Source organism: Salvelinus fontinalis, chromosome 12 (genome assembly GCF_029448725.1).
Source record: "Salvelinus fontinalis isolate EN_2023a chromosome 12, ASM2944872v1, whole genome shotgun sequence".
NCBI lineage: Eukaryota > Metazoa > Chordata > Actinopteri > Salmoniformes > Salmonidae > Salvelinus > Salvelinus fontinalis.
Genome location: NC_074676.1, coordinates 41626401 through 41750460, shown reverse-complemented (window position 1 = coordinate 41750460; position 124060 = coordinate 41626401). Strand labels below are relative to the sequence as shown.

At 45.6% G+C, this 124060-nt stretch overlaps 2 protein-coding genes and 1 non-coding gene across 8 annotated transcripts; 1 reads left to right on the top strand and 2 right to left on the bottom strand.

Moving 5' to 3' along the window:
- Positions 1–1057: 1057 nt before the first annotated feature.
- On the bottom strand, positions 1058–15748 carry LOC129867430 (E3 ubiquitin-protein ligase UHRF1). 2 transcript variants are annotated; one of them, XM_055940822.1, is made up of 17 exons: positions 15597–15748; positions 14206–14368; positions 13838–14104; positions 13468–13616; positions 11495–11710; positions 11155–11270; positions 5959–6145; positions 5386–5509; positions 5107–5214; positions 4791–4895; positions 4523–4629; positions 3918–4080; positions 3622–3759; positions 3402–3525; positions 3042–3193; positions 2589–2687; positions 1058–2486 (listed from the first exon to the last, which is right to left on the bottom strand). In XM_055940822.1, the coding sequence occupies exons 2-17, from the start codon at positions 14356–14358 to the stop codon at positions 2340–2342; spliced, it is 2355 nt and encodes a 784-aa protein (XP_055796797.1). In that variant the 5' UTR covers positions 14359–14368; positions 15597–15748; the 3' UTR covers positions 1058–2339. The 2 variants fall into 2 exon arrangements, with proteins under 2 accessions (XP_055796797.1, XP_055796798.1); XM_055940823.1 differs by having other exon boundaries at positions 14206–14363.
- LOC129867728 (small nucleolar RNA SNORA22) lies at positions 5615–5751 on the bottom strand. The gene has a single exon (XR_008761672.1). It is a non-coding gene; the product is annotated as a small nucleolar RNA SNORA22 (small nucleolar RNA).
- A 5649-nt stretch (positions 15749–21397) lies between the features above and the next one.
- Positions 21398–110308, top strand: LOC129867429 (dynamin-like 120 kDa protein, mitochondrial). 5 transcript variants are annotated; one of them, XR_008761608.1, is made up of 30 exons: positions 21398–21608; positions 22336–22654; positions 24627–24723; positions 25405–25521; positions 26083–26124; positions 27736–27824; positions 33202–33432; positions 37187–37240; positions 37487–37591; positions 37788–37874; positions 38264–38377; positions 39155–39235; positions 39376–39450; positions 39965–40036; positions 40148–40247; positions 40788–40918; positions 41379–41451; positions 51748–51820; positions 52707–52822; positions 62619–62683; positions 62809–62885; positions 64013–64178; positions 64429–64581; positions 67497–67605; positions 67881–68101; positions 71402–71518; positions 72075–72168; positions 73099–73209; positions 86198–86504; positions 108000–108072. XR_008761608.1 is itself a non-coding variant. In XM_055940820.1 (30 exons), exons 1-29 carry the CDS (start codon positions 21580–21582, stop codon positions 108062–108064), a joined length of 3183 nt encoding a protein of 1060 aa, XP_055796795.1. In that variant the 5' UTR covers positions 21398–21579; the 3' UTR covers positions 108065–108072; positions 108458–110308. The 5 variants fall into 5 exon arrangements, 2 of the variants coding, with proteins under 2 accessions (XP_055796795.1, XP_055796796.1); XM_055940820.1 differs by lacking the exon at positions 86198–86504 and adding an exon at positions 108458–110308; XR_008761609.1 differs by lacking the exon at positions 26083–26124.
- Positions 110309–124060: the final 13752 nt, after the last annotated feature.

The following is a 124060-nucleotide window of genomic DNA, read 5'->3' as shown; positions in this document are numbered from 1 at the left end:
CACCAAAATGGTAACAAAATGGGAACTTGTACTACAGAATTCCTCGGAACTGTTTTTTTATTTTAAGGAATGTTCTGTTGATCCAAATGTAGCCATGTTCTTAGAAACAGTGCAGTATCCTTTGCAACAAAGAAATACGTGTAAATGTTCTTACAACCAAAACCAATAACATGGATATCAGGCAATGCTTGCCCAGAAAAATGTAACATGGGGCGGCAGTATATTAGCTATGATTTCAAATTGTATTAGTTACATGCGCCGAATCTAGGTGTAGACCGTACAGTTTAATGCTTACTTACGAGCCCCTGACCAACAATGTAGTTTAATAAAATTGTTGGGAAAAAAATACGAATAAGCAAAAGTAACAAACCCTCATTATTTGACCATGCTGGTCATTTATGAACATTTGAACATCTTGGCCATATTCTGTTATAATCTCCACCAGGCACAGCTAGAAGAGGACTGGCCACCCCTCATAGCCTGGTTCCTCTCTAGGTTTCTTCCTAGGTTCTAGCGTTTTTAGGGAATTTTTCCTAGCCACCGTGCTTCTACACCTGCATTGCTTGCTGTTTGGGGTTTCAGGCTGGGTTTCTGTACAGCACTTTGAGATATCAGCTGATGTAAGGGCTTTATAAATACATTTGATTTGATTAACGAGCAGCAGTAAAATAACAATTATATATAGATATTTCGGTAGTGTCAATGTGCGGTGGCACCGGTTAGTTGAGGCAATATGTACATGTAGATAAGAGTAGCAGCGGGAGGTGGCAGTGCAAATAGTCTGAGTAGCCGTTTGATTAGACGGTCATGAGTTTTATGGCTTGGGGCTACAAGCAGTTTAGAAGCCTCAGACCTAGACTTGGCACTCCGGTACCGCTTGCCGTGCAGTAGCAGAGGAAAGTCTATGACTAGGGTGGCTGGAGTCAATTTAGTAGTGTTTCAAATGCAGTTTAAAATGTAGACAGAATTATCTACACATTTATTTTTTTTACAATACTGTGGTCATTAAACTGACACCTAGGACAAAAAGGTATCTTTTGTTAGCGAGAAAGTAACATTTCATATAATTTTATAAAAAGGTTTATTGGAAAATTCTGCACTTTGTAAAAACATGTGCAAGCAACTTCTAATACTACATATCAAAAAACAATTCTAAAAATATACAATTTTAGAAAATATACATTTCCAGTTTATGCAAATTGTAAATTTGAGGTATTACTAACATCTGCAGCCACTGGCATTCATTTTGCAATATTGGAGAACAAGCAAAAATATAAAACTGAGCAAAATTTCAATTCTGGGTCTGTTTCTCCAGTTGAACCACCAGAGAAAAAAGTTTAACAGAGCTAGGTGTTTAAGTGTTCTATAGCCCTGCTTTGAATCAAAAGCATTTTGTGGGACACCTAAACAGGAATTGTGCACAACAGTACAAAGGTTACGCATGACATCTTTGGGCTTGTTAAGAAACAGTGTGCTTTGACAGCAGTTAAAGGATTAAGGTGACATACATTTTACAATTAAAAGGGATAATTATGACAAATTGGAACAAAAGTCAATAATTTTATAGATTAATGAAAGGTATAGATTTCTGGTGAGTAAATCTGCTCCCCTCAAATTGAAATCAAATGTTCACTAACTCCATCAGATTACACATGGGAAAAGAAATGTAAAAACTTTTGTAAAGAGTAAACACACAAAACAACGAGTACGTTTGTTACTGAAATGACCCTCACATCCACCATGAAGTAATTTCTATAAACGTTTTTTTTTTTTTTAATTACTTGGGGGCGAGGGGGGTTCCAATATCAAATCCATACCGACACTTAAAATAAATTGTTTAAATGGGGTCGCTAACAGATTTATCAGTTGTGCTTCGCTTAAGAAATACATGAGTTAAGGACAGTTCTATTGGACATCAAACTTAGAATATAAAATACATTCAATAAGGGAGTGTTGCCTAAATATAAGTGTATGCAATTGATTAACATGTCCATCTGCTCTAACAAAAGATTCCGCAAAGTATACACATCATAGTCATCTTAAAACCACATGTGCTTGAAGGAATTAGACTTGTGTATTAATTTTGGCAGTTCAAGTTAAAATGCATTGTTAACAGAATAACATTAAGGTTACAGATACATTTGATCAAGGCAGCTTAATTACATCAACTACAGTTAATGACAAATAGGACCAGAGAAGAGGGGGTGGCATTTCGCCAAACAGACAGTGTTACATTTGTAAAATATATTAGGAAAAGTTATTTTTGTCTTTACTGAAATGCTTAACTTCCCTCATAGTTCATGTTGTCTCCATGCTGGTCAAGCATGTGGAGCAAGTTATCACCGTCCACTGCTGTATCCTGGGAAGAACTGGTTGAGAATGGCTTGGAGGGGATTGTTGACAGTCATTGGGTTGTTTTTCCCCAGATCGTGCCTACATGCCGGGCATGAGTACACCTCTGCCTTGAAAGACCGCTGAAGGCATTCCTAGAAAAAGGAAAAGTGCAACTTTCAATCTCTTGTCTATTTTTCTTCCTCAAAATGGACAGAAAGGCAAAATGTCAAGGCTAGCAAAGAAGAGCAACTTACCCTGCAGACATTGTGTTGGCACTCGGTGGTGATAGGTTGAAAGACCACTTCCTGGCAGCATATACATGAGAAGACTTCCTCAACTTTGTTCAGGAATTTCTGGAAAAGCAAAAGTAAACTGTTAAGTACCTAGTATCCAAACCCATGGTGAGGAGAATGACATGGAAAAGCAGACGCTGCATAACCAAGTCATTTTACACATCCTAATGCTTTCTATCAGCCCTTCAATGGATATTACGTAAAGACAATGCTCAGTACACCACCAGTGATGATGACAATCAAAAGATCCAGCATTAACATCAATGCTTGCCTGGTTATAAAGCTTCACATGGTCATATCAAAAGTGATTGGCTTTGCATTAGTCTCACTGAGAAAAAATAACATCCTATCTGGATAAGTAAAGGGTAAATAAATTAATTCCAATGGTGTGAAATCTGACGAGAACTTTCTTACCGGGCCAAGAGCCAGAGACTCCATGGCTTCACCCCACAGCTTCCTGTTGGACTCGTCACCCTTGATCCAAGCCTTCTGTTCTTTGGTCAGTTTATAAGCCTCAACTTTCATCTTCTTGGGAGTTCCCTTGGCTGGTGACAACTTCTCTTCAGCTACAAAAGAGGTTAGGAGAGGTAGCACATGGACACAGAAGGTTGGGAGAAAAGAGATGGACACCCATTTAGAACTGACTCTACAGTCAATACCACTCATGATTGTAAAAGTGAGAATAGTGTTCATTAACCATTTGCACCTGTATTCTGTTGGAAATCTTTTGTGTGGCTAAAGCTAATTCTGCAGCTACTTTGAAGAACTACCCACCATTACACTGAGACTTTCTCTTCCGCTTCCCTTTGGTGGGTGTTTCAGTCACCTCATTTTCCTTCTCCTTGTTCTCCTTTTCCTTCTCCTTGGCAGCCTGGGCCTCCAGATAGCCCTCAGGATACTACAAAATATTAAAAGGATGTAGACTCATCAAAACAAGTTATAGAAAGGCATAGAGTGCCTGAGCTGCAGTTAACAGGATAATCCGTGCCTCTACCTGCATTGTGAGTCCCAGTTTCTTGATGCGTTCCTTGCCATCCCGGGTCCATGGCGCTGGCTCGTAGTCGTTTCGTTTGAGCAGGTACCTCCAGACCAGGAAGCCGGACTTGCCCTTCTCTGGCCAGTATTTCACCACCTGGAAGAGATGAGGGAATTGTTGAGTCAACATGGAACCACAGGACAAGACGAAGGAAGCAGGCTTGTGAATTGCTAAGGGTGTAACAATACACAGTATTTTCATATTGAAATTCATTTCAGAATCAACATCCCCATTTCACGCCTGGGCATTCCAACCTTGTAGATGCCGTCGTATCTGTTGCCGTCTTCGGGGCTGAACTTGCTATGCTTGCGGCCCTTGGAGCTGCGCACCACCCTGACCGGCTTGCCTGCCTTCCAGTCTTTGGCCTCAGCCCCGTCCTTCTCGTTCACCGACGCATTGCAGTTCAGAGCCAGAGCTCTGGGTCACACAGGCAAATGAGGATTGAGTCATTCAAATGATAATCAAATTATGGATGGCAGTGAATAATCCATGCCAAAACTCACTCAAAATACTTTACAGTTTAAACAGCAAATAAGATGTCCTACTTGAATAATTTTCAATTATACTGAATACACTAAAAGGTGAATTGTTAGAACAGGTCATGATTGTTAAAAACAGTCAACCTAAAGCTCAAGAGGCATAGACATGCAAAGCAAATAAGCCCAAGCGTCCACCCATTTCAACCTCATTCAAGCCACTATCACACACGTAGCGTTAATAGTGGCATGGGGAAAGTTGTGCTGGTCTGATGAATACATGTAGGAGAAGAGGTAACAAGACCACACTTCACTGTAGCACAGATATGGAGACCAGGGGAGGTATACCAGCACCAGTGAGTGTTCTCTGTGCAGAGACTTACCTGTTCATATTGGTGAGCTTCTGATCACACGACTGTTCAGCTGTCCTCTTGTTGCCAGACAGGTCTCGTCCTCCTGAGCCGGTGTAGGTGAACTCGTTGCCATTATCCTGGGAACCAATTGAAAACCAGAATTTGCACAGTGACTTCTCATGCTTAAGGTGTTCACAACATTCCGTTACATCTAGTTAGACTTAATCTTCCATTTACTTTTTAACTATGTACATTATGGGCACATGTAAAGGAAAAATATGGAAGAGAGCTTATGTACCTGGTCATCTTCATAACCCCCTGCCAGCACAAGGGAGTAAGATCCATCGTTGCTCCTCCCATGGATCCCAGCTACATGTGGCCTGTGACAACCAGACTCACTCACCTGTACACAGTGTTTAATGTCAGAGAACAACCTACCAGGACCGACAGCCATTACAACAAACACTAAGGGGTTCATTCAATCAAATCCACCCACAAGACTCCTTTTGACATTGTCAAATTAAAATTACAACGTTTTTGGGTATATTATACAAAAAAATAATACTGCAGTTATGACTTTCCTCTTCAGCCTGTTGCAAACAGAAGTGACTCACCTGGACCCTGAACTTCCAAATACTTCCAACGGGGACGCCAGGGACTGGGCCGTAGTGGTTTGAGGGCACGATAGTGCACTGCTTGCTGCGGCCGACACAAGCCATGCCCTGATAGGAGAAGAGGTTGTGTAAAAACACTTGGGTATACACAGTTTACTAAACTAACAACAAAAAGTTCAGAAGGGTAACTGGGTGTATGATGTCTCAGGACCCATCATTATACCTCTGCTATTTTACTAAGAGGTAGATCCACCCATCAACATTCCTCAATGCGCTTACCTTTCCCCAGTCTCTCTGGCTGGTTGAGCTAGCGGACGCCATCTTGGATTTCTTCTTGCTGTCCTTGAGTTTCTCTCCTGCTAAGACCACTTCACTGGCATCGTTGCGGCACTCGGGACAATACCTAGATAAATACAGAGGTTAAAGCAAGCAGGGAACAGGACATCCAAAATAAATGCAGTATAAAGCCACTACATGGCTCCTGTAGTGTTAATATGGGCATGTGGAAAGTTGTGCTAGTCCGCTGAATACATGTAGGAGAGAAGACAACTCCCCCAATGCAGAGGTAACAGACCACACTTCACTGTAGCACAAATATGAGACCAGGGGGAGCAACACTAGCACCCGTGGGTGTTCTCTGTGCAGAGACTTTTTTCTTCAAGTAATTTGGACAGTACAGCTCACGGTAGAAAGAAACTAATGAATAATACTCAATTCAAATTGGCCAAATAAACAGCTTGAAATCACATTAAACTCCATTTAGAAACATGCTTCAAGTGCATGACTAAGACAGTCACATAAGCAGCTCTAGAAGGGGGTACTGGCCAAACATCAGTACTGTAGCATACTTACCAGTCGTCATCGTCGGGGAGGCTGGTCAGTGGGGGGTTAAGGCAGTAGATGTGGAAGGCCATGTCACACTCGTCACACAGCAGCTGCTTGTCAGGGTCCTGCTTCACACCGCACACGTGGCAGTTGCACCAGCGGCAGTTCTTTTTGAGGTCATCTTTGCAGTGTTTGCACTCAGGTCCGTTTGACCCTGGAGTAAAAACAGGAGCGAAGACTATGTCAGCCCTTTGACTTGTAAACGTTTAGATGAGTACTGTAAACCCTTCAGTAGGAAATGCATGTGTGTACTGGGAATATTTAAGATGAATAAAGTTCATTTTTAGTTAAGAGTAATTCACACAATGCTTAGCATATCCACACGTTTTCCCTTTCTGCAACACACATGATTTCCAGTGTTCTGTTTGTGACACTGATGTGTGTTGGTTGATGGTCACGACACTTGATACTGAATGTTATGGGTTGTTCTCATATCATTTGATAGTGATTGACGTCAGTTACTGAAGGCACAAGGACACACTGAATATTATAGTATTGATGACATTATGAACAATGTGATTCTGTAGCAGCTGGCAAAGTCAGTCTAATGTTTGTACTTCGTACAAGCCTCTCAGGCTGATGTTTAGAGAACATTTGATACCGTCTGATTAGACCAGGGCTCTCCAACCCTGCCCTGTTCCTGGAGTTACCCTCCTGTAGGTTTTTGCTCCAACCCCAGTTGTAACTAACATGATTCAGCTTATAAACAAGGTAATTATTAGAAATCAGGTGGGCTTGATAATGGTTGGAGTGAAAACCTACAGGACTGTAGCTCTCCAGTAACAGGGTTAGAGAGCCTGGTATTAGACTATAAAAGGCCTTCACCAAGAGGCCAGTGAGATATTTTCTATGCTTCTGAAGGTATTTCCCTAAATTCTATTATTAAACTGGGTTCTTCTTTGATATTATCAACGACTGCTCTCCTTTTTTAGTTTGCCTGAAAATTCCAGTTACAACCAGTGTTTTGGATGAATCCACACAAGCAAACTAAATATGCGCAGGCAGCACTTTGTAAAAAACTATAAGAACATATTGATTTGTGTAGCCATCATAACTAAAAATGAATCTTGTGCTGGATCGCGAAATATGTCAAGATTAATCCCAATCTCTATGGTAACAATAGTATGTCGTTCTCTAACATCTGCCTCCAACGTTGAACTAAAACCTGATTTCAGCCTGCAGAACGTTTGCAACTCTGCATGTGCTTTACATGCATCCTCATCCTTCATGAAAACCGGGCTGAGAAATGCACGGACCCTACACAAGAACAGACTAAACACGTAGGCCGTTTGTGACAAAATAGAAACTACTGCGCTGTCTGCATCTGTGTATTGAGTGCAAGTCAATTATTTACATCAGTGTATAAAATGTGTTGATACTTCAATTTGCATTGATATTAGTGAGAGTATGAGTACTGGAGGGGATAGCTGCTGTTTTACGGGCTCCTAACCAACTGCTGTATTGTTTCCCCCCCCCCGCATTGTTCATAACTTATTTTGTACCTAATGTTGCTGCTACCGTGTGCGACTCAAAGGCTGTACTGCTTTCGTGACCAGGCCCAAATCCACGTCATTCGCGTGAAGATGGAGAAAAAGGGGGCCGTGGTGCCTTGTGATAATTCAGAGACGAATGGGTAAACCTCGACTACCGTCCGTACTTTTGGCCAACTTGCAATCATTGGGGGAAAAAACTGGACAATCTACGATTAAGACTATGCTACCAACGAGACAAACTAATATCTTATCTTTCACTGAGTCGTGGCTGAACGACGACACGAATAATACAGTTGGCTAATAATATACAGTTTTCCATGCATCAGCAGGACTGACCAGCTATGTCTGGTAAGACGAGGGGCGGGGGTGTGTGTCTATTTGTCAATAACAGCTGGTGTGCCATGTCTAATATTAAAGAAGCCTCAAGGCATTGCTCGCCAAAGGTCGAGTACCTCATGATAAGTTGCAGACAACACTATCGACCAAGAGAGTTCTCCTATTATTCGTAGCCGTCTATTTACCACCACAAATCGATGCCGGCACTAAGACTTCACTCAACAAGCTGTATAAAGCCATAAAAAAACAAAAATAAATTATCCAGAAGCAGCGCTCCTAGTGGCTGGGGACTTTAATGCAGGCAAACTTAAATCAATTTTACCTCATTGCTACCTGCATGTCACATGTGCAACCAGGGAAAAGAAAATCCTAGACCACCTTTACTCTAAACACAGAGACGCATACAAAGCTCTCCATCACACTCCATTCGGCAAATCGGAGCATAATTCTATCCGCCCGATTCCTGCTTACAAGCAAAGACTAAAGCAGGAAGTACCAGTGACTCGCTCAATACGGAAGTGGTCAGATGATGCGGATGCTACACTACAGGACCGTTTTGCTAGCACATACTGGAATATGTTACGGGATTCATCCAATGGCTTTGAAGAGTATACCACCTCACTCACCGGCTTCATCAATGAATACGGCGACGACGTCGTCCCAACAGTGACCGTACGTACATATTCCAACCAGAAGCCATGGATTACAGGGAACATCCGCACTGAGCTAAAGGCTAGAGCTGCCGCTTTCAAGGAGCATGACACTAATCCAGAACTAGATGAACCATCAAACAGGCAAAGTGTCAATACAGGACTAAGATTGAATCCTTCAACACCGGCTCTGACACTTGTTGGATGTGGCAAGGCTTGCAAACTATTACAGATTACAAAGGGAAATCCAGCCACGAGCTGCCCATTGACGCGAGCCTACCAGACGAGCTAAATGCCTTTTATGCTTGTTTGAGGCAAGCAACACTGAAGCATACATGAGCACCAGCTGTTCTGGATGACTGTAACGCTCTCGGTAGCCGATGTGAGCAAGACCTTTAAAACAGGTCAACATTCAAAGCCGCGGGGCCAGATGGATTACCAGGACGTGTACTCAAAGCATGCGCAAACCAACTGGCAAGTGTCTTCACTGACATTTTCCACCTCTCCCTGCCCAAGTCTAATACCAACATGTTTCAAGCAGACCACAATAGTCCCTGTGCCCAAGAAGGAGAAGTTAACCTGCCTAATTGACTAGCGCCCCGTAGCACTCACATCAGTAGCCATGAAGTGCTTTGAAAGGCTGGTCATGGCTCACAACACCATCATTACAGAAACCCGAGATCCACATACCACCCCAACAGAAAACACAATCTCCCATTCCCACCTGGACAAAAGGAATAACTATGTGAGAATGCCGTTCATTGACTACAGCTCAGCATTCAACACCACAGTGCACACAAAGCTCATGACTAAGCTAAGGACCCTGGGACTAAACACCTCCCTCTGCAACTGGATCCTGGACTTCCTGACAGGCCTCCCCCAGGTGGTAAGGATAGGCAGCAACACATCCGCCACGTTGATCCTCAACACAGGGGCCCCCCAGGGGTGTGTACTTAATCCCCTCCTGTACTCCCTGTTCACCCACGACTGCGTTGCCAAACAACTCCAACATCACCATTAAGTTTGCTGACGACAACAGCGGTAAGCCTGATCACCGACAACGACGAGTCAGCCTACAGGGAGGAGGTCAGAGACCTGGTCGTGTGGTGCCAGGACAACAACCTCTCCCTCATTGTGAGCAAGAAAAAGTAGATGATCGTGGGTAACAGGAAAAGGAGAGCCGACATCACCTTTTCCCCCGCAGGAGAGTGAAAAGATCTGGCATGGGTCACCAGATTCGCAAAAAGATCTACACCTGCACCATTGAGAGCATCCTGACCAGTTGCATCACCGCCTGGTATGACAACTGCTCAGCATCCAACCGTAACACCAGGTCCTCTACTCCGACAATTAATCCATACATAAAAGTCAGCCAAATTGTTTCTAGTCATCTCTCCTCCTTCCAGGCTTCTTTTTCTTGGACTTTATATGGCAACTAACTTTCATAATAAGGTGCATTACCACAACCAACCTCAGTTAATCTTCAATCACCCACGTGGGTATATGTTCCTAAAAACCAATGAGAAGATGGGAGAGGCAGGACTTGCAGCTCGTTCTATGTCACAAATAGAATCAACTCCTATTTTAGCGCCTGGCAGCGCAGACGCTCGTTGGCGCGCGCGAGCAGTGTGGGCGCAATGACTGAAAACATGTGTACATTTATTTCTCGCAGCGCGTCTGGTTTGTGCATGGTGTAAGGCGCTACAGAGGGCAGTGCGTACGGCTCAGTACATCACTGGTCCAATCTTCCTGCCATTCAGGACCTATATACTAGGGGGTGTCAGAAAAAGGCCCAAGAAATTGTCAAAGACTCCAGTCACCCAAGTCAGAATGTTCTCTCTGCTACCACACAGCAAGCGGAACCGGAGAGCCAAGGCTAGGACCAAAAGGCTCCTTAACAGCTTCTACCCCCAAGCCACAAGACTGCTGAACAATTAATAAAATGGCCACCTGGACAATTTACATTGACACTCCCCCTTTGATTTTGTACACTGCTACTACTCTGGTTATTATCCATGCATTGTCACTTTACCCTTACCTACATGTACAAATTACCTCAACTAACCTATACAACCACACATTGATTCGGTACCCCCTGTATATAGCCTCGTTATTGTGTTACTTTATAAATATAACTCTTGAACTGGATTCTTTTATTTAACTAGGCAAGTCAGTTACCAACAAATTCTTATTGACAAAGACAACGCTGGGCCAATTGTGCACCGCCCTATGGGACTCCCAATCACGGCCAGTTGTGATTCAGCCTGGAATCGAACTACGGTCTGTAGTGATGCAGTGCCTTAGACCACTGCATAATAACCATCCTACTGTGTACGTGGATTCAGTCAGATTCTGGTGCAAAACATTTGGCACAGTAGCAAAACAGAAACAAGCTATTGGACAAATCCAGGTTGGTCCATTAAAGGGGCGGCAGGTAGCCTAGTGGGTTACTGGCCCAACATGCTAACCGAAAGGTTGCTAGATCGAATCCCTGAGCTGACAAGGTAAAAATCTGTCCTTCTGCCCCTGAACAAGGTAGTTAATCCACTGTTCTTAGGCCGTCACTGTAAATAATTATTTGCTCTTAACTGACTTGCCTAGTTAAATAAAAAATATATAGTTTTGTCGCGTTTGCTTTCTAGTGAATACACCCGATGAAATCCAGCTAAACAGCTCCAACTTACTTTTCAATGGACTGTCAGATCCCACTCCAGATCCATCCAATGCTCCAGGCTCCTCGATTTTGTAAATTTCAGTCAAGAACATGATCCTACAGTCGTTCAGGGAGTCACCGGCATCCCTGAAATAAAACACAAGCTCTTAGGATACCTGTCATGGTACAACTGTGCAAACAAAATGCCAATGGAAAACTATGACATCAACATAATAAAAAAGTGCAATCTATACTGTGTAGCTAATATATAACAAGTAATCAATAGAAACACACTATTGAATTATTCTATGAGAGACAATGTACTCTCTTTTTGCTTATTAAAAGTAGAGATGAACAGGACCAATTATTACCCGAGCAGTATTTTGGTGTAGATCTCGTGCAGGGTGCGTGTCTCCCTCTTCCTCTGGATCTGGGCATCGTACCAGTAGCCGCGCTCCTTGGGTTCGTCGGGGTTGAAGTTGACCATGACCACCATGCCCACCTCTAGCTGGTGCCACTGGTAGACGGTGCGGGCACGCGGGCGCACATCCTTGGAATGCAACGGCACCACACCATTCTCTGGGTAGCTATAGAGACCACACAGAGGCAGTGTCAGTATTCAGCTCAGATGCACACGGCAGGTGCTTCCTACATAAATGGGGCTTTTGTAAGCTGATTGACATAACTGAAAGAACAGAAGCAGCTCAAAGTAGTGTTTGAATTCTGAGGAACTTGACTGCCGGGGGCACATTGGAGTAATACAAATCGTTAATTTCAAATGTTCCTCTGGTTTTTACACACTGGCAGGCAAAACAATGTGGTATGGTAATGTACAATTTATCAAGCACAAATATTTGTAATTCGTTTGCCAATTGTCGTGTTATGGAATTATATATATTTTTTTGCATAGACTTATCAGGAAAGAAATGAATGTTGAAGCCCCACTAGGAATAAGGTGTTCTGCAACAGATACAGAAACTGAGTAGTACACTGTGGTATTGGCAGCATGTGGTCAAAAAGAAATGGGTGCATCCCAATTTCTTGTCCCCTGAAGCAGGGCTTGACAAACTTTTTTAACCACTAGTCCTTTAAACGTGTCCAATTTTTTTATACAGCAAAGTCTGTAACACCTTTTTTACATCGTTGTATGACGCAAAATACTTTACAAAATAAAATGCATTACTATATTTTTTGAGAATCAGACAAATGTAGGCTATACCCTTCCTATTGGCTTCTTTACATATTCAAGCATGTTTCAAAATACAGCAGTTTCACGTGAGATGGAAATATTTATTAGAAATTAAGAGATTTAAAGATGCATCAACTAGCATGGGTTACTGATAACTAGGATTATGGCTTGCCTGCTGGACAACACAATAAAGTTGATTTGAAAACCACTAGAACATGTGGAAAATGCTGGTTTCAATGGCATATTAAAGTGTTTATAAAATAATTCCCTCAACACTTTTATAGTCGTATTTTGACTAGGCTACTTTGAAACAAGGTAAGACATGCTTTATAAAATTACAAAATTAAGTTGAAACAATTAAATCATTTCAAAATGCTGATCGCCTCCACTCAGGGTGATGTGCAACAGGCACTGTCCATATAATCTGAACGAACCGTATGTCGACGGAATCAAGCCTTCAGACATTAATGTAAATTACCCTGCATTAGATTTGTGAAACATGACATATGTGTAATTTAAAGTCTCATTAAAGTTAGACTCCATTTCCCAGCGCCTCCCTCACGTCGGCATTGGTTTTGACAATTTGCATATCACCTACAATTTGCCCCGTGGGCTTCATTTTTTATACATGTAGGCCTACATGAAAAACAGATTTGAATATTATTTCAATGTTGGCTCTCTGATCCAATTCTGATATAATTGTTTGATATTGTGCAATGATTAACTTGTTTTTTTATTTAAAAAATGTACTTGTCCATTTGTACTACTTAAATCTATCATGTCATCCAACAAATATATATTTTTTAATGTCCCAGAAAAGAGTTAATGTCGAGGCCTGTGAAGTGTGCACTCGTTCACTACTTCACAGAAAATCTAAAAGCATTAGATGGGTGAAGACCTGGGCTAGTGAGTATCACAATATTTCTTATACCAGTCATTTCCTTTAAAAATCAGTAAAGGGAAGTGAACACCTTTTGGGAGGAAGGAGAGATAATTGGGACATGGCCAATCTTTTTCCCCATTGGTCCACCTCTTTACTAAACGGCAATAAGTTCCACATGTTTTCTATACATGTTTGCGGAGGGTAACAGTCACCAGTGAGGCATGACATATCCATCCGATCTTTAAATATAAAATACTTGATAAAATGCTCACTCTTCATATTTGACATGGTAGTGAATAACTTCCTCTTCGCTGGGTTTAGTGTCTGAGCCCTCCTCTCCAGATGTCTTTGTAACGTTCACAATTTGGGCCTCAAACCAGGCACCCATGTTCAAGTCTCTGGCATCAACAAACTCGTTAATCTGGGGGGGAAATTACACAAAGTCAATATTAACAATTTTTCAAACTTGTGTTTTGCAAAATTCAAATTAAGACTAGCTATTATATTCAACCCCAATTAAAGAACTCCAAAATATTAACGCAAATAACATTTTTGATTTTAAGTTAAAAGCATAATTTTACCCCATCAAATGATACCAGTACAGCAAATACTAGGGCTTTTAGAGATCCGCCCTGTGTTTACCTTGTAACAGCCAAAGCCGGGGTCGACCAGGTCTGGAAAGTCGGTTTGGGTGGAGGTGCCAGCTGCCTGCACCTCGGCCTCCCCGTGGGTGGAGCTCTTGTCCGACTCACTCTGCGCCGAGCTACAGCCAGAGTCAGAGTCAGACAGCTCGGCCTCTTTGTCCTTGCTTTTGAGGACAGCAGCAGGGGGCGCGGCCTGTCTAACAAGCAGCTGCACTATGTCGTTCAAACCCACGTTGTAATCAAAGATTGTGTGGCCGTCCTCCATCTGGGACCAGAAACAGAACATATTAATTCAGACATGATTACTAAGGACCCCAGCAACACGGTTGTAACTGAATTAAACAGAAAAGTATCCATCTTCCCCACCTGCTTTCCCCGGTAAAAAAGCCTCTGCTTCTCTGGGTCAACCTTAAAAAGTTCCAAGATCTTGAGGCGCAGCTCGTCCACCTTGGTAAGTTTGGACAGGGAGTCAATCCGATGGGTCTCCTTGCCATCCATGGTGCGCACTTGAATCCACATTGCAGCTGCCCTATGCAAAGGGGAGCCAAACTGTGGGTTAATGGCAGCATTGCACCATCTGAGCTTCAAAAGCAGCACCATTCAATGTTTCTCCCACTTTCCTTTGAGTATTACTGTGCCAACTATTGATCAAGTGGATCAAACATTCATTATTTAATTCTAGAATACTTCCCCAAATCCCATTCAATGACTGGGGGAACATTCAACAAACATGCCATGCTGATTTTAACAGTGCGGGAAACTGGGTGAGTAAGCCACTCCTACCCTTTTAAATGCAGCTATTGCGACCCCATCCTGGCGCGAAGGCAGCGCTCATATCAAACAACGTGGCTTCGCTTCCTGACAATGTTCCAAGCGCACATACTCTCGAAACTTGAATAGAATTGCTATGGTAGACAGTATGAAATATATATTTCAAAAATATAATTCGTTTTATTTTACATTAGCTAGCGAAGCTTTGTGTTCAGCTGGGAGGAGGCTGGTTCTCTCGGGTCAGCTGGGATAAGCTACACAATGTTGTGGCAGTAACTACTACTGTTATTATACTTGACCAGTTACTTAGACTTACAATTGTTGGCTGGTTAGCTTGCTACACAAACGAACCATTAAACAATATTGGGAAACAATTGACAAGCAGCTCGCTATTTCAATTGACTAACTAAATCAGGTAATTTAATGTAATAATTAGCTAGCTATGATTCAAGTAACACTAACTAACATTAAATAAACAAGATCAGTAATATTCAGCCGTCGTAAACAAACATTTTTGCAATAGTTAACGTTAAGTAAGCATCTTAGTAAGTTAGAACTAACTAGCTAAGAAGTCATACTAACGTTGGTTAACAGGTAATGTAATGGGGGTAGCCATTGAAATGTTGAAACTAACTAGAGAGAACGTCATCATCCACGATAGTAACAAATAGTACACTGATAGTAACGTTAATCGACATTGACAGCACAGCACACCACGTTACATTAGCATAGCTAGCTAGTTAACGTTAGCTACAACATCAACTAATAGGTTGGAGTTCCTACAACTAGCTAACCAAAGGAAACATTATCGTTACATTGATGGCACTTACACATAGCTTGTGAGTTACCATGCAAACTGTCGAGTGAAATTATAATATTAATAATTCACTAGCAAAAGTTAGCTGGTTGGAATGAGGCATTCACTGTACCAAGTTAGCTAGCAACTTTCAAAAATCAAACTTGCCAAAGAAGAAACATTACGTTACCTGTTCTTTTCTTACAAATGCAAATAATTATATGACGTTTATTAAACCGTCAAACGTAATCCTATACTACTTCTTGATCAAATTCACAACTCTTCTGTAGACTGCTTTTAGAGGACTCAATCAATAAGACTCTTCAACAGTGAATGTCGCCGCCTTCTTTCCACTATTGGCTATTACCATTCTGAATTTGTCTCTGATGGGCTAAAATTCCTGTCAATCAAAACTGTGACCGGAGCTTAGCCTCAGCCCGCGAAACTAGGTTCTCGCTGGCCTTCCCTCTTCCGAGAATTTGGCGCCAGATTGATTGTACCGTCAATTTACACAAACACAGAAACAGAACTGTGTTCTACAAACTTTTAGCACAACTTTATGCCTGCGAGATGACAGATCGACACCAAACGTTAGATACATTTGACAAAAAATGCACAATGTGATTTCTTCAAACTGAAAAACGACTTTCTCATGGCCACAGCCATGTCCTGCCAGAGCGTGATGTTGTGCATCCAGTGTTCCTGTCTTGTTGTTCAGTTTGGCGGGAGAATATCATGCCAAGTGTGAACAAAGTAACATCAAACTCCGTTTTTGTTCACAGTTAACGGAAAACCTCCTGATGCCCTAAATAATGTTTTATATTCATGCCTCTCATCCAACCCAGCACTAAAACGATGCATTCCTTGTTTTAAAGGACAGCACCCTGCTTCAAACGCCATTGTTCATCTTACCACAACAGCGTGATAGCGTTGGTTCTTCTATGGATTTTATATGGCAGTTGGTAACTAATTTTAAGGTGCATTACCATCAACAACTGGAGTTTGGACCAAAGAGAGAAAAATCCTACCCATTCTCATCTCCCTAAGGAAACAAAATACATAATTAAATACTACATCCCCGGAAGATTTTCTCAGCAGTTCACTTAAGCTTGGCTCTTCAACACCATTACTTAATTCTAATAACAGACTCTCCCTTTCCCTCCAATATTGCTGCCACTGAAATATGTTCCACTGTCTCCACATTGATCACACCTCCCAGTTGGATGTTTTCCTTCCAATTTCAATTTGCTGTTGAGCTTTGTGTGTCCCAGTCTCAGCCTAATGACACTTTCCTACCTGAGAACCTCCTTGCCTCCACCTTTTCCTGAATCGTATACAGGTGTCTTCCCTTTCCCACAAGACTTGCCATTTGTTTTTTAACACTGTTCTTATATATCTAAAGTTCATCAGTGCTGCACAGAAGTCAGACTACCCTGTGAGGCCTCACCTCCAACCACTCTGCAGCCAAGAGTATGGCCAGCAACTCCAATGTGTAAACAGAAATTATCCTTTGCTCCTTTTGTCGCTGGATGTCAGGATGACATCATTGGTTCAGTCTAACCATGCACTTATATCCTGTCCAAGTATTAAAGTTTCTTATTTCTTTGTCTTATGGTGAGTTTACTTGAACTTCAACCCCTCTTGTCCAATTATTTTGCAATGTAAAAGTGTTTCACAAGTGATTGGTGTTAATAATTTAATCAGCAGCAGCATAGAAACCCATCAAAAAAAATAAGTAGAGATGAATATACAAAATCTTTGTGAGGGGAATCCGTATTACTGTGCTTGCTACTCTATCTAGAGGCCACGAGCGAGAAAGCATCAAAATGCATTTGGCTTCATAATATTCTTTAATAAAACTCAATTATTTTGATTCCTATTACCATTACTTCAGAATAATAAAAGGATATAAAATAAACGAATACTGCTTTTATTGACAAATAATAAAAACTTAAGCTTTCCTTTACAGCAACAAATAATCTTCAAAGTATGTGACAGAACATGAATGATGCTCTACATCTAACAGAAAATAGACGTACTTATGAGAAGTGCTATAACGTAACACCCATAATGATCCTTATCAGCACAATAATCAGAAGAAACCCCATGTGAAATGCAAATCAGCAGCATTGTTTGCCTCAGTATTTTTGAAAAAGAGATGTGGATCAAACCACAATTTAGGAGTGTAAACCTAAGCATTTTGAGCGGTTCTGGGTCTATAAACCGTCTGGCACCTTGTCCGGCAGACCCTACAGTAGCATCCTCTGCTACAGACTCCACGACAGACCCTCCGAGGAGCATGTCCCTCGAGGTTGGATTCGGACTCACTCTATACAAGTAGAAACAAGGAATGTTTAAATTCATAGTGTTCAATACACATAGTAGATTGACAATAAATGTGGCTCAATTCACAGTTGTTTCAGAGTCCCGCAATAAGAGCTACAATGTTAATGTTCTCTGGGTGTCACTGAGTAGACTGATACCCCATGTCATTAATCCACAATCCAGAGGTAATTGCCACCAGTGCAATTCTAGTCTAATACATCCAGTGTGATTTCAACAGATTGCCCATACCAGTTTGGCTCAGGTCCAATGACTATGCACTTAAGAGGGAAAGAAGTTGGACCTTCCTAGAAATGTTTTAGAGTAATATATTATATACAATTTAGCAAACGATTTTTTAGCGACTTACAGTCATGCGTGAATACATTTTTATGTATGGCTGGTCCCGGGAATCGAACCCATTATCCTGGCGTTGCAATGCTCTACCAAGATATATGGCAGGGTTATGAATGCTTTGTGAAGCCTCAATTTAATATGATTTATAAGGCCTTTATTTAGTGGCGCTTATGCCATCACTTATAAAGTGCAGGTTTATGTAATATTTGACATAGTGGGTTATGTCAAATTTGACATGGGTAGTTATGTCACACAGTTATGTCACATTATTGAACCCTATATAAAGCATGATATATGGTTATAGATGATTTGTGACATATTTGTGTAGTGTTTATGAAGGCTTTATGAAGCCTTTATAAGCTGCATGTCATTTAAAGCGGGACCATTTTTTGTTATGTGTCGAAAATCCTAATTATTCACTTTCTTTCACATACTTTGAAGATTGTTGCTGTAAAACAAAAGCTTGACCCTGTCAGATGAAAACATTTTATTATCCTTCAGAAATATGTGCAATAGGCCTCTGATTATCATTTGTAGAACAATATTCTGGAAACGTTGCAAAATCCAACATTGAGCTTCAATAGTAGAAAAAAAATGTGTGTTAAGAAAACTGAGAAATTATATTAAAATCACATCAAAATGGATCAAAAACATTTGACCACTGCAAATGTTAGAATTTTCCTATCAAAAACATATATATTTTTAATAGATAAACTATTTTGTGGGTTTTCTATGTATGGAGAAGATACACTAAGTTTGTGTTGGCAACCAGTGTGGTGTCAGACAAGTGTGTCACGCCCTGATCTGTTTCACCTTTGTAATTGTCTACACCTCCCTCCAGGTGTCGCCCATCTTCCCCATTATCCTCAGTGTATTTAAACCCGTGTTCTCTGTTTGTCTGTTGTCAGTTTTTGTCTCATCAAGCCTACCAGTGGTTTTCCTGTCGTTCTCTAGTTCCTGGTTTCGACCATTCTGCCTGCCCTGAGCCTGACTGCTGTTCTGTACCTTGTCACACCACCCTGGATTACTGACCTCGGCCTGCCCTGAGCCTGTCTGCTGTTCTGTACCTTTCGCACTCTGCTCTGGATTACTGACCTCGGCCTGCCCTGAGCCTGTCTGCTGTTCTGTACCTTTCGCACTCTGCTCTGGATTACTGACCTCTGCCTGCCCTTGACCTGTCGTTTGACTGCCCCCCTGTTTTTGTAAATAACTTTGGTTACGTCGAAACTGTCTGATTCTATGTCTTCTCCTGAGCCTTGAGAGAGTGGACAGTTTTCCAATGTTTGAGGCTACTGAAGCCACAATAATCATACTGACACACAACAAATACTACTAAGAGATGCATGTGGGTCTAAGGAGATGCATTATATAGTGTTTATTTTTAATTTTTTAGGACCTGTACGGGGTAGAATTTAGGAAATTTATTTTTGCAATTTTGGGTCTGTGTTAAGTCACTTGCTCTTGTTCATAAATGTTGAGAAATGATTTTGCAAATAAAAGGAGTGTATACATTAATTTTATTTCCTTTCATGAGTCATTAAACATGCATCATTCCGCAGTAATGGTAATGGGCATCACAAAATAATTGAGAGATTTAGTAATATTATGAAGTGTCACAGGTTCTGTTTTATTTGAGTGTTGTTTCCTTAGGTTACCCCTGGAGGGCGCCCTTACCTTGTTTTCCAGGTTACCCTGATTATTTCTTATTGGTTTCACCTTCTCTGTTCACATGGTTGCCTGGTTATTTATGTTCCTCAGTTGGCCTGTATTGTTGCTATGGTTTCATGATTTGTTAGTGTGCTCTTGTGCTGTTGCCTTGTTTCATTTTAGACTCTAAGTAAAAGTTATGGTTTTACCCCTACCTCTGCGCATGGGTTTGAGTTCGTACAAGCATTATTGTCACAATGAAGCAGAATGCATTTTGATTAAGTGTTTACACTTTGAAACAGCTCTCCTGTATTTTACGGTTTGTCTACTTGCTCTCACATTCATACATTGAGTCACTAATAAAATTATGTTGGTGCGACTTCTGTGGGCTCTGTGTCAGTGATGTCATAGAAAGTATTAGTCGATAATGTTATAGATACTTCTGGTTGGGTATATCCATATTTTTATTTAATCAAAAATGACCAATGGGTTAAATGTCAATGTGATGTTTCTAATGAGGTGTTACCCAGTCTGACACAGTAACACAGGCTCATGGTAGTTCCATCACTTTATTCATGAAACATTAAACTGAAGTACTGTTGAATTTCATTTATTCTGATGCAGGATGCTCCTTCTGAGCAGTACCAATATGGTAGATGGTGGCATCAGAGCCTCTCATTGGCCAACACATAACATTAGCAATTAGCATAACATTAGCAAATCGTGTTTGTATACTGTACATCATTGCTCCCCCTCTGCCTCAGCCTGATGGTGAGACTATGGGTGCATCTCAATTGGGCCTCCTCGTGTCCTCTCTCCTCCCCCTCAAGACACATTGGAGGAAAAAGCCAGAGGTCCCGCCCCTCTGACCTTCTCCTCCAATGGGTTTTGATAAGGAGGTGAGGAGAGCGGATGCGAGGAGAGGGCAATTGAGATTCTCCCATGTTTTCCACATGTTGGGGGCATTATTTAATGTTAAAAGCACATTTTTTTTCATATTTAGCCTATTTAGTGTTCAATAGATCATTGTAAAAATCAGACGAATCAAATCAAATTCTATTTGTCACATGCGCCCAATACAACAGGTGAAATGCTTACTTACAAGCCCTTAACCAACAATGCAGATTAAGAAAATATAGTTAAGAAAATATTTCCCAAAAAATTAAATAATAATAATGAGGCTATATACAGGGTGTACCGGTACCGAGTCAAAGTGCGGCGGTATAGGTTATTCGAGGAAATTTGTACATGTAGGTAGGGGTAAGTATCTACTATACATAATTACTAAATAGCGAGTAGCAGGAGTGTAGAGAGCAAAAAGCAATGACCCATCATAATTGTACAACGTTGAATAGTTCATTTTGATATTGTGCATTATCGGACCATCCACACCACAGATAATGAGTAGTAGTAGATGTGTGCAGTTTGTTATGCCCTCAAGCATTTGTGGGTTAATTATTCAGTTTTGTGAGGTCTACAGCGTTCATGGTAGAACATTTAAGACAACATTGTATTTTTAGTCTGATTAGGTGTGGAAATTCTTACTATTTAAAAAAAAAATCATAATTTATCCAATTGATTTAGCTATATGTTGACAAATTAGAGAACACAACTATTGACGTGACTGAGTTTGTGTGTAGGAACTTGAAGCACCATAGACAGTTTTGTCAGTGCTGATTTGGAGGTTGGACTCGTTTCCAGCAAGCAGAAATGTCATTCTGATTTCATGCTGTGTCCTTTTTAGTTAGCAAGTTAACCAATGTGTTCCCTCTGTAAAAATGATTTGAATTGTGCGTGAGCGCGAATTTATAACACATTTTCATTTACCCGTTGTTGGTAATAGCATTATGTTACGAGTTGGAAGCGCAGTGGCCTGGTAAGTAGGGTAACAATATTTTCGAAAGCTCCACCTTTAGCGTTAGCCGGCTAGCTAGATAAATAGATAGTCAGCTCGCTATCTAACAGTAGCTATCTGGGCATGAGGACAGTGTTGCTCGCTGTGCTATATTGAGATAACTACCTAGCAATGTTGACCACAATGTTAGCTAGATAGTTTATGCATCATTCATTGATTGACTTAACAGCAATAGCTAGTTGATGACAATGCTGTACTTCTCCTAATTACATGACTGTCTTGCTAACGTTAGCTTAGTTAAGTTGCTTGTTGCCAAGAGGCTGGCTACGAAAAGCTTGTTATTACGCTTGATGATGTTCAAGAAGGTAACGCTAACAGTTAGCTAGACATTAGCTTGGTGTTAAACAAATTGGAATCACTGACATCAAGTGGCCAGCTAGATTGGGTGTGGGTTAGGTAATTATCTGCGTAACAAAAGGTTGACATTGTAAGTTAACGATGCATTGTAGCTAAAAACACGTTACTGTATTTAGCCAGGCAGATGTGCAGCTACTGTAGCTAACTAACGTTTTGTTCCCCATTCAATCAACACTATCATGCCGTTGTTGTTCATCATGTTGTACTGTACATTATACGATCAATCGTTCTACTCATCACACCTAACCGATGTCTGCAGAATGGTACAGTGTTAATGTTGCTTGTGGGTCTAAATCCCTGACACATTTTCTCCATGTCTCTGTCCTGTCAGCATGGCCTGCAGAAACCTGGTCTCCCCTAACATGGGGGTGAGGTTCAGGATGCCCTTACAGAAGCTGCACCCTCTGTCTCGTGCCATCCAGCACCGGTACAATGCCAGTGTCACCCCCCCGCACCGCTCGGCAGCCCGCCACTTCACCTCCATGTCCCGGCTGCCCATGCAGCCCCCCAAGCCTCCCCCGGGTGGTCACGGCGGCTGGCGCTACCAGCAGCACCGCAACTTCTGGATGCTCCGCCTGGCCTCCAGGCTACTCAAGCTCCGGTACATTGTGCTGGGCTCAGCAGTGGGAGGCGGGTACACCGCCAAGAAGGTACAGTACATGTGAGGTAGAGGAGAGAGAGTTGTATGGTAACGGCCAGTTTCCCAGACACGTATAACAGGTTACTGCCCCATAATGTTGTTCGAAAGAAGCTGTTGTACTTGTCTGTTAGACTTAAGACACATGATACAAGTGCATCTCTCATCTAAATACCATTTGGCACTCTGATCTCTAATTGGCTGGACCTGCTTGGTAAGCGCAGTGAGAGTAACAAACACATAGAAAGTGGTTTATTACCGTTCACACTGTGCTTAAGCAATATTGTCTTTGAGTGCTGCTTTTCTAATCCTAATGTACGAGTCGCTCTACTTACCTCCACTCCCAGTGGAACAGAGGTGACTTGCTCTACATTTGATTGGCACTCTGCTAGGGTATGTGTTTATGCCAGACTGCCAGCACAGATGAGATAACCTGATGAGCTGGTTATTTCAAAACCCTTTCACTATATGGACTAGGTTTACATATGATTCTGTTGAAGTTGATCTTGTATGGCTAGATGTGTCTAGACTTCCCACACCTGTTTTTTTTAGCCCAGACTCATACAACCTAGGTAAAACGACCCTTGTGTTTTCCTCTGAGTTAACCCTCTCATGACACTTAGAATGGGAAATACAGTGCATTCAAAAAGTATTCAGACTCCTTAAACCTTTTCCACATTTTGTTACAGCTTTATTCTAAAATGGATTTTAAAAATGTCTTCCCTCAATCTACACACTATACCCCTTAGTGACAAAGCTAAAACAGGTTTTTATACACATTTATAAAATGAAACAGAAATACCTTATTTACTGACCCTTTTCTATTAGACTCGAAATTGAGCTCAGGTGCGTCCTGTTTCCATTGATAATCCCTGATGTTTCTACAACTTGATTGTATTCAGTATTCAAACCCTTTACTCAGTACTTTGTTGAAGCACCTTTGGCAGCGATTACAGCATCGAGTCTTCTTGGGTATGACGCTACAAGTTTGGCACACCTGTATTTGGGGAGTTTCTCCCGTTCTTCTCTGTAGAGCCTTTCAATCTGTCAGGTTGGATGGGGAGCATCGCTGCACAGCTATTGTCAGGTCTCTAGAGATGTTCGATCAGGTTCAAGACCGGGCTCTGGCTGGGCCTCTCAAGGACATTCAGAGACTTGTCCTGAAGCCACTCCTGCGTTGCCCTGGCTGTGTGCTTCGAGTTGTTCTGTTGGAAGTCACCATTGGGTTCTTGGTCACCTCCCTGACCAAGGTCCTTCTCCCCCGATTGCTCAGTTTGGTCGGGCGGCCAGCTCTAGGAAGAGTCTTGATGGTTCTAAACTTCTTCCATTTAAGAATGATGGAGGCCACTGTTGTTTGGAACCTTCAATGCTGCAGAAATGTTTTGGTACCCTTCCCCAGATCTGTGCCTCGACACAATCCTGTCTCTGAGCTCTATGGACAATTCCTTCGACCTCATGGCTTGGTTTTTGCACAGAAATGCACTGTCAACTGTGGGACCTTATATAGACAGGTGTGTGCCTTTCCAAATCATGTCCAATCAATTGAATTTAGCACAGGTGGACTCCAATCAAGTTGTAGAAACAGCTCAAGGATGGTCAATGGAAACAGAATGCACCTGAGCTCAATTTCAAGTCTCATAGAAAAGGGTCTGAATAATTATGTAAATAAGTTATTTCTGTTTTATTTTATAAAAATGTGTAAAAACATGTTTTTACTTTGTCATGATGTGGTATTGTGTGTAAATTGATTGTGGAAAACATGTATTTAATCCATTTTAGAATAAGGCTGTAATGTAACCAAATGTGGAAAAAAGGAAGGGGTCTGAATACTTAACAAATGTATGTCCAATTATTGTACCCTAACCCATCCCTTGAAATATTGTTGTTGTTAATCTTTAACTGAGGTAATTTGTTTTCCCATGATCACAACAAAAATTGTAAGTTGACCATGTGATTGAAATGCCACGTCTGTTCTGTTCTTCCAGACTTATGAGGAATGGAAGGATATGCTGCCTGATATGGGTGAATACATTTGGGCAATACCTGATTTCTTCTGGGAGCTGAGTAAACAAATTGACCTCGGTAAGATTTTTTTCTGGTTCAAAATGGGGTTTAGGTGGTAGACTTGGCAGTAGGTGTGTTGGTCGACTGGAAGATTTAGTGGCCCTCCTTTCTACTCGTTTTCCCATGGCTTATGCCATGTTCTTATGCTGAGTGACTCAAACATAACAAAATCAGTGGGGGCCCCATGCTATCACAAAATAACTCCTGAATGCATCGTTTCTGTAGTTTTAGATGCTCCTGGACTGTCTAGCTTTATTTTGGTGATTGTTAGCTCTCAAAGATGTTATAAAAAAATATATAGATCCAATGTCTTTTTTTGGGTACCTTCTGTCTGTTTCACTTTACACTTAAAATGTTTTTCAATGCCCCCAAAATATTCTGATTTGTTTCCCTGTTTGGATCGAGGAGGGTCGAAGAAACACATATGCAGAAATCCCCTACGTGAAATGACTCATTAGAAGCCTGTGAACCAAAAATTCTTATATAGATTTACCACTGTTAAATAACTTGTCATGTTGGTTTAATTCCTGTTAATCAGTAAAGTGTGTGTGTGGTTAATCTGACGTGAATTGTATGTAGTATTTGGGCTGAGCCAGTGCTGTCTTTCTGTTAAGGCTGCTCAGTTAGTTTGGTTAATTTGATTTCCATGTTCAAAGGATAAACTCCACCTACCCAATCGCAATTCTCTTCTGCACACAGATAAACTAACCAAAATGCTGCCTGAGTTAGTGGAGATTGCCAAGTTTCTACCAGAGTTACCCGATTTAGATAAGATAGGAGAGAACTTCACCTTCCTCAAGAGCATCCTCTTCACCGGTGAGTACAGTCTTGTCAGATTAAAAAATAGATCGCCTTTTTGGAGGCTATGTCAGACAAAGCGGTTACTAAACTCTTTTTGGCCAGGATTGTATATATTTTTTGGAACAAGTGGCAAAAGTGATAAATTAACATCTTGAGCTTTGTGAACCTAGAATAGCAATAGCAGCTGCTTCAAGTGGTAGAAAAATGTACGTCATTGGTATTCTGAACTTGAAGTGGGCTTCTTTTGTTGATTCATACCTGCATACCTAGCAATCTACCTTCATACTTTCCAGCAAAAAAAGCATTTCGATTTTTGCTAATGTACTGTCAGTTACATTCACTTTTAACTTGCCCGATTTAGCTATTCTGCATTATTAGTAGTATCACAATGACGTGCACAGATTGCACACGTAGCCAATGGTATCTGACTCTGGACTTAAAGGATGCAGCCATGATATCAAGCTCAGAGCAGGGCCTTAAAACATGTACCCTGCAGTGACCCTGCTCCGACTCCTTTGCTACAGTCTTTTGATTTGTTTTGTGTTCTTCCCTTCTTCCCCTCTGCGTTCTTCACAGGTGTTGGTAGTAAAGGAGCTTCTGGTCAGCGTTTGTTGTTAGGTGTGTATCCCCTACAGTCAGTCCCCCCTCTCCGCCATGGTGCTGTTTGAATACCCACCCCTCGGCGTGTGTGCGGCAGCCCCTCGGCGTGTGTGCGGCAGCCCCTCGGCGTGTGTGAGGCAGCCCCTCGGCGTGTGTGCGGCAGCCCCTCGGCGTGTGTGCGGCAGCCCCTCGGCGTGTGTGCGGCAGCCCCTCGGCGTGTGTGAGGCAGCCCCTCGGCGTGTGTGAGGCAGCCCCTCGGCGTGTGTGCGGCAGCACCCTGTTTAGTAGTGCTTTGGAGCCAGAGACAGTGTGCAGTGCTCTTAGATATTGACCTCCAAACCAACACGATTGGCTTCCAGACTACCAACTTGTTGTCTTTATCTGACGATGCTGCTGTTTCAGACACCAGTGACAAATTATTGATGGAAGGATTTGTTTTTTTGGGTGGAGAAAATGCTTAGATTGACACAGTCTTTAATTGATGTACAGGATATATTCTTATATCATATATATATCATATAGTTGATATCAGATAAGTGAAAGGATTGATATTTTGTTCACCGTCTTATTATGTAATCGAATTCCTCTAAAAACACTTCCTCTGAAAACCAAAGTTGACTGAATAGAATGTATTTGGATTGAATTGGATGTGATGCTGCCGATCTTGTGGTCCACAGTGGTTTCAACAACAGATCCACTGCATCCTCTCCTTCTGCCTTGGGTTTGGTTTCATCTGACTGTGGCTTTTGTCTGTCCTACTTGTGTTTTTTCCTCCTTTTGATTTCCAAGTTCCTCCTCCTTTCTCCCTGGCTTCCCTGGCCTCTTTGGTCCCCCCCCTCTACTTACATGATGGAAGGATAGTCCTCTTCTTGGAGGGCTCTCCTTGTCTGCTGGTAGCTGATGCCTCTCAAATGTTTGGAAAATACATCTGTCTATGATAGATGGAAACATCTTGAACTCCATCCATACCTCTTCTTTGACTTGCTAAAACAATAGGTGTATTCCTGGGTTGTGTCGCAAGTGGCACCCTATTCCCTATGTAGTGCACTACTTTTGTCCAAGGCCCCATATGGATCTGGTCAAAAGTAGGGCACTATATAGGAAATGTAGGGTGCCATTTGGGACACAGTACTGTAGTTGTGAGGCTTGTTATTGACAGGTCTTTCATTGGCTGGATGAAGGATTGTTGTTCCATGATGTTCTGAAGGGAAATATATAAATATGTTTTGCTGCTGGTTCAGCTGGCTCTGTAGCACCTCCCAACTCCAAGCTGAGTTGTACAGGAGAGAAACGTCTTTCATAACAGCACTGTGTAAGGGTTTGCCAATTTGATGGCAATTAATGAATGATTTCATTGTCATTATTTTATAGTACCATATCAGACATAACTTGTCAGAGAGCCAATGAAAAGCACAAGCTCCCGAATGTTATTGTGAGCAATATTTTCCAAACCTTTGAGATTCCATCATGCAGGTTCTGTCCTGGGGCATAGATGGTAGATAGTCCTCTCTAATGTTGTGCATGCCAATACTTTTCACTCATTACTGCTATTTGCTAATAAACTATAATCGATGATGTGTGGTGCAACCTGGTGATTTTCTCATGCGCTGTGCTGTTTTTGTCTCCTAGCCGAAGCCCCTGGGGACTCTCCAGTAAAAGCTGCCACAGATGCCCCGGTCACGGCCACACCAGAGGCCAGCGGCAAGCAGTTTAGGAAGGCAAGTCTGCTCTGCACTGCCTGACTAGCTCACCCTCACTCCCTGTGGCATATAGCTCACCCTCACTCCCTGTGGCATATAGCCCACCCTCACTCCCTGTGGCATATAGCCCACCCTCACTCCCTGTGGCATATAGCTCACCCTCACTCCCTGTGGCATATAGCCCACCCTCACTCCCTGTGGCATATAGCCCACCCTCACTCCCTGTGGCATATAGCCCACCCTCACTCCCTGTGGCATATAGCCCACCCTCACTCCCTGTGGCATATAGCCCACCCTCACTCCCTGTGGCATATAGCCCACCCTCACTCCCTGTGGCATATAGCCCACCCTCACTCCCTGTGGCATATAGCTCACCCTCACTCCCTGTGGCATATAGCCCACCCTCACTCCCTGTGGGATATAGCTCACCCTCACTCCCTGTGGCATATAGCCCACCCTCACTCCCTGTGGCATATAGCCCACCCTCACTCCCTGTGGCATATAGCCCACCCTCACTCCCTGTGGCATATAGCCCACCCTCACTCCCTGTGGCACATAGCTCACCCTCACTCCCTGTGGCACATAGCTCACCCTCACTCCCTGTGGCACATAGCTCACCCTCACTCCCTGTGGCACATAGCTCACCCTCACTCCCTGTGGCACATAGCTCACTCTCACTCCCTGTGGCACATAGCTCACACTCACTCCCTGTGGCACATAGCTCACTCTCACTCCCTGTGGCACATAGCTCACTCTCACTCCCTGTGGCACATAGCTCACTCTCACTCCCTGTGGCACATAGCTCACTCTCACTCCCTGTGGCACATTGCTCACCCTCACTCCCTGTGGCACATTGCTCACCCTCACTCCCTGTGGCACATCGCTCACCCTCACTCCCTGTGGCACATCGCTCACCCTCACTCCCTGTGGCACATAGCTCACCCTCACTCCCTGTGGCACATAGCTCACCCTCACTCCCTGTGGCACATAGCTCACCCTCATCAGCAGACTACTGCTTTTTGGAGTTGGCAGTTTGGCTCAATGGAAATTCCATTTCAGTTCGTCAATTTGGGAAATTAAGTGAAAATCAGGCCTTGGATTCAAACTCCTTGAGGTAAATTGTTTTTTTTAGGTCATTAACTGAATTTCACATAATTTTGGGATTGACCACAGTCCTGGCTGACTGCCTATACAGTGCATTTGGAAACTTTTCAGACCCCTTGACTTTTTGTTATGTTACAGCCTTATTCTAAAATGGATAAAAAAGTGTTTCCCTACACACAATACCCCATAATGACAAAGCAAAAACTGCTTTTTAGACATTTTTGCAAATGTATAAAAATAAAAAAACACTCCTTATTTACTTAAGTATTCCAACCCTTTGCTATGAGACTTGAAATTGAATTTAGGTGAATCCTGTTTTCATTGAGCAATCTTGATGTTTCTACAACTTGATTGGAGTCCACCTGTGGTAAATTCAATTGGTTGGACATGATTTGGCACACTTGTCTATATAAGGTCTCACAGTTGACAATGCATGTCAGAGCAAAAACCAAGCCATTAGGTCAAAGGAATTGTCCGCAGAGCTCCGAGACAGGATTGTGTCGAGGCACAGATCTGGGGAAAGGTACCAAAACATTTCTGCAGCATTGAAGGTTCCAAAGAACACAGTGGCCTCCATCATTCTTAAATGGAAGAACTTCGGAACCACCAAGACACTTCCTAGAGCTGGCCGTCCAGCCAAACTGAGCAATCGGGGGAGAAGAGCATTGGTCAGGCAGGTGACCAAGAACCCGATGGTCACTGTGACAAAGCTCCAGAGTTCCTCTGTGGAGATGGGAGAACCTTCCAGAAGGACAGCCATCTCTGCAGCATTCCACCAATCAGGCCTTTATGGTAGAGTGGCCAGACGGAAGCCACTCCTCAGTAAAGGGCACATGATAGCCCACTTAGAGTTTGCCAAAAGGAACCTAAAGGACTCTCAGACCATGAGAAACAAGATTCTCTGGTCTGATGAAACCAAGATTGAACTCTTTGTCCTCAATGCCAAGTGTCACATCTGGAGGAAATCTGGCACCATTCTTACGGTGAAGCATGGTGGTGGCAGCATCATGTTGTGGGGATGTTTTTTATCTGCAGGGACTGGGAGACTTGTCACGATCTAGGGAGAGATGAACAGAGAGATCCTTGATGAAACCTGCTCCAGAGCGCTCAGGACATCAGTCTGGGGCGAAGGTTCACCTTCCAACAGGACAACGACCCGAAGCACACAGCCAAGACAACGCAGGAGTTGCTTCGGGACAAGTCTCTGAATGTCCTTGAGTGGCCCAGCCAGAGCCCTGACTTGAACCCGGTCGAACATCTCTGGAGAGACCTGAACAAAGCTGTGCAGCAACGCTCCCCATCCAACCTGACAGAGCTTGAGAGAGTCTGCAGAGAAGAATAGGAGAAACTCCCCAAATACAGGGTTTCCAAGCTTGTAGCGTCATACCCAAGAAGACTTGATTCTGTAATCGCTGCCAAAGGTGCTTCAACAAAGTACTGAGTAAAGGATCATTATGGGGTATTGTGTGTAGATTGATGAGGAGGAAAAAACAATGTAATCCATTTTAGAATAAAGCTGTAGCGTAATAATATAGCAAAAGTTAAGGGGTCTGAATACTTTCTGAATGCACTGTACATAATGTTTTTTCATACATGCTATAGGGTGTCTACCCACTCTGACAGTGGGTGAAAACGTGCTTTGGTGATATTTTACTTCCTTGTGTTATAAAATACATTTTACAAAGACATATAATTATTCGTGTTCTGAATCATTCAGTTGTATCTTTCTCTAACATTTAATTAACAGTATATCCAAAAAGTCGGATTTCGTAACTTAATACATCCGATAATAAGCACCGAGCTCGGTTGAGTGGTTCAGCTTTCTTGCAGCTACTTTTGAGGATTTTACATGTAGTGGTGGTCGTCTTCAAAGCTGTTTCTGTGGTTATTCAAAAAGCTCATTTTGCGTTAAAAAAAACAACCTTTTTTTAACTAGGCAAGTCTGTTAAGAACAAGTTCTTATTTACAATGATGGCCTACAACGGCCAAACCCGGACGACACTGGGCCAATTGTGCGCCGCCCTATGGGACTCCCAATCACGGCCAGTTGTGCTACAGCGTGGATTCGAACCAGGGTGTCTGTAGTGACGCCTCCTACACTGAGATGTCGTGCCTTAGACTGCTGTGCCACTCGGGTTCGTGCAACACGAGCTGAATTAAATGTAAAAGGAAAATAAAAAAACTTGTACATTCGATGCTCTGTTGACATTTCAGAGATACGCATGTTTTTGTGAGAAATCTTTGAAAATAACAGGAATTTTGCATTTAATATGAAAAGCGTGTAGTGAAATATGAAAATACTACATGTCATGTCTCAAAATCGATATCTATATTGTTTTATGACCTACGGATTCGAGAATAAAGATGACGGGTTCAACGGGAAAGTGAGCCTGTCAGGTAGCCTTTATTCTTGATCAGAATCCAGTTTAGCTGACACAACACACTGCAATTGTCCTTATTTTGACCACTTTTTCTCTCTGGCCTCCATTGATTTAGTCACCCTAATTTTGGCCATCCTACAGGGGTGAAAACTCCAATAACTTAACAGATTATAATAGAGACATGAGGTTTGGACCATTGGTTTTCTTAGACATTTGTACTCTGTAGGACTGAGTTTCATTATACTGTGCCAGTGTTTCTGTTGCCCATTTGTATGCTGTCGGTAATATTCTTCTTTCTTGTGTTAGAAAGATACATGTTCAGTGCTTGACCTTACAGAATTTAACTTCACCGGTAGAATATGAATATAGGCTACTGCTATACGTACATATGAGGATATTTGCCGTTGCTTTTTCATCTCATGCTTCTCCATGTGTTTGTTTTTTCCAGAAGCCTTGAGCTGCATTCATAACTAAATGCTCTTTAGCTTCTGAACCATGACACCGTTTTGCATCCAGCTCTGTTCTGTTCTCTCCTCAGTTCATCCATGTTGTATTGTTGCTCTCCTCTCAAGGGCTCTTACACTGTTGTCCCCATGTTCAGTAGAGTAGTCCTGCTTTTAATGTTGTTTTACACTTTTCAACCTTTCACACTGTTGCACCCCGGTGACTTTAAGAGGAACATGTTTCAGTCTTAAGCAGTGGTGCCTAACATGGAAAAACATTATCATAGATCAACTTGATTCCTGAGTTGCGGTCAATTTTGTCTCAACTCAGCCAATGTTTATATGTATTTTAAATGAATGAGTTTGAAATAGAATTTCTATTAATTACCTGAATGGACTGAGGTAAAACAGACGGACCCCAACCCTGCTTCACAGACATTTTTGGAAAGTCTCTCAATATAAGCAGTTGCCTCAGTTTTTGGATGTACTGTTCATTGGGCAGCTGAAACCAAGGGAGAGGGATGAGTTGAGGATCATTGGACTGTGGCTCTGCTCATCTTCCCCTGGGCTGTAGCACACTTCCTGCTCCATCCCTGACAGATCACTCATTCCCTGCTAGGGGTTGCAACATTCTGCTACTGTAACTTTTCCAAATTTCCCAGGTTTTCCCAGAAATCGTGGTTGGAAGATTCACAGATTTCCTGCTTATTCCCTTCTGGTTCCATCAAATCTTCCAACTGGGATTTCTGACAAACCTAGGGATGTTAGTAATGTTACTGGCATTTTAAAACCCTCTTCCCTGCGTAGCTAGCTTTGTTTATCATCAGGCTGATTTTAGCAGATAATATAATTGTATGATATTGACCAACATCCCACATTTTTACGGTGATTATATTACATTTTTTTAATATCAGCAATTATTTTAGTAGTTTATCCACATTCAATAATGTATCCACATCTACATTATCCTAAAACCTGTTGAATATTAAGACAGTTTTCCAGAGTGTTCATGTGTCATATTTTCATTGCGTCGAATAGCATGATCATTGTGTAAGTTGGTAGGCATCAGTTGTTTTAGTATTACTATAAAAGCCATAGCAGTGAACACTATGGAATACTGCTTAGAAACTGTACAGAATCTTACCCACTTGTGCCACTGGCTGCGAGACACTGGTTGTGGTATCTGTTGCCTCTTCCGCTTTCAGTCTCCGGACTGTTCTGGAGTCTGTGACAGAGAACTTGACTGTTGGGTACCGCTGATGGTGGCAAGATATAGTCCTAGACATGGATTCAGTGACAGAATTTTGACCATAGAGGTCCTATGATGATGAGTCTGTGGGCATAGATTGGACATAGACAACCCGAAGCCTGGTTGGTTGGGTTAGTGTGTTGCTTGAATGACGGGTACAGTACGTTGTGTTGACGGCTGTGTTGCTCCTGCCTCTCTCTCACTGTGACGTCCCTCAGGGTCTGCTCGTCGAGCTCATTCTCATACAGCAGCAGATCCAGCAGGCTGAGGAGGAGGTCAGGCGAGCCTCCGCAGCCAATAACGCACAGCCAAGCCCAGAGCCCGCTCCCAGCCCACCCCTGCGCCTGTCTCCACCGCCGCCTCCACTTCTGAGCCCGCCTCCGCGCCAGATACCCGAGCCAATCCCAGCCAGCTCCCCGAGTCTCAGCCCCCCTCGGCAGAAAGGCAAGGTGAAGGTCCTACCCCCCCCCGCCCCACACCAACACCCAGCATTCGCCTGTAGAAGCCCCCGTCTGAGCGTAAACGGTAGAACCGCACCCAAAGCCACCCACCCTCCTCAAGAAGGACAAACCCCCTGCCGTTCAAATTCAGACTAATGGAAATTTGCCCGGGTAATCCCATAAGAGTACTGTTTATGAAATTGGTGGATGGAATTGCTATGGTCATATGTCGTTTGGATTAGTAGCATTGAGCAAGCCTAGAGCTCTTTTCTAGCTCACATATGAAAGTGGACAAGAAGGCACTGTAGTGTACTGTATTGAACCTCAGGTCATTGTTGATTTCTACCAGTCTTTTTATAGCCAAGGCTATATCCTACTAACAACAGATCCTATTGTGTAGTGCTAGTTTCCAGTCGCTGAATACAATGCAATGATAAGTAGCAAATATTTAATTAACCACATCTTTTGTGTCACTTTGCCCAAAATGTTCTTGTCAGTTTATTTGATTCTGGGCTAGCTGTTTTTGTATTAAGGTAGTCTACATATACTAGGTAGCCTACATATGCTAGTTAGCCTACATTGTGTTAGTTAGCCTACATTGCAAAGTGTGCTATCTCGCTTCATTCAGCCTGCCCAAACATAGTACCTTGTCATCTCCCTCAAACTTCCTCTTAGTTTGAACGAGGCATTGAAGGAAAACTCATCCGTCCTTATGGTATCCGTCAGGGCAGTGTGCCGGGACACACTATTTTGTTCCACTGGTGGAATGGCATGTCTGATGCCTGGCAATCTCAGAATCCCTCATGCCAGTTCAGTACCACAGTTACATAGCCCTGGCTCCCTTTCTCATGTAAACCGCTGGACTGCGACCAAACGCTCCTCCCGTAACACTCCACTAACCTACACTGCATTGTGTGCTGTGAACTTATGGAATAACTCTAGATATCAGCTATACAGTGAAATCTAATTGAATTATAGTCCTAGATCAGGATCAGGACTAGATCACGACTAGATCAGAATCAGGACTAGATCAGGATCAGGACTAGATCACGACTAGATCAGAATCAGGACTAGATCAGGATCAGGACTAGATCAGGATCAGGATAGGACTAGATCAGGACTAGATCAGGACTAGATCAGGATCAGGACTAGATCAGGATCAGGACTAGATCAGGATCAGGATAGGACTAGATCAGGACTAGATCAGGACTAGATCAGGATCAGGACTAGATCAGGATCAGGATAGGACTAGATCAGGACTAGATCACGACTAGATCAGGATCAGGACTAGATCAGGATCAGGACTAGATCAGGATCAGGATAGGACTAGATCAGGACTAGATCAGGACTAGATCAGGACTAGATCAGGATCAGGACTAGATCAGGATCAGGATAGGACTAGATCAGGACTAGATCAGGACTAGATCAGGATCAGGACTAGATCAGGATCAGGATAGGACTAGATCAGGACTAGATCAGGACTAGATCAGGATCAGGACTAGATCAGGATCAGGATAGGACTAGATCAGGACTAGATCACGACTAGATCAGAATCAGGACTAGATCAGGATCAGGATAGGACTAGATCAGGACTAGATCACGACTAGATCAGAATCAGGACTAGATCAGGATCAGGATAGGACTAGATCAGGACTAGATCATGATATAAGAATCAATACTAGATCTTTCTTAGTTCCGTAATCAGAATGCTGTAGGCTGTTATCACGGCATTGCAATTTGCAAGTAGTTAGCACAATCACCTTAGCTGCAGTCCCTGTCTTTCGTCTGTGTGTACCGTATGTACAGTACCAGTCAAAAGTTTGGGGACACCTACTCATTCCAGGGTTTTTCTTTATTTGTACTATTTTCTACATTGTAGAATAATAGTGAAGACATCAAAACTATGAAATAACACATGGAATTATGTAGTAACCAAAAAAGTGTTAAACAAAATATACTTCATTTGAGATTCTTCAAATAGCCACCCTTTGCCTTGATGACAGATTTGTAGACTCTTGGCATTCTCTCAACCAGCTTCATGAGGTAGTCACCTGGAATGCATTTCCATTAACAGGTGTGCCTTGTGAAAAGTTCATTTGTGGTATTTCTTTCCTTCTTAATGTGTTTGAGCCAATCAGTTGTGTTGTGACAAGGTAGGGGGTATATAGAAGATAGCCCTATTTGGTAAAAAAACAAGTCCATATTATGGCAAGAACAGCTCAAATAAGCTTAGAGAAACGACGATCATTACTTTAAGACATTGTCAGTCAATCCTGAAAATGTCAAGAACTTTGAGTTTCTTCAAGTGCAGTCGCAAAAACCATCAAGCGCTATGATGAAACTGGCTCTCATGAGGACTGCCACAGGAAAGGAAGACCCAGAGTTACCTCTGTTGCAGAGGATAAGTGCAATAACTGCACCTCAGATTGCAGCCCAAATCAATGCTTCACAGAGTTCAAGTAACACACCTCAACATCAACTGTTCAGAGGAGACTGTGTGAATCAGGCCTTCATGGTCGAATTGCTGTAAAGAATCCACCACTAAAGGACACCAATAATAAGAAGAGACTTGCTTGTGCCAAGAAACACGAGCAATGGACATTAGACCTGTGGGAATCTGTACTTTGGTCTGATGAGTCTATATTTGAGGTTTTTGGTTCAAACCGATGTCTTTGTGAGACGCAGAATAGGTGATCGGATGATCTCCGCATGTGTGGTTCCCACCGTGAAGCATGGAGGAGGAGGTGTGGGGGTGCATTGCTGGTGACACTGTCAGTGATTTAATTAGAATACAAGGCACACTTAACCAGCATGGCTGGACTATCAATGGTTTTTCAACAGGACAATGCCCCAACACACCTCCAGGCTGTGTAAGGGCTATTTGACCAAGAAGGAGAGTGATGGAGTGCTGCATCAGATGACCTGGCCTCCACAATCACCTGATATCAACCCAATTGAGATGTTTGGGATGAGTTGGACCGCAAAGTGAAGGAAAAGCAGCCAAAAAGTACTCAGCGTAGTGGGAACTCCTTAAAAAAAACAAAAAAAAAACATTCCAGGTGAAGCTGGTTGAGAGAATTTCAAGAGTGTGCAAAGCTGTCATCAAGGCAAAGGGTTGCTACTTTGAAGAATACAGAATATTAAATATATATTTTGGTTTAACACTTTTTTTGGTTACTACATGATGTGTTATTTCATAGTTTTGATGTCTTCACTATTATTCTACAATGTGGAACCCTTGAGTAGGTGTTCTAAAACTGTTGACTGGTACTGTATGTGTGGTTTTAATCTCCTGTCCCTCCTTGCCGTCCCTATCCATCCAGTCATTTGAGCTCGGTCTCCATCTGTCTGGTTTGTGATCTCTTTCTCTCAATAATGCAGTGCAGGTGTGGAACTGTTAATGTGAATCATCATGGAGTAATAATCTTTATAATGATCTCTTTGATTGATGATTGCGATAATTCAGCTGTCTTTTCCAGGGTTGGATTTGACTTGTGCCTGTGTGATTTTTACACTGTGATTCACTGTAATACAGATTAACACCAAACAAATGACTACAACCTGGAATGGAATCAGTTTTTCCCCTTTTGTTGACTTGTCTTTCCTCCACTGTGGTGCCCGCTGATCTCTGTAATGTGCACGTTGGCTGTCTGTCATGATGCTAGTTCTCTCAGCGGGTTTGGACTGGATCACAATGTCCCAGACTTGTGAGAGCGAGGTTTAATAAACCTGCTCGCTCTGTGACTGATCTGTGTGTCTCTAGTCTTCAGACAAGGAGAAGGTGGACCAGCTTCAAGAGGAACTGCTCCGAACTCAGGTACAGCACAATCCTTCCATATCCTTCCATGTCCAAGTATCTTACAACATTTACACAGTAAAGATCCAGTTTAATTTGGTGAAGGGACCGACTGGTCCATCTCTTTCCTCCAGTAGATTCCTCATATTATACCACATTGACATTGTAAAGTCAGGTTAAAAAACATCCGTTTTACTTTGATAAATGGACTGAATTAAAGAGATATTTTGTTGTTAAAGATGAAGTCTTCTTTCTCTCTGTCCTCAGATGAAGTACCAGCGCATGCTGGAGAGACTGGAGAAGGAGAACAAGGAGCTGAGGAAAGTGGTGCTGCAGAAAGATGAGAAGGGCATCCACCAGAGGAAAGTCAAGGTGAGTGTGAGTCACGCACACACGCGTACACACGCGTACGCGTACACACACACGTACACACACAGACCCACATACACACCAGGGTTGTGCATGTGAGTAAAAGTGAATCATTATTTTATAGTCTCTGCAGTAAATATACTAATTCTCCCATCAGGCATTGCTCTTAAGTGTTCTTCCATCTGTATTCCTTCTACAGAAGTCTCTAATTGACATGTACTCTGAGGTCCTGGACATCCTCTCAGACTTCGACTCTAACTACAACACCCAGGACCATCTACCCAGGGTAAGGAACAACAAGTGCCTCATGGCTTTCTGGAAATGCAATCAAATTACGGAGACGTTATTGTGAACCCTTTCTTGAGTGTACTATATACTGTACTGACAGAAATACATTGTTTCCTGTTGGAAAGGCATTGTTGTAAAATGGTAGGTCTCTGCTCTCTATCACACCTATGTCATCTAATCTCTCCCCTCTACCACCCCATCCATCTGTCCTCTCTCTCTCTCCCTCTTCTCTCTCTCTCCCTCTTCTCTCTCTCTCTCCCTCTTCCCTCTCTCTCTCCCTCTTCTCTCTCTCTCTCTCCCTCTTCTCTCTCTCTCTCTCTCTTCTCTCTCTCTCTCCCTCTTCTCTCTCTCTCTCCCTCCTCTCTCTCTCTCCCTCCTCTACTATAGGTGGTGGTGGTGGGAGACCAGAGTGCAGGGAAGACCAGTGTGTTGGAGATGATCGCCCAGGCTAGGATCTTCCCCCGGGGCTCTGGAGAAATGATGACTCGCTCTCCTGTCAAGGTATAGGAACTCATTTACTAGACTACCTCAGCCCCTCAAGACACCTACCTTCCCCCACTGTAGCTGTAAAGATATCAAAGATGTATAGAAGCCAGCATTTTAACTTTGGTATTTGGTATTTTATTAGGATCCCCATTAGCTGTTGCAAAAGCAGCAGCTACTCTTCCTGTGTTCCACACAAAACATGAAACATGACAATACAGAACATTAATAGACAATAACAGCTCAAGGACAGAACTACATACTTTTGCCGCAGAAGTGTTGATTTATATATATATTTTTTTTTACAATTTAGTAATTTAGCAGACGCTCTTATCCAGAGCGATTTACATGAGCAATTAGGGTGAAGTGCCTTGCTCAAGAGCATAGACAGATATTTCCCCTAGTCTGCTCGAGGATTTGAACCAGTTACATTTCGGGTTACTGACCCAATTTATGTTCTTATTTTAAAGGGGCAATCTGGGATTTGGTACATCCATTTTTGGATTTGATATATAGGTATTATTCTTGAAGAATATAACTTATTAAGTGGTGGGATGACTGCTTTGTTGTTTGTCCAGACTTGTCTTACTACTGTGGCTCTGCCTTGGTGGATTTCTTCTGTTGGTCTGCACTGTTTCATATGGGACGTTGTAGTCCACATTTTGAGTGGTGGAATGAGGCCTGTGTGGTCTGGCTGGATGGGCAGCATTACTAGCATTGTGCTTTTGGGCTGGGGACTTTGAATGTTTTTTTTAATTGCATTTTGCCACCTGCTTCTGTCTCCTCCTCTACTAGGTGACGCTGAGCGAGGGACCTCACCACGTGGCCATGTTCAAGGACAGCAGTCGAGAGTTTGACCTGGGAAAAGAGGAGGACGTAAGTTTAACCCAGCATAGAAGAGTGAGGCGTTCTCTCTCCCACCATGGAATCATCCTTTCATTGGGGTTCATTCACACCGCTTCACTTGTTGATTGGTTCATTCATATGGTGAACCACTGATTCTCTCCTCCCTGCAGCTGGCTGCCCTGAGACATGAGATCGAGCTGAGGATGAGGAAGAGTGTGAAGGAGGGACAGACAGTCAGCCCTGAGGTGAGGACAGAACTCCCTATTGCTCCACATCTTCTGCCTTCTGCCTGCATCCCTAATGGCACCCTGTAGCCTATTTGATTTCTTTCACCTTTATTTAACTAGTCAAGTCAGCTTAGAACAAGTTATTATTTACAATGACGGCCTACACCGGCCAAACCCGGACGACGCTGGGCCAATTGTGCACCGCCCTATGGGACTCCCAATCACGTCCGGTTGTGATACAGCCTGGATTCAAACCAGGGTCTGTAGTGACGCCTCTAGCACTGAGATGCCATGCCTTAGACCTCTGCACCACTCAGGAGCCCCCTATATAGTGTACTACTTTTGACATAATAGTAGGTCTCTGTTCAAAAGGAGTGGTCAAAAGGAATGCACTAGACTATGGAATAGGGCTCTATTTGGGTCTCTGCCAGCTATATAATGAAAACTCACTAGTACTCAGCGTTGTACCAGCTCTGTGTCGATCCCTGACTGTTTTTAGTGCTAAATGTTTTTCCTTTTTCCTGTGTGACAGACAATCTCTCTGAGTGTCAAAGGACCAGGCATCCAGAGGATGGTGCTAGTAGACCTACCAGGAGTTATCAGTGTGAGTACTTCACTCACGCGCATGCAGAAACACACACACGCATGTATGAAAACAGTGACCGTACAGTGGTAGGAGCAGTGATGGTGATGCGATGGTGTGTGTTCCTCTCAGACTGTGACTGCAGGCATGGCAACAGACACCAAGGAGACCATCTTCGGCATCAGTAAGAACTACATGCAGAACCCCAACGCCATCATCCTCTGTATCCAGGGTGAGTCAAAACTGGAGTCACCTTCCTCTGACCAAACAGAACATCCTGGAGCTCCTCTCCCTCTTTACTTCCTCGCCTCCACTTTGATCAAATCAAATCAAATGTATTTATATAGCCCTTCTTAGATCAGCTGATATCTCAAAGTGCTGTACAGAAACCCAGCCTAAAACCCCAAACAGCAAGCAATGCAGGTGTAGAAGCACGGTGGCTAGGAAAAACTCCCTAGAAAGGCCAAAACCTAGGAAGAAACCTAGAGAGGAACCAGGCTATGAGGGGTGGCCAGTCCTCTTCTGGCTGTGCCGGGTGGAGATTATAACAGAACATGGCCAAGATGTTCAAATGTTCATAGATGACCAGCATGGTTAAATAATAATGATCACAGTAGTTGTCGAGTTGTTTGATCCTCTCTTCTCTTCTGTCTGCTTCGGTCTCAACTCTGCCGCTTCGGTCTCCTCTCCTCCGCTTCTGTGTCCTCTTGTCTCTTCTTCTCTCCTCTACCTGACCTGCTGTTTTCTCACTCTTCATCTCTCTGGTCCTCAGATGGGTCAGTGGATGCGGAGCGCAGCATCGTCACAGACCTGGTCAGTCAGATGGACCCGCATGGGAAGAGGACCATCTTTGTCCTGACCAAAGTAGACCTAGCAGAGAAGAACCTGGCCAGCCCTAACCGGGTGAGATATTTATTTATTTATTTTTATTTTTATTTTACCGTTATTTTACCAGGTAAGTTGACTGAGAACACGTTCTCATTTGCAGCAACGACCTGGGGAATAGTTACAGGGGAGAGGAGGGGGATGAATGAGCCAATTGTAAACTGGGGATTATTAGGTGACCATGATGGTATAAACTCACACACCCGAACGACACATGCATCACACATGTTCAAGACGTTTTGCAACGGGAAGCGCAAATGACAACAGTGGTCAAGGTAATCCCAATGAGCATGGACGATATACATTTGACAAGTTAAAATGGTCTGAGAACTATTATATGCCTCCTTAGCCACAAAGGGGTAGCCTTTCATTAGTTGTAAAAGCTGAATGGTACACTCAAACAGTCACGAGGTACAGACTGAATGAAATCTAAAGCCTTCTCATCTGGGATTGTATTCATGTGTTTTTCTCCCTACAGATTCAACAGATTGTTGAAGGAAAGTTGTTCCCTATGAAAGCCTTGGGTTACTTTGCTGTGGTGACCGGGAAAGGTAAGATGCATTCCCCTTTCGAGTCTTACCCATCAGATCTTATTTCCAATTAGGCTACACATGTAACTCAAATCTATACTTTTCTAAGAAAGCATACAAACAACAGAACTATCTTAAACACATCTAAAAAGACAGGACTGTTCACTTCAACATGTTCTGTTGTTTTTATGCTTCCTTAGAAAAGTAAAGATTTGAGTTACGTGTGTAGCCTACGAGAGAACGCATGGCTGGCGTTGAAAATGAGTGTGTTGTGTATCGATGTCAAACATTTTTGACAGGTTTGTAATTTGAGTATATATCGCTTCAAATACTCTACAACCAAAGCAACTGTTGAAGGTCAACATCGGTAACAACATGATTTAGAAATACGCAAGGAGTACCGGGGGGAAGACAAGAAAGAATCGGATTCTGGCTTATAGCATCAGCCGACGCTGATTTAACAACAAAATAGACCCTATATTGTTTAAGCTTCACGAAACAGCTGAACAGTGAAGTTGACAGTCTGCATTTGACCCTAAACAAATATCTATGTAAACAGAGACGAACTTAAGAGAGAGATTGAAAGAAAAGCCAAAGAATTCCAGGAGAACTTAGAATTGGATATAAGGCACCTAGCGAGAAGAGGCAATGTGGAAGCCAAAATGCCCAGCGCAAACCACCCACTAAATTCAACCCTGAGGCGTCCATCATTCTAGCAGGCCGACCGTTTGAAGAGGGAGAGGATGTGATGGAGAGAGCGAGGGTACTTCTGATCCAGTGTGACCCCGGAGCTAGTAGTTGCGGAGCGAATGCGGGCAAGGGGCCGAGGCCGGGCGTGATCAAGCTGGAACTACGCTCTGTCCAGGAGAAAGTTGCTGTCCTTTGGCAGAAACAAAAACTGAAGAGTTACTTAAGGTTCAAGGATCACCAAAGTCTCACACGGAACGACTCATTGATCTGAGATCCAACCAGGAAGAACCTCTACATCACTGGGAGTTGTCGAGTGATGCAACAGATTTTATCTGGACCTGATGCTGGTAGTAGGGTCCTGCCCAGCCATTAAGTGCAGACCAGTTTATTTTGGTTCAATGGAACGTTAATGGTTACCAGTTTACTCTGGTTCACTGGAACCTTAATGGTTACCAGTTTACTCTGGTTCACTGGAACCTTAATGGTTACCAGTTTACTCTGGTTCACTGGAACCTTAATGGTTACCAGTTTACTCTGGTTCACTGGAACCTTAATGGTTACCAGTTTACTCTGGTTCACTGGAACCTTAATGGTTACCAGGTTATTCTGGTTCACTGGAACCTTAATGGTTACCAGTTTACTCTGGTTCACTGGAACCTTAATGGTTACCAGTTTACTCTGGTTCACTGGAACCTTAATGGTTACCAGTTTACTCTGGTTCACTGGAACCTTAATGGTTACCAGGTTATTCTGGTTCACTGGAACCTTAATGGTTACCAGTTTACTCTGGTTCACTGGAACCATTATTAATGGTTACTAGTTTATTCTGGTTCACTGGAACCATTATTAATGGTTACCAGTTTATTCTGGTTCACTGGAACCATTATTAATGGTTACCAGTTTATTCTGGTTCACTGGAACCATCATTAATGGTTACCAGTTTATTCTGGTTCACTGGAACCATCATTAATGGTTACCAGTTTATTCTGGTTCACTGGAACCATCATTAATGGTTACCAGTTTATTCTGGTTCACTGGAACCATCATTAATGGTTTCCAGTTTATTCTGCTTCACTGGAACCATCATTAATGGTTTCCAGTTTATTCTGCTTCACTGGAACCATCATTAATGGTTTCCAGTTTATTCTGCTTCACTGGAACCATCATTAATGGTTTCCAGTTTATTCTGCTTCACTGGAACCATTATTAATGGTTTCCAGTTTATTCTGCTTCACTGGAACCATTATTAATGGTTTCCAGTTTATTCTGCTTCACTGGAACCATTATTAATGGTTTCCAGTTTATTCTGCTTCACTGGAACCATTATTAATGGTTTCCAGTTTATTCTGCTTCACTGGAACCATTATTAATGGTTTCCAGTTTATTCTGCTTCACTGGAACCATTATTAATGGTTTCCAGTTTATTCTGCTTCACTGGAACCATTATTAATGGTTTCCAGTTTATTCTGCTTCACTGGAACCATTATTAATGGTTTCCAGTTTATTCTGCTTCACTGGAACCATTATTAATGGTTTCCAGTTTATTCTGCTTCACTGGAACCATTATTAATGGTTTCCAGTTTATTCTGCTTCACTGGAACCATTATTAATGGTTTCCAGTTTATTCTGCTTCACTGGAACCATTATTAATGGTTTCCAGTTTATTCTGCTTCACTGGAACCATTATTAATGGTTTCCAGTTTATTCTGCTTCACTGGAACCATTATTAATGGTTTCCAGTTTATTCTGCTTCACTGGAACGTTAATGGTGGGACAGCTTTGAACTGTGAGCTAAGACAATTGATTTGACTTTCACTGAATCCTGACATTATATCCCTGAATGAGACGCATTTAACGGGTTACCATTCAATTGAAAGGGAGGGGTTTTCTTGGTTTGGACATAAGAGGAAAACCCATGTAAGAGGGAGCCTAACGTGTCTGGTCCAGGTTAGAAACAAGATGCTTGAATCTTATAAAGTAAATGTGAATGACAAATGAGCAGGTGGCATAATGGGACAGATTTGAGCTTCAAGTATCTGAATATTGTTTTAATATTTTCTCCTGTTATTTGCCTTCTGAGGGCTCCCCTACATGGGGACTTGATTCTCATTCATTCTTTAGCCACCTGCTGGCTCAAATGTGTCTTTTTTTCTGAGGTTGATGCTATTTATCTCCTTTTAAAGATTGAAATAGTCCTATTTGCTGGTTTGGAAGAGAGTCTTAATGATGTTGATAATGCTACACCCAGGGCCAACTTAAACACTGTGTTAAATAAGCATGGTAAAACTACTGGAGTTCTTAAAGGATTCTAAATGCTGTATTCTAAATGGAACAATATCCCCTGAGATTGATGTGAAATTATCAATCTCATCAAAAGGGAAAGCAGTTTATTACATAATTCCCCCCATGACTGTTTAAATACACATTTGGAGTTGAATGTCTTTACTCCTAATGAGTTGGCAGAAAGTATGGGAGTTGACTGCGTCTCTTTAATTGTGGATCGATGTAGAATACCAGAGCACTCTGGGGTTCCATCTTGTCAGAATGTTTGATGGTATATCTGAAGGCCAGACTAGGGTATGCATCAAGCGAAGACCCAGAAACCTACCCGATCATTTCCTTTTATCCAAGATGGGTTGTAAAATGCTCTGCTGCAGCTTATTGAAGTACACCAGAAAACTCAAGATGGCATTGGCTCCTGGTATGACAGATTCTGGGATGTACTATATAGTGAGTTGGATGACTGTGTGTAGGGGAAATCTGTAAACGATTCCAGAAAAAATAAAGGCCCAAAAGTGGGTGAACCCGTCTGGAATAAGGAACTAGATGCATTATGGTTACAGATGAAGTTATGTGGGGGGGAAACGGGTTCTAAAGTGTATAGGAAATTAAAAGCTGAAGGAAGAGCTAAGAAATGAAGCATGGCAACATACATTTGATAAAAGGTTACGGTCTATAAAGCATAGATTTAGTTGTGGAAAGGCATTACAACTGGAGCAGCTACAGACCAACAACACACGACAGTTTTGGAGTGAGAAACAAGTTGGGCCCCAAAAAGGTTAAGCAAATTCCCATGTAAATTGCATTGGAAAATGGAGAACTTCACTATCAAACTGATTATTGTTTTATGGAAATGGACAAGAGGTTTTGCACTTTTATTTTCTATGTTTGATGATGATTTTTTTAAAGAAACATGTTCTTGTCAAGATGAGTTGGAAGAGGACATGCAGAGGCAGTCGTACTCCCCCAACCAGTGTCTGAATGCAGAGGCAGTCGTACTCCCCTAACCAGTGTCTGAATGCAGAGGGAGTCGTACTCCCCTAACCAGTGTCTGAATGCAGAGGGAGTCGTACTCCCCTAACCAGTATCTGAATGCAGAGGGAGTCGTACTCCCCTAACCAGTGTCTGAATGCAGAGGGAGTCGTACTCCCCTAACCAGTATCTGAATGCAGAGGGAGTCGTACTCCCCTAACCAGTGTCTGAATGCAGAGGCAGTCGTACTCCCCTAACCAGTATCTGAATGCAGAGGGAGTCGTACTCCCCTAACCAGTATCTGAATGCAGAGGGAGTCGTACTCCCCTAACCAGTATCTGAATGCAGAGGGAGTCGTACTCCCCTAACCAGTGTCTGAATGCAGAGGCAGTCGTACTCCCCTAACCAGTATCTGAATGCAGAGGCAGTCGTACTCCCCTAACCAGTATCTGAATGCAGAGGCAGTCGTACTCCCCTAACCAGTATCTGAATGCAGAGGGAGTCGTACTCCCCTAACCAGTGTCTGAATGCAGAGGCAGTCGTACTCCCCTAACCAGTATCTGAATGCAGAGGCAGTCGTACTCCCCTAACCAGTATCTGAATGCAGAGGCAGTCGTACTCCCCTAACCAGTATCTGAATGCAGAGGCAGTCGTACTCCCCTAACCAGTATCTGAATGCAGAGGCAGTCGTACTCCCCTAACCAGTATCTGAATGCAGAGGGAGTCGTACTCCCCTAACCAGTATCTGAATGCAGAGGGAGTCGTACTCCCCTAACCAGTATCTGAATGCAGAGGCAGTCGTACTCCCCTAACCAGTGTCTGAATGCAGAGGGAGTCGTACTCCCCTAACCAGTATCTGAATGCAGAGGGAGTCGTACTCCCCTAACCAGTATCTGAATGCAGAGGCAGTCGTACTCCCCTAACCAGTATCTGAATGCAGAGGCAGTCGTACTCCCCTAACCAGTATCTGAATGCAGAGGCAGTCGTACTCCCCTAACCAGTATCTGAATGCAGAGGCAGTCGTACTCCCCTAACCAGTATCTGAATGCAGAGGCAGTCGTACTCCCCTAACCAGTATCTGAATGCAGAGGCAGTCGTACTCCCCTAACCAGTATCTGAATGCAGAGGCAGTCGTACTCCCCTAACCAGTATCTGAATGCAGAGGCAGTCGTACTCCCCTAACCAGTATCTGAATGCAGAGGCAGTCGTACTCCCCTAACCAGTATCTGAATGCAGAGGCAGTCGTACTCCCCTAACCAGTATCTGAATGCAGAGGGAGTCGTACTCCCCTAACCAGTATCTGAATGCAGAGGCAGTCGTACTCCCCTAACCAGTATCTGAATGCAGAGGCAGTCGTACTCCCCTAACCAGTATCTGAATGCAGAGGCAGTCGTACTCCCCTAACCAGTATCTGAATGCAGAGGCAGTCGTACTCCCCTAACCAGTATCTGAATGCAGAGGGAGTCGTACTCCCCTAACCAGTATCTGAATGCAGAGGCAGTCGTACTCCCCTAACCAGTGTCTGAATGCAGAGGCAGTCGTACTCCCCTAACCAGTATCTGAATGCAGAGGCAGTCGTACTCCCCTAACCAGTATCTGAATGCAGAGGGAGTCGTACTCCCCTAACCAGTATCTGAATGCAGAGGCAGTCGTACTCCCCTAACCAGTATCTGAATGCAGAGGCAGTCGTACTCCCCTAACCAGTATCTGAATGCAGAGGCAGTCGTACTCCCCTAACCAGTATCTGAATGCAGAGGCAGTCGTACTCCCCTAACCAGTATCTGAATGCAGAGGCAGTCGTACTCCCCTAACCAGTATCTGAATGCAGAGGCAGTCGTACTCCCCTAACCAGTATCTGAATGCAGAGGGAGTCGTACTCCCCTAACCAGTATCTGAATGCAGAGGCAGTCGTACTCCCCTAACCAGTATCTGAATGCAGAGGCAGTCGTACTCCCCTAACCAGTATCTGAATGCAGAGGCAGTCGTACTCCCCTAACCAGTATCTGAATGCAGAGGCAGTCGTACTCCCCTAACCAGTATCTGAATGCAGAGGCAGTCGTACTCCCCTAACCAGTATCTGAATGCAGAGGCAGTCGTACTCCCCTAACCAGTATCTGAATGCAGAGGCAGTCGTACTCCCCTAACCAGTATCTGAATGCAGAGGCAGTCGTACTCCCCTAACCAGTATCTGAATGCAGAGGGAGTCGTACTCCCCTAACCAGTATCTGAATGCAGAGGCAGTCGTACTCCCCTAACCAGTGTCTGAATGCAGAGGCAGTCGTACTCCCCTAACCAGTGTCTGAATGCAGAGGCAGTCGTACTCCCCTAACCAGTATCTGAATGCAGAGGGAGTCGTACTCCCCTAACCAGTATCTGAATGCAGAGGCAGTCGTACTCCCCTAACCAGTATCTGAATGCAGAGGCAGTCGTACTCCCCTAACCAGTATCTGAATGCAGAGGGAGTCGTACTCCCCTAACCAGTGTCTGAATGCAGAGGGAGTCGTACTCCCCTAACCAGTGTCTGAATGCAGAGGCAGTCGTACTCCCCTAACCAGTATCTGAATGCAGAGGCAGTCGTACTCCCCTAACCAGTATCTGAATGCAGAGGCAGTCGTACTCCCCTAACCAGTATCTGAATGCAGAGGCAGTCGTACTCCCCTAACCAGTGTCTGAATGCAGAGGCAGTCGTACTCCCCTAACCAGTGTCTGAATGCAGAGGCAGTCGTACTCCCCTAACCAGTATCTGAATGCAGAGGCAGTCGTACTCCCCTAACCAGTGTCTGAATGCAGAGGGAGTCGTACTCCCCTAACCAGTATCTGAATGCAGAGGGAGTCGTACTCCCCTAACCAGTATCTGAATGCAGAGGCAGTCGTACTCCCCTAACCAGTATCTGAATGCAGAGGGAGTCGTACTCCCCTAACCAGTATCTGAATGCAGAGGCAGTCGTACTCCCCTAACCAGTATCTGAATGCAGAGGGAGTCGTACTCCCCTAACCAGTATCTGAATGCAGAGGGAGTCGTACTCCCCTAACCAGTATCTGAATGCAGAGGGAGTCGTACTCCCCTAACCAGTATCTGAATGCAGAGGCAGTCGTACTCCCCTAACCAGTATCTGAATGCAGAGGCAGTCGTACTCCCCTAACCAGTATCTGAATGCAGAGGGAGTCGTACTCCCCTAACCAGTATCTGAATGCAGAGGGAGTCGTACTCCCCTAACCAGTATCTGAATGCAGAGGCAGTCGTACTCCCCTAACCAGTATCTGAATGCAGAGGCAGTCGTACTCCCCTAACCAGTATCTGAATGCAGAGGCAGTCGTACTCCCCTAACCAGTATCTGAATGCAGAGGCAGTCGTACTCCCCTAACCAGTATCTGAATGCAGAGGCAGTCGTACTCCCCTAACCAGTATCTGAATGCAGAGGCAGTCGTACTCCCCTAACCAGTATCTGAATGCAGAGGCAGTCGTACTCCCCTAACCAGTATCTGAATGCAGAGGCAGTCGTACTCCCCTAACCAGTATCTGAATGCAGAGGGAGTCGTACTCCCCTAACCAGTATCTGAATGCAGAGGCAGTCGTACTCCCCTAACCAGTATCTGAATGCAGAGGGAGTCGTACTCCCCTAACCAGTATCTGAATGCAGAGGGAGTCGTACTCTTCTAACCAGTATCTGAATGCAGAGGGAGTCGTACTCCCCTAACCAGTGTCTGAATGCAGAGGGAGTCGTACTCCCCTAACCAGTATCTGAATGCAGAGGGAGTCGTACTCCCCTAACCAGTATCTGAATGCAGAGGGAGCCGTACTCCCCTAACCAGTATCTGAATGCAGAGGGAGCCGTACTCCCCTAACCAGTATCTGAATGCAGAGGGAGCCGTACTCCCCTAACCAGTATCTGAATGCAGAGGGAGCCGTACTCCCCTAACCAGTGTCTGAATGCAGAGGGAGCCGTACTCCCCTAACCAGTGTCTGAATGCAGAGGGAGCCGTACTCCCCTAACCAGTGTCTGAATGCAGAGGGAGTCGTACTCCCCTAACCAGTGTCTGAATGCAGAGGGAGCCGTACTCCCCTAACCAGTGTCTGAATGCAGAGGGAGCCGTACTCCCCTAACCAGTGTCTGAATGCAGAGGGAGCCGTACTCCCCTAACCAGTGTCTGAATGCAGAGGGAGCCGTACTCCCCTAACCAGTGTCTGAATGCAGAGGGAGTCGTACTCCCCTAACCAGTGTCTGAATGCAGAGGGAGTCGTACTCCCCTAACCAGTGTCTGAATGCAGAGGGAGTCGTACTCCCCTAACCAGTGTCTGAATGCAGAGGGAGTCGTACTCCCCTAACCAGTGTCTGAATGCAGAGGGAGTCGTACTCCCCTAACCAGTGTCTGAATGCAGAGGGAGTCGTACTCCCCTAACCAGTGTCTGAATGCAGAGGGAGTCGTACTCCCCTAACCAGTGTCTGAATGCAGAGGGAGTCGTACTCCCCTAACCAGTGTCTGAATGCAGAGGGAGTCGTACTCCCCTAACCAGTGTCTGAATGCAGAGGGAGTCGTACTCCCCTAACCAGTATCTGAATGCAGAGGGAGTCGTACTCCCCTAACCAGTATCTGAATGCCAGCGTTACCCTAGAGGTCAGGAAGGTGGTTGAGTGTGCTAAACCAAAGAAACCTATCTAAACCTATTAATGATTTTTCTACGGAAGTTTTGAAGTCATCTAAATTGTTCCAAATACTATTTGAACTCTTGCAGGCTTTTACATTTTTATTTATTTAATGGCATTAATACATCTGTATGGTACAAATCAATAATCAAGCCTATCCCCAAATCCTCCAAATAGGACCCTGAAATCCCATTGAACTATAGCTGGATAAGTCTCATTACCACTGTATTCTTGCTTTCTAAATAACAGGCTCTCCCACTATCTAGAACAGTCTGGTCAGCTTGCTGATGAACAGTGGATTTTCAAAAGGCTTTTGATTGGGTGAATAGAAAACATCTTGCTTTTTAGACCAATTAAAATGTAAGATTCTATGATGTCATCAGAACTCTTTATCCGGCTCCAGTTGCTTGTGTTTTGGTCAATGACCTCAAGACTGGCTGTTACGGCAGGGTTCCCCAACTGGCGGCCCGGGGGCAGAATTTTGCCTGCGAGTGGTTTTTTTTGCCCCCCCCCCCCCCCCCCCATTTTTTTTTTTTAATTTTCATTGTTGGGCATAAAATGTAATAACACGATGAAATCGGCTCCAAGTGGTTTTTGTTTGGGAAATTTCTTCACAAGTATTTCCACGAGTAGTAGAAGACACGTGATCATATACAAATGCAAGCAAGACAGCAAGGATGGAAATGATTATGCTTTAGTCAGATATTATATATGTTAGGCTTCTTACGGTCTACAAATGATTTGTTATTATGTTCCGCCCCAGAAAACATTGGCCCACGGCTGAATCTAGTTGATGATTCCCTGCCTTCCTGTATAAAGCAAGGAGATGTGCTCTGGCCCACTTTATCTGCACTATATCCTGGTGGAGGTCTGGTGATGTAATTATGTGCACGAGCACAAAACACCACATCTGTCTTTTTTGTCATGTCCATATCTGCCGTGTCAATAATTTTTTACATGGCAGGAGAGTAACAATTCCAGCCAGAATAACCTACAGTTTTTTGGCAAACTCCAAAGTCCTCTGACAATACGAGTCACGTGCGTAACAGGTGCTGCACTGTTTGAGCAAGAAGTGCTGTGCATATATACTATTTCATATGAATAACCTAAATTTATCACCTTTCACAGTGAATACTTTTGTTTAGAGGCTTTTTTTTGTGCCAATGAATGGAAGTTGAACATGGCCAAATTAGTCAGTTTAATTCAATGTGCAATCGTCCCTAGGCCTATTTGAATGAAACTCTGGCTGTAAATATAGGCAGTAGATCGCAGAGCATCCCCGGTTTTTCCCTCTAAGCTAAACTTTTTGGAAATTGAAAAAGTTCACTTTCTCATCTATAAACACATCTCAAGTGCAGATGCTCTGTCCAGTAGCTAAAAATAGCAGGACAGTGGGCATTTTCATTAGGACAGACAGTTTAAATATTATTGGGACACCTACACATTTGGCAGCCAAGCACGAGTTATCAGTGTTGCTTATTATTGTCTAGACTTGTTGAGATATCTTCACGCCTAGAATAAAATCCTCCGGCTTCCATTATAAGAAATAATATATAAATTAAAAAAGGAATTACAGGGGGCAGTTTGGAAAGCCTTTTCCTGTGTGAATGGTTCTCTGGAATAACGGACATGCTGGGGTAATAATTACATAACCAAGTTCTATAGTAATACTAGTCCCGTGGTCAGGCCTTAGATTCACATCAGTGATTCATTGTCCCCTCTTCTTTAGGCAGTGCCGGGGAAAGCATTGACTCCATCAAAGACTACGAAGAGGACTTCTTCCAGAACTCTAGACTACTCAGGTGGGTGTCCTCACTCCCTACCATCTAGACTACTCAGGTGGGTGTCCTCACTCCCTACCAACTAGACTACTCAGGTGGGTGTCCTGACTCCCTACCATCTAGACTACTCAGGTGGGTGTCCTGACTCCCTACCAACTAGACTACTCAGGTGGGTGTCCTGCCTCCCTACCAACTAGACTACTCAGGTGGGTGTCCTGACTCCCTACCAACTAGACTACTCAGGTGGGTGTCCTGCCTCCCTACCATCTAGACTACTCAGGTGGGTGTCCTCACTCCCTACCAACTAGACTACTCAGGTGGGTGTCCTCACTCCCTACCAACTAGACTACTCAGGTGGGTGTCCTACCTCCCTACCATCTAGACTACTCAGGTGGGTGTCCTACCTCCCTACCAACTAGACTACTCAGGTGGGTGTCCTACCTCCCTACCATCTAGACTACTCAGGTGGGTGTCCTCACTCCCTACCATCTAGACTACTCAGGTGGGTGTCCTACCTCCCTACCAACTAGACTACTCAGGTGGGTGTCCTCACTCCCTACCAACTAGACTACTCAGGTGGGTGTCCTCACTCCCTACCATCTAGACTACTCAGGTGGGTGTCCTACCTCCCTACCAACTAGACTACTCAGGTGGGTGTCCTCACTCCCTACCATCTAGACTACTCAGGTGGGTGTCCTACCTCCCTACCAACTAGACTACTCAGGTGGGTGTTCTCACTCCCTACCAACCACATTTCCATCTGATTTGCTTTAGAAAATGAATTGCCAGTCAATTCATTCATTTGGTGATAGGCCATGGTTTTCAATGATATCATTTTTCTAATTGAATAGAAATGGAACTGCGCTGAAACACGTTAACCTGACCGGTGTCCTTCTGTCCACCCCAGAGACGGCATGCTGAAGGCCCACCAGGTGACTACTAAGAACCTGAGCCTGGCCGTTTCCGACTGCTTCTGGAAGATGGTCCGGGAGTCAGTGGAGCAGCAGGCCGACGCCTTCAAAGGTAACCAGGCGGCTTAGGGCCCCAAAATAGTCCTCTGATGCGTGATCCCCAAAGGCTTATCGATTTAACCTACGTAGAGACACAAGGGACATCAAGAGTTAACCAACCCTGTGAACCCGTTGGTGCATCATATTTCTCTACTTTAACAGGGAAGTGTGATATGTTGGAAGCTTGTGCAGCAAAGCGTTGTAAACAAAAAGGGAGAAATGAAGTGATCTACAGGAATTTCGAGGTCCAGTCGACCTTTTGACAAAGGATGCAGTGATCAATATTAAACCTGCCACTTCTCATAAAGCGAGGCCTGCTATGATACACTGCATCCAAGGGTTTTAGAGAAGTGGCTGCTGCATTCTGATAAATGTTGTCACCATAATGAAAAGCTGGCAGGAAGGTTGCCTGTACATCCTGTTTCCTGCTGTTTATGGAGAGGCAGGAACTACTTTAAATCTTAACAAGTTCATCCGTATGTTTTTTTACAACTTTTGTCAATCCATCCACATTTTTGTCAATCCATCCACATTTTTGTCAATCCAAAATCCCAGATATTTATAGGCGGGAACCTGCTCAATGAGAGAACCATCCAATGCATAAATATGTAAACCATCTGAAATATTTCTAAGAGAATTAGAAAACATACATTTCATTTTTCCCGCATTAAGTACCCATTTTAAATCAACGGCTATCCTACACAGCAACAAAATCAGGTTGGGGCTCTAACATGGCCTCGTCAGCAGTAGGGGCTCTAACATGGCCTCGTCAGCAGTAGGGGATCTAACATGGCCTCGTCAGCAGTAGGGGCTCTAACATGGCCTCGTCAGCAGTAGGGGGCTCTAACATGGCCTCGTCAGCAGTAGGGGCTCTAACATGGCCTCGTCAGCAGTAGGGGCTCTAACATGGCCCGGTCAGCGGCAGTAAGGGGCTCTAACATGGCCCGGTCAGCGGCAGTAGGGGCTCTAACATGGCCTCGTCAGCAGTAGGGGGCTCTAACATGGCCTCGTCAGCAGTAGGGGGCTCTAACATGGCCTCGTCAGCAGTAGGGGCTCTAACATGGCCTCGTCAGCAGTAGGGGCTCTAACATGGCCTCGTCAGCAGTAGGGGCTCTAACATGGCCTCGTCAGCAGTAGGGGCTCTAACATGGCCTCGTCAGCAGTAAGGGCTCTAACATGGCCTCGTCAGCAGTAAGGGGCTCTAACATGGCCTCGTCAGCAGTAGGGGCTCTAACATGGCCTCGTCAGCAGTAAGGGGCTCTAACATGGCCTCGTCAGCAGTAAGGGGCTCTAACATGGCCTCGTCAGCAGTAAGGGGCTCTAACATGGCCTCGTCAGCAGTAGAGGCTCTAACATGGCCTCGTCAGCAGTAGGGGCTCTAACATGGCCTCGTCAGCAGTAGGGGCTCTAACATGGCCTCGTCAGCAGTAGGGGCTCTAACATGGCCTCGTCAGCAGTAGGGGCTCTAACATGGCGTCGTCAGCAGTAGGGGCTCTAACATGGCGTCGTCAGCAGTAGGGGCTCTAACATGGCCTCGTCAGCAGTAGGGGCTCTAACATGGCCTCGTCAGCAGTAGGGGCTCTAACATGGCCTCGTCAGCAGTAGGGGCTCTAACATGACCTCGTCAGCAGTAGGGGCTCTAACATGGCCTCGTCAGCAGTAGGAGCTCTAACATGGCCTCGTCAGCAGTAGGAGCTCTAACATGGCCTCGTCAGCAGTAGGAGCTCTAACATGGCCTCGTCAGCAGTAGGGGCTCTAACATGGCCTCGTCAGCAGTAGGGGCTCTAACATGGCCCGGTCAGCGGCAGTAAGGGGCTCTAACATGGCCCGGTCAGCGGCAGTAAGGGGCTCTAACATGGCCTCGTCAGCAGTAGGGGCTCTAACATGGCCTCGTCAGCAGTAGGGGCTCTAACATGGCCTCGTCAGCAGTAGGGGCTCTAACATGGCCTCGTCAGCAGTAGGGGGCTCTAACATGGCCTCGTCAGCAGTAGGGGGCTCTAACATGGCCTCGTCAGCAGTAGGGGCTCTAACATGGCCTCGTCAGCAGTAGGGGCTCTAACATGGCCTCGTCAGCAGTAGGGGCTCTAACATGGCCTCGTCAGCAGTAGGGGCTCTAACATGGCCTCGTCAGCAGTAGGGGCTCTAACATGGCCTCGTCAGCAGTAAGGGCTCTAACATGGCCTCGTCAGCAGTAAGGGGCTCTAACATGGCCTCGTCAGCAGTAGGGGCTCTAACATGGCCTCGTCAGCAGTAGGGGCTCTAACATGGCCTCGTCAGCAGTAGGGGCTCTAACATGGCCTCGTCAGCAGTAGGGGCTCTAACATGGCCTCGTCAGCAGTAGGGGCTCTAACATGGCCTCGTCAGCAGTAGGGGCTCTAACATGGCCTCGTCAGCAGTAGGGGCTCTAACATGGCCTCGTCAGCAGTAAGGGCTCTAACATGGCCTCGTCAGCAGTAAGGGGCTCTAACATGGCCTCGTCAGCAGTAGGGGCTCTAACATGGCCTCGTCAGCAGTAAGGGGCTCTAACATGGCCTCGTCAGCAGTAAGGGGCTCTAACATGGCCCGGTCAGCGGCAGTAGGGGCTCTAACATGGCCCGGTCAGCAGTAGGGGGCTCTAACATGGCCTCGTCAGCAGTAGGGGGCTCTAACATGGCCTCGTCAGCAGTAGGGACTCTAACATGGCCTCGTCAGCAGTAGGGGCTCTAACATGGCCTCGTCAGCAGTAGGGGCTCTAACATGGCCTCGTCAGCAGTAAGGGCTCTAACATGGCCTCGTCAGCAGTAAGGGCTCTAACATGGCCTCGTCAGCAGTAAGGGGCTCTAACATGGCCTCGTCAGCAGTAAGGGGCTCTAACATGGCCTCGTCAGCAGTAAGGGGCTCTAACATGGCCTCGTCAGCAGTAGGGGCTCTAACATGGCCTCGTCAGCAGTAGGGGCTCTAACATGGCCTCGTCAGCAGTAGGGGCTCTAACATGGCCTCGTCAGCAGTAGGGGCTCTAACATGGCCTCGTCAGCAGTAGGGGCTCTAACATGGCCTCGTCAGCAGTAGGGGCTCTAACATGGCCTCGTCAGCAGTAGGGGCTCTAACATGGCCTCGTCAGCAGTAGGGGCTCTAACATGGCCTCGTCAGCAGTAGGGGCTCTAACATGGCCTCGTCAGCAGTAGGGGCTCTAACATGGCCTCGTCAGCAGTAGGGGCTCTAACATGGCCTCGTCAGCAGTAGGGGCTCTAACATGGCCTCGTCAGCAGTAGGGGCTCTAACATGGCCTCGTCAGCAGTAGGAGCTCTAACATGGCCTCGTCAGCAGTAGGAGCTCTAACATGGCCTCGTCAGCAGTAGGGGCTCTAACATGGCCTCGTCAGCAGTAGGGGCTCTAACATGGCCTCGTCAGCAGTAGGGGCTCTAACATGGCCCGGTCAGCGGCAGTAAGGGGCTCTAACATGGCCCGGTCAGCGGCAGTAAGGGGCTCTAACATGGCCCGGTGAGCGGCAGTAAGGGGCTCTAACATGGCCCGGTCAGCGGCAGTAAGGGGCTCTAACATGGCCTCGTCAGCAGTAGGGGCTCTAACATGGCCTCGTCAGCAGTAGGGGCTCTAACATGGCCTCGTCAGCAGTAGGGGCTCTAACATGGCCTCGTCAGCAGTAGGGGCTCTAACATGGCCTCGTCAGCAGTAGGGGCTCTAACATGGCCTCGTCAGCAGTAGGGGCTCTAACATGGCCTCGTCAGCAGTAGGGGCTCTAACATGGCCTCGTCAGCAGTAGGGGCTCTAACATGGCCTCGTCAGCAGTAGGGGCTCTACCATGGCCTCGTCAGCAGTAGGGGCTCTACCATGGCCTCGTCAGCAGTAGGGGCTCTACCATGGCCTCGTCAGCAGTAGGGGGCTCTAACATGGCCTCGTCAGCAGTAGGGGCTCTAACATGGCCTCGTCAGCAGTAGGGGCTCTAACATGGCCTCGTCAGCAGTAGGGGCTCTAACATGGCCTCGTCAGCAGTAGGGGCTCTAACATGGCCTCGTCAGCAGTAGGGGCTCTAACATGGCCTCGTCAGCAGTAGGGGCTCTAACATGGCCTCGTCAGCAGTAGGGGCTCTAACATGGCCTCGTCAGCAGTAGGGGCTCTAACATGGCCTCGTCAGCAGTAGGGGCTCTAACATGGCCTCGTCAGCAGTAGGGGCTCTAACATGGCCTCGTCAGCAGTAGGGGCTCTAACATGGCCTCGTCAGCAGTAGGGGCTCTAACATGGCCTCGTCAGCAGTAGGGGCTCTAACATGGCCTCGTCAGCAGTAGGGGCTCTAACATGGCCTCGTCAGCAGTAGGGGCTCTAACATGGCCTCGTCAGCAGTAGGGGCTCTAACATGGCCTCATCAGCAGTAGGGGCTCTAACATGGCCTCGTCAGCAGTAGGGGGCTCTAACATGGCCTCGTCAGCAGTAGGGGGCTCTAACATGGCCTCGTCAGCAGTAGGGGCTCTAACATGGCCTCGTCAGCAGTAGGGGCTCTAACATGGCCTCGTCAGCAGTAGGGGCTCTAACATGGCCTCGTCAGCAGTAGGGGCTCTAACATGGCCTCGTCAGCAGTAGGGGCTCTAACATGGCCTCGTCAGCAGTAGGGGCTCTAACATGGCCTCGTCAGCAGTAGGGGCTCTAACATGGCGTCGTCAGCAGTAGGGGCTCTAACATGGCCTCGTCAGCAGTAGGGGCTCTAACATGGCCTCGTCAGCAGTAGGGGCTCTAACATGGCCTCGTCAGCAGTAGGGGCTCTAACATGGCCTCGTCAGCAGTAGGGGCTCTAACATGGCCTCGTCAGCAGTAGGGGGCTCTAACATGGCCTCGTCAGCAGTAGGGGCTCTAACATGGCCCCGTCAGCGGCAGTAAGGGGCTCTAACATGGCCCCGTCAGCGGCAGTAAGGGGCTCTAACATGGCCCCGTCAGCGGCAGTAAGGGGCTCTAACATGGCCCCGTCAGCGGCAGTAAGGGGCTCTAACATGGCCCCGTCAGCGGCAGTAAGGGGCTCTAACATGGCCCCGTCAGCGGCAGTAAGGGGCTCTAACATGGCCCGGTCAGCGGCAGTAAGGGGCTCTAACATGGCCCCGTCAGCGGTAGTAAGGGGCTCTAACATGGCCCCGTCAGCGGCAGTAAGGGGCTCTAATATATATTCTGCTGTACATATCATTCTTAGTATATTGAGTGGAAATTCACCCAGTGTATATATGTGTTGATAGCGTTTTGATTGCTGTTAGTGCTATTTAGGTTAATTGGATTTGTTCAACATTTCTTGTTATAAAAATAAAAAAAATGTGTACTTGTTTGACATTTTACTACATTTTTAGGAGCTAGTAACATAAGCATTTCACTGCACCCGTTATAATATCTCCTAAACGGTGTACGCGATCAATAAACTTTGGTTTGATGACCTAGCATGAATGAAAGGCTATCAACCTCCTCTCCTTTCCTTCATGCTAGGTCATCAACCTCCTCTCCTTTCCTTCATGCTAGGTCATCAACCTCCTCTCCTTTCCTTCACGCTAGGTCATCAACCTCCTCTCCTTTCCTTCACGCTAGGTCATCAACCTCCTCTCCTTTCCTTCACGCTAGGTCATCAACCTCCTCTCCTTTCCTTCACGCTAGGTCATCAACCTCCTCTCCTTTCCTTCACGCTAGGTCATCAACCTCCTCTCCTTTCCTTCACGCTAGGTCATCAACCTCCTCTCCTTTCCTTCACGCTAGGTCATCAACCTCCTCTCCTTTCCTTCACGCTAGGTCATCAACCTCCTCTCCTTTCCTTCACGCTAGGTCATCAACCTCTTCTCTTTTCCTTCACGCTAGGTCATCAACCTCCTCTCCTTTCCTTCACGCTAGGTCATCAACCTCCTCTCCTTTCCTTCATGCTAGGTCATCAAAACTCCTCTACTTTCCTTCATGCTAGGTCATCAAAACTCCTCTCCTTTCATTCATGCTAGGTCATCAAAACTCCTCTCCTTTCATTCATGCTAGGTCATCAAAACTCCTCTCCTTTCCTTCATGCTAGGTCATCAAAACTCCTCTACTTTCCTTCATGCTAGGTCATCAAAACTCCTCTCCTTTCATTCATGCTAGGTCATCAAAACTCCTCTCCTTTCATTCATGCTAGGTCATCAAAACTCCTCTCCTTTTCTTCATGCTAGGTCATCAAAACTCCTCTCCTTTCATTCATGCTAGGTCATCAAAACTCCTCTCCTTTCATTCATGCTAGGTCATCAAAACTCCTCTCCTTTTCTTCATGCTAGGTCATCAAAACTCCTCTCCTTTTCTTCATGCTAGGTCATCAAACCTCCTCTCCTTTTCTTCATGCTAGGTCATCAAAACTCCTCTCCTTTCATTCATGCTAGGTCATCAACCTCCTCTCCTTTCCTTCACGCTAGGTCATCAACCTCCTCTCCTTTCCTTCACGCTAGGTCATCAACCTCCTCTCCTTTCCTTCACGCTAGGTCATCAACCTCCTCTCCTTTCCTTCACGCTAGGTCATCAACCTCCTCTCCTTTCCTTCACGCTAGGTCATCAACCTCCTCTCCTTTCCTTCACGCTAGGTCATCAACCTCCTCTCCTTTCCTTCACGCTAGGTCATCAACCTCCTCTCCTTTCCTTCACGCTAGGTCATCAACCTCCTCTCCTTTCCTTCACGCTAGGTCATCAACCTCCTCTCCTTTCCTTCACGCTAGGTCATCAACCTCTTCTCTTTTCCTTCACGCTAGGTCGTCAACCTCCTCTCCTTTCCTTCACGCTAGGTCATCAACCTCCTCTCCTTTCCTTCATGCTAGGTCATCAAAACTCCTCTACTTTCCTTCATGCTAGGTCATCAAAACTCCTCTACTTTCCTTCATGCTAGGTCATCAAACCTCCTCTCCTTTCCTTCACGCTAGGTCATCAACCTCCTCTCCTTTCCTTCACGCTAGGTCATCAACCTCCTCTCCTTTCCTTCACGCTAGGTCATCAACCTCTTCTCTTTTCCTTCACGCTAGGTCATCAACCTCCTCTCCTTTCCTTCACGCTAGGTCATCAACCTCCTCTCCTTTCCTTCATGCTAGGTCATCAAAACTCCTCTCCTTTCCTTCATGCTAGGTCATCAAAACTCCTCTACTTTCCTTCATGCTAGGTCATCAAAACTCCTCTCCTTTCCTTCATGCTAGGTCATCAAAACTCCTCTACTTTCCTTCATGCTAGGTCATCAAAACTCCTCTCCTTTCATTCATGCTAGGTCATCAAAACTCCTCTCCTTTCATTCATGCTAGGTCATCAAAACTCCTCTCCTTTCATTCATGCTAGGTCATCAAAACTCCTCTCCTTTCCTTCATGCTAGGTCATCAAACCTCCTCTCCTTTCCTTCACGCTAGGTCATCAACCTCCTCTCCTTTCCTTCACGCTAGGTCATCAACCTCCTCTCCTTTCCTTCACGCTAGGTCATCAACCTCCTCTCCTTTCCTTCACGCTAGGTCATCAACCTCCTCTCCTTTCCTTCACGCTAGGTCATCAACCTCCTCTCCTTTCCTTCACGCTAGGTCATCAACCTCCTCTCCTTTCCTTCACGCTAGGTCATCAACCTCTTCTCTTTTCCTTCACGCTAGGTCATCAACCTCCTCTCCTTTCCTTCACGCTAGGTCATCAACCTCCTCTCCTTTCCTTCATGCTAGGTCATCAAACCTCCTCTACTTTCCTTCACGCTAGGTCATCAAACTCCTCTCCTTTCATTCACGCTAGGTCATCAACCTCCTCTCCTTTCATTCATGCTAGGTCATCAAACCTCCTCTACTTTCCTTCATGCTAGGTCATCAAACCTCCTCTCCTTTCATTCATGCTAGGTCATCAAACCTCCTCTACTTTCCTTCATGCTAGGTCATCAAACCTCCTCTCCTTTCATTCATGCTAGGTCATCAAACCTCCTCTCCTTTCATTCATGCTAGGTCATCAAAACTCCTCTCCTTTCCTTCATGCTAGGTCATCAAACCTCCTCTCCTTTCATTCATGCTAGGTCATCAACCTCCTCTCCTTTCCTTCATGCTAGGTCATCAACCTCCTCTCCTTTTCTTCATGCTAGGTCATCAACCTCCTCTCCTTTCCTTCATGCTAGGTCATCTAGTCATCTACGTCCTCTTATAGCCATGGTTGACCACCACCACCCACTACTTGCTCCCCTCTTCCCCTTCCTGTTCTTGCCCACCCTGCCACACTTCTCCCTGCGCTACTTCCTAGTGGCCATTATCCACGGCAGCCGGTGGTCCTCTCTAACAGTAACATCAGGGACTAGATTTATGGCCCTGTGGCTGTGGTGTGTCCCCATGGATCTCCTTCCCATTGTGCAGATCAATACACCACACGTCAAAGCCCCTCACAGGCATCAAGCCTGGTGCCGGACATCCTGGCCCAATAACCCACCCACCCCGACAATTACCATCATCGCCTTTTTGTAGGGAGAGTTGGGGGATGTTGGGAATTCTGGTGGGGGGGGGGGGGGGGGTGTAGGGAGAGGTGAAGGATGATGGGAAATGTGTGGGAGAGGTGTGTAGGGAGAGGTGAGGGATGATGGGAAATGTGTTGGAGAGGGGGGGTGAGGGATGATGGGAAATGTGGGGGAGAGGGGGGTGTGTAGGGTGAGGGATGATGGGAAATGTGGGGTAAAGGGGAGGTTTGTAGGGGGAGGAGAGGGATGATGGGAAATGTGGGGGAGAGGGGGGGGGTGTAGAGAGGTGAGGGATGATGGGAAATGTGTGGGAGAGGGGAGGTGTGTAGGGAGAGGTGAGGGATGATGGGAAATGTGTTGGAGAGGGGGGTGTGTGTAGGGAGAGTTGAGGGATGATGGGAAATGTGGGGGAGAGGGGGGTGTGTAGGGTGAGGGATGATGGGAGAGGGGGGTGTGTAGGGTGAGGGATGATGGGAAATGTGGGGTAGAGGGGAGGTTTGTAGGGGGAGGTGAGGGATGATGGGAGATGTGGGGGAGAAGGGGGATGTGTGTAGGGAGAGGTGAGGGGTGATGGGAAATGTGGGGGAGAGGGGGGGTGTAGGGAGAGGTGAGGGATGATGGGAAATGTGGGGGAGAGGGGGGTGTGTAGGGTGAGGAATGATGGGAAATGTGGGGGGTGTGTAGGGAGAGGTGAGGGGGAGGGTGTAGGCTTGGATTGAGTTTTTGATTAGGAGTGTGTTCTCTAGCGTGTGATCTCAGCCACGGCGCCGTCCCTACTGCCCTGGCGTGCGTGCCAAAATAGGTTTTCTTTTTACTTTTGAACTCTCATCAGCATAGCAGGTAGTAGTGAAGCTGTCCCTATACAAACTGCATGTTATCTACTGGTTAATTCATAACACCAAACCGATGAGACATTCGGACAATGAGACCGTCTAACCAGCTAGCTCACCCATGCTACTATTTACATTTACATTTAAGTCATTTAGCAGACGCTCTTATCCAGAGCGACTTACAAATTGGAAAGTTCATACATATTCATCCTGGTCCCCCCGTGGGAATTGAACCCTGGTCCCCCCATGGGAATTGAACCCACAACCCTGGCGTTGCAAGCGCCATGCTCTACCAACTGAGCCACACGGGACCGCTGCTTGACTCTCAATCCTGGCTTGGATCTTTAGCAATGGAGACAGAAGACATGGTATTGATCCTCACTCACTTTTTATATACCGTATATCCGTTATAATGTCTCTAATTTATACCTCTGTAATTTCATCTGTGGTTTGTTTGTTAAATACAGTACAGAGGAAGTTACAGACTCACTATGAGAGAACCTCCCCCCCAAAGGTCTGGTCCACTGACTATCTGTCCTCTCCTTTCTCAGCGTCCCGCTTCAACCTGGAGACAGAGTGGAAGAACAACTACCCCCGTCTGAGAGAGCTGGACAGGGTATGTCAAGTCAACAATATTTTCCTTCACTCGTCTACTGATTCTGAGATTTTTGGAGCGGCCAGGTTGGAGAGGCCAGATTCCGCCCAATAATCACGCGTCTTCTGTTTGTCTTTTCCTCCCAGAATGAACTCTTCGAAAAAGCCAAGAACGAAATCTTGGACGAAGTCATTAGCTTGAGTCAAGTGACACCGAAACACTGGTTAGTGTTTGACCTGATGTTTCCCCTTTAAAGGATGTTTGGTCACCTGCAGCTTATGTACATCATTATTATTGATTATTATGTATCGATAAAAATAAAAAACATGTTATAATTTTTACATGGCCAACATCAACTGAGTGTTGAATGCTTCATATTCAAAGGCCGTTAAACTAATTCTGAAATGCCGGTCTGCCAGCTATGTTGTAGAAGCTATGTATGGTGGTGGGTGTGGGTGTGTTTTATGATAAATGAGTCTTTACAGAAGCCCATGGGGATTGAGCTGGGGTTTGTCCCATTGTCACAGAGCCCTGTTCAGATAAAGAGCCTTGCTTTAGTTAACAAGCTGCTGGGCTTTCATGGCTATGCGTCCTAAATGGCCCCCTATACATGGAGTAGGTCACCATTTGGGATGCAGCCATTGGGACTCCACAGTAAAGTGCAGTCTGAATAGTGAGTTTTTTTTTTATTTACCAAAAGGGTCATTTTCATTCCCGTCATAAAACCTGATATGACAGATCTGGCAAAGTCAAAGGACACATCACTACCGCTTTCTGCCCTATTGATTTCAGCAATTATGCCTGTTCAGATCAGCTGCAAATGTGGAGAGGACATAACCAAAAGAAGACAATTTAGACTTTTTACAAATATTTTTTTTGTCTTTGTGAGTTTATATTTATTTATTGAGATGGAACCGTGAAGACTGGTGAGGTTCTAGATTGCTAGTCAGAAGTGCACTGGGTTGGATTCAAGCCCATGCTGACTCTGGTGTAGGCTGTGTGCATGACTCTGGTGTAGGCTGTGTGCATGACTCTGGTGTAGGCTGTGTGCATGACTCTGGTGTAGGCTGTGTGCATGACTCTGGTGTAGGCTGTGTGCATGACTCTGGTGTAGGCTGTGTGCATGACTCTGGTGTAGGCTGTGTGCATGACTCTGGTGTAGGCTGTGTGCATGACTCTGGTGTAGGCTGTGTGCATGACTCTGGTGTAGGCTGTGTGCATGACTCTGGTGTAGGCTGTGTGGTAGTAAGAGAGGGTCACTACTTTAGACTTAACTTACACTCACACAGCGTCGTCTTCCAAACTGCTGTCCAACCAAGAAGGTCTTGTTTTCCTATCTTAACCCTGTAGGGAGGCCATCCTACAGAAGAAGCTGTGGGAGCGGTTGTCCACCCACGTCATCGAGAACATCTACCTGCCTGCAGCCCAGACCATGAACTCCGGTACCTTCAACACCACCGTGGACATCAAGCTCAAACAGTGGACGGACAAGCAGCTGCCTCACAAAGCATTAGAGGTAGATTTCTGCTGCTGCTGCCTCAATAGCTCTTTAAACCTCTTCTTGCTAACGGTGGAGATGCATGTCATAAGGAGATGTTGGTGTCAGGTCTAAGTCAAGAGATAATTTAGATAATTGAAGATTGGATTTACTGTGCCAGTCAAATGTACATGTTCTGGTTGGTCTGACAGGAGTGGTGTATGGGTGTTGTAGTGTTGTCTGTAGCAGGCCATGGTGTCGTGTTGATACCTGGCTCTCTGTCCTCCAGGTTGCCTGGGAGACGCTGCAGGAGGAGTTTGCCCGCTTCATGGCGGAGTACAAAGGGAAGGACCAGGACGACATCTTTGACAAGCTGAAGGAGGCGGTGAAGGACGAGAGTATCAAGAGACACAAGTGGAACGAGACAGCCATGGACAGCCTGGTACACTTACACACACACACACACACACACACACACACACACACACACACACACACACACACACACACACACACACACACACACACCAGGGTTTCTTCTGGATCAAAAAGTAGCTTAGTTGGATGGCGTGGCAATGGGTGGAGTGAATTTTAGAGAACATTTTAGAGGCTCCCATCTGTGTAGAGAAATGGTACCATTTTTAAGACCATTTCCTGCAATTCTACACGTTTCTCCATGGAGCTGACATGCATTTTGCTAATGCGGTGTTCTAAATTCATTGTTTTTCACATTTTTGATTCTCCCTGAATGTCTAGCTTGTTAGTTCTCAAAGATTATATTATAACAAAAATATATGCCAGATTTTCAGTAGTTTAAGTTCACACTGAAAGCGTTTTTCCATCCCAAAAGTGTATAAATATAAAAATGATGGATGAATGGATGGATGTACACTACATGACCTAAAGTATGTGGACACCTACTCGTCAAACATCTCATTCCAAAATGATGGGCATTACTATGGAGTTGGTCCCCCCTTTGCTGCTATAACAGCCTCCACTCTTCTGGGAAGGTTTCCACTAGATGTGGTAACATTACTGCGGGGACCTGCTTCCATTCAGCCACGAGCATTAGTGAGGTCGGGCACTGATGTTGGGCGATTAGGCCTGGCTTGCAGTCGGCATTCCACTTCATCCCAAAGGCGTTCATTGCGGTTGAGGTCAGGGCTCTGTGCAGGTCAGTCAAGTTCTTCAACACCGATCTCGACAACCCATTTCTGTATGGACTTCACTTTGTGCACAGGGGCATTGTCATGCTGAAACAGGAAAGGACCTTCCTCAAACTGTTGCCACAAAGTTGGAAGCACAAAATCGTCTAGAAGTTAATTGTATTCTGTAAAATGTAAGATTTCCCTTCACTGGAACTAAAGGGCCGAGCCAGAATCATAGAAAACAGGCACAGACCATTATTAATCCTCCACCAAACTTTACATTTGGCACTATGCATTGGGGCAAGAAGCATTCTCTTGGCATCCGCCAAAACCAGATTCGTCCGTCGAACTGCCAGATGGTGAAGCGTGATTCATCACTCCAGAGAACATCTTTCCATTGCTGCAGAGTTCAAATGGGCGAGCTTAACACCACTCCAGCCGACGCTTGGCATTGCACATGGTGTTCTTAGGCTTGTGTGTGGCTGCTCGGTCATAGAAACCCATTTCATGAAGCTCCCGACTAACAGTTATTGTGCTGATTTTGCTACCAGAGGCAGTTTGGAACTCGGTTGTGAGTGTTGTTACCAAGGACAGAACATTTTTACGCACTTCAGCACGTTGAGATCCCGTTCTGTTAGCTTACGGCTGAGCCGTTGTTTCTCCTCAACGTTTCCACTTCCCAATAACAGCACTTACAGTTGACTGGGGAAGATCGAGCAGGGCAGAACGTTGACCAACTGACTAGTTGGAAAGGTGGCATTCTATGACATTGTCACATTGGAAGTCACTGAGCACTTCAGTAAGGCCATTCTACTGCCAATGTTTGTTCATGGAGAATGCATGGCTGTGTGCTTGGTTCTATATGCCTGTCAGAAATGGGTGTGGCTGAAATAGCCAAATCAACTCATTTGACGTATGTGTATACAGTGCATTCGGGAAGTATTGGTTTTTGTTCTGACATGCACTGTCAACTGTGGGACCTTGTGGGACAGGTGTGTGCCTTTCCAAATCATGTTCAATCAATTGAATTTACCACAGGTAGACTGCAATCAAGTTGTAGAAACATCTCAAGAATGATCCATTTAAACAGGTTTCATCAGACCAGAGGACAGATTTACACCGGTCTAATGTACATTGTTTGTGTTTTTTGGCCCAAGCAAGTCTCTTCTTCTTATTGGTGTCCTTTAGTAGTGGTTTCTTTGCAGCAATTCGACCATGAAGGCCTGATTCACGCAGTCTCCTCTGAACAGTTGAGATGTGTCTGTTACTTGAACAATGTGAAGCATTTATTTGGGCTGCAGGTAACTCTAATGAACTTATCCTCTGCAGCAGAGGTAACTCTGGCTTTTCCTTTCCTGTGGCGGTCCTCATGAGAGCCAGTTTCATCATAGAGCTTGATGGTTTTTGAGACTGCACTTGAAGATACTTTCAAAGTTCTTGAAATGTTTTTTATTGACTGACCTTCATGTCTTAAAGTAATGATGGACTGTCATTTCTCTTTGATTATTTGAGCTGTTCTTGTCATAATATGGACTTGGTCTTTTACCAAATAGATCTATCTTCTGTATACCACATCTACCTTGTCACAACACAACTGATTGATTGGCTCAAATGCACTAAGAAGGAAAGAAATTCCACTAATTAACTTTTAACAAGGTACACCTGTTAATTGAAATGCATTCCAGGTGACTACCTCATGAAGCTGGTTGAGAGAATGCCAAGAGTGTGCAAAGCTGTCATCAAGGCAAAGGGTGGCTACTTTGAAGAATCTCAAATATAAAATATATTTGGATTTGTTTAACACTTTTTTGGTAACTACATGATTCCATATGTGTTATTTCATAGTTTTGATGTCGTCACTATTATTCTACAATAGTAAAAATAGTAAAATAGTAAAAATAAAGACCCTTGAATGAGTAGGTGTGTCCGAACTTTTGACTGGTACCTTATATATTTTTTTTACTCTGTTGGGCGACCGGAAAATATGCCAAAGATTAAAAAAAATCCCTGCACACACACGTGCCCGTGTATACACATTCATGTGCATGTACAGACATGCGTACGTTTACAAACACACGCACGCACACACACACACACACACACTGTCATATTCAACCACATATACAGCAGGCAAACATTGGTATGCATTGATTTCCTGTCTTGCCATGCCTTGTGGGTAATGTAGTTCCCCCTCTCTGTGTGGTGTCAGAGGGTGATCCAGCACAATACTCTGGAGGACCGCTCCATCACAGACAAGCCCCAGTGGGACGCAGCCATCCAGTTCATGGAGGAGACCCTGCAGGCACGCCTCAAAGACAGTGGGTTATACACCCCCACCTTTACCATGACTTCTCCTCTCTTCTGTCACCATGCTTTATTTTTCTTCACCTGCTTTCTGGGTTATGGTCGGATATGTCAGACATTCAAATGTTTCTCCCCCTCATTTCTTTCCCCCTCCTATCTCTGCTCTGTCTCTCTTACTACCACTATCTCTGTCTTTCTTCCCATCTTCTCTTCTCACTTCCCTTCATCACTCCCTCTCTCTCTCTCTCTCTCTCTCTCTCTCTCTCTCTCTCTCTCTCTCTCTCTCTAGCTGACTCTGTGATAAATGACATGGCAGGTCCTTACTGGAAACAACGCTGGATGAGCTGGACGAGCCGCTCGCCCGAACAGCACATCTGCAACGAAACCAAAAAGGAGCTGGAGCGCCTGCTAAAACTCCATGAGGACCACACAGCCTACCTGGCCAACGACGAGGTCACCACCGTCCGCAAGAACCTGGAGGGCCGAGGAGTGGATGTAGACCCTGTCCTGGTGAGAAACTGGAGGGCTGAGGGGTGGAGGTGGTCCCTGTCCTGGTGAGAACCTGGAGGGGTTGAGTTGGACCCTGTCCTGTTAAGAACCTGGAGGGTCGAGGGGCGGTGGTGGACCCTGTCCTGGTGAGAACCTGGAGGGGTGGAGGTGGACCCTGTCCTGGTGAGAACCTGGAGGGTCGAGGTGTGGAGGTGGCCCCTGTCCTGGTGAGAACCTGGAGGGGTGGAGGTAGACCCTGTCCTGGTGAGAACCTGGAGGGGTGGAGGTGGACCCTGTCCTGGTGAGAACCTGGAGAGGTGGAGGTGGACCCTGTCCTGGTGAGAACCTGGAGGGGTGGAGGTAGACCCTGTCCTGGTAAGAACCTGGAGGGTTCGAGGGCGGAGGTGGTCCCTGTCTTGGTAAGAACCTGGAGGGCCGAGGGGTGGAGGTGGACCCTGTCCTGGTAAGAACCTGGAGGGCCGAGGGGTGGAGGTGGACCCTGTCCTGGTAAGAACCTGGAGGGTCGAGGGGTGGAGGTGGACCCTGTCCTGGTAAAAACCTGGAGGGTGGAGGTGGACCCTGTCCTGGTAAGAACCTGGAGGGTCGAGGGGTGGAGGTGGACCCTGTCCTGTTGAGAACCTGGAGGGTCAAGGGGTGGAGGTGGACCCTGTCCTGGTAAGAACCTGGAGGGTCAAGGGGCGGTGGTGGACCCTGTCCTGGTGAGAACCTGGAGGGGTGGAGGTGGACCCTGTCCTGGTGAGAACCTGGAGGGGCGGAGGTGGACCCTGTCCTGGTGAGAACCTGGAGGGGCGAGGTGTACCCTGTCCTGGTGAGAACCTGGAGGGGCGAGGGGCGGAGGTGTACCCTGTCCTGGTGAGAACCTGGAGGGTCGAGGGGCGGAGGTGGACCCTGTCCTGGTGAGAACCTGGAGGGTCGAGGGGCGGAGGTGGACCCTGTCCTGGTGAGAACCTGGAGGGGCGAGTAGGCGGAGGTGGACCCTGTCCTGTCCTCCTCACTTCTATTTGACGAGGGCTGTTCTCTCGTCCCCGAACTCCGCTGCTGCCTCGTTGTTCTCAACACCAATATTCGGGTTAACTTCGCTATTATGCACTTAGCAGCATGGTTGAGGAAAAGTCGCCAATTCAGCAGCACACTGATGTTTCAGAACAGCGACCGCTATCCAACACGGGAGAAAGAGCATTTGTTATAAAATAATACTAATGTTATTAGTGTTCTTACGTAATATAACCTCATACAATTTTAGTAGCACATGTCTTAGAGTGATGGACTGTGCCATCCTCACGGCCTCCACAATGGTTGAGTCCACTCGGACTAGTACCAATCAGACAAGTATCTTGTACACCATTTTTTGGGGGGGGGTCTACTGCTTTACTAAAGAAATCTTGGTCGACCAACAGCGTGTCGACCAATCAGTAGACCAGTCGACTAAATGGGGTCAGGGGCCCTACAGTCAAGACACCTATTTTATAGCAAAAACATGCTGTAATATAACACATTTACATTAACATTTAAGTCATTTAGCAGACGCTCTTATCCAGAGCGACTTACAAATTAGAATGAAATAGAACAGAATATTTTTCCAAATAAGAAAAGTTGCCAGTGCGAAGTGATGCCCTTCTGGGAGAGTTATTCTCTGTGACCGTTTGAAACAGGGCTTAGTTTGGCTCTTTTGAAAGACCAATTTTTTTTCAGGGTTACAAACCAAAACACTGTCGTCTTTTTGCTAAATCAAATCAAATGTATTTATATAGCCCTTCTTACATCAGCTGATATCTCAAAGTGCTGTACAGAAACCCAGCCTGAATCCCCAAACAGCAGGCAATGCAGGTGTAGAAGCTGCATTTTCCTACAGACATTGGATTGATTTTATTTTGCGTGTGTAACGGATGTGAAATGGCTAGCTAGTTAGCGGGTACGCGCTAGTAGCATTTCAATCAGTTACGTCACTTGCTCTGAGACTTAAGTAGTGTTGCCCCTTGCTCTGCAAGAGCCGTGGCCTTTGTGGAGCGATGGGTAACGATGCTTCGTGGGCGGCCGTTGTTGATGTGTGCAGAAGGTCCCTGGTTCGCGCCCGTGTTGGGGCGAGGGGACGGTTTAAAGTTACAACTGTTACATTGATGCTGTTGACCCGGATCACTGGTTGCTGCGGAAAAGGAGGAGGTTGAAAGGGGGGTGAGTGTAACGGATGTGAAATGGCTAGCTAGTTAGCGGGTACGCGCTAGTAGCATTTCAATCAGTTACGTCACTTGCTCTGAGACTTAAGTAGTGTTGCCCCTTGCTCTGCAAGAGCCGTGGCCTTTGTGGAGCGATGGGTAACGATGCTTCGTGGGCGACCGTTGTTGATGTGTGCAGAGGGTCCCTGGTTCGCGCCCGTGTCGGGGCGAGGGGACGGTTTAAAGTTATACTGTTACACGTGTTCTTTGTAACTTTCTAAATGTATTAACAGTGCTGCATGGTGATGAATTACGGCCACTACATCTATTTGATGAGTAGGCCTAGGCTTAATGGCTCTGATGAAAATACGCTCTTTGTCTTCATCAAACTGTTTTTACATATTTTCAGTGTGGAACCTGTATGTTTAGTGGGGTTATAGCCAAGGCTAACCTATTCTAAATGGTACTAGCAGTTCGCAAAGTAGCCTAAGCGGAAAATAGACGAGAAGCAATTATTCCCAAACTGCAGCTCGTTGTTTGAACACATTTCCCTACTTCAATTAACCAGTCCATTTTGAAATAGTGATAAAACTGTTGTCGTTTGGCATGGAATGTAGCTTGTGTATCCCGTCAGTTAGAGGGAATTTTTTTTATGCCCGCTTATAGGCACTTATTTCTGTAGGCCTAACGAGCTTATGTGCAAACTCGGCACGTGTGTGTAGAGAGAGCGGTCGGAACGCAATTGAGTAAGTGAAATGGAGGGGAAATGGAATTTAGGGAGAAGAACTGTGTGATGCTTGCCTTGGTTTCTTTTTTGTTGTGCCCCGCAAATGAAAGTCGTCTTCAAGACACATTCCACCAATTACTTTTACAGTATTTGAAAACAATGTGATCTCTAGTTAAATATGGATTTTTGACGTCGTCTGTTTGAGTACTCATACCTATTCTTACTTCAGACAGTAATGTAATCAGAGAGGAAGACAAGCAGGTGTGGGAAAGGTGGACGCAGGTTTTGAACCCGGTTTCCGTTGGGGTTGTATATGTCACGTGCCAGGAAGAGTTACCTCTCGACCACAGCTCTGCACGTCTTTTGCCTATAAATTGCCCCTCTCACTCCGGTTCCCTCTTTTACTTCCTGTATTTCTAGATCAAGGACACATGGCACCAGCTGTACCGACGTCACTTCCTGCAGAAGGCGCTGCATCACTGTAACCTGTGTAGACGAGGCTTCTACTACTACCAGAGACAATTTGTTGACTCGGAGGTAAGGGACCTAGGCTCTTTGGTAAGCTGCCAGAGTTAGCTGATTTCAGAGGGGTGTAGGTTTGGACGTAGGTTTTCAGAGGGACGTAGGTTTGGACGTAGATTTTCAGAGGGACGTAGGTTTGGACGTAGATTTTCAGAGGGGCGTAGGTTTGGACGTAGGTTTTCAGAGGGACGTAGGTTTTCAGAGGGACGTAGGTTTTCAGAGGGACGTAGGTTTTCAGAGGGACGTAGGTTTTCAGAGGGACGTAGGTTTTCAGAGGGACGTAGGTTTTCAGAGGGACGTAGATTTTCAGAGGGACGTAGGTTTGCAAAATTCCAGTAACTTTCCCAACGTGTTCTGTATTTCCAGAAATCCCGGTTGGAAGATTTCTGGAACGATTTTTGGAATATCTTGGAAATATGGGAAAGATATTGGAATTTTGTAACCCTTTATGAACTGTAGTAAGTTGTCCATCTACAGTACTTCCTGTTGTCTCTGACTGTTGCATGTAACTTAATAATATAATACATGCCCTGTCTCAGTGCTTGACTATCATGTTTCTCTCTCACCACAGCTGGAGTGCAATGATGTAGTCCTGTTCTGGAGGATTCAGAGGATGCTGCTCATCACAGCCAACACACTCAGACAGCAGCTCATCAACACAGAGGGTAGGCTGGGACTTGGGTATAGATCTGGGGCTGTGTTACAGGGCTGTATAGCCCCCTGTCTGGAGGCCTGTCTTGTCTGTCTGGGGGCCTGTCTTGTCTGTCTGGGGGCCTGTCTTGTCTGTCTGGGGGCCTGTCTTGTCTGTCTGGGGGCCTGTCTTGTCTGTCTGGGGGCCTGTCTTGTCTGTCTGGGGTCCTGTCTTGTCTGTCTGGGGGCCTGTCTTGTCTGTCTGGGGGCCTGTCTTGTCTGTCTGGGGGCCTGTCTTGTCTGTCTGGAGGCCTGTCTTGTCTGTCTGGGGGCCTGTCTTGTCTGTCTGGGGGCCTGTCTTGTCTGTCTGGAGGCCTGTCTTGTCTGTCTGGAGGCCTGTCTTGTCTGTCTGGAGGCCTGTCTTGTCTGTCTGGAGGCCTGTCTTGTCTGTCTGGAGGCCTGTCTTGTCTGTCTGGAGGCCTGTCTTGTCTGTCTGGAGGCCTGTCTTGTCTGTCTGGAGGCCTGTCTTGTCTGTCTGGAGGCCTGTCTTGTCTGTCTGGAGGCCTGTCTTGTCTGTCTGGAGGCCGGTCTTGTCTGTCTGGAGGCCGGTCTTGTCTGTCTGGAGGCCGGTCTTGTCTGTCTGGAGGCCGGTCTTGTCTGTCTGGAGGCCGGTCTTGTCTGTCTGGAGGCCTGTCTTGTCTGTCTGGAGGCCTGTCTTGTCTGTCTGGAGGCCTGTCTTGTCTGTCTGGAGGCCTGTCTTGTCTGTCTGGAGGCCGGTCTTGTCTGTCTGGAGGCCGGTCTGTCTGGAGGCCGGCCTGTCTGGAGGCCGGCCTGTCTTGTCTTGTCTGGAGGGAGGCCGGCCTTGTCTTGTCTGGAGGGAGGTCTGTGTTCCCTTTATCTTTGATGTCTGATGTTTTGTCTCTGTGTGGGTGTGTCCGGGTGTGTGTTTGCATTTGCACACTCAGTACGGCGCCTGGAAAAGAACGTGAAGGAGGTGCTAGAGGACTTTGGTGAGGACAACGAGAGGAAGGTCCACCTCATCACCGGACGCAGAGTACAGCTGGCAGAAGACCTTAGTGAGTCACCTAAACACACACACTGGGTACACACACTGGGTACACACACTGGGTGCACACACACACACACACACACACACTGGGTGTATACACACAGACTACATTATACCAATTTGGGTTTAACCAGAATGGTATCGTTAGTCACATTTGGGTTTAACCAGAATGGTATCGTTACAGTCACATTTGTGCTGGTCCCTCCTGCTTATGCCTTACTTAAGTAATAAGTTCAGAGGGGGTGTGATATATGGCCAATATACCACGGCTAAGGGCTGTTCTTTGGGACAACGCAACGCGGAGCGCCTGGACACAACCCGTAGCCTTGGTATATTGGCCATACAGCACAAACCCCTGAGGTGCCTTACTGCTATTATAAACTGGTTACCAACGTAATTAGAGCAGTAAAAATAAATGTTTTATCGTACCTGGCTTTCAGCCAATCAGCATTCAGGGTTTGAACCGCCCAGTTTATAATAGTGAATAGATTACTACCTATATTATGGAAAATAATTTGTATTATAGTGATAATATGAGGAGCAACAGAGACTTTTTATGCAGATAAATGAATGTGATTGTATCGGCTGTGAGTTTTCTTTGATTTGATGGCACTGTACATTGTGTTTAGTGCAATATACCTGACACCACTAGATGGCAGTGGTGTTTTTTTATCTTTGTTTATTATGGATCCCATTTAGCTGCATGCCAAGGCAGCAACTACTCTTCCTGGGGTCCAGCTAAATTAAGGCAGTTCCACATTACAAGACATTCACAACAGATTTCACAACATATGAAGTGTGTTCCCTCGGGTCCCTACTCTACTACCACATATCTATAACACAAAATCCACGTGTACGTGTGTCTTTAGTGTGTATGTTATCGTGTGTTTGTATACATGTGTCTGTGCCTATGTTTGTGTTGCTTCACAGTCCCCACTGTTTCATAATGTGTATTTTTTATCTTTTTTAAATCTAATTTTACTGCTTGCATGAGTAACTTGATGTGGACTACAATATCATGTAGTTTGTGGCTGTTCTAGGTTGTATGGCTCCCTGGGTGAAGCGCCCCCCCATTCTGCACTAACTGTCACTTTTATTCAGACATTTGGAACAACACCTGTAAATAATCATACATCAGACATTTAAAACTATATAAATATAAAAACATATACAAAAATAAGATTCATTAATATCTAAAATAATTTTACTAAGACAAATAGAAACAAATTGTAGTATATAAATACAAATAAAAAAGAGCATTTAATTATTACACTATTACCCTATTGCTAACAAAAAACACAAATATAACTAAATTGCACAAATCCTATACTACACAAATAGAATAACACACTTATAAAGAAGAGAACCTGATTATTACATTATTGAACTACAAACTAAATTACACATCTAATTACATTAGTACTGTACAAAGTTAGAGGCGCACTATTTGATAGAATCCCCGCTCCCCCTACCTCGGGCTTCCAGTGGGGAGACCTGAGGTCAACCTACCTCCGTCCCCCCTCCCCATCTCGTACTTCTGAGTGGGAGACCTTCCCAGGCAGTAGCCTGCCTAGCTCACAAACTAGAATCGGGGCGCCCACTCCGACAAGGTTAATATACCCACAGTCTCACACGGTGACATGAAATCATTGACGTGACGTGTAAATGAGCGATAGAAAACCGATCACGCAAATGTCACCATTCCGAATATTGTATATCATTTATTTATTTTGTGCAGTTGCCCCGTGCCACCCCCGGCAAGATGCCGCCCATGTAGGCCATACCTAAATCCGCCACTGCATGTAGTCATGGTTACCATGAAGAAGAGGTGAAGTCGTCACTCATTGGACAGGGTCGAGTGGATCTCTCTCCTGTTTCTGTTACTGCTACAGATTAACAGCTGCTCAGAAGGAGGGTGTCTCCTTTTTCATTTTTATTTATTTCAACTTTATTTAACTAGGCAAGTCAGTTAAGAACAAATTCTTATTTACAGTGACTGCCGAAGAAAAGGCAAAAGGCCTCCTGCTGGGACGCGGTGACCTCTTAGACACTGTGACCTCTGTGTAGCTTATTTACCTATAGCCTATACATGTGCCTTCTATTGGGAAAGACATTCTCTCCTTCAAGAAACACACGTTCTTTCTCTTGATCCTCGTTCTCTTCTCTCCTCTCTTTTCGCTCTTTCCACGCTGTCTCTCTCTCGCTCTTTCCACGCTGTCTCTCTCTCGCTCTTTCCACTCTGTCTATCTCTCACTCTTTCCACGCTGTCTCTCTCTCTCGCTCTTTCCACGCTGTCTCTCTCTCTCTCGCTCTTTCCACGCTGTCTCTCTCTCTCTCGCTCTTTCCACGCTGTCTCTCTCTCTCTCGCTCTTTCCACGCTCTCTCTCTCGCTCTTTCCACGCTCTCTCTCTCACTCTCTCGCTCTTTCCACGCTGTCTCTCTCTCTCTCGCTCTTTCCACGCTGTCTCTCTCTCTCTCGCTCTTTCCACGCTCTCTCTCTCGCTCTTTCCACGCTCTCTCTCTCTCTCTATCGCTCTTTCCACGCTGTCTCTCTCTCTCGCTCTTTCCACGATGTCTCTCTCTCGCGCTCTTTCCACGCTGTCTGTCTCTCTCGCTCTTTCCACGCTGTCTCTCTCTCTCGCTCTTTCCACGCTGTCTCTCTCTCTCGCTCTTTCCACGCTGTCTCTCTCTCTCGCTCTTTCCACGCTGTCTCTCTCTCTCGCTCTTTCCACGCTGTCTCTCTCTCTCTCGCTCTTTCCACGCTGTCTCTCTCTCTCTCGCTCTTTCCACGATGTCTCTCTCGCGCTCTTTCCACGCTGTCTGTCTCTCTCGCTCTTTCCACGCTGTCTCTCTCTCTCGCTCTTTCCACGCTGTCTCTCTCTCTCGCTCTTTCCACGCTGTCTCTCTCTCTCGCTCTTTCCTGCTGTCTCTCTCTCGCTCTTTCCACGCTGTCTCTCTCTCTCGCTCTTTCCACGCGGTCTGTCTCTCGCTCTTTCCACGCTGTCTTTCTCGCTCTTTCCACGCTGTCTTTCTCGCTCTTTCCACGCTGTCTTTCTTGCTCTTTCCATGCGGTCTCTCGCTCTTTCCACGCTGTCTTTCTCGCTCTTTCGATGCGGTCTCTCACTCTTTCCACGCTGTCTCTCTCGCTCTTTCCACGCTGTCTCTCTCTCTTGCTCTTTCCACGCTGTCTCTCTCTCTTGCTCTTTCCACGCTGTCTCTCTCTCTTGCTCTTTCCACGCTGTCTCTCTCTCTTGCTCTTTCCACGCTGTCTCTCTCTCTTGCTCTTTCCACGCTGTCTCTCTCTCGCTCTTTCCACGCTCTCTCTCTCGCTCTTTCCACGCTGTCTCTCTCTCGCTCTTTCCACGCTGTCTCTCTCTCGCTCTTTCCACGCTGTCTCTCTCTCGCTCTTTCCACGCTCTCTCTCTCGCTCTTTCCACGCTCTCTCTCTCACTCTTTCCACGCTCTCTCTCTCGCTCTTTCCACGCTGTCTCTCTCTCGCTCTTTCCACGCGGTCTCTCTCTCGCTCTTTCCACGCGGTCTCTCTCTCGCTCTTTCCACGCGGTCTCTCTCTCGCTCTTTCCACGCGGTCTCTCTCTCGCTCTTTCCGCGGTCTCTCTCGCTCTTTCCGCGGTCTCTCTCGCTCTTTCCGCGGTCTCTCTCGCTCTTTCCGCGGTCTCTCTCTCGCTCTTTCCGCTCTCTCTCTCTCTCTCTCGCTCTTTCCGCTGTCTCTCTCTCTCTCTTTCCAAGCTGTCTCTCTCTCTCTCTTTCCACGCTGTCTCTCTCGCTCTTTCCACGCTCTCTCTCTCGCTCTTTCCACGCTCTCTCTCTCGCTCTTTCCACGCTCTCTCTCTCGCTCTTTCCACGCTCTCTCTCTCTCTCTCTTTCCACGCTCTCTCTCTCTCTCGCTCTTTCCACGCTCTCTCTCTCTCTCGCTCTTTCCACGCTCTCTCTCTCTCTCTCTCGCTCTTTCCACGCTCTCTCTCTCTCTCTCGCTCTTTCCACGCTCTCGCTCTTTCCACACTCTCTCTCTCTCTCTCTCTCTCGCTCTTTCCACTCTCTCGCTCTTTCCACGCTCTCTCTCTCTCTCGCTCTTTCCACGCTCTCTCTCTCTCTCGCTCTTTCCACGCTCTCTCTCTCTCTCTCTCTCGCTCTTTCCACGCTCTCTCTCTCTCTCGCTCTTTCCACGCTCTCTCTCTCTCTCGCTCTTTCCACGCTCTCTCTCTCTCTCTCGCTCTTTCCACGCTCTCTCGCTCTTTCCACGCTCTCTCGCTCTTTCCACGCTCTCTCGCTCTTTCCACGCTCTCTCGCTCTTTCCACGCTCTCTCGCTCTTTCCGCTCTCTCGCTCTTTCCACGCTCTCTCGCTCTTTCCGCTCTCTCGCTCTTTCCACGCTCTCTCTCTCTCTCGCTCTTTCCACGCTCTCTCTCTCTCTCTCGCTCTTTCCACGCTCTCTCTCGCTCTTTCCACGCTCTCTCTCTCTCTCTCGCTCTTTCCACGCTCTCTCTCTCTCTCTCGCTCTTTCCACGCTCTCTCTCTCTCTCGCTCTTTCCACGCTCTCTCTCTCTCTCTCGCTCTTTCCACGCTCTCTCGCTCTTTCCACGCTCTCTCGCTCTTTCCACGCTCTCTCGCTCTTTCCACGCTCTCTCGCTCTTTCCACGCTCTCGCTCTTTCCACGCTCTCTCTCGCTCTTTCCACGCTCTCTCTCTCGCTCTTTCCACGCTCTCTCTCTCGCTCTTTCCACGCCCTCTCTCTCGCTCTTTCCACGCTCTCTCTCTCGCTCTTTCCACGCTCTCTCTCTCGCTCTTTCCACGCTCTCTCTCTCTCTCGCTCTTTCCACGCTCTCTCTCTCTCTCTCGCTCTTTCCACGCTCTCTCTCTCTCTCGCTCTTTCCACGCTCTCTCTCTCTCTCGCTCTTTCCACGCTCTCTCTCTCTCGCTCTTTCCACGCTCTCTCTCTCTCTCGCTCTTTCCACGCTCTCTCTCGCTCTTTCCACGCTCTCTCTCGCTCGTTCCACGCTCTCTCTCTCTCGCTCGTTCCACGCTCTCTCTCTCTCTCGCTCGTTCCACGCTCTCTCTCTCTCTCTCTCTCGCTCGTTCCACGCTCTCTCTCTCTCTCTCGCTCTTTCCACGCTCTCTCTCGCTCTTTCCACGCTCTCTCTCTCGCTCTTTCCACGCTCTCTCTCTGTCTCTCCCTCTTTCCACACTGTCTGTCTCTCCATGAGGCTTGAGACTTCACTTGCTTCTCTCAGGAGAGGAGGTGGAAAGAGAGGAAGGGAGAGTGTCAGGCAGCAGTAGCTAACAGTATGCTGCCTGCCACCTGTCATGTCCACCCTCCCAGCCCTGCTCCCTGGTAAGAAGCCCTACTGATTAAACACAGCAATTTGTGGAGCGGCCGAGTGGATTGCCGACAAGCCCAGACTAGCTCTCACTCGCACTCTCACACACATGAGCCACACACCACCTGCCTGTGCTCTCGCACACCGCCCTCTCGCACACCGCCTGCCCGCCCGCCCTCTCGCACACCGCCCGCCCACCGTCTCGTACACCGCCCGCCCACCGTCTCGTACACCGCCCGCACACCGTCTCGTACACCGCCCGCCCACCCTCTCGTATACCGCCCGCCCTCTCACACTCCGATAACAGATTGCTTCTTCAATATCTTGACAACTTGACTGCTGACATTTAGGAACTGTATCAACAGTGGACTAATGAAATAAATACCAAAAGATCGTTTTTGAATGGTATTTGTGTGCATTAGTGAAGCAGCACCAGAGTCCTGCTGCCAGACCCTTGTTGTCTTGGTTACACACACACACACACACACACACACACACACACACACACACACACACACACACACACACACACACACACACACACACACACACACACACACACACACACACACACACACAGTGTTAGAAAAATAAGGGTGCTGGGCTCTCTCAAAACCAATCAGGGCACCCTTATAAGTCACAAGTCAATGTTTAGTCAATTTGAACTCAAGACACACACACACACACACCCCACACTAACACTAGACTGTTATGTCCCCCTAAGTTTGGTGAAGGTGTCTGCATTGCTAAAGCCTTCCACCTGCAGCTATTGGTGTTGTGTTGTAGAGGAGCTAATGTCTCACTCCTACCTGGGTGCCAGCTAGGTAGACAGGTATTCAGGTGTTGCCTTCAACATACACATCTCTCTTTCACCGTGTGCCACCTCGCCGCCAAAGAAGAGGCGACTCTGGGATGCTGGCCTTCTAGGCAGAGTTGCAAAGAAAACGCCATCTCTTAACATAATCACTAGTTAACTACACAAAAGAACACAGACACTGGACAGAGGAACACTGCTTAGAAGGCCAGCATCCCGGAGTTGCCTCTTCACTGTTGACGTTGAGACTGGTGTTTTGCGGGTACTTTTTAATGAAGCTGCCAGTTGAGGACTTGTGAGGCGTCTTGTTTCTCAAACTAGACACTGTATTTTTCCTGTTGCTCAGTTGTGCACCGGGGCCTCCCACTCCTGTTTCTATTCTGGTTAGAGCCAGTTTGCTCTGTTCTGTGAAGGTGGTAGTACACAGCGTTGTACGAGATCTTCAGTTTCTTTGCAATTTCTCGCATGGAATAGCATTAATTTCTCAGAACAAGAATAGACTGACGAGTTTCAGAAGAAAGGTGTTTGTTTCTGGCCATTTTGAGCCTGTAATCGAACCCACAAATGCTGATGCTCCAGATACTCAACTAGTCTAAAGAAGGCCGGTTTTATTGCTTCTTTATTCAGAACAACTGTTTTCAACTGTGCTAACATAATTGCAAAAGGGTTTTGTAATGATCAATTAACCTTTTAAAATGATAAACTTGGATTAGCTAACACAATGTGCCATTGGAACACAGGAGTGATGGTTGCTGATAATGGGCCTCTGTACGCCTATGTAGATATTCCATAAAAAATATGCCGTTTCCAGCTACAATAGTCATTTACAACATTAACAATATCTACAGTGTAATTCTGATCAATTTGATGTTATTTTAATGGACAAAAAAATAGCTTTTCTTTCAAAAACAAGGACATTTCTAAGTGACCCCAAACTTTTGAACGGTAGTGTAGATATTTTTATGGCCCACTAGACACCTGTCTTCTTTGCGCCCATCATACTAAACTAATTGATTTTGGAGGTTTGGGGATGGCACAGTCCAAGAAGGGGCATGTGGCTGCACGATGCACTTCTCTCCCCAGAATGCAGGCTCTCCCGCCAATTTGTGCACATTCATTGTTTCATATCTTCATTGTGTGAATTATTTGCGTTTTGATTGCTCGTCTATCCATTCCCCATTGCATGTAGTACATTTTAGAGGTCAACCGATTTAATCGGAATGGCCGATTTTAATTAGGGCCGATTTCAAGTTTTCATAACAATCGGTAATCGGCATTTTTGGACACCGATCATTGCCGATTACATTGCACTCCACGAGGAGACTGCGTGGCAGGCTGACTACCTGTTATGCGAGTGCAGCAAGGAGCCAAGGTAAGGTGCAAGATAGCATTAAACGTATCTTATAAAAAACAATCAATCTGAACATAATCACTAGTTAACCACACATGGTTGATTATATAACTAGTTTTTCTAGCTTGTCCTGCGTTGCATATAGTTGATGTGGTGCCTGTTAATTTATCATTGAATCACAGCCTACTTCGCCGAACGGGTGATTTAACAAGCGCATTCGCAAAAAAAGCTCTGTCGTTGCACCAATGTTTACCTAACCATAAACATCAACGCCTTTCTTAAAATCAATACACAAGTATATATTTTTAAACCTGCATATTTAGTTAATAGTGCCTGCTAACATGAATTTCTTTTAACTAGGGAAACTGTGTCACTTCTCTTGCGTTCTGTGCAACAGAGTCAGGGTATATGCAGCAGTTTGGGCCGCTTGGCTCGTTGCGAACTGTGTGAAGACTATTTGTTCCTAACAAAGACAGCCAACTTCGACAAACGGAAGATGATTTAACAAAAGCGCATTTGCTGAAAAAAGCAACAACAAAATAAGATCCCGTTAACGGGATCGAGTTGACAACAGCCAGTGAAAGTGCAGGGCGCCAAATTCAAACAGAAATCTCATAATTAAAATTCCTAAAACATGCAAGTATTTTACACCATTTTAAAGATAAACTTGTTGTAAATCCAGCCACAGTGTCCATTTTCAAAAAGGCGTTACGACGAAAGCACACCAAACGATTATGTTAGGTCAGTCCCTAGTCACAGAAAAACACAGCCTTTTTCCAGCCAAAGAGAGAAGTCACAAAAAGCAGAAATAGAGAAAATGAATCACTAACCTTTGATCTTCATCAGATGACACTCATAGGACTTTATGTTACACAATACATGTAATTTTGTTTCGTAAACTTAGTTTACATTGGCGCATTATGTTCAGTAATGTTTTGCCTCCAAAACATCCGGTGATTTTGCAGAGAGCCACATCAATTTACAGAAATACTCATAATAAACATTGATAAAAGATACAAATAATATACATGGATACACTTCTCCTTAATGCAACCGCTGTGTCAGATTTCAAAAAAACTTTACGGAAAAAGCACACCATGCTATAATCTGAGTACAGCACTCAGAGCCCAAACAAGCCATACAGATATCCGCCATGTTGTGGATTCAACAGAAGTCAGAAATAGTATTATAAATATTAACTTACCTTTGATCTTCATCAGAATGCACTCCCAGGAATCCCAGTTACACAATAAATGTTTGTTTTGTTCGATAACGTCCATAGTTTATGTCCAACTACCTCCTTTTTGTTCGCGCGTTTAGTTCCAAAATCCAAATTGATGACGCGCAGGTCAGATGAAAAGTTTTAAAAATCCATTACAGTTTGTAGAAACATGTCAAACGATGTCTAGAATCAATCTTTAGGATGTTTTTAACATAAATCTTCAATAATGTTTCAACCGGAGAATTCCTTTGTCTTCAGAAATGTGATGGAACGCAGATCGCTCTTACCGGAGCGCGCGTGATTAACTCATGCCAGACACCTGACTCAAAGAGCTCTCCTTCCCTCATTCTTCACAGTAGAAGCATCAAACAAGGTTCTAACGACTGTTGACATCTAGTGGAAGCCTTAGGAAGTGCAATATGACCCAAAATACACTGTATATTGGATAGGGAAGTGGGATAGATTTCCCACTTCCTGGTTGGATTTTGTCTTGGGTTTTTGCCTGCCATATGAGTTCTGTTATACTCACAGACATCATTCAAACAGTTTTAGAAACTTCAGGAGTGTTTTCTATCCAAATCTACTAATAATATGCATATCTCAGCTTCTGGGACTGAGTAGCAGGCAGTTTACTCTGGGCACCTTATTCATCCAAGCTACTCAATACTGCCCTCAGCCATAAGAAGTTAATGGCCTAAGGCTCGTATTTCTGTGTGTTATTATATTATAATAAAGTCTATGATTTGATAGAGCAGTCTGACCGAGCGGTGGTAGGCAGCAGCAGGCTCGTAAGCATTCATTCAAACAGCACTGTTCTGCATTTGCCAGCAGCTCTTCGCTGTGCTTCAAGCATTGCGCTGTTTATGACTTCAAGCCTATCAAATCCCGAGATTAGGCTGGCAATACTAAAGTACCTATTAGAACATCCAATAGTCAAAGGTATATGAAATACAAATGGTATAGAGAGAAATAGTCCTATAATAACTACAACCTAAAACTTCTTACCTGGGAATATTGAAGACTCATGTTAAAAGGAACCACCAGCTTTCATATGTTCTGAGCAAGGAACTTAAACCTTAGCTTTTTTACATGGCACATATTACACTTTTACTTTCTTCTCCAACACTTTGTTTTTGCATTATTTAAACCAAATTGAACATGTTTCATTATTTATTTGAGAGTAAATTGATTTTATTTTTGTATTATATTAAGGTAAAATAAGTGTTCATCAGTATTGTTGTAATTGTCATTATTACAAATATATATTTAAAAATCGGACGATTTAATCAGTATCGGCTTTTTTTGGGGTCCTCCAATAATCGGTATCGGTATCGGCGTTGAAAAATCATGATCGGTTGACCTCTAGTACATTTACAATTTATTTCTAATCTATAATGTTAGGTTAATGTCTTATTGCATTCAATACAATATTATTCTAGTCTTTTACCGTTCTCACTGTCGGAGTGGACAACCTATGCTACACTTGTGAGAAATAAGTTTGGGTTTATATCATTCATTTTACGAGTTTTGTCAATTTAGTAATTGTCTTTATTTGGAGCACTCCTGTCAATGTTGGGTAATCACGCGCACCAGATTACGCATAGAATTAGGCCTAGAGGCTACCTGGCCTGCGCGCAACTGTAGGCATATAAATGTGCCCATTTGGGGATCTAATTACTATGTCTGATTGGCTTAACACACCACTACTAATGAGCTTCTCAAAGTAGTGTTTTCTTCACCTCAAACAGCAAGCAAACGTCTGTTTTGTATATCCATTGAGAATAACAGAAGTTCCTCAATGTATTTGAAAAATATTTCCATCTCTCTCCCTTTTTGATAACCACTAAGCATGAACAATAGTTTGTCAAATGTTTTTGAAAAATCTTTCCATTTCTCCCTTTTTTTAACCACTAAGCGTGAAAAGGGAAAAATGCCAGTGGAAACATAATTTCTTCTTATCCCTTGTGCAAATAGCTTACAGCTGTCTGTCCTGAGCTCACTGGTGCAGGAAACTCTTGAGTGTCCAGAATATTTTATACAGTGTTGCAAGCATAAGCTTCTGGTTGGACACATTAGTTGGTAGTTGATTAAATGTTTCAAGTTTGGCTATGCATGGCTTCTCTGCACAATGTGATTTTACATGATATTTATTTTTATCAGGGTATTTACTACCTGCAGGCTGCAATGTTTTTATTTGTTGACTTTATAGGATGTTTTTACATAGTTGGCAATAGAATATACTTTTTAGGTTTGTCATTTACATTTGGATCGAATTTTGATTTACCACATGACAATGATTTTGAGATACGAAATGAAACTGTTCCACGAAAACGTGCAAATGAAAACCATAACTGGCATGCAGATGGGTAGAAAATGGTAAGATAAATTGGCATTCCACACGAGAATGTTGCAGACTCCTCTTGTAGCCTATTACCGGTAACTTCAGGAGAGTAACGGCAGACTCTGGGAAAGCCAGTAGGAGCGGGAGGAGGATGGTCGGGACAGGGGATTTCTTTCTTCGGGTTATCTTGATCTCTGGCTCCCTCTTGAGTCATTTGTGTCATATTTCATCAGACAAGCTCAATGGATATATAGTTGATTTTATTAAAACACATAGGGTGTGTCTGTCTATAAATGGACAATAGACTTAAAAATGATTACGAATTGATTGGTCGAAAGGACAGATGACTTTCGGTCGACCAAGTTTTTTGTTAGTCGGGACCGTTCTAATTTGGTTAAAGGGGTTCAATGACTTCATGTAAGGTTGTCCGTGTCAGTCAGCTTGATATGGTGAGTGTTGAGTAGCGTGCTGGTTAGCTTTCTGAAAGTTTGGAGGTGACTGTTTGTCTGTGATGTAGACCTAGATGTGTGGAGTGGGCTGGAGGGCTGTGTCCCAAATGGCACCATGTCCTGGTCAGAAATGGTGCACCATATAGGGGAAAATATAGCGGGAAATGGAGCCATTTTGGGATGCAGCCCCGGAGGTCTCAGAAGGGCAGTGGAGCCAATCACTCTAAATGACCAGACGGACACTGCTGTCTCCAAGGGGAGCCTCAACGCACAGTCACAAGACTAAGTGTGGAAGTCCAACTATGGACTCCATCTCCAACTAGAACGTTTTGAGCTCTCGCTGAAAGTTATTCCAAAGATTTTTTATAACCTAACCAAGATAGACCACAGCCTGTCATTTTATATCTGAAATATCGGTCTCATTGTTCAATATGTGGTTGTGCTCTTGTAATTTCTCCTCTCCGTCATGTCTCAAACTACTGGTCTGCGATCCAAATGCAGTCCCCAGGCAAAATGAGTTTGAGACCCCAGATCTTTTCTGATAACCCAACAGTAATCATCTGATGATGATCGTTAACCATCTATGATGTTAACGTTGCATGTTATTCAATGCTTTTTCCAGGTAAATAGTCAATACCGAGCTAATCTGTGTGATGGAGATATTAGACATGTGACATGGTACGAACAGAAGTCTTGTGATGTTTGGAGCAGCTGGGAAATTAGATTAAACTCTGACGTAAGCCTGTCCCCTCTCGCACACCTGTGTGCTGTTTCGCCCTCCCCTGCAAGACTCAACAGGAGATTCCACCAGTTTAGCCGGGCTGGGTGGGTAGGTGTGTATGTGTGTAAAACTGAACACGGTGGTACTTGAAATCCCCTCGGATCTGTTTTTACACGCTCCTCTTCTGTGGAGGCGAGATGACGGCCCGTCGTAAAGGTATTAGGTCAGGTCAGGACTCAGCCCCAGGAGTCTGGTAGTTACTGGATGGAAGGGAAACCGCTCTTTCTTTCTCTCGCTCTCTTACTCACTCTCTAGCTCTCTCTCTTTCTATCTCTCATTGATGGAGGGAACGTGTACAACAGTACTCACACACACAGGCAGACGGGAAGACAGGCAGGCGGGCGGAGGAGTCCTTTTTATATACACAGCGTGTGTATACAGACGCATGCGCCCGCCAGCACGGCCATGCACTCACACCAGACTAGAGCACGCCTCTTCACCTTTTACCCCAGGTCTTTTTCAGCTGTTCCTGTGAGCTTAGTGCTGGTATTGTGTGCGTGTTTGCATGCATGCATGCTGTGTAAAGACCACAGTAGCACTCTTGGTAGTCTGTACCTGCTCCCCCGGAATGTTCTTATTCTCTCATGCAGTCCTCCATCTCACTTCTTCTCCCTCCATATCTTTCATCGCTATTTTTGTTTCTCCCCCCTCCTTTTCTTTGAGCAGTTCTTCCTCTGTTTTTCCCACCCTCTCACCAACACAGGACTGTTTATACCCCTCCCTGACTGCCAGGGGAGGAAACGGCTTCCGCCATTCCAACAGCTGGATCAGAGGCCCTCCATTCCTCCTCCTCTGCTCTCCACACCCCATCCAGCCAGCCAGCCGCTCCCAGTCACATCCCCCTGCCTTCACCTCTCTCTTTTCCTCCCCCCTCCCCTTCTTCTCTGAGGCTGGGAACCGGGGCTGTCCACGCTCCCTCCGACACCTGGTGTTTTAGTGACCCACTCCGCTCTCTACACACATCCTGCTCCACCACATGTGTTTGACAGCCCTGCAGCAACAGTCTCTGGGTGGGTGTAAATCTGTCCTCACTGGGCCTGAGTGTGTGGATGGGAGAGAGGTGTGTTCTGGGAGACTGTTTAGTCTGTCAGCCAGAAGGAGAAGGGCTAGGCTGTTGGCCCTGCCTTTCCCAGGACCGGCCTCATTACTCTCATCTTGCCTCATCTTTTCCAAGTTCACTGAAGGCAACAGGTGAAAGCAATAATGTTAAAAGTAACCAATCAAGTCCTTTCATTTATCCATGATAATGAAGTAAAGAGCAAAGGAAGCTATTTTTAAACTATTGGGACACAACCTTACCTGTCACCTATCTACTGCTGACCCCATTTAGTCGATTGTTTGGTTGATAGGCTGTTGGTGGACTGAGTTTATTTTTTTGTTGAGCAGTGGCAATTATATAAATGTATGGCACACAAGACACCTGTCTGACTCACGCCTTTCTGAGAGGACTAATCCATTGCAGAGGCCGCTGGGATGGCACACCAGTATCACCAGTAGTACATTTGCCATTAATTCCCATAATTTCTAATCTTCTATGTTTGTTTGGTAAAAACCTAGGCTACACAAAACAAAAGTTTGTTTATTTAATTCCATGTATGAGTTGTAAATGTATTAATTGTCTTTTGTTTGGAGCGCTCCTGTCAATCTTGAGAAAGGAAGTGCACCTGATTACTTGAAGAAGTAGGCCTAGGTTACCTGGCCTCGCGAATGTAGTCCTACTGTATAAATGTTCCCATCTGGGGATCTGAGTTTTTCTGATTGTCTTAACTCACCATCACTGTGGAGCTTCTCAAAGTATTTTTTTCTTCGCCTCAAACACAAACTAGACATCTTTTATTTTTACGTCCATCGAGCCTTTTTCTATCATCAATCTACACATAATACCCCACAATGACAAAGCAAAAACAGGTTTTTAGAATTGTTTACAAATATGTTACAAATAAAAAAACAGATACCTTATTTACATAAGTATTCAGACCATTTGCTATGAGACTCGAATTTGAGCTCAGGTGCATCCTGTTTCCATTGATCATCCTTGAGATGTTTCTACAACTTGATTGGTTTGGAAAGGCATTTGGAAAGGCACACACCTGTCTATAAAAGGTCCCACCGTTGACAGTGCATGTCAGAGCAAAAACCAAGCCATGAGGTCGAAGGAATTGTCTTTAGAGATCCGAGACAGGATTATGTCAAGGCATAGATCAGGGGAAGGGTACCAAAACATTTCTGCAGCATTGAAGGTCTCCAAGAACACTGACTTCCATCATTCTTAAATGGATGAAGTTTGGAACCACCAAGACTCTTCCTAGAGCTGGCTGCCCGGCCAAACTGAGCAATCAGGGGGAGAAGGGCCTTGGTCACGGAGGTGACCAAGAACCCGATGGTCACTGTGACAGAGCTCCAGAGTTCCTCTGTGGAAATGGGATAACCTTCCAGAAGTACAACCATTTCTGCAGCAATCCACCAATCAGGCCTTTATGGTAGAGTGGCCAGACAGAAGCCACTCCTCAGTAAAAGGCACATGACAGCCCGTTTGGAGTTTGCCAAAAGGCACCTAAAGGACTCTCTAATGCTTGTCTGGAGGAAACCTGGCACCGTCCCTACGGTGAAGCATTGTGGTGGCAGCATCATGACCTGAAAATGTATATGTGCCAAGCTTGTAGTGTCATACCCAGGAAGAGTCGGGGCAGTAATCGCTGCCCAAAGTACTGTGTAAAGGGGCTAAATACTTACAATTGAAGTCGGAAGTTTACTTACACTTAGGTTAGAGTCATTAAAACTCGTTTTTCAATCACTCCATAAATTTCTTGTTAACAAACTATAGTTTTGGCAAGTCGGTTAGGACATCTACTTTGCATGTCACTTAATTTTTCCAACAATTGTTTACAGACAGATTATTTCACTTATAATTCACTGTATCACAATTCCAGTGGGTCAGAAGTTTACATACACTAAGTTGACTGTGCCTTTAAACAGCTTGGGAAATTCCATAAAATGATGTCATGGCTTTAGAAGCTTCTGACATGCTAATTGACATCATTTGAGTTTGAGAATTGGAGGTGTACCTGTGGATGTATTTCAAGGTCTACCTTCAAACTCAGTGCCTCTTTGCTTCATCTCGTGGGAAGATCAAACAAAATCAGCCAAGACCTCAGAGAAAAAATTGCAGACCTCCACAAGTCTAGTTCATCCTTGGGAACAATTTCCAAATGCCTGAAGGTACCACGTTCATCTGTACAAACAAGTACGCAAGTATAAACACCCTGGGACCACACAGCCGTCATACCGCTCAGGAAGGAGACACGTTCTGTCTCCTAGAGATGAACGTACTTTGGTGCGAAAAGTGCAAATCAATCCCAGAAAAACAGCAAAAATCCTTGTGAAGATGCTGGAGGAAACCGGTACAAAAGTATCTATATCCACAGTAAAACGAGTCCTATAATGACATAACCTGAAAGGCCACTCAGCAAGAAGCCACTACTCCAAACACCGCCATAATAATGCCAGACTACGGTTTGCAACTGCATATGGGGACAAATATCGTACTTTTTGGAGAAATGTCCTGATGAAATAAAAATAGAACTGTTTGGCCATAATGACCATCGTTATGTTTGGAGGATAAAGGGGGAGGCTTGGAAGCCGAAGAACACCATCACAATCGTGAAGCACGGGGGTGGCAGCATCATGTTGTGGTGGTGTTTTGCTGCAGGAGGGACTGGTGCACTTCACAAAATAGATGGCATCATGAGGTAGGAAAATTGTGGATATATTGAAGCAACATCTCAAGACATCAGTCAGGAAGTTAAAACTTGGTCGCAAATGGAAAATGAACCCAAGCAAACTTCCAAAGTTGTGGCAAAATGGCTTAATTAAGGACAACAAAGTCAAGGTATTGGAGTGGCCATCACAAAGCCCTGACCTCAATCCTATAGAAAATTTGTGGCAGAACTGAAAAAGCGGGTGCGAGCAAGGAGGCCTACAAACCTGACTTGGTTACACCAGCTCTGTCAGGAGGAATGGGCCAAAATTCACCCAACTTATTGTGGGAAGCTTGTGGAAGGCTACCCGAAACGTTTGAATCAAGTTAAACAATTTAAAGGCATTGCTACCAAATACTAATTGAGTGTATGTAAACTTCTGACCCACTGGGAATGTGATGAAAGAAATAAAAGCTGAAATAAATCATTCTCTCTTCTATTATTCTGACATTTCACATTCTTAAAATGGTGGTGATCCTAACTGACTTAAGACAGGGAATTTTTACAAGGATTAAATGTCACGAATTGTGAAAAACTGAGTTTAAATGTATTTGGCTAAGGTGTATGTAAACTTCTGACTTTAACTGTATGTAAATGTGATTTTTCAGTTTTATTTTGTATAAATTTGCTAAAATGTCAAAACCAGTTTGAAAAAAAAAAAAACTTTGTCATAATGGGGTATTGTGTGTAGATTGATGAGGGGGGGAAAGCAATTTAATACATTTTAGAATAAGGCTGTAATGTATCAAAATGTGGAAAAAGTCAAGGAGTCTAAATTCTTTCCGAATGATACTGTAGTTTTTCATTTGTTTATAATTACACAATGACTAGAGACCGGAGCCTTGTGAGTCACTCACTGTGGCGCAGCACGCACCAGGTGATCCTGTCACAGTATGGAATTCACAACTAACTGTTTTTCAGCTAGAAATCTTAACTAATAAGTTAACTGTATAAAATGTGCTAAATGCTCTGCAGTTGTGCATTTGCTTTGCTAATTTAGTAGCTGTGTAGCTAAGTGGTTAGCTTCTTTCAAAATCAAGCTTTGCTTGGTAACAGCAGAGAATCCCCCTTGGATCAAGAGCCTTGCTGTCTATTTGAGTGAGCAGCAAACTGTGTAGCATTTTGTAGTTAATTGTAGAATTCATGAGCTGGGGATGTCTGTCCTGCAAATAAATAGTTTAGGCTAGAGACTGTATAACATTTTTGCAATGTGCTACATTTTACATGTACTTGTTAGCATTGCTAACCTTTTGGATTACAGAGGCAGTGGGCGTTGGAAATAGCGCCCACCTTGTGTTCTGTGCTGGTATTCTGAATATCCTGGGATGGCACATGGTCGGTATGACCGTATGACAATCTGGACCCGCCCAAACCTAGTTTGCTATATAGAGGATTAGGATGCCATTTGAGACAACATCTACAGGCTTAGAGCGCAATCAATCAATCAATCAATCAAATGTATTTATGAAGCCCTTTTTTACATCAGCTGATGTCACAAAGTGTTATACAGAAACCCAGACTAAATCCCCAAACAGCAAGCAATGCAGATGTAGAAGCACGGTGGCTAGGAAAAACTCCCTAGAAAGGCAGAAACCTAGAGAGGAACCAGGCTCTGAGGGGTGGCCAGTCCTCTTCTGACTGTACCGGGTGGAGATTATAACAGAACATGGCCAAGATGTTCAAACGTTCATAGATGACCAGCAGGGTCAGATAATAATAATCAGTGGTTATAGAGGGTGCCACAGGTCAGCACCTCAGGAGTAAATGTCAGTTGGCTTTTCATAGTCAATCATTCAGAGTTAGAGACAGCAGGTGCAGTAGAGAGAGAGAGAGTCGAAAACAGCAGGTCCGGGACAAGGTAGCACGTCCGGTGAACAGGTCAGGGTTCAATAGCCGCAGGCAGAACAGTTGAAACTGCAGCAGCACGACCAGGTAGACTGGGGACAGCAGGGAGTCATCAGGCCAGTTAGTCCTGTGGCTCAGGGAGAGGGGAGGGAGGGAGGGAGAGGGAACACACAAAAGACAGGAGAAATACTCCAGATATAACAGACTGACCCTAGCCCCCCCCCGACACAAACTATTGCAGCCTAATGACTGGAGGCTGTCGGGAGACACTGTGGCCCCGTCTGACTATACCCCCAGACAGGGCCAAACAGGCAGAATATAGCCCCACCCACTTTGCCAAAGCACAGCCCCCACACCACTAGAGGGATATCTTCAAACAACAACCTACTACCCTGAGACAAGGCCGAGTATAGCACACAAAGGTCTCCCCCACGGCACGAACCCGAGGGGGGCGCCAACCCGGACAGGAAGATCACGTTAGAGACTCAACCCACTCAAGTGACGCACCCCTCCTAGGGACGGCATGGAAGAGCACCAGTAAGCCAGTGACTTAGCCTGTAATAGGGTTAGAGGCAGAGAATCCCAGTGGAGAGAGGGGAACCGGCCAGGCAGAGACAGCAAGGGCGGTTCATCGCTCTAGTGCCTTTCCGTTCATCTTCACATTCCTGAGCCAGACTACACTCAATCATAGGACCTACTGAAGAGTTTAGTCTTCAATAAAGTCTTAAGGTTCGAGACCGAGTCTGCATCTCTCACATGGATAGGCAGACCATTCCATAAAATTGAAGCTCTATAGGAGAAAGCCCTGCCTCCAGCTGTTTGCTTAGAAATTCTAGGGACAATTAGGAGGCCTGCGTCTTGTGACCGTAGCGTATGTGTAGGTATGTACGGCAGGAACAAATCGGAATGATGGGTAGGAGCAAGCCCATGTAATACTTTGTAGGTTAGCAGTAAAACCTTGAAATCAGGGCTAGCCTTAACAGGAAGCCAGTGTAGAGAAGCTAGCACAGGTGTACTATTACTGTTCACACACTAGGCTCCTGCTAGCTGTCCATCGCTCAGATAGGAGCACTCAACCTGGATGAGGTGTTAGGAAAACCATACACTTCCTCCCTCATATTGTGAAAATAGAGCAGGGCTTTTTTAAGAGCTCTCTCTTGGTCTCTTCTGTTTCTCCGGTCAGGTTAAGCTCCCAGCAGGTGGGTTACCAGGGCAACTCATAGCTAAGATGTAGAATGGTTAAAGTTGGCTGGTCTTCTAATTGTGTATTAGATATTTTATCCAGACTTTTCCCCATCGCCCGCTGTCCTAGATAAAGGCAGATATCAGTTTTCAGATATCCAGTTTGAATGCGCTTGCGATGACATTTCACTCTATGGTGTCATTAGGGAATTTAGTTTGTGGTTTGCTGCTCCTGCACAATGGGATGTGTGTGTGGGCTCAGCACCAGCTGGAGGCCCGTATTTACCTGAGGGTGTTTAAGTGTTGGGTGTTCTTCTGGAGGGCTGATGTGCAGAGTATGATGTGTAGGTCGGCATCGGCCGTGCAATCTCTGTGGTTTTTGAGGTTGTTTGGGATCAGCGCTGTGCCTAATGGGATGTAGTGACATGCAGGCCTTAGGGTATGTCCCGCGTCGGACCGCCAGATTCATCCTTGTCTGATAGAAGCCATGGAGACTGAGACAGGTGGGGCTAATGACAGCGACTTCATTCTAAACACTGTCATCCCGAGGCCGACGTTACCCCGGAAAATTGATTCTCCAGGCTACTTAACTGTCTCTCTGTGGTTTACCATGATTTACAACCCATTTTTTAATTTTTTTACATTTTTAGCCATTTAGCAGATGCTCTTATCCAGAGCGACTTACAGTAGAGTGCATACATTTTATTACATTTTTACATACTGAGACAAGGATATCCCTACCGGCCAAACCCTCCCTAACCCGGACCACGCTATGCCAATTGTGCGTCGCCCCACGGACCTCCCGGTTGCACCCGGCTGCGACAGAGCGCGAACCCAGCCCAGCCTGGGCGCGAACCCAGAGACTCTGGTGCCGCAGCTAGCACTGCGATGCAGTGCCCTAGACCACTGCGCCACCCGGGATGCCCGGCCACCGCCACCCCCCCCCCCCAAATCAACTCACAAATTACATATACATTTTCTGAATTTACAACTTGAGTGTCTTGCACAGCTTTAACTGTATAAAGACGTCATTACTTGTAAGCGAAGTAACATTTATTTGGAAGTCGCCCCCCAATTTTTTGGGGGGTGTTGGCTCCTTTTTCGTAAGTCTGGCAACACATCAACACCTGGCAACACATCCACACCTGGCAACACATCCACACCTGGCAACACATCCACACCTGGCAACACATCCACACCTGGCAACACATCAACACCTGGCAACACATCAACACCTGGCAACACATCCACACCTGGCAACACATCCACACCTGGCAACACATCCACACCTGGCAACACATCCACACCTGGCAACACATCCACACCTGGCAACACATCCACACCTGGCAACACATCTACACCTGGCAACACATCCACACCTGGCAACACATCCACACCTGGCAACACATCCACACCTGGCAACACATCAACACCTGGCAACACCTGGCAACACCTGGCAACACCTGGCAACACATCCACACCTGGCAACACATCCACCCCTGGCAACACATCCACACCTGGCAAGACTACACAGCACCTGGCGTAACTACCCTGGAGACTACACAACACCTGGCGTAACTGCCCTGGAGACTACACAACACATCCTGCCCTGGCGACTACACAACACCTGGTGTAACTGCCCAGGAGACTACACAACACATCCTGCCCTGGAGACTACACAACACCTGGCGTAACTGCCCTGGAGACTACTGAACACCTGGCGTAACTGCCCAGGAGACTACACAACACCTGGCGTAACTGCCCAGGAGACTACACAACACCTGGCGTAACTGCCCAGGAGACTACACAACACCTGGCGTAACTGCCCAGGAGACTACACAACACCTGGCGTAACTACCCAGGAGACTACACAACACCTGGCGTAACTGCCCTGGAGACTACACAACACATCCTGCCCTGGAGACTACACAACACCTGGTGTAACTGCCCAGGAGACTACACAACACATCCTGCCCTGGCGACTACACAACACCTGGTGTAACTGCCCTGGAGACTACACAACACATCCTGCCCTGGAGACTACACAACACCTGGCGTAACTGCCCTGGAGACTACACACCTGGCGTAACTGCCCAGGAGACTACACAACACCTGGCGTAACTGCCCAGGAGACTACACAACACCTGGTGAAACTGCCCAGGAGACTACACAACACATCCTGCCCTGGAGACTACACAACACCTGGTGTAACTGCCCAGGAGACTACACAACACATCCTGCCCTGGAGACTACACAACACCTGGTGTAACTGCCCAGGAGACTACACAACACCTGGCGTAACTGCCCAGGAGACTACACAACACCTGGTGAAACTGCCCAGGAGACTACACAACACATCCTGCCCTGGCGACTACACAACACCTGGTGTAACTGCCCTGGAGACTACACAACACATCCTGCCCTGGAGACTACACAACACCTGGCGTAACTGCCCTGGAGACTACACAACACCTGGTGTAACTGCCCAGGAGACTACACAACACCTGGCGTAACTGCCCAGGAGACTACACAACACATCCTGCCCTGGAGACTACACAACACCTGGCGTAACTGCCCTGGAGACTACACAACACCTGGCGTAACTGCCCTGGAGACTACACAACACCTGGCGTAACTGCCCAGGAGACTACACAACACCTGGCGTAACTGCCCAGGAGACTACACAACACCTGGTGAAACTGCCCAGGAGACTACACAACACCTGGTGAAACTGCCCAGGAGACTACACAACACCTGGTGAAACTGCCCAGGAGACTACACAACACCTGGTGAAACTGCCCAGGAGACTACACAACACCTGGTGTAACTGCCCAGGAGACTACACAACACCTGGTGTAACTGCCCAGGAGACTACACAACACCTGGTGAAACTGCCCTGGAGACTACACAACACATCCTGCCCTGGAGACTACACAACACCTGGTGAAACTGCCCAGGAGACTACACAACACCTGGTGTAACTGCCCAGGAGACTACACAACACCTGGCGTAACTGCCCTGGAGACTACACAACACCTGGTGTAACTACCCAGGAGACTACACAACACCTGGTGTAACTGCCCTGGAGAGTACACAACACATCCTGCCCTGGAGACTACACAACACCTGGTGTAACTGCCCTGGAGACTACACAACACCTGGCGTGACTGCCCAGGAGACTACACAACACCTGGCGTGACTGCCCTGGAGACTACACAACACCTGGCGTAACTGCCCTGGAGACTACACAACACCTGGTGTAACTGCCCTGGAGACTACACAACACATCCTGCCCTGGAGACTACACAACACCTGGTGTAACTGCCCTGGAGACTACACAACACCTGGCGTGACTGCCCAGGAGACTACACAACACCTGGCGTGACTGCCCTGGAGACTACACAACACCTGGCGTAACTGCCCTGGAGACTACACAACACCTGGCGTAACTGCCCTGGAGACTACACAACACCTGGCGTAACTGCCCAGGAGACTACACAACACCTGGTGAAACTGCCCAGGAGACTACACAACACCTGGTGAAACTGCCCAGGAGACTACACAACACCTGGTGTAACTGCCCAGGAGATTACACAACACCTGGTGTAACTGCCCAGGAGACTACACAACACCTGGTGTAACTGCCCAGGAGACTACACAACACATCCTGCCCTGGAGACTACACAACACCTGGTGTAACTGCCCAGGAGACTACACAACACCTGGTGAAACTGCCCAGGAGACTACACAACACCTGGCGTAACTGCCCTGGAGACTACACAACACCTGGCGTAACTGCCCTGGAGACTACACAACACCTGGTGTAACTGCCCTGGAGACTACACAACACATCCTGCCCTGGAGACTACACAACACCTGGCGTGACTGCCCTGGAGACTACACAACACCTGGCGTAACTGCCCTGGAGACTACACAACACCTGGCGTAACTGCCCAGGAGACTACACAACACCTGGCGTGACTGCCCAGGAGACTACACAACACCTGGTGTAACTGCCCAGGAGACTCCACAACACATCCTGCCCTGGAGACTACACAACACCTGGTGTAACTGCCCAGGAGACTACACAACACCTGGTGTAACTGCCCAGGAGACTACACAACACCTGGTGTAACTGCCCAGGAGACTACACAACACCTGGCGTAACTGCCCAAGAGACTACACAACATCTGGTGTAACTGCCCAGGAGACTACACAACACCTGGCGTAACTGCCCAGGAGACTACACAACACCTGATGTAACTGCCCAGGAGACTACACAACACCTGGCGTAACTGCCCAGGAGACTACACAACACCTGGCGTAACTGCCCAGGAGACTACACAACACCTGGTGTAACTGCCCAGGAGACTACACAACACATCCTGCCCTGGAGACTACACAACACCTGGTGTAACTGCCCAGGAGACTACACAACACCTGGTGAAACTGCCCAGGAGACTACACAACACCTGGCGTAACTGCCCTGGAGACTACACAACACCTGGTGTAACTACCCAGGAGACTACACAATACCTGGTGTAACTGCCCTGGAGACTACACAACACATCCTGCCCTGGAGACTACACAACACCTGGCGGGACTGCCCTGGAGACTACACAACACCTGGCGTAACTGCCCTGGAGACTACACAACACCTGGCGTAACTGCCCAGGAGACTACACAACACCTGGCGTGACTGCCCAGGAGACTACACAACACCTGGTGTAACTGCCCAGGATACTCCACAACACATCCTGCCCTGGAGACTACACAACACCTGGTGTAACTGCCCAGGAGACTACACAACACCTGGCGTAACTGCCCAGGAGACTACACAACACCTGGTGTAACTGCCCAGGAGACTACACAACACCTGGCGTAACTGCCCAGGAGACTACACAACACCTGGTGTAACTGCCCAGGAGACTACACAACACCTGGCGTAACTGCCCTGGAGACTACACAACACCTGACGTAACTACCCAGGAGTCTACACAACACCTGGCGCTTTTACGTGTTGTTTTCCCCACTCTGTTTTTTTGTTTAGTCTGGCCCATGTGGTGACACAGGTTGGACCTGTTCAGTCCCAGGGCTCGACTTCTTGGTTCTGCTCTCCTCATGCATCTGGTTTCTAGATAAGCCCTCCAGAGCCAGCTGTGATTCATGGCTTTGCCACTGACGGGCGTTTAGCCCACAAGATCCCCACTTTCTGCATCCGCCTCCCACGGCCCTGCGTTTTTATATCATGTTAAAATACAGATTTACAGACAAATCCAGTGACATGGTCATGCCTCCTCTTCTGTTTTTTACTTTTAGAGATCGCTTTTCAGTTGGGACAGGATCACGCATGCAGACGTACAAAGGATCCCGTCTCGACTGTAACCTTGCCGGTGACAGAAGTTGAATGTAAAAATGTGTTTCTGAGTCATGACAGTTTGGGACGGGAGCCTCGTCCTGACCAGGCGCTGAACTCAGTCCTTTCTTTACGGTTGGCTGATGGACTAGAGCACCATAAAAAACAAACAGCCATTTGTCTTGCCACCAAGTGTTAGCCTCTGAAACTCTTCCGTTGACACTTTATAACACAGTCTCCCATTTTCTAATGCCTGCCTCTCTCCTTTCACATCAAACTCCAGAGAGGAGCATCCTCAATATTAAAGAGATTAAGGTCTCTCCCTCACAGCGTGCTATACGACCCTCTCTCCTCTTTCTACTCTCTTTCCATCTGTATGGAGCGGTTCGACCACGGCCACACTGATTCACAGTCTAATTACAGGTCAATTAAAGGCTTTTCCCTCCTCCCTTCTGCTGTTCCTGCTCTGTCCACTGAAGGCTTTACAGCCTTACGGCGCAGATGAGTGGGAGTGAAAGAGACCTATCATTTCCTGTGGAGATCAGCCGAAAGAGGGACCTGAAATAAGGGATTTCAGAGGATTATGGGAATATTCATGACCAGATAAAGGGGAGGGCAGCTGAATGGCAGTGTCTTGGGGCTCATCTCTTAGGTAAACAGGAGCCTAAATTGAGTTTTTCGATCCCTCTGAGGCAACAGGCAACTCTGTCCACTTTGTGTGTTGCGTTGCCGCGCGTTCTAAAAGAAAAGCTGCCTTGTGAGTTTATGTCCCTTGTCGTCTTGTGGGACAAACAGATGGCGGAGGAGAAATCAATCTGTTTCGCACCATCACTAACCAGAATATTAGATTTTCTTTAATCCGCTATTCACAATCTGTGCATCCCCTCGCTTTTCCCTTCATGATGACAGGGGCATAATTTTAACGCCGTTATAAATGAATGGCATTAAATGAATGGCATAACATTTTGCCTATCAAATTCTGATCTAAATGGCGAGAGACGTGAACTGTAAAATGTACTTCAGTCAAGGTTCGTTCGTTCAACGTGTGTCGTCTCCTCCGTGGCTGACCTGATGCAGTAAGTGGTCCACATCGAGCAATTCAACCACCATTTTATTTCAGCTGGCTTTGAAATAATTGCCAAGCCTATTATCTCTAGGAGATTGGACGATGCTGATAGGGGGAATTTGCGGAATGATTTGGAAAATGCTAGTTGAAGATATTATTTTCTGTAATTTGCATAAAAAGAGGACCCTGGTGCCCTGCTATCTGCAGGCACAAAAGTCCACAGGGGCTGATAAACTGGAGCCGGGGCTGCATCATCGCTGGCGTAATAACCCACATTATAAATGTTTTAAAAAATTGATATCGGGTATGGAAGGCTGCTTATGTTCTGCTACTCCGTAAGGTTGGGGACACTAGTGTTCTTCGTCATTATCATGCCATGTCTTGGGTTTCTTGTCTAGCAAAGATTCTTGAATCTTTGGTAAATGTACAACTTGGTTCCTTTTTATCTGAGAATTATATTCTGAATGTACAGTGCCTTGCAAAAAGAAAAGTATTCACCCCCTTGGCGTTTTTCCTATTTTGTTGCATTGCAACCTGTGATTTAAATGGATTTTTATTTGGATTTCATGGAATGGACATACACAAAATAGTCAAAATTGGTGAAGTGAAATTTAAAATAATAACTTAAATAATAATCCAAAACGGAAAAGTGGTGCTCATTTGTATTCACCCCCTTTGCTATGAAGCCCCTAAATAAGATCTGGTACAACCAATTACCTTCAGAACTCACATAATTAGTTAGATTGCACACAAGTGAACTTTATTTAACTGTCACATGATCTCAGTATATCTACACCTGTTCTAAAAGGCCCCAGAGTCTGCAGCACCACTAAGCAAGCTGCACCAAGAAGACCAATGAGCTCTCCAAACAGGTCAGGGACAAAGTTGTGGAGAAGTACAGATCAGGGTTGGGTTATAAAAAAATATCCTAAACTTTGAACATCCCACAGAGCACCATTTAAATCCATGGAAAGAATATGGCACCGCAACAAACCTGCCAAGAGGGCCACCCACCAAAACTCACGGACCATGCAAGGAGGGCATTAATCAGAGAGGCAACAAAGAGACCAAAGATAAACCTGAAGGAGCTGCAAAGCTCCACAGTGGAGATGGGAGTATCTGTCCATAGGTCCACTTTAAGCCGTACACTCCACAGAGCTGGGCTTTACGGAAGAGTGTCCAGAAAAAAAGCCATTGCTTAAAGAAAGAAATAAGCAAACACGTTTGGTGTTCGCCAAAAGGCATGTGGGAGGCTCCCCAAACAAATGGAAGAAGCTACTCTGTTCAGATGAGACTAAAATTGAGCTTTTTGGCCATCAAGGAAAATGCTACATTTGAAGTCTAGCCAAGGCTAGCTTTTTCAAGCTGAAATTTGCTTCCTGCAACACAAACTCAAAAAAGTTCTGGGACACTTTAAAGTCCATGGAGAATAAGAACATCTCCTCCCAGCTGCCCACTGCACTGAAGATAGGAAACACTGTCACCACCGATAAATCCACTATAATTGAGAATTTCAATAAGCAATTTTCTACGGCTGGCCATGCTTTCCACCTGGGTACCCCTACCCCGGTCAACAGCACTGCACCCCCAACAGCTACTCGCCCAAGCCTTCCCCATTTCTCCTTCCCCCAAATTCAGTCAGCTGATGTTCTGAAAGAGCGGCAAAATCTGGACCCCTACAAATCACCCGAGCTAGACAATCTGGACCCTTTCTTTCAAAAATGATCTGCTTAAATTGTTGCCACCCCTATTACTAGCCTGTTCAACCTCTCTTTCGTGTCGTCTGAGATTCCCAAAGATTGGAAAGCAGCTGCGGTCATCCCCCTCTTCAAAGGGGGGGACACTCTTGACCCAAACTGCTACAGTCCTATATCTATCCTACCCTGCCTTTTCTAAGGTCTTCGAAAGCCAAGTCAACAAACAGATTACCGACCATTTCGAATCCCACCATACCTTCTCCGCTATGCAATCTGGTTTCAGAGCTGGTCATGGGTACACCTCAGCCATGCTCAAGGTCCTAAACGATATCTTAACCGCCATCGATAAGAAACAATACTGTGCAGCCGTATTCATTGACCTGGCCAAGGCTTTCGACTCTGTCAATCACCACATCCTCATCGGCAAACTCGACAGCCTTGGTTTCTCAAATGATTGCCTCGCCTGGTTCACCAACTACTTCTCTGATAGAGTTCAGTGTGCCAAATCGGAGGGTCTGTTGTCCCGGGCCTCTGGCAGTCTCTATGGGGGTGCCACAGGGTTCAATTCTTGAACCGACCTCTTCTCTGTATACATCAATGATGTCGCTGCTGGTGAGTCTCTGATCCACCTCTACGCAGACGACACCATTCTGTATACTTCTGGCCCTTCTTTGGACACTGTGTTAACAACCCTCCAGACGAGCTTCAATGCCATACAACTCTCCTTCCGTGGCCTCCAATTGCTCTTAAATACAAGTAAAACTAAATGCATGCTCTTAAACCGATCGCTGCCTGCACCTGCCCGCCTGTCCAACATCATTACTCTGGATGGCTCTGACTTAGAATATGTGGACAACTACAAATAGCTAGGTGTCTGGTTAGACTGTAAACTCTCCTTCCAGACTCACATCAAACATCTCCAATCCAAAGTTAAATCTTGAATTGGCTTCCTATTCCGCAACAAAGCATCCTTCACTCATGCTGCCAAACATACCCTTGTAAAACTGACCATCCTACCAATCCTCGACATCGGCGATGTTATTTACAAAATAGCCTCCAATACCATACTCAATAAATTGGATGCAGTCTATCACAGTGCCACCCGTTTTGTCACCAAAGCCCCATATACTACCCACCACTGCGACCTGTACGCTCTCGTTGGCTGGCCCTCGCTTCATACCCGTCGCCAAACCCACTGGCTCCAGGTCATCTACAAGACCCTGCTAGGTAAAGTCCCCCCTTATCTCAGCTCGCTGGTCACCATAGCAGTGCCCATTTGTAGCACGCGCTCCAGCAGGTATATCTCTCTGGTCACCCCCAAAACCAATTCTTCCTTTGGCCAGCTCTCCTTTCAGTTCTCTGCTGCCAATGACTGGAACGAACTACAAAAATCTCTGAAACTGGAAACACTTATCTCCCTCACTAGCTTTAAGCACCAGCTGTCAGAGCAGCTCACAGATTACTGCACCTGTACATAGCCCATCTCTATAATTTAGCCCAAACAACTACCTCTTTACCTACTGTATTTATTTATTTTGCTCCTTTGCACCCCATTATTTCTATCTCTACTTTGCACATTATTTCACTGCAAATCAACCTTTCTAGTGTTTTACTTGCTATATTGTATTTACTTTGCCACCATGGGCTTTTTTTTGCCTTCACCTCCCTTATCTCACCTCACTTGCTCACATTGTATATAGACTTATTTTTCTACTGTATTATTGACTGTATGTTTGTTTTACTCCATGTGTAACTCTGTGTTGTATGTGTCGAACTGCTTTGCTTTATCTTGGCCAGGTCGCAATTGCAAATGAGAACTTGTTCTCAACTAGCCTACCTGGTTAAATAAAGGTGAAATAAAAGTCGGAAGTTTACATACACCTTAGAAAATACATTTAAACTCAGTTTTTCACAATTCCTGACATTTAATCCTAGTAAAAATCACCTGTCTTAGGTCAGTTAGGATCTCCACTTTATTGTAAGAATGTGAAATTTCAGAATAATAGTTGAGTGATTTATTTCAGCTTTTATTTTTTTCATCATATTCCCAGTGGGTCATAAGTTTACATACATGGGCTTTAAATTGTTTATCTTGGGTCAAATGTTTTGGCTAGCCTTCCACAAGCTTTCCATAATAAGTTGGGTGAATTTTGGCCCATTCCTTCTGACAGAGCTTGTGTAACTGAGTCAGGTTTGTAGGCCTCCTTGGTCGTTTTCAGTTCTGCCCACAAATGTTCTATAGGATTGAGGTCAGCATCTTCACAAGGTCCTTTGCTGCTGTTCTGGGATTGATTTGCACTTTTCGCAGCAAAGTACGTTGAGCTCTAGGAGACAGAATGCATCTCCTTCCTGAGCGGTATGACGGCTGCGTGGTCCCGTTGTGTTTATACTTGCGTACTATTGTTTGTACAGATGAAGGTGGTACCTTCAGGCGTTTTGGAAATTGCACCCAAGGATGAACCAGACTTGTGGAGGTCTACAAAAACAATTTCTGAGGTCTTGGTGGATTTCTTTTAATTTCCCCATGATGTCATAGAGAGGCACTGAGTTTGAAGGTAGGCCTTGAAATACATCCACAGGTACACCTCCAATTGACTCAAATGATGTCATTTAGCCTATCAGAAGCTTCTAAAGCCAGGACATCATTTTCTGGAATTTTCCAAGCTGTTTAAAGGCACAGTCAACTTAGTGTATGTAAACTTCTGACCCACTGGAATTGTGATACAGTGAATTATATATGAAATAATCTGTCTGTAAACATTTGTTGGAAAAATTACTTGTGTCATGCACAAAGTGATTGTCCTATCCGACTTGCCAAAACTATAGTTTGTTAACAAGAAATGTGTGGAGTGGATGAAAAACGAGTTTTAATGACTCCAACCTAAGTCTATGTAAACTTCCGACTTCAACTGTATGTCTGGCGCAAACCCAACACCTCTCATCCCCCCGGGAACACCATCCCCACAGTGACGCATGGTGGTGGCAGCATCGTGCTGTGGGGATGTTTTTCATCAGCAGAGACTTGGAAACTGTTCAGAATTGAAAGAATGATGGACGGCGCTAATTGCAGGGAAATTCTTGAGGGAAACCTTTTTCAGTCTTCCAGAGATTTGAGACTGGGACGGAGGTTCACCTTCCAGCAGGAAAATGACCCTAATCATACTGCTAAATCAACCCTCAAGTGGTTTAAGGGGAAACATTTAAATGTCTTGGAATGGCCTAGTCAAAGCCCAGACCTCAATCCAATTGAGAATCTGTTGTATTACTTAGATTGCTGTACACCAGCGGAACCCATCCGACTTGAAGGAGCTGGAGCAGTTTTGCCTTGAATGGGCAAAAATCCCAGTGGCTAGATGTGCCAAGCTTATAGAGACATACCCCAAGAGACTTGCAGCTGTAATTGCTGCAAAAGGTGGCTCAAAAGTATTTACTTTGGGGGGGTAAATAGTTATGCACGTTTGTTAGTTTTTTGTCTTATTTCTTATTTGTTTCACAATAAAAAAGATTTTGCATCTTCAAAGTGGTAGGCATGTTGTGTAAATCAAATGATACAAACACCCCCCAACCCCCCCCCCCCCCCCAAATCCATTTTAATTCCAGGTTGTAAGGCAACAAAATAGGAAAAATGTCAAGGGGGGTGAATACTTTTGCAAGCCACTGTACATCAATCAGGGTTTAGACCAGGGTGCAGTACTGTTACTGTAACCACAATAGTTGTAAATTATATTGTAAATGTTTTAGATGCCTAATTGAATTGTGCTGCCTCGTTTGTTGACTTGTCAAAGGCTTTTGACACCGTTGATCATTCTGTTTTATTGAGTAAGTTGTCCTCAGTAGGCCTGAGCACTGATGCCTGTATGTGGTTTCAGAACTATCTCAGTAATATAACTCAGGCTATTGTGACAGAGGGGGGTCAAATCTGAATTCCTTGATGTGCATAAAGGGATACCCCAGGGTTCGATTCAGGGGCCACTATTGTTTACGCTGTATATAAATAACATTATAAATACTGTGATTTTTAAAAATAAATAAAAAATATATATAAATGTTTATGCTGATCAAACAGTGTTGTACTCTGTTGCACCATTTTTAAAACAAGCCTTTTCACATTTGCAGTGTGATTTCCATGCGCTGCGGAAGTCACACTTGGATCTTTAGTTCTTAATGCAAACAACAAAATACATGCTATTTTCTAGGTCCCATAACTTAGACATATTTGACCTTTTAAATTACTTGCCTGAACGGGACATATTAAATGAGTTCCCTCTTCTAAATATCTTGGTATGTGGCTAGATGATATATTGGGGTTTAAAACGCACATTTCTGAGCTGGTAAGGAAATTGAAGATCAAAATGTGATTTGTTTAACTGTTGTTTTGCTAATAAAAAGGAAGTTGTCCAGGCCACTTTTATGTATGTTTTAGATTCCTGGGATATTGTCTATATGAATGCAGCAGCTTCCACACTTAAACCACTAGATGCTCTTTTCCCTTGTGCCCTTGGATTCATTACTGGTGATCGTTTTAGAACTCACCATTGTGTATTGTATCAAAAAGTGGGTTGGGCCTCTGTATCTAAGAAGAGAGCAGCATTCTCTTTGGTTTATTTACAAAGCACTCCTGCCGAGACCTTCCAATGTATCTGACAACACTGGTCAAGGTCACAACAATAGCGCACGGTACAAGAGCACAACATTGTATAGTGCTACAGGTTCCAAGGTTTTTATGCTCCATAGATGTGAAATGTGTTGCGGGGGAAGCTCAGGCTTGAATAGCTGTTGCCCTTTTGGGAATTTATAACATTAGTGGGGAATCCTCTAAGTGAAGATTGGGTTTGTTTTGTAATTGAGTATTTTATTGTGTTTGTATGCGGGGCTGATTTTGAAAAGACTTAAAATAAAGGTTCATAAATAAAGAAATGAACTGTACACGGTAGCTCTTTTATAAGTGGCACATCTAGACTCCGCTGAGCTTTGAAGGTGAGCCAGGGCTTTTCCCTGGCTTGTTTTGATGTGACAGAGATGTTCCTCCCTCCTTCATGGGTCTGGGACAGGTAGATGTTGCTATTGACTCCATTTGAGTTATGTTTTGCGGTCGGTGCCCGACCCACTCTCCTTCCCCCGGTATGTGTGTTCCTTAACTTCTTTTGAGCCCTTGTGGTTTGGTAGAGAGTTCTAGAGTGGGGCTACAGCCGGGTTAGGTTTTTGCCCCAACGCACCTGCCGTGATGGTGGAACCGTGTCACCGTGCCCTCTTTCCCAGCCCTAATGCCACCATTATGTGTTGGAATCTCCCCATGTGCCTCTGTGTTAAAGTATCAAAGGCTGGGGAATTTATTTGTGTGTGTGTGTGTGTGTGTGTGTATAGAGAGAGGGAGGGGGGAAAGGTGTTTTTCTAACCACTCATCTGCTGTTTTTCATGGCTTAGATGTGTGTGTTGGTCATAGTGATTTCTCAGCACTTTTAGTGTCATATTTCAGGACTCTGAGGTGTGTGTACTTAAAGACTGCCGTGTGACTCATCCGTCAGAAAGGCATACACCCGTTCCCCCCACCAAAGGGTCTTGCACCAGCCCCTCTAAATGCAGCTCCCACCGTCGTGTTGACCTGAAATGGACACTTAAAGGAGTACTTCACTTTTTTACAGCTTGATGTGTTAGATGATTCCTCACAAAAAAAAAATGTTGTTAACATGCTCACATGCCTCTGACTTCCATTTATTGTTAGCTTGTGGTGGCTAAGATTAGCCGAAGGGGCTGTTTTTACAGATCTGAACCATGGATTACAGTTCCTCTTGGCCCACGGACTACTTTCAGGGTGAAGAACCATCTAACGTCAAGCTGTAAAATAGTGAACTACTCCTTTTAAAACACTGTTGGTCTGCTAAACCGCTATGATTTATCGAGCCGTAGAAATCAAGGAGTCTTTTGGTTTTGAAGCTTTCAGACCTTTGTGTCTTAAGTTTTTTTTGGTTTGTTGTCAAAAGCATTTGAAGATACTCTTCTGATAGTATCTCGCCTCTGAGTTTTGTTTGAGTTTGTGCTTGTGGCAGGTCCAGTTGGATTAGTCTACTGGAATAGAGTGAGACGGGGCAGCTGGCACTGCTAGTCCCCTATAGGCCTTTTTTTTTCTCATTTGCTAAGACTTACATTTACATTTACATTTAAGTCATTTAGCAGACGCTCTTATCCAGAGCGACTTACAAATTGGTGCATTCACCTTATGACATCCAGTGGAACAGCCACTTTACAATAGTGCATCAGATCTTTTAAGGGGGGGGGGGCAGAAGGATTGCTTTATCCTAGGTATTCCTTGAAGAGGTGGGGTTTCAGGTGTCTCCGGAAGGTGGTGATTGACTCCGCTGTCCTGGCGTCGTGAGGGAGTTTGTTCCACCATTGGGGGGCCAGAGCAGCGAACAGTTTTGACTGGGCTGAGCGGGAACTGTACTTCCTCAGTGGTAGGGAGGCGAGCAGGCCAGAGGTGGATGAACGCAGTGCCCTTGTTTGGGTGTAGGGCCTGATCAGAGCCTGAAGGTACTGAGGTGCCGTTCCCCTCACAGCTCCGTAGGCAAGCACCATGGTCTTGTAGCGGATGCGAGCTTCAACTGGAAGCCAGTGGAGAGAGCGGAGGAGCGGGGTGACGTGAGAGAACTTGGGAAGGTTGAACACCAGACGGGCTGCGGCGTTCTGGATGAGTTGTAGGGGTTTAATGGCACAGGCAGGGAGCCCAGCCAGCAGCGAGTTGCAGTAATCCAGACGGGAGATGACAAGTGCCTGGATTAGGACCTGCGCCGCTTCCTGTGTGAGGCAGGGTCGTACTCTGCGGATGTTACTCTTGCCATTTGTTTATTCAGCGATTAAAGACTCTTTGTAACTGCAGCCCATCGTGTGACAGTACATGTTGTACGGACGGATTTCTCCTCAAAACACCATCTCGGACAAAAGGACCCCAACGGCGGGACGCGGTGACTCAACTTTTCTTCAGTGTATTTTCCCTTTCGTGTGGAATAATGTTATGGTATCTCCCATCCATTAGCTAGACATGTGCCTGGAGGGACATACCATGTCATGGTTTTGGAGGGGGGAATCTTAGGTGTGGGTGTGTGAGGTGTGGTATGGTCAACATTTCCCCTCTTCAATAGAATATTTCACTTAAGTGGTCATTTTATTTAGGTTTGAGGGATGTCAGTGGGGACTGTCTGCTGATTGGTTGACACAAGAGGTGGCAGAACAATGGCCTGTGACACGTCTGTTATTCTGCTTGAATACATACAGAATGTCAGGTCATTGGTTTCACACTCGTTCTAAGAAAGTATGTCACAGGAAATGTCTTGTGTGTGTATATATATGGTACTGGTGTTGCTGGTAGTTGGAAGGCCACGGTCACAACAGGAGGACTTAGGGTCTGAGAAACCTCAAGTCGTCTTGGGTCTCGCAGGTGGAAACACAATAGAATAGGCCTGTTTAGCCATCTCAACCAACTTGCATGACAACAGTGGTTTCCTGGGTTCTACTGTATCAATTGAGGCATCTTGGATGCTCTCCATATCTACTGTTTTTGTTTTGCAAAGACTCAACTAACCCATCCTCTCTTTCCTCCTCTGCAGAGAAGGTCCGTGAGATTCAGGAGAAACTTGAAGCCTTCATAGAAGCTCTTCACGAGGAGAAGTAGAGCACCAGGTATCTGCCTGTCAAGCATCTCACATGCTACAGTACATAGACTATTAGTGAGCAGTGTTGTACACAAATGTCCCTAATATAAATATATATGTGTAAGCATTTCACTGTGTATACCTGTTGTATTCGGCACATCCCACAAATATGATATGATTACAATTTGATTTGAATACATATATACATATACACTACCGTTTCAGCTGTTTCCAGATACAATGGTCATTTACAACATTAACAATGTCTACACTGTATTTCTGAACAATTTGATGTTATTTTAATGGACAAAAAAATTATATTTTCTTTCAAAAACAAGGACATTTCTAAGTCACCCCAAACGTGTGTGTGTGTGTGATATACAGTAATTAATCTCACCATTTCTCCTTGGCAGAAACCAATGGATCACAGAAGCATTGCACTGATCAAAGAAGACTAATTCCTCCCTCTGTAAATGACTGAACCCCCCAGTGACGCCCAACTGTTGCTCTTAGTTTTTTCTTCTGCGAGTGGAGTTTATCAGAGCCCTTAACACTAACACTGAGGAGGATCAGGTTATCAGTGTGGCTGAGCAGATAACACTTCCTCCGCTCAGAGTCGGCACCAGGCTTTAAAGGCCCATGATGAGTTCACCAGACATGTCCTCTTCACACAGGAATCCAACAACTGTCTCCGGGCTTTTTTGCTCTGCATTTTTGGCAGAGAAGACGAAGAGAGAAGGGGGAGGACAAGATTGAAGTTACACACCTCGTGACTGACTGACGGATCGACCTCTCATGTCGTCTTCCTCTCTCTCTCTCTCATTGCTCCCTCGTTTCTCATAAATGAGGAGGTTGTGAAGGTTTTCTCTCTCACTGCCAACTTCCTTTCCTTTGTTTGGGAATGTCTTTAATCGGCTTGAGCACCTGTCAGAAGTTGTCCCAAATTGCACTGGTCAAAAGTAGTGCACTGTAGAGGGAGTAGGATGCCATTTGGAACGCAACCAGAATGTCTGCTGGTGATCAGGTGAGTCAGACGTGGTGTGTGATGGAAGGGTGATGGGAACCACCCTCCTCTCTGTAGATTGACTAGCTGTAAATGAACGCCTGTTGGGCTGAAGCCATTCTCCTGCCTATTGTTAGCACTCGTTCCACTTAGGACTTAATGTGAATTCACCTCAGTTATCCCAGCGGCTAGCTTTAACCCAGCTCTACACGTGCATCACTAACAGTATAGGTACAAGCCTCAGTTATTAACCCTCACTTGCACAACAGTCAAGCTCCATCCTCCTAAAACTAGAATATATGAACAGTGGATAGAATATTCCACACTAGTTGTAACAAATATAATATAGATTGGCTTTCTTATTTCAGGGAAGCAGACTTAATTTGAGAGTTATGTCTGCTATTGATAGGCAGCGCGCAATGCCCCACTATGTACCACTCTCTCTGACCTACTGTGGTGTGCACCTCATCACAAGGGTTTATATGATGGCATTTAATTTCACTGTTGGATGAAACGGCCTCTACTATCTTTGTTCTGGGTGAAGATCCAGTGTTGGACTAGAATCTAGTTCAACCTGCAGTGGATGGAACCACATTGTCCAATCACGTTGGAGGAAAGATGCTAGTGACCTCGTTGTATTCCAACGTGGTGACAGCTGCACAGACATCTTTGGGTTCTTGGTACATTCATTCCTTTCACTTTTTCTGCTTCTTCATGCTCTCCTGCCTCTGGGCAGGTCACACTGTCTGACTTGCTGGTCTCTACTGGTCTCTCCTGAGGGACCTTTTTCTGCTTCTTCATGCTCTCCTGCCTCTGGACAGGTCACACTGTCTGACTTGCTGGTCTCTACTGGTCTCTCCTGAGGGACCTTTTTCTCTCTCTGCTCTACTCCATCCATCCTTGTTTTCTTTATTCTTGATCCTCTCTCTTGCTCTTCCCTCAAAGCCCTCTATCTTCTATGCTCTCTGTCTCCTATTTCACCCCCCCACTCTTTGTTCCCGGCTCTAAAGAGTGGAATGAAACGGTGACTGTTATACTTAACCCCGGTCCTTCATGTGTATATGGGTTAATACCGTACATCGTGTACATGTAAAGTTAATACCAATCATGAATCTGTTATTGCTTATGGGAGGAATGTCAGAGTGTGATGCTCTTGTAACAAGATATCCATCGGATGGTTCAACACCTACAGTTCTCTTTGATGTTATAGAATGTAATGTTTGCATGGTATACCCCATCAGATGTGCTTTATTTATTACAAATTTGAAAATTATGTTGATGTTAATAAAAATGTAATTTTCCTAGAAGTTGTTTCCGTGTTATGTCGATGACGTTTGTCTTTTAAAATGTTTTTCATTTGATCTTTATTTAACCAGGTAGGCCAGTTGAGAACAAGTTCTCATTTAAAACTGCTACCTGGCTAAGATAAAGCAAAGCAGTGCGACTAAAACAACACGGAGTTACACATGGGATAAACAAACGTACAGTCAATAACACAATAGAAAAATCTGTATACAGTGTGTGCAAATGAAGTAAGGAGGTAAGGCAATAAATAGGCCAATAGTGGCGAAGTAATTACAATTTATCAATTAACACGAGTTAATTAACACTGATATATGTGCAGATGAGGATGTGCAAGTAGAAATACCAGTGTGCAAAAGAGCAGAAAAAAAATATGAGGTTGTTTGGCTGGGCTATTTACAGATGGGCTGTGTCCAGCAGAGAACTGGAACGAAAGGCGGCCAAAGCAGGTGTTGGCTTTGGGGATGACCAGTGAAATATACCTGCTGGAGCGCGTGCTACGGGTGGGTGCTGCTATGGTGACCAGTGAGCTGAGATAAGGCGACGCTTTACCTAGCACAGACTACCTTTTGTTACCACAGTCTTGTAGAAGTGTGAAAGACTAAACAGACTATTGCTGACGAACGGTTAAATGCAACGGGTGGTCGTTCTATAGCCTCTGACCACAGAACATCGGCCGTCATTTTCTGTTAATCTCCTGGCGATTCTGCATGTTGAATTGCCACCGTTTATCAAAAACAAGCAGGTGATCTACTGTGCATGGCCGTTGTTCGTGTTGGTCTGTCTTGTACTTTATTATTTTGGTTTTTTTGCATTCTCCTCACCCATACTAATCCTCATACAGTTGTGTAATTCCTCCGTCAGGTTTGTTCCTTATTCCAAGACGATGAATAATGTATAACTTCAGTAAAAACATATATTTTTTTAAGATTGTCGCTTTTGGAGAGTAAATTAGTACCTTTCCTTAAATGTCCACACCATTTGCTTACAGTATCTGCCTCTCTTTAGAGATGTGTTTAGTGTGTGTTTGTTGCTCAAGCCTATATTGTCCTGAAACTACAGTACTCCAGGGTATCAAAATAAAAGTTTCTTGGTTGCGTACATGTTACTAGCTCCAACGGAGCAGTAATACCTAGCCAAATGCTTGTTACTAGCTCCAACAGAGCAGTAATACCTAGCAAAATGCTTGTTACTAGCTCCAACGGAGCAGTAATACCGAGCCAAATTCTGGTGTTTCTAGCTCCAACAGAGCAGTTATACCTAGCTAAATGCTGGTGTTTCTAGCTCCAACAGTGCAGTAATACCTAGCTAAATGCTGGTGTTACTAGCTCCAACAGTGCAGTAATACCTAGTCAAATGCTGGTGTTTCTAGCTCCAACAGTACAGTAATACCTAGCTCAATGCTGGTGTTACTAGCTCCAACAGTACAGTAATACCTAGCTCAATGCTGGTGTTACTAGCTCCAACAGTACAGTAATACCTAGCTAAATGCTGGTGTTACTAGCTCCAACAGTGCAGTAATACCTAGCTAAATGCTGGTGTTACTAGCTCCAACAGTGCAGTAATACCTAGTCAAATGCTGGTGTTTCTAGCTCCAACAGTACAGTAATACCTAGCTCAATGCTGGTGTTACTAGCTCCAACAGAGCAGTAATACCTAGCTCAATGCTGGTGTTACTAGCTCCAACAGTGCAGTTATACCTAGCTAAATGCTGGTGTTATTAGCTCCAACAGAGCAGTAATACCGAGCCAAATTCTGGTGTTTCTAGCTCCAACAGAGCAGTTATACCTAGCTAAATGCTGGTGTTTCTAGCTCCAACAGTGCAGTAATACCTAGCTAAATGCTGGTGTTACTAGCTCCAACAGTGCAGTAATACCTAGTCAAATGCTGGTGTTTCTAGCTCCAACAGTACAGTAATACCTAGCTCAATGCTGGTGTTACTAGCTCCAACAGTACAGTAATACCTAGCTCAATGCTGGTGTTACTAGCTCCAACAGTACAGTAATACCTAGCTCAATGCTGGTGTTACTAGCTCCAACAGAGCAGTAATACCTAGCTCAATGCTGGTGTTTCTAGCTCCAACAGTGCAGTAATACCTAGCTCAATGCTGGTGTTACTAGCTCCAACAGAGCAGTAATACCTAGCTCAATGCTGGTGTTACTAGCTCCAACAGTGCAGTTATACCTAGCTAAATGCTGGTGTTATTAGCTCCAACAGAGCAGTAATACCGAGCCAAATTCTGGTGTTTCTAGCTCCAACAGAGCAGTAATACCTAGCTCAATGCTGGTGTTATTAGCTCCAACAGTGCAGTAATACCTAGCTAAATGCTGGTGTTACTAGCTCCAACAGTGCAGAAATACCTAGTTAAATGCTGGTGTTTCTAGCTCCAACAGTACAGTAATACTGAGCTAAATGCTGGTGTTTCTAGCTCCAACAGAGCAGTAATACCTAGCTAAATGCTGGTGTTATTAGCTCCAACAGTGCCGTTATACCTAGCTAAATGCTGGTGTTACTAGCTCCAACACTGCAGTTATACCTAGCTAAATGCTGGTGTTTCTAGCTCCAACAGGGCAGTTATACTGAGCTAAATGCTGGTGTTTCTAGCTCCAACACTGCAGTTATACCTAGCTAAATGCTGGTGTTTCTAGCTCCAACAGTGCAGTAATACCTAGCTAAATGCGGGTGTTTCTAGCTCCAACACTGCAGTTATACCTAGCTAAATGCTGGTGTTTCTAGCTCCAACAGTGCAGTTATACCTAGCTAAATGCTGGTGTTTCTAGCTCCAACACTGCAGTTATACCTAGCTAAATGCTGGTGTTATTAGCTCCAACAGTACAGTTATACCTAGCTAAATGCTGGTGTTATTAGCTCCAACAGTGCAGTTATACCTAGCTAAATGCTGGTGTTTCTAGCTCCAACAGTGCAGTAATACCTAGCTAAATGCTGGTGTTATTAGCTCCAACAGTACAGTTATACCTAGCTAAATGCTGGTGTTATTAGCTCCAACAGTACAGTTATACCTAGCTAAATGCTGGTGTTTCTAGCTCCAACAGTGCAGTAATACCTAGCTAAATGCTGGTGTTATTAGCTCCAACAGTACAGTAATACCTAGCTAAATGCTGGTGTTTCTAGCTCCAACAGTACAGTTATACCTAGCTAAATGCTGGTGTTTCTAGCTCCAACAGTGCAGTAATACTGAGCTAAATGCTGATGTTACTAGCTCCAACAGAGCACTGATACCTAGCAAAGAAAAAAAACACAATACACACGTAATCCAGAAAAATAAAATCAAGAAATTAAGAAATATCAGAACGAACAATGTAGGAGACGGAATATAAATGTATAGATATACATATCGTGTTGACAGTATATGAATAGAAAATGTGTGTACAGCAGTAGTTAAATAGAATGAGCCATGAATACAATATACACATATAAAGTGAGTGTAACAGTATGTGAACATTACTAAAGTGTCCAGTTCTCAATGACTCTATGTACAAAGGGCAGCAGTCTCTAAGGTGCAGGGCCAGGTGGTAGCCGGCTAGAACAGTCTCTAAGGTACAGGGCCAGGTGGTAGCCGGCTAGAACAGTGACTAAGGTTCAGGGCCAGGTGGTAGCCGGCTAGAACAGTCTCTAAGGTGCAGGGCCAGGTGGTAGCCGGCTAGAACAGTCTCTAAGGTGCAGGGCCAGGTGGTAGCCGGCTAGAACAGTCTCTAAGGTGCAGGGCCAGGTGGTAGCCGGCTAAAACAGTCTCTAAGGTGCAGGGCCAGGTGGTAGCCGGCTAGAACAGTCTCTAAGGTGCAGGGCCAGGTGGTAGCCGGCTAGAACAGTCTCTAAGGTGCAGGGCCAGGTGGTAGCCGGCTAGAACAGTCTCTAAGGTACAGGGCCAGGTGGTAGCCGGCTAGAACAGTCTCTAAGGTGCAGGGCCAGGTGGTAGCCGGCTAAAACAGTCTCTAAGGTGCAGGGCCAGGTGGTAGCCGGCTAAAACAGTCTCTAAGGTGCAGGGCCAGGTGGTAGCCGGCTAGAACAGTCTCTAAGGTGCAGGGCCAGGTGTAGGCCGGCTAGAACAGTCTCTAAGGTGCAGGGCCAGGTGGTAGCCGGCTAGAACAGTCTCTAAGGTGCAGGGCCAGGTGGTAGCCGGCTAGAACAGTCTCTAAGGTGCAGGGCCAGGTGGTAGCCGGCTAGAACAGTCTCTAAGGTGCAGGGCCAGGTGGTAGCCGGCTAGAACAGTCTCTAAGGTGCAGGGCCAGGTGGTAGCCGGCTAGAACAGTGACTAAGGTTCAGGGCAGGGTACTGGGTGGAAGCCGGCTAGAACAGTGACTAAGGTTCAGGGCAGGGTACTGGGTGGAGGCTGGCTAGAATAGTGATTAAGGTTCAGGGCAGGGTACTGGGTGTAGGCCGGCTAGAACAGTGACTAAGGTTCAGGGCAGGGTACTGGGTGGAGGCTGGCTAGAATAGTGATTAAGGTTCAGGGCAGGGTACTGGGTGTAGGCCGGCTAGAACAGTGACTAAGGTTCAGGGCAGGGTACTGGGTGGAGGCTGGCTAGAACATTGACTAAGGTTCAGGGCAGGGTACTGGGTGGAGGCCGGCTAGAATAGTGATTAAGGTTCAGGGCAGGGTACTGGGTGGAGGCCGGCTAGAATAGTGATTAAGGTTCAGGTAATGTTCAGGTAATGCTCTCAATTGTGCATCTGTAGAGGTTTGTGAGGGTCTTAGAGGCTGGAGTGGCTGAGACAAATTTCTTCAGCCCCATGAGGTTGCGCCTTGTTCACCACACTGTCTATGTGAGGGGACCATTTTAGGTTGTCAGTGATGTACCCGCCGACGAACTTGAACCTCTTCTCTGCGGCCCAGTTGATGTGGATGGGGGAGTGCTCTGTTGACTCCTGAAGTCCACGATCAGCTCCTTGGTCTTGCTGACATTGAGGGAGAGGTTATTTTCCTGGCACCACTCCGCCAGGGCCCTCACCTCCTCCCTGTAGGCTGTCTCATCGTTGTTGGTAATTAGGCCTACCACTGTTGTGTCGTCAGCAAACTTGATGAGTTGGAGACGTGCATGACTACGCAGTCATTGGTGAACAGGGAATACAGGAGGGGGTTAAGTGCGCATCCGTGTGGGGTCCTGCTGTTGAGGATCAGCGTGGCGGAGGTGTTGTTGGGGCCGGCAGCCTTGCGAGGGTTATCACGTTAAATGACTTAATCACGTCATCTACAGAGAACAAGAGCACACAGTCCTTGTGAGCGTCCCTTTACAGGCTGGTGTCCCTGCCACATGCGTCTCGTGTCTGAGCAATTGATTTGCGACTACACTTTGTCCCGGCACTGTCTTTTTGCCTCTCTGATTGCCTTACGGAGGTCGTAGCTGGTCTGTTTGTACACGTCTATGTTTGCACCGAGACAATATATACACTACATAACCAAAATTATGTGGACACCTGCTTGTAAAACATCTCATTCCAAAATCATGGGCATTAATATGGAGTTGGTCCCCCCTTTGCTGCTAAAACAAGCTCCACTCTTCTGGGAAGGCTTTCCACTAGATGTTGCAACATTGCTTCAGGGACTTGCTTCCATTCAGCCATGGGCTTTAGTGAGGTCAGGCACTAATGTTGGGCGATTAGGCCCGCAGACGACATTCCAATTCATCCCAAAGGTGTTCGAGGGGGTTGAGGTCAGGGCTCTGTGCAAGCCAGTCAAGTTCTTCCACATTGATCTTGAGAAACAATTTCTGTATGGACCTCGCTCTTTGCATGGAGACATTGTCATGCTGAAACAGGAAAGGGTCTTTCTAAAACTGTTGCCACAAAGTTGGAAGCACAGAATCGTATTTCATGTCATTGTATGTTGTAGCATTAATTTCCCTTCACTGGAACTAAGGGGGCCTAGCCCTAACCATGAAAAACAGCCCCAGTACATTATTCCTCCTCCATCAAACTTCACAGTTGTCACTATGCACTGGGGCAGGTAGCGTTCTCCTGGCATCCGCCAAACCCAGATTTGTCCGTCAGACTGCCAGATGGTGAAGCGTGATTCATCGCTCCAGAGAAGACGTTTCCACTGCTCCAGAGTCCAATGGAGCCGAGCTTCACACCACTTCAGCCGACGCTTGGCATTGCACATCGTGATCTTAGCCTTGTGTGCGACTGCTTGGCCGTGGAAACCCATTTCAAGAAGCTCCAGTCTAACAGTTTTTGTGCTGACGTTGCTTCCAGAGGCAGTTTGGAACTCGGTAGTGAGTGTTGCAACCGAGAACAGACAATTTTTACGCGCTTCAGCACTCCGCGGTCCCGTTCTGTGAGCTTGTCTGGTCTACCACTTTGGTGCATCCTATGACGGTGCCACGTTGAAAGTCACTAAGCTCTTCAGTCAGGCCATTCTACTGACAATGTTTGTCTATGGAGAATGGAGATGGAAACCACTAATTTTAAGGGGTGTCCACATACAATTTTATTTTATTTATACATGCATAAGTATTTGTCACATGCGCCGAATTCAACAGGTGCAGCCCTTACAGTGAAATGCTTACTTACAAGCCCTTAACCAACAATGCAGTTTTAAGAAAATAAATAAAAGTAACAAATTATGAAAGAGTAAAATAACAATTGCAAGGCTATATACACGGGGTACCGGTATAGAGTCAGTGTGCAGGGGCACTGGTTAGTTGAGGTTATATGTACATGTAGGTAGAGTTATTAAAGTGTGTATGCATAGAAAATAACACAGAGTAGCAGCAGCGTAAAAGTAGGCGGGGAAATGCAAATAGTCTGGGTAGCAATTTGATTAGATTTTCAGGAGTCTTATGGCTTGGGGGTTGAAGCTGTTTAGAAGCCTCTTGGATCTAGACTTGGTGCTCTGGTACCACTTGCTGTGCGGTTGCAGAGAGAACAGTCTATGACTAGGGTGGCTGGAGTCTTTGACAATTTTTAGGGCCTCGCTCTGACACTGCCTGGTTTCGAGGTCCTGGGTGGCAGGAAGATTGGCCCCAGTGATGTACTGGGCCGTACGCACTATCCTCTGTAGTGCATTACGGTCGGAGGCTGAGCAGTTGCCATACCAGGCGGTGATGCAACCCATCAGGATGCTCTCGATGTTGCAGCTGTAGAACCTTTTGAGGATCTGAGGACCCATGCCAAATCTTTTCAGTCTCCTGAGGGGGAATAGGTTTTGTCGTGCCCTCTTCACGACTGTCTTGGTGTGCTTGGACCATGTTAGTTTGTTGATGATGTGGACGCCAAGGAACTTGAAGCTCTCAACCTGCTCCACTACAGCCCCATCGATGAGAATGGGGGCGTGCTCGGGCCTCCTTTTCCTGTAGTCCATAATTATCTCCTTTGTCTTGATCACGTTGAGGGAGAGGTTGTTGTCCTTGCACGATACGGTCAGGTCTCTGACTTCCCAATAGGCTATCTCGTCATTGTCGGTGATCAGGCCTACCACTGTTGTGTCATCGGCCAACTTAATGATGGTGTTGGAGTTGTGCCTGGCCGTGCAGTCATGAGCGAACAGGGAGTACAGGAGGGGACTGAGCACGCACCCCTGAGGGGCCCCGTGTTGAGGATCAGCGTAGCGGATGTGTTGTTTCCTACCCTTACCACCTGGGAGCAGCCTGTCAGGAAGTCCAGGATCCAGTTGCCGAGGAAGGTGTTTAGTCCCAGGGTCCTTAGCTTAGTGATGAGTTTTGAGGGCACTATGGTGTTGAACGCTGAACTGTAGTCAATGAATAGCATTCTCACGTAGGAGTTCCTTTTGTCCAGGTCGGAAAAGGCACTGTGGAGTGCAATTGAGATTGCATCATCTGTGCATTAGTTGGGGCAGTATGCAAATTGGAGTGGGTCTAGGGTTTCCGGAATAATGGTGTTGATGTGAGCCATGACCAGACTTTGAAAACATTTCATGGCTACATACGTGAGTGCTACAGGTTGGTAGTCATTTAGGCAGGTTAGCTTAGTCTTCTTGGGCACAGGGACAATGGTGGTCTGCTTGAAATATGTTGGTATTACATACTCAGACAAGGAGAGGTTGAAAATGTCAGTGAAGACACTTGCTAGTTGGTCAGAGAATGCTCAGAGTGCACATCCTGGTAATCTGTCTGGCCCTGTGGCCTTGTGAATATTGACCTGTTTAAAGGTCTTACATCGGCTGTGGAGAGCGCGATCACACAGTCGTCCGGAACAGCTGGTGCTCTCATGCATGTTTCATTGTTGCTTCCCTCGAAGCGAGCATAGAAGTGATTTACCTCGTCTGGTAGTCTCGTGTCACTGGGCAGCTCTCGGCTGTGCTTCCCTTTGTAGTCTGTAGAAGTTTGCAAGCCCTTCCACATCCGACGAGCATCGGAGCCGGTGTAGTACGATTCGATCTTAGTCCTGTATTGATGCTTTGCCTGTTTGATGGTTCGTCGGAGGGATAGCGGGATTTCTCAAAAGCTTCCGGGTTTGAGTCCCGCTCCTTGAAAGCGGCAGCTCTAACCTTTAGCTCAGTGCGGATGTTGCCTGTAATCCATGGCTTCTGGTTGGGGTATGTATGTGCAGTCACTGTGTCCACAACGTCATCGATGCACTTATTGGTGAAGCCAGTGGCTGATGTGGTGTACTCCTCAATACCATTGGAAGAATCCCGGAACAGATATGTTCCCTGTCTACGTGATCAAAACTCAGGTGACCTGTCTAGTCTAGTGGAGGCCTTTGTTCCTGGTCTGGCCAAACAGCCTGCATGTCCTGGTATCTCTGGGCTCCTGGTCACTGCCTACCTACCCCGAGTGTCTTTGCAACAGACACTCGCAAAGCTTAATTTATCTTCTTTCCAAAAGAGTCATCTTGTTCTCTTTTTTAATCTCCCCTCCCCTCACATGCACCCCTCCCTCCCTCCCTCCCTCCCTCACTCGCTCACTCGCTCACCCGCTCACCCGCTCACTCACTCACTCACTCACTCACTCACTCCCCTCACTCCTCCTTCCCTCCACATGCACCCCTCCCTCCCTTGCCTTTTAGTGGAATAGGTCAGTCAGTGTGAGGGGTGGTTAGCACTACTGTGAATCAATCTTGGAAAAATAGAAGATTTTGGGCAGTTTGGGTCTTGTTAGCATTTGTTTGCTGGCTTGTTGGAGAGGCAGACTTTGTTCATTCTCTCTCTGTGTGCCTCCTGGGTTAGAGAGAAGTACAGAGAGGCTGAGGGACAGGGTAGGAGACCCTGGGAACCCCAACACTGGTCCACCAGCGGAGGGGAGATCGGGCAAGAGGTGTAGCCTACAACAACTCGGCTATTGAGCAAACTGGCATCTACATTCAAGACTTAAATATTTTTTCGTCAAATATTCTGTGGTTGGCCTCAGGTCATTAGGTAAATTGAAACATTACGTTTACCTTTTCGAATTCCATCAGAAGTCATCTTATTTATTGATTCACAGGGATTTAAAAAAAAAAAGTAAACATATGTCAATTGGCAAGTCAATATGTAAATTGTTTGCACCCTTCCGGGCAAACTGACACAGTCTGTATCTTATCAGAGGGCTGTAGAGAAGCAACAGGTTTCCTTCTCCACGTTCAGCAACAAACCCTTGACTGTCCCCAGGGCCCAGTGTGGTTTCTGTGCGGGGTAGAAAAGATGTCACTATTGTGCTCATTATGTTCCAGACTGTGGGGTCCATTCCAACGCTGAATTGGGCCCATGGAGATTTCACCAAGTCACAGAGGTCAGCGACCCTCCACGACACACTGTTCACACACACACACATTGCTCACACACACTATTCACACACACACACTGCTCACACACACTGTTCACACACACACACACTGCTCACACACACTATTCACACACACATCTCGCATCCTCTCACCCCTGTCCTCAGATTCTGGGTGAGCTATAAATTACGGTAAGTGCCTAGAGTTGATGACTGTATTGTAAGAGCAGTGCACACGTGTGAATACTGAGGTGGTGTGTGTGTGTGTGTGTGTGTGTGTGTGTGTGTGTGTGTGTGTGTGTGTGTGTGTGTGTGTGTGTGTGTGCATGTGTGCGTGTGTGTGTGTGTGCATGTGTTTGTGTGTGTGCATGTGTGTGCGTGATAATTTCATGTTGACATTGGAAAAACACATCACCACACAAACTCTTAAAGTAAGAGGAGAAAACGTGGGTTGACCCGGGCCTTGTCGTGGATGTGCTAGTGGGTTAGTATGGATAGGATTACGACTGGCATTCATGACAACCCAGGGGACAGCAGGTTAGATCTGGGCTCCGCTAGCTCATCCTTTAGGTCAGGGGCGGGCAACTACAGTCCTCCAGGTCCTGATTGGTGTCACACTTGTTCTCCATCCTTAGCAAACACAGCTGATTAATCAAATTGCATTCTAAACTGAAGATCATGATTAGGTGATTATTGGAGTCAGGTGTGTTAGCTGGGGCTGGGGCAAAACTGACACCAATCAGGCCCTCGAGGACTGGAATTACCCACCCCTGCTTTAGGTAAACAGCTCTGGTGGAGCTGTGTTGGCAGGCCTAGTGGTGGTGGGTTAGGTTGTTGTGTACAGTCTGGGTTGCCAGGCCTAGTGGTGGTGGTGGGTTAGGTTGCCGTGTCCAGTATGGGTTGCCAGGCCTAGTGGTGGTGGTGGTGGGTTAGGTTGTCTTGTCCAGTCTGGGTTGCCAGGCCTAGTGGTGGGTTAGGTTGCCGTGTACGGTCTGGGTTACCAGGCCTAGTGGTGGTGGTGGGTTAGGTTGCCGTGTACAGTCTGGGTTGCCAGGCCTAGTTGTGGCAGTGGGTTAGGTTGCCATGTCCAGTCTGGGTTGCCATGCCTAGTGGTGGTGGTGGGTTAGGTTGCCAAGTCCAGTCTGTGTTGCCAGGCCTAGTGGTGGTGGGTTAGGTTGCCAAGTCCAGTCTGGGTTACCAGGCCTAGTGGTGGTGGGTTAGGTTGCCAAGTCCAGTCTGGCTTACCAGGCCTAGTGGTGGTGGGTTAGGTTGCCAAGTCCAGTCTGGGTTGCCAAGATGGAAGTGTATCTATGTCCACAGTGGTGGAAGGGAGGGAGGCTGATCCCTCGCGGTAGAGTTGCTTTGACAGGAGGCCAGTATTAAGGGCCTTCTTTTACTGTCTAAGTAGCATAGTGTGGCCACAGCAAAAAGGGGTCTGACGACATTACTTGACTGGCCAGAATGGTATCTTAGCAGGCTGTAAAACGTCAGGCAAACAGGGGGACTCAGAATGAATACACGGACTCCTAGCTAGCCGAAGGGTTTCTCGACCAGCTTCTGTAACGTGGCAGCGTTGACATGGGCTTTTGCCGCGTTGAAGTGACAGCTCGGCCTGTAAAGTGATCCATGCCAAACAGTCTTTTTGTGTCCTTTAAGGAAATGCTGAGCTGATTTAGATGGACCTGATACTGTATATTAGCTTTGTATTCTAAATGGACTAGCGTGTTGTGTGTGTTTACCAGGAACTGTCATGCATAAGACCTAGACAACGGCATATCAGAGCTGTATGTGTCTTGAGAATCGGTTTTCTTCCATTTATTTCCCTTGGTTTGTGAATATCACTTTTCTGCATTTAGAATGTCTTTCTGTTGGTTAGTGTACATTTATGAATATGACTTCTGTGCATATTTTTTATAGTTAAGAATCTACAATACTCAATTTATTCCCCTCAGTTTCTGTGAAACTGTAAATGTCGTTTGAGATTTATTATTAATATCTGTTGTGTGTTTGACAAATCCATGTCACTAACTGTGAATAATGTTGTACATTATTTTTATCAGCCTTCCTAGAACATTGAACTGGAATATCTGTCTTACTTGGTCAAGCAGACAGAAGCAGCAAGAAAGCTATGTATCCACATACACACAGACAGCTCAACAAAGTGTTTATCCACATACAGTATACATAGACAGCTCAACAAAGTGTTTATCCACATACAGTATACATAGACAGCTCAACAAAGTGTTTATCCACATACAATACACATAGACAGCTCTCAGACAGACACATTTCAATTGGTCAAATACAAATAGGGTTGCAACCCTGTTTACCAAAACGACCAAGTTTTTGTGAAAACCTCTCTAGAGAATCCCTGACTATTCCCTTCTGATTCCGATACTCTTCCAACTGGGATTTCTGGACAACCTAGGAATTTTGGGTAATTTACCGGAATTCTGCAGTCCTACAGACAAATAAATATCAGATCTGATCCAATGTTGGATTAGAGCGTTTTCAGGAGACAATAAGGTCATGTCTCTCACGGAGTCAGAGGTGTGGACTCATGCTGAACTGGGCCGTACTCATGTGGGAACAAGTGTGAGTGGAAATGCTGAATCACATTCCATCTGGACCCCTGTGGCACCTTTCTTTCTTTCTTTCTCTCTCTTTCTCTTCCATCTCTCCCTATAATTCTGACATTATCTTTCTCTCTCTCTCTACTTCTCTCTCCCTCCTTCTCTCTCCTTCTATCTTGGGCCTGTTTGCCCACCTGCCTGGCTGTCAGTTCCCTCTGAAAGGTCCAACTCCTGCCCTCTGCCCCCTCACCGGCCTCCACACTCCCCTTCTTAGACAAGGGCATCCCGGCGCTTCCTCAAATATTGGGGCAGTGTCTTAGGGAGGCTACTACGCTGCCTGTTGCGTTTGACAGTAGCTAGCCAAGAGCTTTGTCCCTATTTTCCAGAAAGGGTACATCGCCCCTCCAAGCCAGGGTAAACAAAGTGTGTGTGTCCATGTGTGTGTGTACACCCTTTGTGTGTGTGTGTGTGTGTGTGTGTGTGTGTGTGTGTGTGTGTGTGTGTGTGTGTGTGTGTGTGTGTGTGTGTGTGTGTGTGTGTGTGTGTGTGTGTGTGTGTGTGTGTGTGTGTGTGTGTGTGTGTGTGTGTGTGTGTGTGTGTGTGTGTGTGTGTGTGTGTGTGTGTGTGTGTGTGTGTGTGTGTGTGTGTGTGTGTGTGTGTGTGTGTGTGCGTGTGTGTGTGTGCGTGTGTGTGTGTGTATCCCTCATATCACTGATGTGGTTCTTAGAAATGTTTGCTCTGACAATACAGAGCAACTGTAGTCCCTGCCTCTCCCCTCTCCAGCCTCATGTCACAGACACTGGCCGGTGGAGAGCTGAGAGGAGGCCCTTTATCTCAGAGACGTGGGTCTTCCTTTAAGAAGAGGAAGGTAAATAATGCCAGGGCTTTAGTAGGTGTATAATGTGGTCTCGGTGCATGGACTGACTGGGACTGTGTAAACAGACCCGTCCTCTGACCAGAGTGATGCAGCACGTTCCTACACACTGACCAAAGAGATCTGACTGCGGAGAGATTTAAAGATCTGAAACACACACATTCTGGGCTTTCATCTGAAACACATACAATAAAAGAGAGTGAGTTTTGTCTTTCTGTCGGTTCTGTTGATTAAGGAGAAGCTGTGTGACTGGCACAGTGGGATTTTCTATCTACGACTGAAAGAGGGGTTTTGATGATTAATTCATACTCAAATAGACTAACATCACATTTTTAAGAAATTCAAACGTAATGCATTTTTTTTGCATTAGTCTGGTAGATTCAGCAATACAAGGACATTTTTATATCCTTCCCAAAATTGTTCTGTAGTGGTCTCACTAAAGTGAAATTAGTTTGGGCCAAACTACCGGGCACACATTCGGGCTAGTCCTAGACTAAAATATATTTTCAAATGAGGTCCTCCATTGAAAGTGCTTCTTAGTCCAGGACTAGTCTTTATGTGACCAGGAAACAAGCCCTTAAAGT

What these genes read in the sequence shown, in the direction of transcription:
- LOC129867430 (XM_055940822.1), bottom strand. Translation starts at nt 14,358, where the DNA reads ATGTGGATTCAAGTGCGCACCATGGATGGCAAGGAGACCCATCGGATT. An exon ending in TTTGGAAGTTCAGGGTCCAG is followed by an intron (nt 4,896 to 5,106) that starts GTGAGTCACTTC and finishes CACTGTGTACAG; the next exon opens with GTGAGTGAGTCTGGTTGTCA. An exon ending in AGTCTCTGGCTCTTGGCCCG is followed by an intron (nt 2,688 to 3,041) that starts GTAAGAAAGTTC and finishes TTGCTTTTCCAG; the next exon opens with AAATTCCTGAACAAAGTTGA.
- LOC129867429 (XM_055940820.1), top strand. Translation starts at nt 21,580, where the DNA reads ATGTTACGAGTTGGAAGCGCAGTGGCCTG. An exon ending in GAGTAAACAAATTGACCTCG is followed by an intron (nt 24,724 to 25,404) that starts GTAAGATTTTTT and finishes TTCTGCACACAG; the next exon opens with ATAAACTAACCAAAATGCTG. An exon ending in CAAGTGACACCGAAACACTG is followed by an intron (nt 62,886 to 64,012) that starts GTTAGTGTTTGA and finishes TTAACCCTGTAG; the next exon opens with GGAGGCCATCCTACAGAAGA.